Raw genomic sequence first — 107,627 nt, 5'->3', positions numbered from 1 at the left:
TGGAGTATTGGCTCGACCTTTCCTATGAGAACATCGGGCAAATTGAGTTGCATCGTCCGCTTGACACCCTTATGGACTATCTTTTGATTCAGGTACACACATTCCCGAAAACTAATCCTTTGGAGTGTTGAGATCAATTTACTCTAAGGTTTAACAGCGTGAATACAATGTATATTACTAGCTAGTACGCACCATGCCACCATGCATGTGTTCATTTGTCTGCATCTGAAATTATATATCCAACTGTTTTCACTAGTTCGGGTCAGGATAAATTTCACCTTTTTTCTTTAATTTGCATCAAAACTCATTGTAAGTTAGAAACTCCTATGTCATCGTCATCTTCTTCTTCTCCTATAGTCACAACTCGCGTGACAATTCCCTTCAAAATTAATATGGCCGTCGCTGCAGACTAGAACTTATGTATTTGTACTAATAATGCAAATAAAAGAAAAGAGAAAAGAGAAAAGAATTACATGATTATCTATGTAATAAATTAGAGACAAACTGGTCTGAAAGCTCCTCCTCCCTTGTTCTTTGACAAATAGTGCCTGTGATTGGAGCACCAGAAAATCACCCTCTTCCAATTCCAACGGAAACAAGAGCACAACTAATTTTTGATCAGAAGCTGTTGAAGAACCACTTCAGGATTTCGGTTTATTAATGTAGGAGAGAGCCACGGAGGAGGTAGAAGATAGGGGAGTTGTTGACTTACCCCAAGTGTTTTATGAAAAAGGTAACAAAATCTTATGTTGACCTAGATTATGGAACTGCAGATGGAGAGAGAATTAGATAATTTATAGTTATAAAAACTCAAGGTCTTGTTTTGGTGACTTTTAAAACTTCAATTAATTTCTTAGAAATCACAATATTCTATCAAACTAGAAAAAAGGCCCTATTAACTCAGAAGTATTTGTTAACTACTGTCTGGTTTCCATGATTTTGAGTAATCTAATTATTTTCAGCCGCACTATTTATTTTCTAAGGTAAGAAGTATCTTTTTCTTATTGAACTATATATGTGTCCTTTCCTTTATTATCAGTTAAATGGCGCTCCTCGAATATATGCCAAAAAATTACATAAGGATTATGAAGACCCTGATATGAAGTATTTCAAGGATAACCCTAATGACCAATGGATTAGAAGTGTTGATTTCACTCCATCATACTGTATTGGTCACTCTTCTGCAATATGTTTGGAGCTTCCTTATGGTTGCCAACTTCCAGATTTCATAAAATGCGTTGCTTCTTATAAAGTGAGGATAGGGAACTTCATCTTGCAGACTAGTTCTGCTCTTTCTTGCTACCATGATTTAGTCCCTATTGTCGATTCTCCTCCAAGCGTTGATTTGCCGTATTCTATTTTGTTCAAAATCAACATATTGGTTCAGCATGGTCATCTTTCATGGCCAACACTTGATGAAGACTTGTATGTGTTGGTTGATTCAAGCCAAACAAATTCTCACTTGATAGAGTATGCCCTTAACCAATTATTTCATTTAAAAGAGATCTGTTATGAACCTTCAAAGTTGCTTAAGAAGTACACGACCTCAGAAATAGACAAACCTCCACCAAGGGAATCCTTAGATTCTGGGTACGTTTATGTACACAAAGTCATGATAACACCGTTCAAAGTGTATTTTTGTGGTCCGGAGCTTATATTGTCAAACCGTGTTCTACGAAACTATCGAGAGGATATAGATAACTTTCTTCGTGTCTCCATCTGGCAGATGGACCCACTCTAGGCATCAAAGATAGGATCCTTGGCATTCTAAAAAAAGGGATCATAATTGGGAAAAAGAAGTTCAAATTTCTTGCATTCTCACCTAGTCAGTTTCGTGATTGTTCATTGTGGATGTTCGTTCCAAGAGGAGGACTCACTGCTTCTGATGTAAGAGCGTGGATGGGAAATTTTAGTCCCATTAGAAATGTGGCAAAGTGTGCAGCCAGACTCGGCCAATCCTTTCGTTCCTCTATTGATATCAACCATGTCCAGCTTATAACTATTGCTTAGAAGGGCCTTGAGACTGCCCTTAAGGAAGAAATTTTATGACGTACAGTTTAATGAGCTGCAAGAGTTGGTGATTGCGGCCACTAAGTATGAGAAGTTGTTGCTCAAAGAGCAGTAATTGCAGCATTCTTCAAAAACACCACATTTCTACGAAAGTAAAGCTGCCATCCACCAAGTGGAGTTTGAGGGAGAGCCAGAAGAAAATGATGGTCATGGTAGAGAAGTGATAGACATGTGTGCAGCAGAGATGACCACTCCCCTTAAACCTTTGATGGTGAAAGGATTGGTCCAGACGGTCAAAGATCAAAAGGTGGTAATGAACGACGATAGATTTGTTCTTATGAAATCCCCAAAATACTAGAACTATTCCTTTGATTTAACCAAGGTCGTAGAAATTTATGAAGAATTGGTATGGGCAAGAGTAATTGTGCCTGATAACACCAAAAAGCTACCTAAGCTTGAGGAATTAAGAGGAAAAAAGTATTGTAAGCTGCACTACACCTTCAACCACTCTATCACTAACTGTGTCCAGTTTAGAGATTGGATACAAGATCTCATCATTAAAGGAAAGTTTCTATTAGAGAAGCCTTAGGCCAACATGATGATTGATACATATCCCTTCCTAGAAGCCCCAATAAACATGATTAATTTAATATGAGCCAAGAAAGGAAAAGGAAAAGCCACTTGGGGGGAAAAAACATAATGAAAAATCTACAGGGGAAACTCTCAAGATGCCCGAACAATCCAAAGCAGCCATGATAAAGGAGGTAGTTTTATATAGTCAATGCCAATATAAGTATGAACTAGAGGTATCAGTAGTAGGAGCCATCATTGATTAGGAGCAGATCAAGAGAAGGAAGAACATAAAAACCGCATGAGCATCATGCGGGCAGCCGAAAGGGAAACCTTTAGGAACGTCTTTCAAAGGTTGGGAAGAGATTCTCAACCTAAAAACTTGTCTGAAGTATTCAGAAACTATGAAGCTTCAGAAGAAGTGGAAGACAAGGAGGCCAAGATACCAAAGTGGGTGGATGTAAGGCTATCCCAGCCAAGTTATGTTGGAAGAGATGTTAGAATGAAAGGAAGGACAGTAAATCTGGTCACAAAGAAGAATCTTGCCCAATGCGAGCGGAAATGGTACATAATCGGAAAGGATGATAGGTCTGTTAAAGAGATAAGAGCCTTTATAATCAAGAGGGTCCAAAGGCAGCATAAGGCCTACATTAACTTGTTAAAAGTTCCCACTACTTCAGAAACCTTGGAGAATGTAAAGTTCGAAAATGTACCTTATAGGGGAAAAAATCAACCTCATTGAAGGAGTTAAAAGGAGGTAAACTTGTTCACCACTCATCCTGCTTTAATATTGATTCTCTAAATGCTGTAGAGACCGCAAGATGTTTGAACCTTGCCCGACTCTCTTTGTTTTGTCTTTAAGTTAATAGATCTGGTGTTATGATGTATTCCCCAGTATATATTCAAGTCATTTCCAGTCTTTTGATGAACCAAAGTTCCATCAGTTCTCTTATCTGGTTTATTTAGTGGTTTTACTGTCGTAAGAAGACTAAATATGATTTAAACTGATGACTTGATCAGATATGGACCTCCACCTCTTAACCATACAAGAAAACTAATTAAAAGTCCTTGGGCATAGAAAAGAACTTAATGTAGACTTAACCCATCTACGACAATCCTTTGATAACAAGAAGTCAGAATAACTTGAGGCGCAAGTAATCGGCTTAAAGACACTTGTTCTACATCTGCCATATTGAGATGGCAGTGGCACGCCTAAGCACTCAGTTAGTTTTGATTGTGTGCCTCAAGGCCTATACCTAAGGCCCCACAAAGGCACCGTTCAGAACTAACTTTGTCCTCCTCTTGCAGCATCTTGGCAAGCCGGAGGCCGACAATCAACCGAAGTGCCAACTTCTCGGGGAGCTATGTGCTCGAACCAAGAACCCCATCCAACGAGATTTCCTGCTTGAACATGCAGTACGACTGTTCTTTTGGTATCATCATTAACAGTGGTGACCTGTTGAGGACGATCAACAAAAGTCCCCACCACCTTTCGTAAATTCAAAACCTCATAATGGTCTGCACTGTCACTAGGTGTACCTTCGTCGCTCAAATAGTTCCCAGCAGCCCAGTATGGATTCATTGGGATTGCAGGAGGAGCAAAAAAGTGCACTAGAGATATTGGAAAAGTGCTCCAGAGAAAGAAGAATTCTAAAGACTTTGGTATGTGATGGGGGAAGAGAAGAGAATTCTTGAATGAATATTTAATAGGGTTTAGCCCGAACCCCACTTTATATAGGCGCAGCAATAAGCTCTGAACCCTAAAAATTTCGGAAACTAAATAGGTAAGTTAGTAGTTTGGAACTCAAGAAAGATTATTGGTGTTTGAAAGTTCCTGATTTGGTGTTTTTGGAATGTTTGCTGTTTTTTTAAGAGTGAGGTTATCCTTTTTAGGGGGCCAACTTCAGCTTGTTACCTCTCTTGGTTTTAAGGCAATTAGATTTCAATCATGCTTGTTACATTAAATATTGATCGGATCACAATCATAAGATTAAAGATTATTTGACAATTTTCCTGAGCATGATGCATAACGATACGTACGTACAATAATATACTAAATCATAATTTTTAATTGGCTATTATTTGCACATGTCTATTAAGTCCAAATTAATCATTTTTTTTGAACAAATTATTTTCAATTTCTCATTAAGTAATGAAATTTCATTGATTACAATTAACCCTTGTCCACAGTCCATGCGTGAAGGATTAAACCATTTACTGTAAAATACTCATTTTTTATTTCACGTGATTGGACAAATTGAGATTGGATCCCATCTAGATCTTGTTTATGAGGATCTTAGGAATCCTCACATCCTATCCGTTCACCGTACATCGTGTAGCCAGAAATCATTTTGAAATTTTTATTTAAAATTAAACACAAACAGTATCTAACAAAAAATGGCCACATAATATACGATGAACGGATAGGATATGAAGATCCCTAGGATCCTTATCTGACAAACTGAATGTGCTTCCTCGTGTCCATGTGAGAAGAATTAAATGTTTAACAATTGTCATATTAAATTGAAACGAGTAACTGAATTATGAGACATTATGGTTTTTTTTTTTTTTTTTTTTTTTTTTTTTTTTTTTTTTTTAAATAAAGGTTGTGGATCAATTTTCCATGGTCAGAGTAAGGTGAATATAAATGCGTATATTTAAGAAGTCTGGTCATGAATTCGACAACCTTAGTTACGAAACTAAATAAACGGAGCAACAATATGCCACCATCATCCTGTTCCAGAATCAGTGGGCAGAGTCCGACTACTTCACTGAGATTGACCATACTTGTTCCACAAGATATGGAAACCTACTCCAACAAGGAATCATCGGGTTTCCTATAATCCTAGATTCCTTAGAATCTACGGAATGGACGTACATTGTAAGTAATCAACTCCTAAGGGGATGCAACACATACTTCGTAGATATCCTCTAGGATTTTCCCGTTTAAATAGCCTGGGTCATTGTCTTGATACGGCTATTTTTTCTTTTGCAGGTATTTGGATTTAAGCATCTCCATCATCTACAACGGTGCACAAATTTGGTTCCAACATAAATATTACGAAGACGTTCATGAATAACTCAACCCTAAAAGAGTCGTCGCAAACTAACCTAAAAAATTACAGTACTCATGACTAATCGCAAAGCAATAAGCAAACTTCAAGTACTTTCTTGAAAGTCGGGCTAACTGAAAACTACAGGAATACAATGATCAATGGAATCTCGTGTTACGTGGAGATATGAGAACAAAAACCGTCAAATTGTAATGGGATATGGATTACGATGCTCATAGGTCTAACCGTATTACTTAATGAACGCCATGATTCCATAACACCAAGTGAAATAGATCCAATAAATCAAACAACTCTACCATTTTCACATAGATTTGAACACCAAGACAAAACTGAACTCTCCTAAATAGAGCAATCAAACCAACAAACTTCTATCAAGTCCCTGGAAATTATTAAATATAGTCATAATTAAAAGGACAAAATAAGGCCACCTCTCCATATAGGTATCCTGAATAGAACCATAGTTACTATATGCTAATTCTTTACCTGATAGGTTTCACGCCTTACAGCTCCAAACCCATATCGAATATGCCAATTGGAGCCAAACATAGCCGACCCTGGGCAAGGCGAACAGAACGGCAGCACAGGGCCCAAATCTTGAGTGACACCGAAATTAGTTTGCAAGCATATGTACATGGCAGCAGGTAAAAGAACGAACGAGGATAGAAGCCTAAGGAAGAAAAGACGAAAAGTTGCTTTTTAACCCTTGATTAAATGGTATATTCTCGGCCAGTTATTTAAAACATAGGATACTAGTGACATGCTGTTTCTTTTTTAAGAAACTTCATTCTAATCCTCGGCAAAGATGACTTTTAGACTAAAACTATGAGTAAGATCAAAATCTAATTTTAGTCACTTGATACATTAATCACCTCATTTATTAGTTATATTTTGATGTTTTAATTATTTCTCTTTTTCTTCCTAATTTTAATGTATTAATTATATTTCATTATAATTGTAATTTTCATTTCATTCATCGTAATACATTTTGCTACAGTTAGATAATATATTTCATTTAGGTATATTAATTCAATATAATATATTTCGATACATATATTTCAGTGCATACGTTTCAATACACACATTTAGGTGCATTAATTCAATATAATACATTTCGGTACTAACATTTAAGTACATTAATTTGGTACATGCATTTTGGTACTAACATTTAGGTACATTAATTGAGTCTTTCTTTCGGAAAAAAAAAAAAAAAAAAGTCTTTCAAGTTTGAAGAATGTTAATAAATTTAATAAATTATTAAAACTTTTTTTGGTAAAAAATAAAATAAAATGTGTATATTAATAAATTTAAATATTTAATGGGAAATATTGAATAAAATAAAAATTAATTAATTTGAATTAAGAGCACATTAAAAGATTATAATCAATATGTAATCTAATACCAAATTTTTATTAAATACCTTTCTTCTTTAACGACTAAAGTTAAAATCCCTTTTTTTTTTTGGGCCAAAACAGCTGTCCGCCTTTTAGAAAATCAGGCCACAGAATAATGGCCTTTATTACAAAGCCACGTCAAAATATACTCTGTTTTATGTCTTTCCTTTTTCTTTTCTTTTTTGTTATTTGTTGGAATTATTTCCTTTTTCTTCTCTATCGTTTTCCTCGTCCTTCCTTTGTTTTTTCGAGTCTATGTTTATTGATATCAATTTCATCTGTGTTCTTATCCTTGGTTCATTTTTTATGTGTTTTTATTTTCATTTGTTTGCTTCGTTTTCTGATTACAAAGAATACTTACTCTATATTAAGGAGAATGTGAAGAATTTGAATCCGGAATAATCTACACTTATTTGAAATTAAAAAGGAATGAGAAGAGTTTGAACCGAAGACACAAAAGGAAAAGGTCTAACCACCAAAGTAAATAATCCACCACTTGCATTGCTTGGTTCGATTTAGAACCATTGAACCAGTCTTAAAAATAAAAATAAAAATATTTAGGTGTAAAATGCTGAGATTAAAACCTTGTTGTCCATTTTGAAAATAACTGAAATATGTAGCGTGTAAAATGCAATTAGCACAAATTTCTTTACTTCCCTTTTCTCATCATAAATTAAATAAATTTATTATTATTCCTAAAGTATTGAGTCATGATTTCGAAAGGTTTTTCTCAAAAGTGTAAAGTTGTTGAGAGTTCAAGGGGACCATTTTTCATATGCCTGCAGATATATGAATAAAAAACAGATGAACTTTCTTATGTAGACTTATGCAGGGGCATTAGTACTGTTGGCCTTGCTTTGAGTTAATATGGAGATACATGAATGCAAAACAAGGAATCTTGTCACTTTTTAGGTAATCATGAAAGTTGATATTCCACAAGTCTTTTGACGATTTATTTCCAAAAGTCCTTACCGATAGCAAAATACATGATATACATCAGGGCAATTATATTCATGCTACAGTTTGACAAATGTTCCATTCTCTAAAATATATGATTGGAATATAATATGTTGTATGAATTCAAACATATGTTATATGAATTCAACATATTCTTACTAATTTCGATAGCCAAAAGGCACTGATAGATGTTATTATTCGGTTTGTGGATAATCCTACAACTTTGAATTAGAATGGTTTCTAATGATGTAAAACTAGATTAATTTGATTAATCAAATTATCCACTGCCAGCTTTAGTTGGAACCTATAAGATCACACACAATAGAATGATATCAAAAAATAAAATTGATGAAGGTTGAATTTGATATAAATGGTTTATACTATGTTTTTTGTTTTTCTATTAACTGGTTTGGTCTTATATCTATTGTTGGCTAATGAACGAAAATAAAATAAAGAAGCCTAGTCTTAAGGGAAAGAGGATTAAATTGTCCAATGCCAAATTTAGTTAGTGTAGATTTTACATATGTAAAATAAAAATTTAGAGAGAAGGGAATTATATTTTATAATTTAGAGAAATTAAAAAAAAAAAAAAAAAAAACACCACACAACACTACCCTTGCTGCCACACTTATTAGAGAAGAAGGACCTAGCAGTTCGTCGTCTTCATGCTTCACTAATTGAAGATTTATTCATGTGGATACTAGTAGAGGGCTAACACTTGAGAGCCACAATAAAGAATTCATCTTCATATGAAATTTAAATGTTGGAATTCTCAACTAATTTAAGTTTATGCACATGTTCTTAAATTGTTTTATGTGAAAACAAGCACGTTGATTAATCTAGACCACGTTGATTAATTTAATAAGATTAGATGGAATCCAAAGTTTCATTAACCATGCATGTAAATTGGATTATATATGCTTACATCACATTGCCACGCTTCCGTACACATGGCCTAAAGTAGTCCACAACCCAATAGGTTCTCTATGCCATGTATCGATATCTAGTAGACCAAGATGTGTCATCAATTGGATGAAGGACAAAATTATTCTGATGATATTATTTAATTAATAATGTCTTGGGATTATCTCGTAGAATTCTTTATTGGATTTGATTGTAATTTCTTGCTTCATTGAGTTGATCTTCAATAAGGAAAGCTTAAAGATAGGATATTAGTTATAAATTAATTTTATCTTTTATTTCTTTTGAATTTTCTCCTTGGCATGAGCAGAGGAGCTTGAAGAAATTGTAGTTAGCAGTTCAAGTCTAAACTGCAAGTAGAACGAATGTGTGCTTTGCTAATTTAATAAGGACATTCTCGTCAATTGCAGATGAAAATTAACGTGTCAATTTAAAAAAAAAATTGAATTATTTTTCGCTCCACACCGGCTTGTCCTTGCTTTGAGTTACGTCAGTGAGGACATGTTATGTGAATGTGCCAGCTTGTCCGTGCCCTAGTAATATTGTGACATTCATCTTGTCCATGCCTCGAGTTAGTTCAGCTCGACAAGGGCATGTGTGATGCAGTACTACTGATGAGTACTTGTTGTATTGTTACCAAACCTGTACGATTTATTTTTTCATGAGATACCCTCGATTTACAATTGTTTTTTCTCTATATATATATGTAGTATGTTTTCGTATATATATGGTTATACTTAACAAATGTTAGTATGTATAGAAAGAGTAATGCTAGTCAGATCAAATTTGTGGATAAAACTTGGTAAACTAAATGACATAGAAGTTGATAATTTGCTTATTACTTAAACATTGTTCAACGTGCTCATTTCTATTGGTAACATATTATTTAGTTTGTAAATTCTGTATACAAATTTAGTTTCCCTATCATTACACAAAAAGAAATATTTGTTGGCTTGGCAATCAAGTTGGGGATCTCTCGATCCTTGCCAATTTGCAGCCTCAAGTCAAGCACGTAAAGATTGTAGTTGCGCTTTGATCTAACTTGTTTCAAATACGAATATGACCGAGAAAGGAACATATCTTGATCAAAGGTTTCTCCGCGACTTATGTGTAAGGACCTTGAAAGACGTTCTTAATCTTCAACTATAGTCTTTTGACGCGATGGGTGAATTCAAATGTTCTTTTGATTGGCGAGAAATCGTTAAAGTTGAGACACTTGCATGTGATGGATATGATAAATATTAAATGAATTTTTGTTTATCGATGTTTCGATAGGGTAATGTGAGTGTGTATGGTGAATTGCATCAATCCAAAGGAACTAGTCGTGGGGATTGGTTTTGATAATTATAAACTAAAGTACAAAACTGAAAATAAATCTGAATTACAGAATTAAAATACTAAATTAACTACCTGAGAAACTAAATTTTAAACTACTACATTGAGGTACTGAATAAACAAAAACTAAACGATAAGAACAATAAACAAATAAAAAGATAAATTTACCTAGTGTAGAATGGAAAGCTAGAACGATAGAATAAAAAGTGCAGTCACCATAACAAATGGCCTTAAAGATTCAATTAATGTCCCTTGTACAATCTTCTTTGTCTTGACTGTTTCCATCAACCTTGAGTTGTCTTGAAATACTGGCTAAAGCCCTCACAATCCAGATTTGGATTCGGTTACAATGAGTTGTTTCTTATTATTGCACCCGAATTTCCTAAACAATAAAACACAAAGCGAAGGGGATTAAAATACCCCAGGAAATTGCTAACAGAAGTAATCTCATCGACGCCGCCATATTGTCTTGGTTTCATTGGACCAAGTTGGATAAGTGACCGCACCAACCAGTTCTAGCGATCTGACACGTTTCCAAACCATCAAGTACCATCAACACGTGTCGGACATGCATTTGCGTAAAGCAACACGTAGCTCCTCCTGTCATCTCCGCAAACCTTGTCATGGTCACGAAATGCCTGGTAACCAAGCCTTCGAGTTACTTTAATTAAAATCAAGACCCCTATAAAACCAAGCCCTAGTATCCTCCAAACAACCACAACTCAAAAATTCACTAAACCGATAGATCTTCGGAAGCTTTGAATTGATCCACTTTGTCCTTGTTTGTATAATTCTCCTGTTTTGGATTTAGACATTAATCTGTAGCAATGGCTGGTGGAATTCCAATATGCGTGCAGTGTGGGACTAGGAGCAACCCGTGCAGGTGCAAGGTGGTGGGGCCAACCCTAGGGTTTTTGGCCTTTATTGGAGCTGCCATTGTGGAGTGGCCTGTTGGGGCTCTTGTTTACTGCTTCAGGCACGTGAAGGGTCGCAGAATCATGGCTCATCCGGCAACCGTTGTTTACCCATCGGTCAATAGGGCCATTCCTGTTTGATCAGTGTTTCTGGAAAAGATAGAGCCTTGGTGTTGCTGTTTCTTGATTAACTTGCTTTGAATAAGTAATATTAAGCATTTTGTGTCTGCAATTTCAATCTCCTTACTTATCTAATAAAACAGTGTATGGTTTATTTGTATTTCCTGGATTTTATATTGAGAGTTATCATTTTGTGCACAATGCTATCTATCTGAAACTTTTTATGATCATTACCTGCAGGTTGTGTTTCATAGGTAGTCTTCTCTTCGAGAAGCTGCTATAATCTAAAATAATTGCACATGAGAAATAACGAGGGAAGTAAAACTGTATTAGAAAACTGCTATTTGATTAGCTCCAGAATGTGTATTGCTTTGTTCACCAAACAAACTCAATCTTATTCGTAACACAGCGCACATGATTCAAAAAGATTTTTTTTTTTCCTTTTCGTCAAGCATGTCACATTGTACAGGGAAGTTGATTTTTGTTACGTCCGTCGTATACAAGTGCTTCAATCAGAACTTTCGGTGCGGAATTATTTGCCGATGATGTAAGAATAAACTAGTCTTACCATATTTCATATTTTAGTACCACTTGACGTGTAAACACCAAGTTGATATATTAGTCGTTTTACCCGCATTACAGAGAAAGAAATTAAAAAAATAAAAAATAAAATAAAAAAATAAAAAACTCGCCAAACAGAAAGGTATTTTCGGGTCAAAGCTGTTTTCGTCGTCATAATTTTTAGCTAACACAAATTCATTGGAAAAGATTAGTAGAGCAGTGTCCGTCGCTCAACACAAATTCGTCAGAAAAGATTACGAGAGCAAAGTCGGAAAAGATTAGTAGAGCAGTGTCCGTTGCTCAACACAAATTCGTCGGAAAAGATTAGTAGAGCAAAGTCTGTCGCTCAAAGTCATATCCGACGAAATTGTAATTTGCCCGTTCATTGGACGAAACAGAGCCGACCAATAAACTCGTCAAGTAAGAGTGTGTTGGCTATATTGATCTAACGAAGTTATCTCGTCAGAGAAGAATATTTCGTCATTCTGCATAAAATTAAATAACGTTATAAATTTGACCCGACGACAAAGTCGTCGGACCAATTCTATGAAATCAAATTATAAAATGATGAAACAGTTGGTTTGGTAAATATTTTAAATTTTTTTTTAGATAATGTTGAAAAAATAATATAATTGATGACAACAATAATAAATTTTTTTAGTATAAATCTCAGTTTATTACCTTTTAGTTTCGTGGATTTTAACATTTAGTACATAAAGTTTTTTTTCGTTCCAGAGTCATACCTAAAGTGTTAATTTTGCGATAGTCTCACACATTCGTTAGTCTGGCTGCTAAGTCTCCTGTTAACTAATGATGTGGTGTCCATGTGGACAATGACTGGGCGCCACGTGTCATTAAGGGGTCCACGTGGAAATTAAAAAAAAAAAAAAAAAAAACCAAAATTTCAAAATTCAAAATCTAGAATGGGAACAGTTAAAAGTGAAAACCACTTTTTACTTGAAGCCTACACCCCCAGAAATCTTGATCCCCTATCTCCATCTGAAACCCTACCAATTCGCCGTCATTCCACCTCGCCGTCGCTCAACCTCGCCTTCACTCCGCCTCGTCGTCAGTCCAACTCGCTGTCGATCGCACGTCATCGTATGTTGCACACACGTTTATGGGCAAGGTTATCGTGAAGCCATCGCTAGCGATGAGGTGGCAAAAAAGGAGGATTGAAGTAGCTGAAACACCAGTTTATTGTAAGTAACCTACCTTTTTTGAAGTGTAGATAATATGGGTTTAGGTTTTCCGATTTTTCAATTTTGAATTTTAGGGATTCGTGAGTTCCAATCCCATTTTTTTTTCTATGGTTTCTGGAATTGTGTTTTGTAGTGGGTTTCTTGCATTGTTAATTGTTTTCAATGTGCATGTGGTTTTGTTTTCATTCGTGGTCTCAATTACAGCCTTTAAAAAACCCTATATTCATGGTTCCCATGGTTTTGTTTTTCACCTTTTTGTCCTTATGGTCCTACAGGTTAGTGATTTGGGTTAACTTTTTTGGGTTTTAAAACATTTTTCCTTGACTTTGCAGGCATGCCTGAATTATTTACCCTTAAAATTAACTATGGTGGGAAGTGGTCTGAAAATGCATATACGGGAGGGTTTGAGGCTTGATTTGATTACATAGACAAAGACTTCATGTCTTTTTTCGAGATTGATGAAATGGTTAAGGAGTTAGGATATGACGACAAGTTTATCTTGTATCATTATGGGATTCCTGGGATGTCTTATAGGGAGATTAAGGCTTATTGAACGGGACCAAGATGTGGGTAAAATGTATAAGTATGTTGTAGGGACTAGGGAAATAGAAATGTACCTAGAACATCTAAGTTTGAAGAACGTTACCATGAAACATAAGCTTTTGATGAATCTAGATGAAAGTGGCATATTAAAAAAAGGTGTCACTATAGAAGATATTGAGGAATTGAGGTTGTCAATTTCGATTACAAAGGGAAGTGGTTCAAAACTAAAGAAGGGTAGAGCAAAAGAGGGTGTTGATCACTTAGAAAAACGGCTGTCTTTTGAATGACATAGGCTACAATGGTGATGATGAACTGAGGGAGGACAGGGAAGTGGAGATGAGGCTGAAGATGGTCCTCTCAATGCTGATAAAGAATGCGATGAAGGTGAAGAAGGTCACGAAGTTGAAGAAGTTAATGAAGGGGCTGAACTAAAAGCTAATGAAGGTAAAATTTTTGAAACATTTATTTTTGCAATTTTAATTTCTATATTAAATTATTTTTGCAAAGTTTAGGTTTTTAACAAATGTGCATAGTTTGTGGCAGTAAATGCAGGGGATGACACTACTGATAGTGAGTTTGTGGATAGTGACTACAGTTTGGAAGATGATGATCGTCGTGCAGTAGATGATATGGTTGTAGACATTGTGATTGGAGATGCTGAAAGGGGTGAAGGGGTTGGGAAACAACATCTAGAAGAAATTATTGATGCAAATGATGTAGAAGACGTTCCACTTGATGATGAGAGAGAAGACTCAGATGGCCTACACAATGTTAACGATTCAAGTTCAGAATGTGATGAGAAGATCATCTACCTTAAGTTTAATGAAGAAGCCAACAAGGATGAACCAAACTTTGAAAAAGGATTAAAGTTCAGAGATGTTGTACAGTTGAGAGAGACAGTGTAGTCTCACTCCATTAAGCATGGTGCACCTTTTATTAAGCTAAAAAGGAATGAGAAATGGAAGATTAGTGCAAAGTGTGAGAAAAACTATCCATGAAGATTCTATGCTTCCAGGATGTATAATGAAGATTCAATGCAAGTGAAAACTTATATTGGGAAACATGAATGTCTGAGGATTTGGAGGGAAAATCTTAACTGCAAAGTGGCATGGCTTGTGAAAAGGTATATGGACAAGTTCAGACTCAACCCAAGCATGCCCATCACTATATTTATGGAGACAGTGAAGGAGGAAAAAATGGTTGGGATCCACCTGAAGACAACCTATAGAGTGTGAACATAGTGTTTGAAAATCCTTGAGGGGAGTAACGTGGATCAGTACACAAGGTTATGGGAGTACTATGATGAGCTTAGGAGGGTAAACCTTGGTAGTACAGTTAAGATGAAGGTGATGCCCTATGATGATGCTCATGTGATATTTCAGAAGATTTATATTTGTTTGGGGGCTTGCATAAATGGATTTAAGAATGGATGTAGGCAGCTTGTAGGGTTGTATGGTTGTCACTTGAAATGAATGTTCAATGGAAAGTTACTATCTACAATAGGAATGGATGCAAATAACCAAACTTGGGTTATTGCATATGCCATAGTAGAGCTTGAGAGCAAGGACAATTGGGTTTAGTTTTTGGAACTGCTAGTTGCTAACTTGGGAATTATGAACCAGCGTGGTTGGACTTTCATTTCTGACAAACAAAAGGGTTTAATACCAGCTTTTGAGAAGGTGCTGCCTAATTGTAATCATCAGTTCTGTGTTAGGCACTTATACACCAATTATAAGGCAGATGAGTTTAAAGGGAAATGATTAAAGAATGCCTTGTGGAATGCTGCCAAGTCAACAACCATCGTTGATTTTAGAGAGTATGGCTGAGGTGAATAGGCTGAATAATGAAGCTTATAAATGGTTGGTGAAGAGACCAGCCTTGCATTGGAGTAGGTCACACTTTGAGGCTTACTCAGTGTGACATTCTCTTAAACAACCTATGTGAGAGCTTCAATTCTTTTATCTTGAAGGCTAGGGTTATTACCATGCTGGAAACTATAAGAGTTTTATTGATGAAGATGATATGGTTGAGAAAAGATGCAATGAGGAAGGATAAAGCAACTATTTGCCCAAAGATCCATAAGAAGTTAAATGAGTACAAGCTAAAAAGCTCATACACTATAACTACATGGTCTGGAGGAGAAAAATTTGAAGTGGATGAAGGCTGAGGCAATATATGGTAGATTTGAATGGGTGCACTTGCTCATGCAAAAGATGGGATTTGACAGGCTTTCCTTGAATACATGGTTGCTCGATCATCTATTATGCAAGGAGACAGTTTGAGGAATTTGTTTCCTCTTGGTACAAGAAGGAGAAGTACTTTGAAGCTTACAAAAACTTGATTCAACCCGTCTAAGGCATGAAATATTAGAAGCCATCTAAACTCAAATGCATTCTTCCTCCAACTTTTGAAAGGCAGCTTGGGAGACCAAAAAAGAAGAGAAATAAAGAGGGTGATGAAAGTGAATTCAAGTTAAGCAAGAAAGGGCAAAAAAGTGTGAAGTGTAGTGTTTGCAAGGGCTCGGGACACAACAAGGCTAGATGCCCAACCACTCATCCTCTTCCAGCTACTAGAAAAGGAAAAAAAAAAAAAAACAAGAAAAATGAGGTATAATTTTGATATTTTTTGTTGATTTTTCGTTTCTTAAGTGAATTTGTTATTTGTGAAGTGTAGTATATGTGAGTGCTAATGTTTTATAGGTTCATTAATTAGCATCACAACCCTCTCAGTCATCACAACCATGCACTCAGGAAGCTCCACAACCTTCATCTCAGCCGACTCATGCCTCTCAAACCACTTCAAAGTCTACTGCAAGAGGTTAGAAAAGGAGGAATATTTCATGATGCTGCTTTAACGCTTTAGGTTATTTAAGGGTTGATTTTGTTATAGTTGAATATGCCCTTAGTTTTTTCTGAAACAACTTTTGGATAGATTTTTCGTGTTTTTGGTACTCTTATTTTGGTTTAGTTGTGTACTTATATTTTGGAAGAACACCTTGACCCATTAGTTGCTAAAGTTGTGGTCTTTTGATACTTTCATGTGAATTAGAGGGTGTACAACTTGGAATATTGAACTTTGTTGTGATTGAAAGTTGTTGACAATTGAACTTTGTTGTGAATTGAAAGTTGCTGACAATTGAACTTTGTTGTGAATTGAAAGTTGTTGACAATTGAACTTTGTTGTGAACCCTTGAAACTTTGTTGTGAACTTTGTTGGTAGTTGGTAGTTTAAAGGATGAATTTGCAGATTTAGAATTGAAAGTTTGCTTGGAATTGAATTTGCAGATTTGAAATAGAAAGTTGTGGTTTTTTTCCTATTTAATTTGATTTTTTTTTTCAAAAAATTTTGGTAGGAAAAAAAAAGGCAGTACACAATTATGGGTTAAAAATTTGGGCTGGAAATTTTTTTTTTTGAATTTTTAATTTCCACATGAACCCCTTAATGACACATGGGTGCCACGTCATCAGTTAACGAAAGACTTAACAGCCAGACTAATGGATGTATGAGACTATCCCAAAATTAACACTTTAGGTATGACTCTAGAACAAAAAAAACTTCATGTATCAAATGTTGACAACCACGAAACTTGAGGGTAGTAAACTGAGATTTACCCAATTTTTTTTATCTACTTACATTTGTTGATGTACAAAATAAGCGAAGATTTTGGAACAACGTAAAGTGTCAAGTTTGTGTCCTTTGCTTGGTTGCTCTAGTCACTAGCACTACTAAGCATAACTGCTTGGGCAACGAAGGGACAGCTATTGCGCAAAGGCAAATACGGTCGTCGGAAACATTCGGTGACAAAGAGGCCGTTGCGCAAAGTTCGTGACGTTAGACATTGGGCGACAAATGAAAGTGCTTCATCGTGCGAAATGAATGTTGCGTAACGGACTTGGTGGTCGTTGTGCAAAACAAAGAGCGACGAAACTAGGATTCGACCACCAGACCCTTGCGCAACGGACATAAGGTCGTCGCAGTAAGATTTTAAAATTAATTTTTATTTATTTATTATTTATTTTTTTCCGTTTAAATGTTGATAATATTGTTTTATGTATAAATTAATTTAATGAAATTAAAAACAAAAAATGTACTGAAGAATATTGAATTAAAAAAATTATTGAAAGTGTACATACAACGAAAAAAAAAAATATTTTAAAATTTGAAAACAATTTTAAAAAAAACCTAGAATATGTAGTCGTCCATGTAACAATCGCCTCTGCATTGGGGGCCTAGGAGGTTGTAGCTGCTGGGGCTGGGGGCTGGGAGGTTGTTGCTAGAAGTGGTTCAACATCGGGGAACCGAATGCTAGAGATTTGAAGGGCGAGACAAATTTGGTTAATCAAACTGCTTTGGGTCGCACACTGAGACTGCTGGGGAGTAATCTGCTCATATAGGTCCGCCACTTTAGATGTCAGCGATTCGACTTCTTATGTTCTCTGCCGTGAGGATAAGGTAGACGGGTGCCGAAAATGGGTTTTCCCAAGCCTTCGGTGAACATTTCCTTGCCTACAACCAAGGGCCTGATCGAGTGTGTCTGTCATGATCTGAAAACCCGCATCCTCAAGAGGAAACACCTCCTCAATTGGAGTCTCTAGGGGAAGCTGGGAAGCCACCTCCCCCAAAACAGTGAGGCCCTTCTCCACCATGGTGGACTAGAAAAATGAAAACACACAAATTAATTTTAATATACATGTAATTTATATTAATACTAACTGAATATTAAAAAAGTGAAATAACTTACATGAAGCTGCTCTATCAGCTCATCCCTGGGCTAAACGTACACCTCCTTGAACATGTCAATCTCAGGAAACTTTGACCTCCCCCAATATATATATATTACCAATTGTGTAATAGAGAGTAAAAAAAATCAAAGCTTAAAGGATAAATTACATAAAATTACCTCAACTATTGGGTCATTAACAGTTTCATACCTCATCTTTAAAAAGTTTCAATGTCATACCTCATCTACGAATTTTTTACAATTTCATACCTTCTGTCAGTTTTCTATCAATTTTTCCGTTAAAATATTAAAAAAATAATTAAATATTAAAAACTAAAAAAATAAAATTATTTAATAATTTTTTTAAATGGGGATCCACCCCTTAAAATGGTATCGATGTGAGTAGTCTCATCTCTTTGAAATTTTGGCACACCATACTCGTAACTTGAAAAATATACTGAAGATTTTCACTAATGAGAAAATAAAAGAATAAGAAAGATAACTTTTTTTTTGGAGTGTAATGAAAGAATTTATCAACCAACTTTTTCTAAAGAAGATTGGGGGTCTTCTTTTGTCATCCATCAACAGATTTCACAACAACCAAATAATTTAAAAGTTTGATTTTCACAACAACCAAAACAACTTTCAAAATTTCTATTATACTATGAGAAAGATGCATTACCTGTTTGGGACCCCTCTCCATGGACAAAAGAAGCCTCACCAGACTGCTCAGCCTTCTCAAAACTCCGGGGCCATCGATGAGTCTACCGGGCGCTTAGTAGAGGATGCGTCACCAAAGAAGTCGATGACGCAGGACCCGTAGACACCGTTGGACCAAAAGGCGTGACTGAAGGGACACCCTACGTGGTTATATCAGGTGGGGAGGTGGCAGCAACACTACTTGCTGGAGAAGATGTCTAACTGACCCTACTAACTGCCTGGCAGTTTGAAATTAAGTTCGACATCTACAAAAACAATAAATAAAAAAGTTACATTCCACTACTTTTAGTCAATCTATTAGAGTATATTACATGGCACATAATATACATAATCCACCCACATCAAAATGTTTTTGTTTATGTTTTGCATATAAAAGCAATCAAATGTTTATAGAAAAACATAAGCAATGAATCCTAAGTAGTTAATCCGCCAATAGATCAGTAATAGACTAAGAATAGTCAAATATATAAAAGTTTCCTCGATACACATACACACACACAGAGATAAATTAAGTTTATCTATTTTTGGAAAAAGGATCCAAAACCAAAGTAAAACACCAAATTCCCTTAAATTCCTTGGAGGAGGGAAATAATAACATGGGCGTTAACACTTTGACTATTCTGACCTATTAACAACCAGGAAGCTAGAGAGAAAGATTATGGCTAAGAAAAGTGGCAGAAATCATGAATAACAAAGATTTACCATCAGACAAAAAAATGAGGCATTGGCATCTATAGGAAATCGATAATGATTAGCATTAACAAATTAATCTAGTTTGGCACTTACAAAAAAATATCCTAACCTTGAAGCAAAATAAGATATATCTTTAAATTCATTAATACCATTACATAAAGAATTGAATTATCAAATTACCCATACATGCGGAAAATATATATTCAAGCCCAATAAGAACATCTATAGAATCCCACATGCCTAAATATTAAATGTGCAAACCTATATGTATAACCTATTTACATGCCTTATGCAAAACTTACCACGGGCACAAGCATCAGTATGATAAACATGTATAAGAAAAGTTAAAAAGACAAAACATGCAGATGCAGGGACATACTACATTCAACCTCATAAAAAGTTCACCTTGTCAATCAGTTGAACTGATGACCTCTTCCAAAACAAGGATGCATGCAGTCAATAAACCCTATGTTAAACAACAGTTGCAAGTTAATGCGAAACTCTGCCCCAACGATGTAGGGAAGTTAATCAAAACTTTACAAATCAAAAAATCAGAATCATTAACAAGAGAAAGGTCTGAACTTGACGCTATATCATGTATGTGTGTGTGTATATATATATATATATATATATATATATATATATATAAACTCCATATATTTTTGCATATTAGACCTACTTCCATATAAAGCAACTAGATTTACCATTAACAAGAGATCGCCAAAAGAGCTTTCGTTTGTGTCCTGATTCACACTAAAATTTAAATGCTGATATTTTTGACAAGTGATTGCTTAAAAGTACTAGGTTTATTTTCAGTTTGTTCTACATGTTGTTTTGATAATTTGATTCTTTACAACCTCTTTGCATATTTTGACATTTCATGATGGCCAACGGAGCTTTGGTTCGTGTTTTGATTCACAGTGACGTTACTAAATATCTGAATTTCAAGGTTGTAGATTGTAGTTTCGTGTATAACAAAGGGAAGGTGTGATTCCTAATAATTTCCAAGTTCACAAAAGGAAGGTGTGACGTTACTAGGTTTACCCTGCATCTTGTCCAACTCAAAAATCGTCACCCAATATTCTCAATTCGAAAACCATAACACAGTATTCTCAATTCGAAAACCCTAACCCAAGATTCCCAATTCGAACCCTAAATCCCTAAATGTTCTAATTAAAACAAGTCAACAGAAAAACTGAAAAATTGCACTAATAAATAATTGAATTAGGGGATACTGGGTGTTTACCTAGTAATGTTGCGGCGGCGGTGAGATGGTGTGGCATCGGAGTGCGGCGGATGAGAGAAGGAGAGTGATAGAGAGACAGAGAAACAAAGAGAGAAGGAGAGTGACAGAGAGACAGAGAAACAAAGAGGGAGTGATGAGAACAAGAGATGGAGAGAATGGAGGGAGACAGAGAGAGAGAAAGAAAGAGAGCAGAGTGAGCTTCAGACATAATCGAGAGAAAAAGATGATTGAGTTTCACATGCAAAGAATGAGAGCTAGAGATGGAAAGCTGGAGGAAAGGCACTGAAATAAAAACACGCCCAATTTTCGCCAAAAGAAAATCAAATTTTTATATGTTTGCGCAACGAGACTGTTCTAATTTTCATCCCGCAACCAATTTTTATATTAAAAAAAATAATTTTTTTAAATATTTTCACGACAAACATTTCCAAAACGTCGTCGTGCATATTTGTAAATTTATTTTATTTATTTTTGTTTAATTAGTTTTTTACAAATTTCAAAGGAAACTTTTGTTTGTATACAAAATAAATATCATTACATTTACATCACAAGTTTTCATTCATCCTCGTTTGAACTAGAATATCATCACTTTCGTCATATTTAGACTTCCATTCCTCCTCGTTTGTAGGCACGTCAATATCGTTGTTCATGTGCTCGGGTGCATTGTATCGCGGTAGATCCACGAGGTCAATCATGATGGAGTAGATCAGTATTTCAATTTCAGGACCTTCGGCTACCTGATACGGTTCTTGTACAATAGTCATATCCCGCAGTGTATCTGCACCAAGTTCCGTTGAAGTCTCTAGTTGTTGGTAAGCAATGTCACTATGATAGTCATCGTTAGCAGGATCTCAATCTAGAATATCATACAACCCTCTATGCTCAATCTTCTGAACTATTTTCCATCCCCTCCTGCCTTTAGGGTTATCTATATAAAAAATTTGTTTGGCCATCATTGCCAAAATGTAGGGGTTATCGTTAGACTAACATCTGTTAGTGTTGATCGATAGCAAACTATCGTCTTGCTTAAAATCTCCAACCCTACGTGGGTTTGTATAAAACCAACGACACTTAAACAGGATAACTTGACAACGGTCTTTGTAAAGCAATTGCACAACACTTATCAATTTTCCATAGAAATTAATGTCTGCAATGTCTTCTGTACCCGAGAAATGTACCCCATTATTTTGCTTACATAGCTTATCATTTTGATTAGCTGCCAAAAACTTGATGCCATTTACATGACAACCGTAGTACAATTCTGCGCTTAGGGGCCCAATAGACAAGTCATACAATTCTTCAGTGTAAGCGGGTGAATTCATATCCTTTAATTTCTTCACCTAAATTAATGATAAAAAGTTGACTAGTTAGTTTACCATTTACAATTATGCAAATAACCCAAAACACAAACAACTTACATTTTCACGAAACCAACGAGGAAACAATTCACGGTGCTTCTTGGCATATAAATGTGAAGGATGTTCTTGCTTCATCAACTCTTCATGCTCACATGCTCATCTAGTTAGGTAATTGTCTCATCACAATTGTTAAGTACAAATCAATGTGTTACCTCTATGTCCATTTTGTTAAACAACTCCCCTTTGATTGGTTCGCCAAAGGGTCATGCAATTTGGGCAAAAACATAAAGTTTTTCACTTCTCACACCACCGTCATTATTGCGATGCTGTCAATTGAAAATTTGCCTCCATCCACATTTGCGCAATGGCTGATGTTTGAAGCATACCCATTTGAAAACTGTACAGAAGATAAAAACTGCAAAAACTCTTTCCACTTATCCGGTTTCACCAAAAATGATGCCAGCTTCTTTCTAGCTATGTCTCCGTCCCTCGCCATCCATAAACATGGCCTAGTGCCCATTTTTTCCAAATTGATCCTTGCTTTTATTATGTCCTTTGTTTTTCCCTTGATGTCTAGTATAGTTTCGACCAGTGTATCAAACACATTTTTCTTAACATGCATTACATTGATGTTGTGTCTCAATTTTAATTTGGACCAGTACGGGAGCTTAAACAACCTCGTTTTGTGTGTACAGTTCAGATGTGTGTCTAGTCTTGTCCTATTTATGGATTTGCCCAACAGAGCAAAATCCAAACGATTCACTTGAGCCAAAATTTCATCTCCGGACCATTCTCTGGGTCTTGGCCAAATCTCAGTGCCATTGAATAAGGCTATCTTGTTTGACGCCACTCGTGGTCCCACGACAACCATCTACAATGCCCTAGGTAACAAACTTTTACCGTGTTCCGACAAGACGTTGTGTTCTCTTTGCAAAATGGGCATGTGTAATAACCTTTAATGCTCCACCCAAACATCATAGCGTACGCAGGAAAATCATTTATAGTCCACATCACTGCTACTCTCAAAGTGAACATTTTCCCGGTAGATTTATCGTATGTGAGAACACCGTTTTCCCATAATTCTTTTAGTTCATCGACCAATGGATTAAACCCGTCTATCACAAGTCCTAATCTAACGTTATCGACAATGTCATCATCATATATTCTTTTTTCATGCACTTCAATGGCGGCAAATTATACGAAATTACGAAGATTGGCCAAGTGCTGTGGTTTTGGTTTAGCACCCCAAACAGATTAAACCCGTATATCGCAAGTCCCAATCTAACATTCCGGGGCTCACGTGCAAAATCGGGGTACATTGATAAAACTTTTTCCATGCCTCTCCATCTACATGATGTCTCATAACATCATCATCTACTCGTCTTTCTTTATGCCACCTCAATGTCACATGCAGTGTGTGTCGACATATACAATCGCTGCAACCTGGGCTTTAATGGGAGATAACGCATAACTTTTTATGGAATCTTTGTTGTTCTATTCTGAGAGGTCATTTTAAACCGTGACTCATTATATATAGGGCATTTATCGAACGCTTTATTCTCTTTTTAGAACAAAATGCAATTATTTTTACACGATTGAATTGTTTCATATCCCAATCCAAGACCACTTAACACCTTCTTTACACTTTTATGATCTTTAGGCAGGCAATTGTCCTTTGGAAGCATCCTCTTGAAAACCACCAAAAAGTAATCAAAACACTGATTCAAAATAGGAAACATTATTTTGCCATGCATCAACTTAACAATGGTCTTGAGCACTGAAAATCCTTCGCAATTGGAGTATAATTCTTGCTTGGCATTTTTAATAGCTTTTCATATTTTTCAAATGCTTCATTATCCATGGTGGGAAGGATGTCATCTTCTACTTCCTCATTAGTACTCGAACTAGCGTTTGGAAAACCATCTTTGATAATGTCCATAATTTGTTCATTTGGGTCCACAACATATTCAACTGTCTCCAAGTACAAGTTGTATCTTCAACTACATAAGAAGAAAAAGCCCAAGGGTAAAGGCGACACCGAAAACCTCCTCAAACCCGACGTATTTGTTGCTCAATTATCGCAAGTCTGCTAGCGATATCCATGGCTACTCAAAGCTCTTTCTTTCTGACTTCTACGTCTCTCTTTGAAAATATAGACTGAAAGAAGCTTCTATTTATAGGCGTTGGAGGCCGTTAACTCTTTCTTATTATTAGTAATTCTTATATTATAATAGGTAGATTGTTGTCTTGGTTTCGTAACATGGATCATTTCATAATGGCTTTTTCATGAATATTGAACTCCATCCACTAGATTTTAGTGCGCTGAATAATTCTCCCCGTACGGATTGGAGTACGAAATGCCCACCCCAAAAAGCGAAAAAAAGTTCTTATTTGTGACACCCATATGGTTTGTGTCTGACCCAGCATAGTGCTTTTCTTGCCATTGTTCAGTAATGCGTGAGGATGAAGCATGTTGTATTTATTTTCCATGATGATTCTACGTAGTATAGGTCTTCATTATCCTATTTCTGACTAAATGGTATCGAATAGTTTCAAAATAATCAACCATTGAGTTGTTACACTTTCTACAAGGACATCAAATTTGAGTTGAACCCCGGTTGTTTGCAATTGCAAGATCAATGAACTAATTTATTCCATCCAAACAATCATCAGTACATCTGTTAGGATTATGTATCCACTGTTTGTCCATATCACCTGCAAACATAAAAAATTTACAAGGGTTACAACAACTTCAATTATGACATGCCACCTTATGCCTCCGGTATGGGTCTCATCTCATTCGAGAATGCACAATTATGTGCTGTAATTGATGGTTCCAACATATTAAAGTTCGATCGTGAGAAAATTTCGGCAGCATCTCCCTACAGTTCTTCAAGTGCACGATGTAGATATAAAAAACTACGAGGCACTTGAAGAACGCAAAGAGATACTACAAAATTTCCCATGTTCAAACTCTAATGCGTGAACCACAAAATACATGTAACTGTGCATTCTCAAACTGTCCAAAATTTTGGGACAATTCAAGAATTAATTGGACTGCAGTTATGCTTTCGCATCCATTCACTAAATCCAACTAATTCTCAAATGAGAAACTAAGCTCATATGAACATTGCAAACCATTTTTTTTACATCCATACAAAAATGTTTGCATACAAATACATAAACTCATAACAATTATAAACTACATACAAAACAATTTAAATGAATGGAAATTAAATAAGTTAGTTAAGAAAATATACTTCCGAGATTAACGGCAGCACATCTAGAATGGCTGGAAATTCCAGCAGGAAGGCAGCAACGGCGATTGTTTTGCAACTTCTGTCTTCTTGCATTCTAGTTAAATTCAGTAAAGTGAAAAGTGAAAAGACTTTGCGTGATGAAAGTATCGTTGCGCAAAACATGGTGCTTCCACTTTTGGCGCCATCTAACTACACTTTGCTGCGTTTTTATAACACTTTACGCGACGAACTTTACCTTTTCTTTTTTTTTTTTCTTTTTTTTTTAAATTTCGTTTTTTTGAAAAAAAAAAGATTGAATTTTCCATTCAGTCTTCAATTTTTTTCAAACCACATAAATAATTAATAAATCAAGAACTTATTTCATTGAATCATTTGTGCATAATTAATTAATATAAATATTTATTAAAATGCATTAATTTTATTCAAAATAAATATTAAGTACATATTTAATTAAACCGTTCATAATAAATAAATAAAAACTTCTAAATCAGATCTCATTATTAAATAAGAAATAAAATTTAAATAAAAAACATTATTCTACTCTTCCACTGATAGTTCTGGTTCTCGTTGTAGTTCTGCCGCATGTTGATTATCAAACTTCCATTCCCAAAAACGAGACTTAAACATGTTGTCGATAGCCTTCATCAAATTTTGGTTACTTTAGTCAATGTCCCAATAAGGTTGTAATGTGAAAATTAATAAATTAAAATCTCACTATTATAATATATTTAACAAACATAATTATTATTTAATTGATAACTTAACACATATAGCAAATTCATCAATCAGGTGCATCTTCAGCTCCTCGGGGATGGCTCTCTAAGACTCCCAATCCGCATCACATTTGTCACGCACCAATACTCCAATGTCAAACCAAAAGTTGATGCACATATCTGACTTCACATCCCTTATTAATTCATCAACAGTTTTTCAGAAACAGTTCCCCACCATAAGTGTGTCAGACCCGTACTGCAGCTCTTTCTTCTTGTCTATCAACAAAATATATATTCATAATACTGAAGCTAAATAAAACTTTATACAAAATGCAAAATTTACAATGTAAACCTTTTCCGGAACCTTCGCCATCCATTGTCTTTGACGAACGCGAACCATAGTCGGCCATCGTACAACAATCAAAGAACAAATTGATTATAATCTGCAAAATTGTAAAGTGTTTTCGAAACAAATTGTGAAGAATAAGGAAAGCAGAAGCATATATTTATAGGAATGTTACGGACTTTGCGTGACGAAGTCTTTGTAATGCAAACATCTGTGCTAAATACGGTATTAATTCCTGTGATTCACATGCATTGAATGCTTTGACCCAAAAACTGAACGACATTTGCGAGATGAAGCCTTTGTCGTGCAAGGTTCAACCACATTGCGCGACAAATGGTTCGTCGCACAAAACATATAGATTCGAAATATGGTGGTAAAGTTAACCACGTTTTTTGTGGCCTTTTAGCGACAAACGTAATTGATTGTAATTATGAAGTTTACATAAACATAGATATTTAGTATCTATATTTAAGTAAACGTCATAATTACAAACAACTATTCAATTATAATATTTATTCTAAAAATAATTAAAAGCTTAAATAAATTGAATTAATCCATTCAATTATTTAAACAACAAAACATGAATTAAAGCCTAATTAAGTTTAAATACATAACCTACAAAAAAACCTTAAAATTAAATATTGTCCTCAAAAACATAAATTTAAAACTATTGTTTCGCTTGTCCTCCATTTCGGTTCATGTCATAGCGCCACTGCTTGTAACCTCCCTTCAACACGTCCTCCACCAACTTCATCAACTTTTCATTTGTATCATCAAGAGTATAGTTACACTATTACACATATATGCAGATAATTAATTACAATATATAACAAAAAATTTCACAAAACTAATTATTTTCAAAATTTGTCAACTTGCTAATAATTGATCCATCACCTTCTTCACATTCTCGGGCACATATTTCCAAAAACGCCACTTAGCAGTAGGACAATTATTCTGCATTGCTACACCAATCGCGCACATAAACTCCACATATTGCCTCATATCATAAGGCCCAAAGGACATGCTCTGCTCCCGGTTTTTATCCTTCATTCGAACACGAATAAAGTTGTGAAGAATAAGCAGACAATTGCACTAAATACAATATTGATTCCTCATATTCACATGCATTAAATGCTCTAACTCAAAAACTGACTGGACTTTGCACGACGAAGCCTTTGTCGCGCAAGTATTCCACTGATTCTCATGCACTGAATGCTCTGACCCAAAAATTCAACGAACTTTGCGCGACTAATCCTTTATCACCCAAGGTTTCCGCAGGAAAAACTTCGTAGTGCATTTATTTTCCCGTAAAAAAACAAAAAATTACCCGCAATTTTTTGATTAACTTTGTGTGACAAGTGTCTTTTTTTTGTCGTGAAAACTGTATTGTGCAACAAAGTTGTGCGTCGCGCAAAGTAGCACCTTTCTTGCGCAACGAAGCTATTGTTTTTTTTGCACAAAACACACTTGCGCAATGAATTTTGCTTTGTTGCCCAAACATCTGTCATGCAAATAGTTTTTCCTACTAGTGTAGTGAGGATAAATATGTAAAGAGACAGAGATGGGGAAGCAAACACAAGATGTACATCATTCACCCTAAGCTTGGCTATGTCCACGGAGTAGAGGAGTTCTTATTAATAGTGAAGGGTTTACACAAATACATAGGTTCAAGTTCTAATGACTAGTTTAAGTACAATAATGACATTATGGATTCTTTGTAGGAGAATGGTCTTCATTTATAGTTGAAGAGAATCTCTACTTTCATCCGCGGTCGATGTGGGGCTCTATGAGCTTTATTCTGAAGTTGACATGTGTTGTGCTGTGATTGGCCTCCTGGTTGGAGGGAAACTCTTGTGCTTGGGCATGGGTGCCTTAGCATGAACCCCTCAGTGGATCCTTGAAGGTATGAAATTGATCGATGCTTGGTAGTTTCAGGATTGGTCAAGTATCGTACAAACAACATTTAAAATAAAATTGTTTGTACAATTATGGTGAAAAAACTAAACAAATAAACTTAAATTACTCTGGTAGGTGCTAAGGTGGCTGGGAGAATGGCTTCTAAAGGTCGGTCTGGGTATTCCCAAGCTTATGCCAAAAGCTGACAAAGATTGGGCTAACCTAGCAAAGTACATTTGAACTAATTCTTAGTCACACGCAGCAGCTTTGCTTAAGCACACCGCTTCATCTCTTGCCATAATTGGCATATGTTTATGCGTTTTACCTGCGGAGTCAAGGCATTCTGGAAGGAGTCAAGGCATTCTGGAAGGAGTGAGGCGTCTCTTACACCTAAGTTATACCAACAACTCCCACTCACATGCTAGACTGCCCTTTCTAATCTAAGCAAAACCCACTTAGCCACATGGGGTGTTATGTAGGACTGATTGGTATAGCTGATACGTCAACCTATGCTGTGCAGGGAACAGGCATCCCTGTTCTGAATAAAGGGCATGTCCTAGTAAAGAAGTACTGCCACCAGCCCCTACTTGCTCTGATGACTTAGAGAAGTGTCAGAGAGCCTAGATCGACTTCTTCTAGCCTATAAATAGGTGAATCGACTCCTTACTTTTTACATAGAAGATCTCAAACTATATCCAAACATATTTGATGGTTGGCTACTACTAGTCCTAATTTTACAATTGGAAATCTTATAGCGACGTTGTGCGAACCCCCACAATTGGCTACCACTCCTTCCTCTTCTTCCACTTACTCCTTTTATTTGTACCAGCAGTGTTACTCTCTAGATCTCTATAATTAAAGCAAATAGTAGTGGCAGTTTGATAGAATCGTCGGGAAAGATTGGTCGCCCCAAACTCGAAAACCTAGTACCTAATTAAGCCTTTTGCTTGATGGAACTTTTTTAAAGTTCATCGAGCAAAGCCTTTATCGCTGGATTTGTTCACCCATCATTGTGTGCCTTTGCCCAACGACGTGAAATAGTGGACCAATGCAGAATTCCGTTGGATAAAGGTGACCTAGTCAACGACCATAAGTGTTGTCGCGTAAACATTAAGGTATTACACGCCATTTTATTACCCTTTGCGCAAAAACTTGCCCTATGACAATATGACCCTCTTCCATCTTGTAAAGGTTTTGAGTTAACCTTAAATGTTGACTGGCTTTGCCCTACTAACTAAAAAATCCGTTACGTATAAGGGCATTTACCTGGATTGTCATTGAGCTTTCTAGTTCATGTAATAGTTTTTTTAATTAATGAAAGTTTTTAGTTTGACAAAAAAAAAAAGATATTTATTTTATCTTATACAGTGTTTTAAATATATCACGTACTACATTGAATTAAACATCTTATAGTTTTGGGTAAATCGTAAATCGTTCATCAGCTGGAGTCGGTTGTATTTCATAGCCATTAAGTAATATGCTCTTACTATAAATAAGCTGATGTGCTCTATTATTTAGTTAATGGAGACCTGTTATTTCTCTAATTCTTCTTCTTCGTTTCCTCTGTTACATTCGGAAACCCTAGATTACAGTGTAGTTAGCAGTAATAACATGAACAAAAATAAAACTGCAAAGCAAACAAGCATGAATCAAATACTTCAAGTGCAGCTAGCATACTCATATTTTTAATTGTTCGCAGTGCGGACATGGATAATGGTGCCATATATATGCAGCATCCTCATATGGTAAGTGCATTGTGCCCACCACTGTTCAAAATTTTGATTTGGTAAGTGTATTATTTTGGTTAGAAGCCTCTCCAACAACTTCCTCCTCCGTATAAAAAGCAAGCAAAGTGAGGCATAGAAAAAGCACCTATGGACCATTCCCAATAAACATTTCACAAAATTGAAGATAATTGGAAAACTTTTTTAAAGACGACTTTAAGCTAGCTCCTAGCACTGCAACCATGGCAAGGCCTTTACCAAAATTCCCCACGGCCTTTTTTTCTTGGCATTTTATCTTCGTCATCACCATCTTATTTTTCTCCATATTTTCCATCTCCATCTTCCCTTGTGCTTCTCACAATACTAAGAAATCGGAAAAAGAAACGGAGGAAGTGATCACTGACTCCGAGTCGAAAGACGTAAAGTTTGTGGCCAAGTTAAATTGCAAGATCAGTAGCAAAGCGGTTTCGAGGGCCGAGATGATCCCAAAACATGTTTAGGATGAACGTACGAGCAGCTGACAAAAGGTTGGTTCCTAGTAGAGATTTAAAATAAAAAACTGAAAAGACAAAATAATGTACGTCCCAACTTTTACATTATTTGAAGCTAAATTGACACTCACCGGTCACCATCAAAGCTAAATGATTTTTAGAAGCTTGAATTTCCAGGATACAAAATCATAGAACGGTCTCTATATTATACAAAGAGAAAAACAATTACAGGAGCTAATGTTGTATATATTGCAAATATATATGTTACATATATACAAATCAAGGCACCAAAAATGAAGTCTGCAAATTTTGATACTTCATGATTGACTGCATGCGCTAGCGCTAGCTATTGAGGGGCTAGATCTAAACGAATTTCTTCTTCTTCCACAGGGACAAAGCTCACTCGCTTCTGCAAAATTATGTTATCAAAGAAGGAATATTGTCAATTCATACATGGAGATATTAACCGAAAGAGGAATGCTAGCTACCATTTCCATCTACCTTTCTCTTTTCGCCTTCACTCAAGATTTGACATGTAAACTCCACTTCCACACTCAACTAGGAGAAATTTTTCATTGTGACGGGAACATGGGTGATACACCACGTGTTTTTATGTAAGTGGGGAGAAATTTTATTTTTCATGTTATTAACTTTTTAAAACACATATACCACAATTTGTATAATGACACGTGATGTACCTCATCGTGTTCCGCCCACAATAAAAAATTTCTCATCAACTAGAAACTTTACAGTATAAAACTTTTTGTAGACTGTTCTATATCACTAGTATTTTAGGTAGCAAACTTTTTTCTGGCGACTTTGCTTCCAGGACCCTATATTTGGTTGCAACTTTCATGACTGTCTGTATCTTAAGAGAGAACTTAATTCGGAAAAAATGTCATGCGGCAAGGGGATTACATTAACCATTGTGGTTTTCTTTTTCCTTTGTTTTTTTTTTTGTAGAAACTTCGACGGTACGTTACCAACCAAATTAAGAACTAAGAAACGCATTTGACCATTTTATGTGAGGAATATTACAATTCGCTGACAAAAGTTTTATATTGAATATGTAGACTGTAATACTGAAAGATGATGTTGTCGGAAGCTTTCATACAACTCATTATCATATGTATTTATAGATTAATAGTGCAACTTAACTAGATTTATGATATAAGCATATCGGGTCTCACATTATCATTAATGAATTGGTAAAACCATGTGATAACGTAACTTTAACAATAAAAGATTCATGTTTAAGTATTTAGTATGGAACATGCTATTGATCTATGGTGTGAGGTAATCGACTAATTGAGGACACTTGAGAAGTGTTCTTTTTTATTTGTGTATTTACATTTTCAGTAAGAAGCCTGAGGCATGCATCCACTATTAACTTTATTAAACAAGGCAGGCAATAAGGTCCACTTTCTAGAAAATGCGCTCCCTCTCTTTCCCTCTCTCCCTCTCTCAAGCGTAACATTGACCTAATTTCTTATTCGAAGCCTAAAATTGACCAAGAAAAAAAAAAAAAAAAACATTCTACAAACAGCACAATGTCATCGTATGTACATATGTAAATTGAACAACTAAAATTGCCCATAATTAAACAATTAAAATTGTTCGTAATACTTGTACTCACAATTAAGCTGATTTAGAATATTTATCTCATTCTATATATAAGTAATAATGAAAGAGAAGCGATCTACCAATTATTTTAGCTTCTCTATACACCCGAATTAAATAAATAAACATAATCAATAACAATCCTTTAAATGTAACTTTGTAAGAATAATTCACATCACTTGTACGAAAGAAAAAAGAACATCAACTTTGTTGAAGTGTAACTTTGTAAGAATAATTCACAAACTCAATAACCACCCTTTAAATGTGCAAAACTATGAACACCTAACATAGGTCACCTGAATATTGGGAATTGAAGAAAGTTTATAACACTAAAAACAAAAGAAAAAGAACAAAATTGATGCAAAATCTTATCTTTCTACCAGAAAAAGATGCACACCCAATTCCAAAATATTTCAAAACAAAAAACAAAAAAGAGGGTCAGACTTGTACCTCATGACGCGGCTTGAGGTTGCCACCACCACGCCTCCGCTGCAAAACGCCTTCTTCCTTCTCCACTATCTGCCCTTCGACCTTGCCACCATTATTAACCATATAAAGCTCTATTATCCTCTCAGCAATTTCCACGTCATCCTTACTCTCTTCAACCAGTTTTAACATTTGAGCCTTCGGCAGCCTCATCTTCATCCGCACCGGACCCTCCGATGATGAACTCGACGTTGTCGACGATTCCCTAACACTCGTAAGATCCGACACCGACCGCCGTGAAAGCATCAAGCACTCGAGCCTGTCCTTGGCACTCACTTGAATACCCGACCGCACTCTTCTTTTCACTTGTTTTTCTTCTTCCTCCACCGGAAGCTTGGGGAGTTGGACAAGAAAATATATTTTCTTGGGTTTCAATTCTTGTTTTGGTTCCAGTGGCCTGGCCCTCACGCCAAAACGTTTCACAGCTTCCGAGTTCAATAGGACATGACCTGGGTAGTCCTTCACTACGTCCCATGCCCTTATCGGGGTCTTTACTTTGAAGGTCTCCCCGCTGATTTTCATTACCTTTGCTTTCCTTCTTCCTCCAATTGTGTTCCCCATACTTTTCAAAGGATAAGATTGATTCTAGAGTATGACAATATATATACATCCCCATATTTATATATATATGGTTAGGATTTGAAGACATATGTTTTTTATATACTTTTTGTGAGCTTTACTTCATAATTTATTTTAATAATTTAACCGTTTATTTTTTTATGTCTAGCTCCAAATATGCATGTTTATAAAAAATCATCCAAATTCAAAAACATTGGGCCGTTGAACTATATTTAGTGTTTCCTTATAGAATCGTATTTATTTATTTTATTCACTATAAATGAATGTCTTAATTGTTTTGAATTTTGTCAATTTTTTACAAAGATGATCTATGAAGGATGAACAAAATGTATAAAGTTAAGATTGATGAAATATATTACAAAATGAGTTCTACAACATAAAAGTAAAAAATGTGTGCCAAAACATGTATCTTCAAATCTTAACTAACTCTCAAACCCAAATTTTAACATCTGGTAACTAAATCCTCTCCAAGCCCAAGAACACTTGATGCTCAAATGTCAATTTATCATTCATTTAAGGCTATTTTCTACCATCTGACTCTCTCACCAGATCAATTGAGATGGCCAAAGTTCCCACCTTTGGAAATGAATTTTGTGTTCCTATTCCTGGTGTGGGTCACGATGTCAGACCTGGTTTTTGGGTGCAACTGGACCTAGCATGTAACGCGCAAACAGACGCGTCTTGGAAAATAGTCGCGCGCAAAATGCTGGCAACAGGCCCCACACGTTGGCCACTTGCTGCTTTAGCTTTAGCTATGAGAGCTAAAAGGCTTGGCTGGTTGATTGATGTTTGTAGTTTGTTGTTGTAAGACTTACTTCATCGGGTCACCAAAGGTCTTGAGCGATTGATCCAGCAGAACAACTCAAAAGATAAAGAAGTATCGTTAAATTTTTCATGCTCGTTCCAAGTTTGAAGTACCATTTGTACAAATAAGAATCCCCTTCTCTTAAAGTAAAACTTAAATTTTAAGTTCGAAATTTTCTCTAACTTGTTCTAATTCTTGGGGTAAATATGAGTTTTAACCTAAAATCATTTTTAGGGCCATCATATATGTGCATTTTTTTTTAGTTTTATATTTATAAATTCATTGAATCTAACAACTATGATCTAACATAATCAAAACTAATGAAAGAAAAAGTTTTAAATCCAACAATTAAAGTAATTAAAAAAATTCTTTCATGTGCTTCATATTCTTTCATAGTGTTCCACATGCTTCATGGTATTGGATTAGTGATTTTTATATTTTTCGGAATCTAAATATTTTTAGGTTAAAATGTTCATAAAATTAAATTAGAATAGTTTACATTTTTTTTTTTTGAAAAAAATAGTTACTTTAAGAAAAAAAATTATCTTAAATTCCTTCTTTAATAATCTCGAGCAAAAAATTTAACCCAAAAAAACGTTTCTAGGTTAAAATCTAAATTTTCTGGATTAAAAATTTTAGGTTTTAATCCAAAAGTTGAAGATGTTCTAAGAAAATAAAATCTTTGTGATCTTTCATCTTTTGTCAGAATTTAATTTTTTAGGTGAAGATATTTGTAAAGTTAAATTAAAATACCATTTGTAAAAATGTTAACAAAAAAAAAAAAAAAAATAGTTGAGGCTAAAACAGCTTGTTCGGCATTTAATATGGTAGAGGTGCTATATTACAAGTGAACTAGCAATTTAGTTCCTAAATTATCGTCTAAGTAAAAATTAGATTCCTAAATTAACTTTTCAGAAAAATTAGTCATTGAATTATAAAAATTTGCTTATATCCCTAATATTAGATTCAAAGTTACTATATTCAATTTTTTGTAAATTTAAGTCACGTTACTTGCATATGATACACATTGGAGGGTAGATTGATAATTTTTTTCATAAAGTATAGTGCAGTTAATTTAAGGGTAAATTAGACGTTAGATTCGCAACATATATGAAATGTTAAGGGCTCGTAGGCGAGAAATAAAGGAGATTAAGTGGAAAGCAACTGAGATAGAATCTCTCACGGAAAAGGTTGAAAAAACTTAACAATTAAGCTTTGCATGGGAAGCTGCCACCTGTTTGACGGTATTATTCTAATTGTATGTCAAGTTGTTTAAGTTGATGAAAAATTTGATAAAATAGCTTTGAATATAATAGTAGGGATGAAATTAGCAATTTTTAATGATTTTAGGGACTTATTTTACCAAAAAAAATAATTCAAGGACCTAATTTTCCCTGAGCTGATAGTTCAGGGACTAAATTGGCACTTCACTACGATTAATGATATTCCTCTTTACTTGTAAGTGAGAGGTCTTAGATTCGATTTTTGCCAGAGACGAAGTTGAACCACATTATTGTTAACTAATTGTGAGAGTTAGCCCACTCCCCCACCTCCTAATGTAGATAATATCGTTTGTTTAGAAACCTAACATCGTTTAGTGTGCTGAATTTTAGTATTTGACATCTAACACACATAAATTATGTATGAATATACTAATAGTCTGAAAGTGTGGAAAATCTATCAGATTCCTAAATTGGATTTGTGTGTGAAATCTAAATTGGATTTGTGTGTGAAATTGGAATATTTCAAGCTTTATAACGACAAAACCTGCTGGGTTGTAGGCTATCCTTGTTACGATGCTTTGGAGTTCTGAAGATGACAATTAAGAATACTAGTGGCTGTCTTTCTTATATTCCTTTCATATCTCTTTTTCTTTTTGGCAAATATTCCTTTCATATTTCATGTCATTCTTTTTCCACTTAAAAGTTTGGGGTTTTTTGGACAATAATCTATTAATCTGTGATCTTTATGGCTAGGGAATTTTTTTTCAAACGCATAACATCATATTTCTCAATAGGAGCCGATGGTGGCCAAGAAAAAGATGAAACATTTTCTGACTCCCAACAGAGTGAACTGTGTAGCAAAACTACCAGCTAATTCTTGTTTTTTTTTATTTTTTTTTTATTTTTTTTCCTAGAAAAACTAATGACAATGGTTTAAAAACTTTGAATTTTAACAATAAGGACAAAATAAAGGGTAAAATGAATAGTACCAGGATTGACTTTTTAGTATAAAAATGTGGTTTTTTGTTAAAATGAACAGTACCGAAAGCTTTTCGTTAAAGTTTCCGTTTTTTTTTTTTTTTCTTATTTTTATTTGATTTGTTATTTTTATCAAAGTGTACTTCCCTACAGTTTGATCTGGTTGTATTTGTGAAGGAGAGGTTCATGGAACACATGGCATTAGTTAAGCAATCTCACTCTTTTTTATATTTGTATTAAGGGAATTTTAGTATAAAAGAAAAAATAAGAGGAGATTTCGTTTTTGCTTATCCTCCAAACTTTGTTGTAGCATTGCTTTTCTTTCAAAGAATAAAATGAATACTTTAATATCTGATTCTTTACCACCCTCGGGTGTGCGATGAACCATAGAAAAGGACAAACAAAATAAAACCTAGTAGCATGGCGAAGGAGGAAGAAAGTATGGCACCAAGTTGAAAGCTATACCCCTAACTGTGTACTTATTTAATCATAACGCATATCCGTTTATCATTTTTCTAACCCATTTACCATTTTTACTCATTTATCCATTTTTTTTTTTTTTTTTTTACCTATCTACATAGTTTTTACCCATTTATAAGTACATTTAACATGATTTCCATATTTTAATCTTTTAAGTTCTCTCATTCCAATAATTGAAATTATAGTTTACAACTCATGCACCTTTACGCTTGGTCCAAGCAATTCAAGCAGCTTATTAATTGATGCAAGTTACTGGAGAAAAATGAATTAATAAGAAATCAAATGCTATTGGCCGAGTAGTTGCATGCATGCACATATTAATTAGGGAGTAATGATATATAGGGAGACTAAATTTAGAAATTAAATTTGCAAACTAAATTATGTGTCATCAATAAAAATGAGCACGTCTATTAACACTTAAATAATAAATCAATTATCAACTTACATTTCCTCTAAAATTTAGTCTCCTTAGCATTACTCTTAATTAGAAAAAATTTCGGTGTGACTGTCAAGTCTAATAACTTACCAGCAGGGATATCAAAACTTCCAACATCTTCAAGGGTATAAGTATTTGAAGGACTAAGAGCGTGCAGTCTGGATTGTAATAACCAGGTTTAATGCCCTTCTTCAAGTGAAGCTTTGATCAAAACATTTGGCTCCGTTTGAAGCCAGTAACTCTCAATGGCATATCCATTAACAAGGAAAATCGGGTTTCATTGTCCATTTGATCCTCTAAGTTTTGTCAAATCATGTAATCTTTCGAGATTACACTAAGTATAATTGGATAGAGCTCGATCACACGAAATGTAGGCAAAACAGTTCACCAATCGGCATTATAACGAAGAAGATATAAGTGAGCGAAGGCATAAGTAAAATGTTCATTTGGATCAATAAACGGTTAATAGGTACCCGTTTACAATTGAGAGTAATACCCATAACTACCCATTTAAATTTTACAGGTAAACGGTTATACCCATAACCGTTTATTTGTTTAAACAGTTACTCATAATCTTAATCATGAATTTTAATTGTGTGGATAACCACGTGCGGTTACCCATACTCGTGGATATTTTGCCCATTCTTAGTTAAAACCCGCATTTTCCAATCAATTTTGAGAACTTTTACAAGCATGTTTTCTAAAATTAATTTAGGACATTCCAAATATTTTTGACACCTACAAAATCTCTTTAAGGGCCTCGCTATTAGTTTTTATTATTTTTCTATTTTTTTAACTTTAAAAAGCAAGAAAAAATAGTTTCAAGACCTTATAAACTGTAGGATCACATTCAAAGGTCTTGCAATATTTTCCTTAACTTTGATCCAAAATATTTCAATTTCAATTTTTTTCCACAAAAACTAGGAGTTATAACCTACAGTTTTCCAATCAATTTTGAGAATTTTTACAACATTCGTTATAAGCCAAAGCTAAAGTCATTCTATTTGCACAACATGTTTTCTAAAATTAATTTAGGACATTCCAAAGATTTTGGACACCCACAAATCTCTTTGGGGGCCCCGCTATTAGTTTTCATTTTTTTTCTATTTTTCAACTTTAAAAATCAATGACAAATGGTTTCGGGACCTAATATGTCACATCCCGGCCCGGGGCGGAACCACTTCCCGGGCCCACTCCACCACCGTAGCACAATATTGTCCGCTTTGGGCTTACCATTCCCTCACGGTTTTGTTTTTAGGAACTCACGAGCAACTTCCCAGTGGGTCACCCATCATGGGATTGCTCTAGCCCCCTTCTCGCTTAACTTCGGAGTTCCTACGGAACCCGAAGCTAGTGAGCTCCCAAAAGGCCTCGTGCTAGGTAAGGATGATAATATACATTTAAGGATCACTCCCCTGGGCGATGTGGGATGTCACAATCCACCCCCCCTTAGGGGCCCGACATCCTCGTCACACCACGGCCAGGGTTAGGCTCTGATACCAAATTGTCACATCCCGGCCCGGGGCGGAACCACTTCCCGGGCCCACTCCACCACCGTAGCATAATATTGTCCACTTTGGGCTTACCATTCACTCACGGTTTTGTTTTTGGGAACTCATGAGCAACTTCCCAGTGGGTCACCCATCATGGGATTGCTCTAGCCCCCTTCTCGCTTAACTTCGGAGTTCTTACGGAAGCCGAAACCAGTGAGCTCCCAAAAGGCCTCGTGCTAGGTAAGGATGGGAATATGCATTTAAGGATCACTCCCCTGGGTGATGTGGGATGTCACATAATAAACGTTAGGATCACACCCAAAGGTCTTGCAACATTTTTCTGAACTCCCAGCAAAAAAATTCCCTGAAGTCTTGCTCAGTGGGTGCAAAACGATGTGAGCTCCGCGCACCCAAACTGAGGCGGTCTAGGTTCAGGCAAAACAAGGCGAACTCTACGCATGCAGAACAAAGTGAACCTAGATGCAAAAAAAGCCAGGAGGGCTCTTCCCACAGAAAATGAGACAGGCTTCTGGCGCGAAAACGAGGAAGACTCAGTTCACAAAAAAATACGACACATAAATCGAGGTGAACTTTCTGTTTGCAGAACGACGAAACCCAGAGGCATCAAAACGAGGTAGGCTCGGCGCATGAAAAAATGTGACATGCAAAAAGAGACGGGCTATGCCCAAGCAAAACGAGGCAAACCCGAGTGCACAAAAAATAAGGCAGGTTCTGCTCATAGAAAACTATACGGGTTTCTATCATGCTAAACAAGGCAAAGTCGATGCATGAAAAATGCGGCTTGCAAAACAAGGTGCATTCCGTGTGAGCAATCGAGGTGGCTCTCTGCACACAAAAAACGAGACAGGCTTTCACACATGCAAAACGAGACAGGCTCGACGTAAGGAAATTGAGGACCAAAAAGAGACAGGCTTCTAGCATACAAAACTAGGTGTGCTTTATGTAAACAAAATGAAGCGGGCCGACGCATGCAAAATAATGTGGCATGGGTGTATCGGGTCAACCATTGTTGCCCGCACGAAGTATTGGTGCCAGGGTGGAACATATATAAGCCGATATCAATATGGGGCAAGGTTTTGTTTTAATCTTACAGGTCAACCGTTGTTGCTTGTACAAACAATTTTTGTCATGGGTAGGACATTTATAGGGTTTAGGGTTTAATTTTAACCGCACGTGTCAGCCATGGTTTGTCGTACGAACCACAGGTGTAGGGGTAAGGCATTTATATAGGGTAGATTTAGTTTAATCCCATGGGTATACCGTAGTTGCCGTATGAAGCATTGGTGGCGAAGGTTAGCATTTATAGGCTTGTGTCAACAGGGGATCCAAGGGGTGAACCATCGTTGGCTGAACAAAGCATTGCTGTCAAGGGTGGGGCATTTATAAGCCGTTATCAACCATGATATAATCCACACTAAAGTCATAAATTTTAACATAGTAACCCTATCTAAAAAAGGAAAAAAAAAGAAAAAGAAAAAAGAAAAAACGATTTGTCCGTTGCATCATGGCAAGAGAAAAATTCGAGTGCAAGGGCCGTTGAAACGCGTCAAACTCAAGGTGTTATTTTTACGGCCTATTACTATTCATCCATTCTTATTCACACGCCTCTAAACCCTAAACCTCATGAACCTTCATTGCTTCAGCTGAGCCTTGGGTTTTTCCGAGGGCATGAGTTTGGACTGCGTCTCCCCTAAACCATTTATGTTTTATTTATTTATTTTTGTTAAATTTTTATTTTCCCATACCACAACACCAAACTATCATCTTTATGTTCTAAATATGTATTTTCGGTGAAAATTTTCTTATAACACATGAAAACAAAATAGTAAGTAAGGATATAAATCTAAAGATACTTGAATCTAAATAAAGCAACATACGAAGACAAAATGAGAAAATAACTTAAAAAAATAGAAAAGGATAAGATCGGTACTTCGCTACCAATCGTTCTTAAGGGAAGTCGCTAGAATGCTTACGACTGTACCCAAAAAATATTGCTAGCTTCGTATCGATTGTGACATCCCATCCCGAAATTTATTGTATTTTATTCTTAGTAATAGTGAAATTATCAAAATACCTTGAGATGCCACCTAGGCCTTGCACATGGACCTCAATCTTCCTTTCACTTTTCCACTCTTGTTTTACTATTTTTTAATAGTACTCATTTTTACGAACACGTGGCTGCAGATGGAACTCAATTTGGTATAACGAAGAAGTTATGTTTGAAACAATGTAAATTTACCTGAGATAAATTCAAATTTTAAAAACTGATCTTGTGCAATGTGCATCACTGCTTGGTCTAGCTTGGGAAAAAAAAAACAACGTTAAAAAATGCTTCATGCTGAGGAATGGCCATGCAAGTCGCATTAAACAAATAATTATTTTGGGTTTTAGAAACCCACACTTGTTCCATTACACACATCACTTCATCATTTTCTTTCATTTGATCGATTCCCTCACATATTTCTAGCTCTTTCACGCCTTACACCCTCTCTTTTCCTCATTTTTAGCCTACTATCTCTCTAACAATTCACTCAACCTCACAACTCTCAACTCTCTCTCACCCCTCTCAGACTCTCTCATTCTCTCGTAACTCTCTCCCTTTCGGTAACACGCCTAAACACTACCCTAACCACCTCCAAAAATTGTCAAAACATCACCATAACTAGGGGTGGGCATGGTTCGTTTTGGTGCGGTTTTGAGTGAAACCCCAACCAAAGCGGAAATTTTTTGCGGTGCGGTTTTGAAGCCAAAATTGAAATGAAACCAAAACATTTGGTTCGGTTCGGTGCAATTTCAAACGGTTGCGGTTCGGTTTTTGTGAAAAAAATGTATAATTTGAAATGTACACCTATTTACGCATAATATGGCCTCATTTTCTACACAATACATTAACCAACCCACACCACATGAGAATTCTTTTCTTTATTGCTCTCCCCACTCTGTCATGTACATTTGATCACAGCAAGAAAATGGTAGAGGAGAATGGTATATAATCAACCAGCTTAGCCTAGCTAGCTAATTGCACAAATGATAAACTTTGTGAGCAGGAAATAGCACCCCAAATGGAGTGTTATGGCTTATTATTTGAAAGATTGAAGATGACATGCTTGATGAGGGTTATAACTTGGGAAAAATAATCAACATGTACATATATATAAATGTATCCTCATTAAATGAATCAGCTTTCTAGCTTCAGCAGAAAGCTTATCTATTGATATAATTAAGCATTTTGTGTGTTAGGGTTTGGGTGTTGCAGAGGTTCTATAAAGGGGAAGGATATTTAGAGTTTCTACTAAGACCGAGAGGGATACAAGCAGTAAGCGAGAGCAGTGCACTGAGGTCATCGAATCTTAGATGAATTTTGAGATAGAGAGAGATCGATGAGGATTGAGGGATAATTTGAAATTATGTCGAATAGGGGTGAACATGGATGAAATTTTAGTGTGGTTAAGTTCATACTAAATGTATGAACTCCAACAAACAACCAATTAAAACATGACATCTAATTTGAGGTGCGGTTTCGGTTTCGGTGTGGTTTTCAAAAGCCAAAACCGAAACCCAGCCATTTCCTACATTGCAATTCAGTTTCAAAACCGCAACCGTTTCAAAACCGCAAAACCAAACCGTTCGATGCGGTTCGATTTGGTTTGTGTTTCGGTTTCAGTTTTCAATTTCAAGTGCCCACCCCTAACCATAACCACCTCCAAAAATTCTCAAAACATCACCATCTCATCCAAGCTTCCTCCAAAGCCATCCAAAAACTCTCAAAACACCAAGGACGCCCTACAACTCATCCAAAATCTCGTGGCCGTGCCTAACGTGGGAAAATATGATATTTTCATTTCATATCTCAATGGAACCCAACAAAGAAATCCATCTCCGGCTTGGTAAGCTTCGATTTCTTCACTTTTTGAGCTTTACTCAAGTTGATCAAACATTTCCTTAACATGTATATGGCTTTTGGACGTATCATTTAGCTTTTTCCTTATGCACCATGTTTTCCAGCGAGTTGTAAGATTTTTCCAAGCTAAAACCATCTAAACCTTGTTGAGTTTACCAAGTTTAAAGGTGTTGAACGACTTCCCACAACCCCTAGACCATGGATTTGAGCTTGCATGCTCGAAACCTGCTATATCTAGAAAGTCCTGAATATGGCAGTGGCTTTCAAGCCAATTTCCCGACACCTCCGACCAAGTTTTGCTTCCCCAATGAGGTATAAAACCGTTCCTCTCATCTTAAGCTTCATTTTGATACCTCTTGTGCGAAAAATGGTTGAGAAATGACTCTGTTATGTTATTTTAGAAATTTCCAATGAAAATACTGTTCTTATGCAAACTAGCAGAAATTAAGTTTATTACTTTAGTTATTATTACTTAAATAATTAGTGTGGTAATTTTCCGTTTAGGAAAGGAACCATCCGAAGGTGTACCGCGAGTAGAATAGTTGGACGGTTACGACATGCATGTACTTGTGAGTGGGTTTTTTCATTTTTAAATGTGTATATATATATATATGTGTGTGTGTGTGTGTGTGTGATTTTTCCCAAAAGCTGCTTTTATATATTATGATGTGACACGCCACGTTTAGCTTTACAAATAGACTTTTCGTTAAGGGTGGAAATTTTTACCAACATACCGTACCAACCTCCTACCGTACCATACCATACCAAATTTTTACCAAAAATTTGTACCAATTGGTAATGGTATGGTATTTGTACCGTACCATACTGTTTCGGTATGGTACTGGTATTCAAAACCAATACCGATGGTATACCGTACCTACCATTAATATTATATTATGTATTTATTCATATTATATATATATATATATATATATATATAATTATGTATTATGTAATTTTTATTAATATTTTTATATCCTAGACTCCTAGTCATTTGACTCATTTATCACCAAAGAATGAAAGAATCCAAAGTTCCAAACTACTCTCAGACTTCTCTCACTCTTTGCTGGACAGAAATTTAGAACTCAGAAACCTAGGGCCTTTTTTCTGCCGTCCCAGCTCTCTCAAGTCGATTCATCTTCGTTTCCCTTGTTTCCGGCGACTTTGTCTTTCTCTGCAGTCTATCTCATCATCTCCTTCATCAACTCAGGTTGTCCTTTGCGGTTCTGTCTGTCAAGGTAATTTACATACAATTTTGAAGAATATAGAGATGAAGTTTAGGAATCTCTTTCATCAGTTTTTCCATTGTACTCTTTTATCAGTTTTTTCATCGTACTCTGTCATCAATTTTGAAGAATGGGATGTCCTTCTCTATAATTAGATAAAAGCTTTCAAAAACCCTAAATTGATAAAATTGGGGATTTATTAATTGGTTTGGTTTTATATGACCTATTTTGCTTGCTGCCTACTTTTTTACATCTTATTTTGGTTGCTGTAGCCGCAACATCATTCAAATATCCTGGTAGATTAATGTATGGTTACTTATTTGGGGAAAATTAAAGATCAGAGATCAATTAGTAATTAATTAAAGCAGATTAATATTTAGGATATATAGGTAGTTAACAATTATACCCTTCATGATTTGAGAGCCACGAATGCAAATCTCGCCGGATTGATTATAACTGAGTGAGAGACCAGTTTCAGGGTAGGGTGGACATTAAAATGTATATTTTTTTACATCCTATACTAAATTGATAAAACTGGGGATTTATCAATTAGTAATTAATTAAAGCAGATTAATATTTGGGATATATAGGTAGTTAACAATTATACTAATGCATAAAATTAGGAATTGATGCCTTATTCACTTGCATATGACTATGCATACAATTTATATGTATGAGTTACAGGGCTGGCTACTATATTTTAATATAACATTGTGTCTTATTTTGATTAATAGGTCAAGATGAAGTCTAGGAATAGCCATAGCTCTACTAGTACACCTTCCACCACTCAACCCCAACCCCAACATCAACTTTGAACACTTGAAACACAACATCAACAAGAAAATCAAGAACAAGTGGATGAAAGTGTGGGAAGTGGTAAGAGAGGTGACAATGATATTAATAGGGGGCGATCGGTGGTGTGTTCACATGCTAAGGTGGTAAGAAAAGGGAATAAAGGTCAAAAAATTCACCTTGCAATTTGCTCACATTGCAAGAAAGAGTGTCTGGCCGATCCTAATAAAAATAGGACATCAAACATAATGTATCACCTTAGAAAGGTTTGTAAGAAATCGCCTCTTTATATAAAAGGTGATAAAGATCAACCGATCTTAACAAATGAGTCCATGGGTAGTGGATTGGTCCCCCACACCTTTAACCAAAAGAGACTTGAGTTAAAGGTTGTGATGTTTGTCATCAAGGATGAAGAACCATTTAAGGTGGTTGAAGGAGTTGGATATATTGATATGATGAAAGAGCCTCAACCTCGTTTCAAGATTCCAAATAGGATGAAGATTGCGGCCGGTGTGTGGGATTTGTTTGTATTAGAGAAGTCTAAATTGTATGAAGTTATGCGTAATCAAAGGGTAAGTATCACAACCGATACTTGGACATCAATTCAAAACATCAACTACATGGTAGTTACCGCCCACTTCATGGATAGTGAATGGAAGTTGCACAAACGGTTCATAAACTTCATAAAGATCACAGACCATAAGGGAGATGACATTGGGAAGGTTCTAGAGGTGTGTTTGAACCAAATGGGGGATAGAGAAGATTTTAGCATCATGGTTGATAATGCTTCCGCCAATGATGTTGCGGTTGACTATATGAAAAAAAGGCTACGAGAAATGAATTCTCTTTTGGTAGATGGGAAGTACTGGCATATGAGGTGTGCTTGTCACGTCTTAAATTTAGTTGTCAAGAGTGGGTTAAAGGAGCTTACTAAGTCGGTTGATGGGATTCAAAATTGTGTCAAGTACATTCATTCTTCGCCAGCTAGATTGGATAAGTTTAGGGATTTTGCTATCTTATTCAAGATGGATAAAATGTTGAATGTGTCTTTTGATGTGTCTATAAAGTGGAATGCAACATATAAAATGCTTGACGTTGCATACAAGTTTAGGAAGGTGTTTCTTAGGATAGTGGAGGAGAATGTGCAATTTCTTGATTACTTTGAAGAAATGGAAATGGATTCAAAGAAGAATTTGGTAAAGGGAGTGGGGCCTCCGGAAGAGGAAGATTGGGAGAAAGCACTAGCCTTTACGCACTTTCTGACATGATGCTACTTTGAAGCTTAGTGCAACTAAAAAGGTTACATCAACTTTGCTATAGGTTCAAGTGGTTGCTTTACAAATAGAGACTGAGAAAAAAAGGAAAGATGCTACCAATCTTACATTGCAAAGCGTGGCTACTACAATGATGCGAAAATTTAACAAGTATTGGGGGAATTTTGAGAATGTGAATCCACTTATTTTTCTTGGCCAAGTTCTTGACCCTAGTTATAAACTTCAAATGATTACCGTCAACCTCAAAGCACTTGGATGAGATGATAGGAGGTAGATTGGATGCTTAAGGAGATTAAAAAATGCTTGCTTGATTTGTATAACGAGTATAGAAGGGGTTCTTCTACTACCATTGGGGCTCCATTGGAAGATGTGGAACTAAATAAAGAGTTCATAATTCAAGCTTGTCGGGGTGATGAGAACAAATTTGAAATGATGAAGAAGCTTGTACAAGAAAGGGGGGAGCAATGTCTTTTGGAGATATCCAATGAAGTGGATAAGTACTTTGCCGCTCCTTATATTAGCTTTACTGTTGGTGGCTTTGATCTCTTGAGTTGGTGGAAATCAAGCACAAAAGAGTTTCCAATCCTTTCACAAATAGCCAATGATATCTTTGCAATCCCCACTTTTACTGTTGCTAGTGAAAGTGCATTTAGCCTTGGGAGGAGGGTTGTGGACCCTTTTAGGGCATCATTGACTCCAAAAATGGTAGAGGCACTAGAGTGTACTAGTGATTGGCTTAAGGGCGGATGAAGTAAACTTCTACAAAGAACCAACGGAAGATATGCTTCAATTCTACAAAGAAATGGAAGAAGTGGAAACAAGTAAGACATGTTTTAATTTATTTAGTAAATTTGTTATTAAATATTCAACTTTAATTCTTATTCTAAATCTTATTAATATACATATATATGTACTTTGTAATGTAGGCTTGACACAAACTCAACCTCAATCTTCTACAAGTTCAATGCCTCCTCCAAATGCATCTACATCTCAAAGCTTGAAGAATTGATCAATTCATTTTTACTTTTTAAAGTTTTAAGTTGATTTAGTTTGAAATGTTAACTTCTATTCGAATTTCCAATTTCCATTTAGTTTGTACACTTAACTTCTATTTGATTTGGCTTGTAACTTCTATGGATTGGGAAAGCGTGTTGTAGTTAAACTTTGGATCTCACATGTCATGGTAAGTAGCAAAAGTAGTTCTGCAATAGTATTATTATTATGCTTATTTTTTGCAAAGTGCAGCAAAAGAAACATTGATGATGATGTGCAGCTGAATTATTTAGTGAGTAGTACTAGGCTAGCTTTGTAGCTTTTGTTTACATTTCTATAATTGGATATATGTCGAAGCTCGAGGTTGAAGATATTACTACTGCCTGCTGCTGTTCGTTGATCAACAGCAGTAGTTTTGTGAGTTTTGTGTTAATCTCACTTGAAACTGTAAAGCTTCATTACCATGTTTATGTTTACGTGGTTTTCATTGACTTGTAAGGACCAATACATTAACTGTGTATATTTTCTAGGCCTTGAATTAGGTTAGAAAAATATTAGATTTTGGCCAAACTAAGTGGCAATTACCATTGGCATACCATACCAACCAAACTATTCAGTATACTGAAAGTTTGGTACGTTAATGGTAATAGAATTTTCCGTACCAAATATTTGGTATGGTAATCAGTACAAAGGTTTTGGTATGGTAATCGTACCAAAACCACCCCTACTTTTCGTACACTTTATGTTTTTAATATTATTTGTAAGCATAAACTTGTGGCATGACATCCTTACATTTTATCTGCTCATCATTATATGTTTGCATGGTGTCTCTTAGTTATTTGTACTGTCCTGGGACAAGGACTAGCTTCACGTGTAGTTCACATGCACCGTTTACATTCGTTTGGGATCTAGAGTTAAGTGTCAGCCTGTCCTTTTGTGTGATCTGTTTGACTCATATGTGATGTGACTAATGCAGCTCATGTGATGTAGTACTAGGATGCAAAACCTATACCCAGCCTATTCCATTGTCTAAATATCTCTGCAATAGACTTGTGTGCCTACATAAATTAATGAGCATTGGTTTCTTGTAATAATGATTTGAGATTTAATGTTGAAATTCCTTGTTGTTGTACCTACATCTTTTACTCACTTCTGCTGCAGTGTATTGTATTACATACTAGTATTATAAAAAAATTCAGGAAACTTTGTACTTGTTTTATAGCAAGGGTTACACATTTTCAAAAACGGCTTACAAAACTTTATTTTTCAAGCACACTCACCTTTGTCTTTCTCCCCTCAAGGTTTTAGTAGCAGGGCTCATGTTGTCGACAATTTTTAATGGCAAAGGTTGACATGTAAGATGATCATTCCTTTCGGTATAAATGTTCTTACTTTTCTTTTACTGCATTTTATCTATGCTCTAACATCACTTGTGTGATATAGATTCAATCCCGCTCACATGCACACTCTAATTAGTCACTTTAATGTTTTAATTTATTCACATTTTCCACTTCACTACACTTTATGGCTTCATCACTTTCTAGGTGTTGGCCAGCACATTGCAATTCTGGTGTCTACGTGGACATTTCGGGTCAGGTGTGTCATCGATCCTCCCTTTTCAACTTTTTTTTTTATTTTTTGGGTTAATTTTTCTTTTATTTCTCTTACCATAACAACAAACTACCATATTCATGTTCTTCAAAATATATTTTTCTGTGTAAAATCTATTATAAGTTCATATTTATACACTTGAAATCAACAATTTGAAACCTAAATTTATAGATATTTTTCTATTTTGCATCTTTAAAAATCAATAAAAAATAGCTTCGGGGCCTAGTGAACGGTAGGATCACGTCCAAAGGTCTTGCACTATTTTCCTTAACTTTGATACAAAATATTTCCTAAAGTTAAAATTTCAAAATTTTCCCAAAAATTGCGAGTTATAACCCACAGTTTTCCAATCGATTTTGAGAATTTTTATTACATTTGTTATAAGCCAAAGTTAAAGTCAATCTATTTGCACAACATATTTTCTAAAATTAATTTAGGACATTCCCAAGATTTTGGACACATACAAATCTCTTTGGGGGGGCCCGCTATTAGTTTTCATTATTTTTATATTTTTCAACTTTAAAAAAATCAACAAAAGATAGTTTCGGGACCTAATAAACGTTATGAGTGTCATGTCAACAAAAGATAGTTTGTTAGTGATGAGTGTCATGTCAGCATAAGTGGTTAGTGTTTGGAGTGCCATGTCAGCAAAGTTGTTAAGTAAGTTTGTTAGAAGTTGGTTGTGTTAGTTAGATTAGTAGCTTGGCTGCTAAGTTTCCATAGCTCTAATAACAATTGAAACTGTGCAAATGTAATACTAAAGATTCATCAATAAAAAAGATTTCATTTCGTGCACTCCATTTGTTTGTTTACATGTCGTAGTGAAAATGCTATGCAAGATCTTATGTTTGGTAAGGCTAATTGCCAATATCATTCCTTCTCTATTGAAAAAATTAATTCTTGATTGATTTGAGTTTTGTTCACTCAAAAAGGCCAATTGCCAAGGGTGTGTTGATTAGAACAAGCAATATTTTTTTATTGGATTGAAGTGTGTTTCTTTGTTTTGAGAAAAAGATATGGTGTCTAATGTGGTCAAAATTGAGAGTCTTTTGGGTATGCTCACTATGAATTTACATGAGGATAATTTTGTTAAATGTAATTACCAATTTCAGTCAGTTCTTCGAGGTATGATCTTTTTGATTTCTTTGATTGAGAGTCACAGTGTCCACCTAAGTTTTGTATTACTCCTGAAACAGGGGTGACAAATGTAATATCCAATGCTTACAAAGTATGGGTTAAGACTGATGTGTCCTTATTGAGTTTACATAATTGATAGTGGTCAACCTACAAGTGGATTTGTGATGTGTCGAATTTACAGGAAGAAAGGTCACATAGCATTGGAATGTTTTCATAAGAACAATTTTTCATACCAAGGTGCTCCACCTCTGGCCTTAATTACTTGAATGACTGCTCAAGGTTCTAATGCAACAAATGGAGTTCAGAGTATTCATGACTTTGCATCAGCTGATACATGAGTAGTTGATACAAGTGCTACTCACCATATGACATCAAATCTTGATGTCTTGAACAATCTTGTTTTGTATAATGGTGATGCCAAAATAAATGTTGGTAGTGGAGAAGGTTTGCCCATTTCAAACATTGGCTCATATATTATTAAAACTTCTCAGCATGCTCTAATTTTACATAATGTTCTGTAGGTTCCAAGGATAACAATGAATTTACTAATGGTCAAGAAATTGTGCAGAGATCATGGATGTTGGTTCATTTGTGATGATTTGGTTTTCTTTATAGATAACAAGGCAACTCGGATGGTGTTGTACCAAGGAAAGAGTGATGATGGAGAGCTGTTCAAGATCCCGATCAATGTGTTTTCAAAGTTTTTTGTTGCAAAGCTTGGGAATAGTGTTGCTTTTGTTGGAAAGAAGATAAAGAGTTTAGTATGGCATAAAAGGCTAGGTCATCAATTTGAGGAAATACTAAATAGAATGTTAAATGTTGTTGAGTTGCATGATGCTTCATATTCTTGTCCATCACTATATTCTGCATGTATTCATGGCAAGATAAGTAAGTTACCTTTCCATGTAAAACAAGATAAGTCAACTGTAATGCTTGAAAATATCCATTCAGATGTCTGGAGACCTTCACTTGTGAAGTCTATTAAAGGTTTTAGATATTACATAAGCTTTATTGATGACTATTCCATATTTGTATGGATTTTCCCAATGATGAATAAATCAGATGCCTTTTCATTATTTTGCAAATTCTATGCATTTATTGTTACATAATTCAATGCTACTATCAAGTATTTTTCAATTAGAAGGTGGGGGTGAATATATAAGCAACATTTTTCATCCGTTTTTAGACCGTAAAGGAATTATACATCACACTTCTTGCCAACATACACCATAACATAATGATTTAACTGAAAGAAAGCATAGACATATTGTCGAAATAGCTATTAATTTGATGTCATATGCCAAGTTACCAACTCAGTTCTGGTACCATAGTTGCTCTTATGCTACTTTTTTTTGATAAATAGAATGTCCTGCAAGAATCTGGATATGAGAACCATTATCAGGTGTTGTTTAAATGTAATCTTGATATTAGTTCTCTTAAAGTCTTTGGAACTGCAGTATATCCTCTACTCAAACCTTTTAATGAAAACAAGCTTCAACCAAGATCAATCTAACTTGTTTTTCTGGGTTTTACTAACGGATATAAAGGAGTTTTGTGTATAATATTTACACAAAGAAGTTCATCATTTCTAGAAGTGTAATTCATGATAAGGAAGTGTTTTCTTTTAAGAATCTCTGTGATACCAATGGTTCAAAGGATACATAGAAAAGCTTAACTTCTTGAGTGATAGTGCAGTTTAATATACCAAGTGAGACATCTCAGCAGACATATAACATTCAGAATGTGGTTCAAGAAGGAAGTGATGTATCAATGTCTGAAAGGGGTCAATTTTTTAATTCAAGTGAAAGAGGCATTCAATCTGTTAGTTCCAGTATCAATCATAACATTGCAAATTCAGAAAGTAGTGATATCATTCCTCAGATTAGTGGATCACAAGTGATTGAATCAAGTGATAACAGCCTACAAGATCATTATCCAAGTCATCATTTTTCTCCAGATTATCACTCTTCTCCAAATCATCACTCTGGTACAACATCCATGTTGCCTATCCATTCATCCAGTCAGCTTGAGGTAATTCTTCCTATCTCACTACATATGAACCAAATCAATGTGTTACAGATTCAAATACACATTCCATGACTACTAGGTTAAAAAAGGATGTTATTGAGAAAAAAAACTATGATGCTTTAATAACTTCCTTTCCTGAGCTTCATTTTTTGCAAATTACTGAAGAATATCCATTTGCTGATGGATATTCATTCATCTCTGAGCTAGTTGATATGCAAGAACCTTCATATTTTAGAAAAGCATATACAATTCCACAGTGGCAAACAACAATGCAGGAAGAGTATGATTCATTAAGAGCTTAAGGAACTTTGATTTTGGTTCCATCACTAAAAGATAGAGCTATTGTTGGAAGCAAGTGGGTGTTTAAAGTAAAGAAGAATCCAGATGGTACTATCTCAAGGTATAAAGCATGACTTGTTACTCAGGAATTTTCTCAAGAACATGGTATTGATTATATAGATACATTTAGTCTTGTTGTTAGACATACTACAGTTAGGATTGTCTTGGCTTTGGCTGCTATAAATCACTGGAATCTTAGGCAATTGAACATTAAAAATGCCTTTCTTCATAGAGATTTGCAGGAGGAGGTATACGTAACGCAACCTCATGGATTTGTTTATGCATCTCATCCCACTCATGTCTGCAAACTAGTTAAATCATTGTATAGTTTAAAACAAGCTCCAAGATCTTGGAATTCAAAGTTTACAACTTATCTAGGAGCATTGGGATTCTATGCTTCAGCTTCTAATAATAGTTTGTTTGTGAAACAAGATGGATCTGATATGATAATTCTGTTATTATATGTTGATGAGATAATATTAACTGGCTCTAGTTTGTGAAGATACAAAGAGTGATTCCAGAGCTCTCTGAAGTTTTTGATTTAAAAGACATGGGCAAGCTCACATATTTCTTGGGATTACAGAATCAGTACAAGGATAATAGGGATATTTTTGTCAATCAGTCAAAGTACATCAAAGATTTAATACATAAAGCTGGTATGGAGACATGTAAACCAGCTCCAACACTTTGCAAACCTCATCATCAATTGCTAGTTTCAGAAGGTACTTTGTTGACATATTCAACTTTATATAGGAGTATAGTAGGCTCTTTGAAATATTTGACATTTACTAGGCCAAATATTGCATATGCATTCAATACTGTGCGTCAATTCATATCATCACCAATTGAGTTTCATTTTGGGGCTGTAAAAAGGATTCTAAGATACTTGCAAGAGACAATAACTACTGCAATTTTGTATTCTACAAATACATGTTCTCAGTTAAGTGTTTTCTCAAATTCTGATTGGGCAGCTAACTTGAACACAAGATGGTTAATCACTAGTTATGTAGTGTTTTTAGGCAACAACCCTATCTCATGGCAATCTAAAAAGCAAACATCAGTGTCGCAAATTTCCACAGAGGCCGAGTATAAAGCCTTAGCTCACACTGTTGCTGATATAGCTTGGGTGAGGAACATACTGAAGGATTTGGGAGTATTTTTGTCTAATCCACCAAGTATTCATTGTGATAATATGTCTGCTATTACCCTTAATGCCAATCCAGTATTCCATTCAAGAATCAAGCATTTAGACATTGACTATCACTTTGTAAGGGAACATGTACAACACGGAGATTTGGAGGTCTTGTATATTTCCACTGAAGATCAAATAGCAAATATATTGATAAAAGGTTTACACAATCCTTCTTTTGTTAAACATTTTTACAATCTCAAGCTAGGAAATCCCTAGTTGAGATTGAGGGAGGATATTGAATGTAATAGAATCAGCTTGTTAGTGATGAGTGTCATGTCAGCATAGGTGGTTAGTATTTGGAGTGTCATGTCAGCAAGGTTGTTAAGTGAGTTTGTTAGAATTTGGTTGTGTTAGTTAGATTAGTAGCTTGGCTGCTAAGTTTTCGTAGCTCTATATAACAACCAAAATTGTGCAAATGTAATACTGAAATTCATCAATACAAAAGATTTCATTTCTCTCTCTAGTTTTCTCTCAATTGTTCTTTAGTTTTTCTCTCTACTTTTCTGGGTTTTCTGCATAATTGCATAACTGTTATCAATGATCACATCCAAAGGTCTTGCAACATTTTCCTTAACTCCCATGCAAAATATTTCCCTAAAGTCTTGCTCAGTGGGTGCAAAAAGATGCAATCGCCGAGCATACAAAACGAGGCGGGTTCGGTGCATGAAAAATGCGACACGCAAAATGAGACGGACTACGCGCGCACAGAAAATGAGACAAACTCTGCTCATAGAAAACTAAACGGGTTCGGTCATGCTAAACAAGATGATGTCGGTGCACGAAAAATGTGACTTGCAGAACAAGGCGCACTCTGCTCGAGCAATCGAGATGGGCTCTCTACACACAGAAAACAAGACAGACTTCTGTGCATGCAAAACGAGTCAGGCTCGGTGCACGAAAATTTAGGATGAAAAACGAGGCAAGCTCAATGTACGATCTTGCATGTATCTATTCGATTTTTTAAATCATTATCGTACATAATTTTGTATTTAGTCATTTTGGAAAAAAGGATTGAAACTTGAATGGGATGAAGAAATCGATGTTGACCCGTTGAAACTCCCTATCTCTAGGCCTAATTAAACACATTATACAAATACGAGCTTACACGTCGATAGTTATGCCAAGGACGTGTACCGTAAAGATTGACTTTTGGAGGCACACATCCATCCATCGTTCCCTGTCGTCAGCCCCAACTTGGTGGTTGGGGTGTTGTAGATAAGCCATGCACCCTCCCTTACAATTGTAAATTTTTAACAAATTTTTTAGTAATCTTGCATTTTTTAAGTGTTAAGGAAAGTCCATCATCAATTAAAGACAACATTAGCTTGTTCGCTAAGTTTAAAACCAGTTTCCTGCAACAAAGTCTAGCCCACGCCCCGTTGAATAAGGTATCTTTCTTTTCAATAATCGTGAGTTTAAACCTCATCTTATCCCTTAATGTAAATTAGAATTGTATAATATTGTTTGTAATAAATAAATTTAAAAAAAAAAAAAAAAATATATATATATATATATATATATATATATATAAAACCTAACCCACCCGAACTAATTTTTATACCAATGGTGGTAAAACTTAAAACCACTCTACAATCTGATCAATTTCCCCATCACTTTCTCTCCCTTTTTCTTATCGACCCATGTATAAATGTATTATGTATATCTATCTCTCCTCCACACTCGTTACTCTCTCTCTGTTTCACACTCTCAAATCTCATCCGTTTCCCTCTATAAGACGCATCCTCGCCACTCATATCTCCGCCCAACTCATGCAGTCATATCAGGCTCCTCAAGTTTCTCAAGCTGGGCGCGTTATCATGGAACTGAATTATCAAAACTTGTCCTCTCCCTGAGGCTTTATTCAAGGAACTAGTAAAAGGAAAAATAAAAAAGAAGGGTAAATTTTAATCGCAGTATATTGCATATTCTACCAAATATATTATGTGGCATAAGTTGGGCATAAAGCCCCAGTTTCTCCCATGCATGTCCTTAAAAAACAAAGATGTGAACGATAGTAATCAAACAACAGGTTTTTTTTATTTTATTTTTTATTTTGCATGTACTTAATTTGGTAATTAAGACAAAACGTGGCATCCTGAGTCGTACGTAGTAGTGCATTGAAAAAGATGCCCCTAACCACTAAAGTAATTTACCACGCAAAACAAACAACATTCTTTGGGTTAAAAAAACCTGTGGCAATTGTGAAAGGTGAATTAGGCCGTTAGGTTGGTTTGATGGTTAGGATTAATTTCTTTTGCATGCAGCACAGGGTTTTATGGACAATTGCGTTAGATGTGTGAAGACAAATATATATATATATATATATATATATATATATATGTATGTATGTATATATATGTATATAGATATAGATATAGATATAGATATCGCTGCCTAAAGTTCTCAACAGCCCGTCAAGCCTTAAAATTAAGGACACCAATAAATAATAATCCACACTTTCAAAGGTCAACACCTGCATGCCCCAAATGGCAAAAAAAAAAAAGGGTAAAGTTAAAGAAACTAAATTTGTAGATTAAATTAACAAATTAAATGAGGTGTTATCAATAGAAAATAAGCACATTTATCAACGATTAAATAATAATTCAATCACTAACTTTCATGTTATTTAGTTTACAAAATATAGTTTATAAATTTAATTTTTCTAGCATCACACGACAAAAAAAGACGAATTAGATATTAACAGTTCTTGGTTTGTAACCCCTTCGGCCTAGCCCTGCAGGGAACATAATTCAACTGCCATGTGCGTCATCTGTATTACCACTAAGAGAGCACTGCATGAATCTTTATTGAACATGTCAAGAATTTGATTCTCCTCATGTAACAAAATTATCAACGTCTAGTACACAATAAGCAACGAATATATCTATGTGTCATGTCAATTAATTGGCAAGAGCCACATTGTCGAATCATAGCACATATTCTTACAGTTATTCTGTTGCTAAATCCATATGAACAAAAACTGATGTAATACATATACAAGAGGTCAGGTAATCCCCAGCCCTTTTATATGAAGCATCTCCATTTTTATGGAAGAAAAATGAAAAAGGATTGCATCTTGGACCATCCCTCAAAGATTCCTGTGATCCAAATCGCTCATATGTTTCTTGAGTAACTTATGCAATGATGACTCTTACAAAATAATCAACCATAATGAAAATCATTTTTTATTAAACTCTGATCAAACAAAACAACACAATGATAATTCAATTTAATTTATGCTAAAATTATTTAGACAGAGAAAATTGACACATTTACTCACTCTCTAATACAAAAGAGTCATATGTCATTATATGAGTCTTTCTTATATCGGAGAATGTGTCTGTTTTGTATGTTCAAATAATATAACCCATTTATTTATTCTTTTTTAGAAGTAATTCTTACATGAAAACTACAAAATAGACAGTTTGGATTTAGATCCCAATTAGGTTATGCAAAAATCTTGGTGTGTATTTTCTTCGGTTCTTTAACATTTTCTTGCATGCTATTGACTCTTAATTAGGCTATGCAAACATCATACCAATCGCGAAATTACCAAGCATCGGTCAACTTTATACCTTCAGAGACCCACTTAAGGATTTGTACTGAGACACCTATGTCAAAGCATAAGGGTTTCTCTCCAAGCATGAGGCCAATCACAACAAGACATAGTCAATGTTATTATAAAGCTCCTAGAGTCCACATCTACAACAGACGAAAGCCGAAGACTCTCCTCAACAATAAAAAGAGATCATCCTCCTACAATTAATCCCTAATGCCATTATTGTACTTAAATCACTATTAGAACCCACTAATGATGATTATGCTTAAACCATTGTATCATGTAAACTCTTCACTTTTAATGCTCCTCTACCTTGGGTATAGCCCAACTTAGGGAAAATCATGTACATCTTGTGTATGCTTTTCTATCTCTATCTCTTTACATATTATCATCTATATATTTGCTATATGGCTGACAGATTGTACTGCTGTATGACGGGAAATAAGCAGCACCCTGATTTGGTGTTAATTAAAGATGGTATTCACCAATTCCCCTTTTTTTTTTCTTTTTTTTTTCTTTTTTTTTTTTTTTTTTTTTTTTCTGGAAGCACCAAATAGTCTTCGCGTACCTAATTTACACATGCTAACAAGAAGCGATAATGTCCGTCTAGGGTTATTCATAATCATAACTATCATTAACAAAGGAAAATACTGATATGTCCGTCTAGGGTTATTTCATAATCATAACTATCATTAACAAAATACTTATAAATTAGTATTTTGCGAAGAGAATAAAAAGAGATTTTTGGAAATGAAAAGACTAAATTGAGCAACAAAAATATGTATGTTCAATTGTTCATAACTTGATAGATAGCTATACTACTATAAACATAACATATGATCATATGTACTCCCCTAGCTAGTCATCTGAAGTCAATTTTTTCGCCTTCCAGGATAAAATTACAATCACGATTGATGATTGTTGTGCACCTGTCTCATTCATCATTTTATTGACTTAGAGATTAATTTGCAGTACTTGATCGTCTCCAACTTATTGAATATGCTACATCCAAGAATTTATCTATCTACATTATACAGAGGAATTCTAGCAGCTACATGAAGTGTTTGGTCCTTCTTTACCTCCATGTTATAAATTAGTCAATAATCTGGCTAGCTCTTTGTCAATACTAAATCACAACTCTTGATCCGCAACCAGACAATCATTCCTCATTTTTTTCCCGGCCAGAAAGATCAGCTACCTTGCCAGAGAGTAATTATATATACCTCCTTGATCACACTATAATATGTATTATCTGAAAAGCACAAGGGTAGGCAAATGCTGGAGTTTTGTTTCGATTTCTCTAGCAGTAGTGTTCGACCCCTTGATAAGCTTTGGCATCCCTTCCTCAACGTGAAGTGAAGGTTCAGGAAATGCAATGGTGAGATCAAGATTCAAGTCACGAGGTGATGGACCAGATGTTTCATCTTCAAGAACACTCGCAGCTTCCGAGGCCTTATGATCAATTTGATCATCTGAGGATTTCAATGGTATTTTAGTACATGCATTAATATTGCTCATTGACCCAGATGATGTTGCAGCAGGTGAAACGCAATCGTTTTGCGGATTTGGACGAGGAATAATCTGGTTTAGCCTATGGTTATTTGGATCAATACCCATTTTTATTAGCTTCTTCCGGATGTGAGAATTCCAATAGTTCTTAACCTCATTGTCCGTCCTACCGGGCAGCCTTCCAGCAATCAGCGACCACCTAACAGCCCATGCATGAAATGTAACGTTACACCATTAGGTGTACATATATATATAGTTGACCTTTATAATCACGCGCTAAAAGTTAATTAATACATGCGAATATAAGTCATATATACAATTTTTTTCAGTTGAACAATCTATATACATACATTATATATGCAGGAAATGTTCTTGCCAGACAATCTCACCAACATAAAGACACGTGTTGTCAGATATCCGGCAAGAGAGAACGAGAGGATGGAGATGATTGGTACTTACCGGTTGCCAAGGAGGGCATGTAGTTTGATGATGAGGTCTTCTTCATCTTGCTCAAAGTTACCACGTTTGATGTCTGGCCTTAAATAGTTTATCCATCTTAGCCTGCAACTTTTGCCACACCGGTGCAACCCTAATATATTCACAATATCAAAGCCATTTATAAGTTCATGATTAGGAAGAAAAAGTAGTTTTACATACAGACATAAAAATGCACATAATCGCACGACGGTTGTTCAAATGGGAAACCCACCTGCAGCCTTGGGGAGAGATCGCCAGCAGCCTTCCCCATGAGTCTTAATGTAATCAATGAGTTTTTGGTCTTCTTGTTTAGACCAAGCTCCTTTGTTTGTGCCTTCTTTTTCACAGCAAGGTTTTCTCATTCTGCACAAGAGAGAGAGAGAGAGAGAGAGAGAGAGAGAGAGAGATAGAGGAGAAGAGGGAGAGAAAGGCCCAGGTAATGGCAGAAGATGAGCGTAGATATAGTAGTCGATCGATGAGGGAGGTGGGAGTTACAAAAGGTTGACTTGGACTGGTGGTTTTGGCTTTTTAGGTGGGTCTCACTCACGAAGTCATTCGGATTGGAAGAAGATAAGGTCGTGTGTGTGTTCCTGTAGACCTAATAGTTAGTTGTTTACCGTTAAGTATACGTCACTTTCCATTCCACATGTTTCTGTAAATCCTAGTGATCTTAATTTACGAAAAGCATTTGTTCTTAATCAATCTTTTCAAATTTTCTTCGAGATTATAATATTATATATATTCTGTTCGTCCAGAAGATTCATCTGCAATGATACAGATGTGTGATTGAACTTATAATTAAGGATATTATTGTTGGTATTATAGAGGGGAAAAAGGTATCCAATTATTGTCTATAGAGGGGAAAAAGGTATCCAATTATTGTCTCTGAATATCATACTATTTATATATACATATAATGTTACATGTACAAAAATAATAATGAACATTAAATGATGATAAAAAAAAAAGGCAGCTAAGAACCTTTTTATTTCACTGGTTTTGGTATCCCTCAATGATATTGCGAACTGGATCCTAGATTGTGCCTCCGAAATAGTCTTATTTTGAGAACGTCCTTGAGTGCTATACGCTGGGAATGAGCCAAGCCAAATTGCTAGACATGGAAAGAAAAATCGACGCAAGCCAACCCACTAAGGCAAAGAGAAAGCCGCAATTCAAGAAGGATAATTTTGGAGAGACTAAATTTGTAGATAAAATTTGTAAACAAAATTTGCATACTAAATGATTTGTTACTAATAAGAATGAGTACGTTTATCAACACTTAAGTAATAACTCAATCGTCAACTTTCTTGTCATTTAATTTACAAATTTAGTCTCTCTAGCATTACCCATTCAAGAAATGTGAACTTTATTTGTCTTTCCTTGATTATCATAAGAGTTTTATATAGCTAATGGTACAATAATACCTTTGGTTTAATTTATGATCTCCATTATGAAGCCACAAAACCCTAAATTCGAAAACTAGAACTTGACACACCTAAAACAAAAGCGTGCATAAAATAGAGAGCATAATAGGAGATGCTCTTAAACTCGACAATTGATAAGTTTGATAATTAATGTGAGTTCCATTCTTTATAAATTCTAATATGGGTTTAAACTAGAAAGTATACCACATTTATATGAGGCACATAATTTTTTTTTTTTTTTGCAAGGCAGTCTTTCAAAAGATTAAAACTTGAATATAAAAGACCAGAGCCAATTAGTCAAATTCAGATCTTCATTACCCATCGGTGTCGATGCACAAAAATTGATCAACGATAAATGGGCAAAACCCACTAGAGTCTTAAGTGAGTCGGTGCATGCCCAAGTGCCTTTAGTTTTCTTCTACTTTGAAGTGGTAAAGTTTTGACAACCTAAAACAGAAGTGGTAAAATATCCTTTTTTCATTTTCGTCTCAAACTTCATTGTCATTGACAGTTCAGTGACCCTAATATTGTATCCGTTGGAGTGTATGTGGTTGTCTCCCTTTTTTTTCAAAGGAAAAAACCTCTACGACAATCAATGTCAATATAATTGAATAAAAGAGCATTAGAGGCCATATTTGGAATACTTCTATTTCAAATATACATGTTTTGGTAAGAATGACTAGCATTCACGATAACATCAACTACAAAATTAGTTTCTCTAAAATTAGAACTCCACTGAATATAAACAAAGGAGGAAGTCAGCCACCGAATCAATGATTGGTCTAAGTCTCCAAAAAACACCACAAAAGCCCTGAACCGCATCAAGTTTGGAATCACCCTCCATACAAATCCGAAGGAAACCCTTCTGTTTAGAACACTTAAGAGTTTCCATTAAAGCCAAAGCCTTTGCCACAAGGATAGTTACTTCACCAAAGTTCAAAGCACCAGCAATGATAAGCTGGCCAATACCATCTCTTATCACAAAACCAGCAGCCGCATTATTCCCTACCACATATCCATCAAAGTTAATCTTCACAAAAGGGGCCTCCGGCGGATGCCATTTGGTCAGCTCATTAGACTTAACAATCTTCCTCTTACTATCCTTGGCAGCACTTACATTTGAGTTTACATTTTGATGGTGATCTGGAGCTAACCTCCAAACATACTTAGCATAATTGTTGATTTTTTTTTTTTTTTTTTTAATAAAAGTATCATTTTGGTGTTAATCTGATATATATACCACAAAAAGCGCATTTACTATTCAAATCTTTGATAAATCTATCAGGATGTTTTCTTGTTTGAAGTGTCTCCTTAATTAACAACCAACTAAACATTTTCACGTCTTTTTCTTAAACATGTGTACGATTTTTTGCATTAGTACATTAGGATACCAACAACTTTTTATATTTTCTAATTTTTGTCAACCCAGCAAAGTGTCATCTCTGTTTCAACCCAAAAGTTTACTCATGGAAATAGTTTTTAATCATAAATAATCGGAATTAAAAACCATTTTTAATAATATTGTAAAAATCTTGAAATAGGATTATACTTTTGGTCATTTAAAATTACGGTCTAGTAATATTCTTGTTTACTTGTAAGCGAGAAGTCTTAAATTTGATTATAGGAAAGTTCAAACTAAATTATTATAACTTGCGCATTGTGTGACTTAACCAAAATCCTCCATAGTTTAGCCCAAAATATATCGTTAATTTCATAAATAGGATTATACTTGCTAAATTCGTTAATAAAAACCTCAATAATGTCAAAAAAAATTTACTTCAATACAACGGTCAATGATGAATAAGGTACCTCGTACAAAGAAAATATAATAGGGTGTCAACTACAACAAGAGATTCTTGAGTCCGTGCAACCATCCCCACCGTGTCTTAGGCCGGACACCACGTGGTCCAGCCCTCTTGCTCGAAAATTTCTCAAGCCTCGAAACATGGTCTTACTGAAAGCCGAGACGAAGTTTCGGGTGAGCCAATAATAGAGAACTAAATAGTCTGCTCAGGTTCAATTACAAGCAACAATCTTTTTCAATTTAGTCACTACTTTTTACATTCAGTAAAACTTAGGACCTACCATTCTCCCAAATTCCCCATATTCATCACAGGCAAGGGTCAACGAACAAATTCAACAACCATTTTAAATGTTCACTTTCTCCTATTTTTCGATGCTCACCTACACAGAATTTGACAGCAGAGAAAATTTTCCCTTTCGACATATCGATCTAGCTTTTACTAGGTATATAAGTTTCTGACAAGAGAATACTGTTGTATACAGATATATTTTAAAGTGAAAGAATCCAACCGAAAGAGGATTTAAGACACCAACACCTGCCAGATATTTTTAAGTGAAACAATCCAAGCGAGATTTCAGTTTTACAGGTTGGATATAATCATGAGTTTATCTCTCTCAGCGAGTGACTAAGGCCGTTTTTCTCCCAACTACAACAAAGCATTTTCTCACTAAATGGGGTCAGTTATATGAATCCTAGAACGTCATTGCGCTCGGTTCTGTGTCATGCCTTCTATTAGATTCAAGTATTCTAAGTCTTTTCTTAGAGTCTCTTCCAAAGTCTTCCTCTACCCCTTCGACCCTGAACCTCTGTCCCATAATCACATCTTCTAACCGAAGGATCAGTAGGTCATCGTTTCACATGTCCAAACCACTGTAACCGATTTTCTCTCATCTTTCCTTTAATTTCGGCTACTCCTACTTTATCTCAGATATCCTCATTCCTAATATTATCCTTTCTCATGTGCCTACACATCCAACGAAGCATTCTCATCTCCGCTACACCCATTTTTTGTACGTGTTGATGCTTCACCGCCCAACATTTTGTGCCATAAAGCATTGCTGGCCTTATTGCCGTCCTATAAAAGATTTCCTTGAGCTTCAATGGCATACGACGGTCACACAACACGCCAGATGCACTCTTCCACTTCATCCATCCAGCTTGTATTCTATGATTGAGGTCTCCATCCTAACTCTCCGTTCTTTTGCAAGATAGATCCTAGGTAGTGAAAGTTGTCGCTCTTTGGTACTTCCTGATCTCCAATCCTCACCCCTAACTCATTTGAGCCTCCATTTGCATTGAACTTGCACTCCATATACTCTATCTTTGACCGACTTAGGTGAAGACCTTTAAATTCCAACACTTCTCTCCAAAGGTTAAGCTTCACATTTACTCATTCCTGAGTTTCATCTATCAACACTATATCATCTGTGAAAAGCATACACCAAGGGATATCATCCTGAATATATCCCGTTAACTCATCCATTACCAATGCAAAAAGATAAGGACTTAAAGATGAGCCTTGATGTAACCCTACAGTTATGGGGAAGCTTTCGGTTTGTCTTTCAAGAGTTCTTACAGTAGTCCTTACTCCATCATACATATCCTTTATAGCTTGGATATATGCTACTCGTACTCATTTCTTCTTTAAAATCCTCCAAAGAATGTCTCTCAGGACCCTATCATACGCTTTTTTCAAATTTATAAAGACCATGCGCAAATCCTTTTTCATATCTTCATGTCTTTCCATCAACCTTCGTAAGAGATAGATTGCCTCCATGGTTGAGTGCCCTAGCATGAACCCGAATTGGTTGTCCGAGACTCGTGTCTCTTGCCTCAGTCTATGCTCAATTACTCTCTCCCAGAGCTTCATTGTGTGACTCATTAACTTAATACCCCTATAGTTCATGCAATTTTGTACGTCGCCCTTATTCTTGTAGATAGGCACCAAAGTGCTCTTTCGCCACTCGTTTGGCATCTTCTTCGTTTTCAAAATCCTATTGAAAAGGTCTGTGAGCCATGCTATACCCGTCTCTCCCAAGACTTTCCACACTTCGATCAATATATCATCGGGGCCCACTACTTTTCTATGCTTCATCTTTTTCAATGCTATAAAGACTTCTTCCTTCCTAATTCGGCAGTAAAAGGAGTAGTTTCTACACTCTTCTGAGTTACTCAACTCCCCCAAAGAAGTACTCATTTCATGTCCTTCATTGAAAAGATTATGAAAATAACATCTCCATCTGCCCTTGACCGCGTTCTCTGTAATAAGAACCTTTCCATTCTCATCCTTGATGCACCTCACTTGGTTTAGGTCCCTTGTCTTCTTTTCCCTTGCTCTAGCTAGTTTATAGATATCCAACTCTCCTTCTTTGGTATCTAGTCTCTTATACATATCGTCAAAAGCCGCTAGCTTAGCTTCTCTCACAGCACTTTCTTCGCCTCCTTCTTCACTATTCTATACCTTTCATCGTTTTCATCGGTTTTATCCTTGTATAAGGCTTTACAACATTCCCACTTAGCCTTAACCTTTGTCTGTACCTCCTCTTTTCACCACCAAGATTCATTTTGGTGTGGAGCAAATCCCTTGGACTCTCCTAATACCCTTTTTGCTACTTTTCGAATACAACTAGCCATGGAATCCCACATTTGGCTAGCTTTCCCCTCTCTATCCCAAACAAATTGGGTGATTACTTTCTCTTTAAAAATGGCTTGTTTTTCTCCTTTTAGATTCCACCATCTAGTCCTTAGGCACTTCAAGGTCTTGTTCTTTTTTCTCTCTCTTTTGATATGTACATCCATCACCAACAAACGATGTTAATTAGCCAAGCTCTCTCCCGATATAACTTTGCAATCCTTACTAATTATATGATCCCCCTTCCTCATTAGAAAAAAAATCTATTTGTATTTTTGACGACCCGCTCTTGTAGGTGATCACATGTTCTTTTCTCTTCTTAAAGAAGGTGTTGGCTAAAAAGAGATCGTATGCCATTGCAATATCCAAGATGGCTTCCCCATCCTCATTTCTCTCCCCAAAACCATGGTCACCATGAAAACCTCCATAGTTGCCTGTCTCCTTGCCCACGTGTCTATTTAAATCTCCTCCTATAAATACATTCTCTGTCTGAGCGATTCAGAAACTTGGTGCAAGGAATCACTCCTAGTCTGTATTTGCTAAAATCTTTGCATAAAACATTGAATTTGTAACGAAATTGCACAAATTAGCTCATGGGTATTACTAAAATGGCACTATGATGAGGAAGTTAGTATATAATTCGTGATGTGTTTCCTGGAATACATTTTTTTTCTCATGGCCACCACCTGTATGATGAAAGTCCTTTACAGGGTGCAGGATCGAAAACCATCATAGAGTCGGAACAAAATAAATAATAAATAAAAATAAGAGAGTCAGTGCCATTGATCAATTGAATGCTATATTCAAATGTTTTAGTTTAATAAAGTGATAGGATCCAAATCTCTAACCCCTTAATCAACCTGCAAGTCACAGAGGATAAAGAGGGAGATGGAAGGAAGCAAGAAAGAGCAGAGCTCTTGAATTGTTTTTTGGTTTTGTATTTCTGTTTGTAAATTCTGATCTGATTACAATAGTGAAAACTAGTGCTCTTATACAAGTCACAACTCATCATGCCAGCTGGCTAATTATAATGAACTTCACTAAAACAAGAATAAGCCTAATAATCCCAAGATTAAAACCTTTAATAGTGATTAAGCTAATCACTAATTACAGATCATATCATTACTCCCCCCTTAAAGAACAACCTTGTCCTCAAGGTTAAAAAAAGAACTTGCTTTCTTTCTGCAATGGTTCATTGGGGTAATGACTGTTCTGCACTTTGAATTTGACAAAATTGTGAGCATCTAACTCCATTAGCTGTAATTCAATTTGTGTGTCGGTTATGGACTCCAAATCCTCATCAGCAGTATACATTATTGCCAACATGAGCAGTTGATACCGATTGCACACAAAATTCAGAGATCCTTGAACGAAGACAAGTGTAGACATAGCAGTTTCCAATAAAGCAGTCTGGGTGGTATAAGTCTCTTCTGCGATCTGATACATAGTGGCAGCCTTTCCCAGCTTATATGTTACATAATGCTTAGTGTCCAATCTCTCCATTATAGGCATTATAGGATCTACATCCATATATGAGTAGTCTGAATAAACAATGATTTCATAAAACTGAGCAGGATGTTCCAAGAAGGCATAAACTCTATCTTTTTTGATAGTCTGCCATCCATTTTCTCGCATCCTAAAATAGTGCAGTAATACCTTTTGGAAATCTAGTACGGGGGAAAAAACATGTTTCTTCATGGAATGCAAATATGGAAGAAGCCTCTCTGCGTATGGTTCAGTATAACCTTGAATTTGTTCTACAATCGTTCTCTCAGTCTCCATGCCGAGAGGCTTAGCACACAACAACCAATTGGCGCATTCCATATTTTTATTCTCTAAATCACTCGGTTGATGTTCTCCCTTCCACTGTTCAACTCTATTTTTTTTTAAACCACTAAATCCACAACATCAGTGACAAATATGTAGGAATCTATGGGTATTATCTTCGATAAGACTCCATCTTCTTTGGGAGGAAAATACTCAGCTTTCATCTTAGAGACCATCTAAAAAAGCAAGTCATTGGAAACGACAAGAAATAAGTACACCATATCAAGGGGTTCTTGTTGCTGCAGATCTTCTGAATCAGTTATGTACTTCAGACACAAGTGTGCAAGCATCTAATCCTGCAGGCGTTGAGGCAGGTGATAATATTTGACATCGAAGTCACTTGGCACACCATTTGCAGTGGCCTGTAAATTTGCAATAACGACATTGGAATCCTTTTCATATGAGACAACAACTTCATCCAAAATTGGAACAAGCTTCTTGCAATGTCCACAACAAGGAGCATAGAACTCCAGCAACACATATTTTCCATACTTGATGTCCTCCTGGATGCTGTCAGTGACTACGACCTTGAGATCTCCAATGAGAAAGCTTGTCTTCTTTCTTATATTTCTTAGCAACTTCACAATATGTGGATTTGAAAGCATCAGAAGACTCACTAGCGAAGTTCAAAAACAACATAGCCTTCTTATTTGGATTGTTAAAGAGTTCAACCCCATCATCATCCAGCATTGTATCTACCACATTAAGCGCCTTATCGAGTTTCCCAACATCAGTCAACGTCTTTATTATAAACTGATAGCTCGGAATGTCCCTAGTGATTTTTTTCACCGTCAACAAAACATAGGTAAACTCATCCAAATTGACTCCCTTGTCAAGCATTTCTCCATAAACATCCTCATACTTGCAAGCTAATAACATGGCTGTCACACCAACCAATTGAAACTTCTTTCTGATCACCATTTGGCGCTCTAAGAACCTGTCTATAAGGTTTACGGTAAGGAATTGTGTCTCAACCACAAACTTAACCTTGTAGTGGACCTTAATAAGCCAGTCAATGAGAATCTCCCTCATTTTCTTGTTGATGTCAGGTTGGTGAGCCATGTAGTTTGGGGAGACAGAGCTTGACTTCACTTGAGCTTTTAAAATGGACACTTGAGTTTTTTGATATGGGAAATACCACTGAGACCTTGCCGCCATAACAGCCTCTGATGTAGCCCAGGAAAATTCAATGAAAGCCACTGTTGCTCAAAGTCCCTTTTATTGTGTTCTACCACAAGCCAAGACTCCAAAGCTGAAAAAATTAAAGAAGTAGCATTGCCTCCCCATAGAACAACTTTGATATCCTTTTCCCACAAGAATTCAATCTCCAGTATGTAGTTTGTAATGGTTGATGCATTCCAAAAAGACTTGAGCATCTACTATGAAGTGGCAATGTGCAACTCCGAATTTCCATGAGTAGTCAAGTGAAAGGTTTTAGGCAACATGAAATTGAAGAGAGTTCCCTTATTGTTCAGTGCCTTTTGGCATGCATTGTACAATTCTACCATAGCAGTGTTGTTAGTTACAGACCACACAAACTTTGCCATTGGATGTTTCTCACACAAAGGTCTCTTGGACATTTCCTCGAACAGTTCTAATGCATAAAAAAATTTCTTCACAAATTTTCCCACAATATACCAATTAACCCATCCACATTTATCAATAAAAAAAGTCTTCACACATGATCGCAATGACACCAGTATAATATGCCAGAATAAACTGCAAAATCCAATACCATTTGTTCTTCCGATTTTGTAAAATTGGAAAGCAAGGATGTCAGGTGTTCGTATATGTTGAGGGCAGCATACAGAGGCATAGAATTTGCAATTTGAAGCTCTTGTGATCTTCACACCTGACACACCCCGACCGAGATCAGGGCGTGCTGGCCGTCACACGAAGGTGACGTAACCATGTGCACGTGCGGAAGCTAATAAGATAGTAATATAAAAAGTACGAATAATTAAAAACTAGCATACAAAGTAGTAAAAACAAGTGCTAGCGTGTGAGGCACAAATTCAGAGCAAGTCTACAGCAGTCCAAAAGAGAATGACTCGACAAAAGTACACCCGAAGGTGACCCTACGCTGGTGACTGTCTGTCAGAAAAGCCGGAAGAACCCTCTGGGAAACCACCGAACCTGCTACTCAACTAGAACCTGGAGGGGCGCAAAACAAAAGCGTGAGTGGGCAAAAACAAAGCTTTTCGAAAACCATTTATAAATACTTTCTAACCCCTCGCCGTAAAACCTGTATACTTCCCAGAAAATAGATATACGTATATATATACGAAACATGCTCAAGAATATGCCAAACGTGCTCTATAATATGCCATGCCAAAATCTCATAATGATATGCAAGTGCTCAGGTATAATCATATCAATATCAAGTAATCTGGCAGCCGGAGTCACCTAACGTGACCTGTACGGCTGCATCTAGAGCTCAAATCTCAAAATCAATAACTGAACCTGCCCACGAGTCGGAACCACCTAAAGTGGTCTGTACGACAGGCCTGGGTGTAATACATGTATACGCTCTAGTGCTACGATCACGTGAAGGCTGTGCGAATAATCGCGGGTCACCTACGAGTCGAAACCACCTATAGTGGTCTGTACGACAGGACTGTGCACCTAACTTGGATCCAAGCTGAGCGTGTGGTGCGGGAGGTGAACATCACGTGAAGGACTGTGCCCTACTCTGGGCGGGAGCACTAACACCGGGGGTGTAGGTTATGAGCTCTCAAAGCATCTCAAACCACTACTGAAACATAAACGTGAATAACACTTACCTGGCACTTACCTGTGCGTCCACAACACCCAATATGCATATGTATATATATATATGCAAATAATAATGTACTCACAGTGCACAACCAACGATAATGTATGCATGGCATATAACTAATAAACATTTAAATCATTTCTGGGAAAATATAGTATATAGGTATATACGGAAAACCAAAAGCCCACTCACTGGTATGTGGAAGGGTCGTAGCCCCCCTGCCTCGAGTGCGCACGCTCGTCCTCGGGGTACGTATCACCTATATGCGAATTAACTATAAAAACGTCAATTTTAAAGCACATAACCAACTTCTCGTAATAACTTCTCATACAATGCTCAAATTGGACAATTGAATATACCAACGTGACCTACACAACCTCAGGATCACAACCATATTTTTAGAAAAATTTTCCACCGCCGCACGCGCCCCCACGCGCCGGCCACGCACAGGCACGTGCCTGGCACGCTGACGGCGTCAACTGACGCCGTTAGGAATATTTTGTCAGTTTTGACAGATTCCGTTAACGGCGTCAGGAATATTCCGTCAGACTTGACGGAATATTCCGTCACCTTCTCCGGCGAACCTCCGGCGAGGCTCCGGCGCCGGAAAACTGGAAAACCTGTAAATCATGATTTCTCACTCGTTTTTCAACCGTTTTTCGTGATTTTTGCACCAAATTGAAGCCTAGAACTAGTAGAACAAATCCAAACAAGTTTTGAGGGCTAAAAACCACAAGATCATACCTGTCCACACAAACCAAAAATCGGCCAAATTCAAAACCCACGATTCCGACGTCCAATTTCGTCCAACGAGCTACTCCGAGGCTCCTTGGGACACCACCAAGCTACCTACGAGCCTCAAAAACCCAAAAACTTACTAAAACACGTTTGCATGAATAGTACCCCAAACGGAGCTCCTCGAATCGACGTGAAAACGTTAGGATTCTCACCTGAAAATGGTATAGTTGTACTCCTCTCAGCCTCACGAACTCGACTGTGGCCTTGGTTCCTTCGATCTGTTGAGATTTGAGGGGTTTTGGGTTCGTCCGTACAGTTTCAAGGGAAAAGGAAGGGATAGCAGCACGGGAGAGGGAGAGAGAGAGTGACAGGGAAAATGAGAGTGTGAGTGTGTATGGCCCAACACATGCCAACACCACACAAACGACAAATAACCAAAAACATGACGAAAACGAACTAGGGGCAAAGTTGTAATTTCACACGTACGTTAACATGAATTTTGGGACGGGATGTCACAACACCCATCAATATGGGTGGTAACATTGGCGTCCTGGTCTGCCAGTTGAGATAAGGCCTCAGTTTTGCCAACGATTACTGAAAATGGGAACGACATTATGGTCACCATCGCAATAAGCATGGGTTTCTCAAAATGTTGCAGTGGAATTGTGGCTACCACAGACTCTTTTAATTGGGACTTGACCGGAGAACTTGCAAGTGCTCTCAACATCGATGACGATAAGAGCAATGGCGGAATGGAATGGTCGTGGATTGTTGATGGAATTCGCAATAGGTTGCCGTCTCCATCGTGCGTCTCAAGTTTTTGAAGTTTCTGGTGACCTACCTCGATCAATTCAGCTTCCTTAGAACACATTGAGGCTGGATCTGAATCTCCCTCGACATCGAGAGCCAAGTCACGACGTAACTGAGCAAGGTCACTGCGGATTTCTGCGAGTACAGGATTCACAGCCTTGTGAATAACGGTGAGTGCAGAATCCATAGCTTCGCAGATCACATCACGGATTGCAGCATGCATCGAAGCTTCAAATGAGTCAATTGCAGCGGAGAGGCATGCATCCATGGCAGGAAGACGGGTCGGGTGGGTATGCACAATAGGGAAACCAGGATTCGAGAAGGATGATACCATTGATAGGATCCAAATCTCTAACCCCTTAATCAACCTGAAGTCACAGAGGATAGAGAATGAGAGGGAAGGAAAAGAAAGAGAGCAGAGCTCTTGAATTGTTTTTTGGTTTTGTATTTCTATTTGTAAATTCTGATCTGATTACAATAGTGAGAGCTAGTGCTCTTATACAAGTCACAACTCATCATGCCAGCTGGCTAATTATAACAAACTTCACTAAAATAGGAATAAGCCTAATAATCCCAAGTTTAAAACCTTTAATAGTGATTAAGCTAATCACTAATTACATATCATATTATAGAGAGAGAATATGAAGTACTCGAAGCTAACAGAAGACATGTTACAAAACCGAGCGCAGTGGCATTTTAGGATTCGTACAACTAACCCATTTAGTGGGATAATTCTTGGTTGTTGTTGTTGTTGTACTAATAGAATAACTTGAAAACAAGGATGAACAATGGCGACAGTTTTTGTATTTTGTTTGTCTCCTGTTGATTTTGTGCATTGGAGATGAAGTATCGAAGCTGGGTTCGTCTGTATCATGTCCGTATACATTTATATCTGCGATCAGTCTTGCAAGACTTATACATTAGTGTTTGAATCGTCGGTTGGATTTATTGTGCGTATTTTTAAGAGGTTGTTATGCAGAACATTATTTTGTTTTTCTAATTCAAAACTTGGAATTTCCCTTTGTATTGGTATTTGGTTGTATCTGGAAGTCAGTTATTTATACAAGTTGTTGAACATTGCTAGGAACCTCCTCCTATTTGAGCGATTCAGAGACATGGTGCAAGGAATCGCTAAAACGGAGAAGATATTTATAGGAGGAGATTTATATGGACATGTGGGCAAGGAGACAGGCAACTATGGAGGTTTTCGTGGTGGCCATGGTTTTGGGGAAGAGAAGAACATGTCCATATAAGAGCAGGTCATCAAAAACACAACACCAAAGCCTTTTCCTACTAAATGAGGTCGTCAAAAACACAAATATATTTTTTTACTAATGAGGAAAGGGGGTCATATAATTTGTAAGGATTGCAAAGTTACACTGAAAGAGAGCTTGGCTAATCAACATCACTTGTTGGTGATGGATGTACATATCAAAAGAGAGAAATTGTAATGTCAGTGAAACAATCCAAAACACAAGTACCAGAGAGGTTTCATTCAACAGCTGGGGATTTATTATATTCTTGAGAAGGTTTTAATGCCTGCTAATAAGGGATTGAACTCATGAAAGTACAAAATCAAGGCTACAAATAAACACAAATCTTAATATATTGCCAAGTTACATTGAAAAAAAAAATACCCATCTCTTTAAGAAGCTGTGAGGAGTGAGGAGTGAGGAGTGAGGAGCACCAAGGTGGGGGCAGCGAAAGGTAAGTGATAAGATTAGGATGACCACGAAGCCCTATCCACAGATATTTCAGCCAGATGTTTAAGCAGGACCCCTGCATTTTGTAGGGACTTAATCTTTTAGAATTGGTACAACGACACTGAAGTTGCAAATGAAAGACCAGTGGGTGAAAAAGATAAGACGAAAACCAAGCTGCCTTTTCTAAATAAAAGAATCCTTATATAATTTAAAAGCATGCTGCCTTTTTAAATTTAAAGCAACCATAATTATACAACATGCGAAAGCTCACCAACCAGTTAAAATTACGGCTTCAGCCAAATACTGTTTGTAGAATTGATGGGATGTTTACCTATAAAAAAGTTTCTGGCCGCTCCAGCTGCTTTACCTTCAAAGGAGGATAGAAGAGCTGCAACGATAGAATGTTTCAGAATCCTACCCCTGTATTTCACAAACAACTAGTTACTGACAGCAGAACATGTAAAGTTCCAAATAACGACAGCGCAGAGAATCAACACCATTTAATTGCACAAGAAATAATAGACATTTAATCATGCTTGCAGCTTACTTCAACATGACTCCTTGTCAAATGTATCTAGAAGGCTATGATCCACTTTCATGTGGACTGGTCGGTCATGAAACCAGCTCCATCTAACAGTCAGGCGTTCACAGATTTCTGCAGATAGAAAAACGGACAATTTCCGTTGTTTCTTGTCGGTTATGCAACGAGATGTCAAAAGCAGATTCAGAACTAACAATCATCAAATTCAATCAATTATCCGCTACACGACCTACATAGTCATATGAATACAACAGTAGCATTCACTAACATGGAAAAACAACATAGAACTTGCTGAGGTCCTGAAATTCCCAGTAGCATTATAACTACCTTTACTATTTGACCAACAGTTGGGAACAACCAGTCTAAAATGCCTTTGGTTATGGAAATCTCAACTCGGTTCAAAAGTCATAGGATGTAGTTAACTATGATTTACGGCTACAAAGTCAAGTTCATTAGTTTTGACCTTATATATTTCTTAGATTCATACAAATCATAACTCAAATGCAAATAAAGGAAACGGTGGTTGCACGGTATCAACCTTATCATTTCATTTCATATAGCGGCAAATAAAAGAAAAGGTTCGAATGGAAAATGTGGAATTGAAATCATGATGTTGATGAATGAAATTGGGCGAAACGACAAATGGAAAAATGATTTTTTCCCTAAAACATTATCACAACTCGCATGAAATTTCAACCAATCATCTATAAACAAAATCTCAACCAGTTGTTAAGCTAATGAGGTTCGTAAGTAAAACCTTAGTTCCAGACTTCCAGTCATGCGTATGATACATGAGTTATGACAATTTTTGTGTCTTATGGTGACAATTTCTTCTCTCTTTAATTAATGAGGAACACCTAATGCATGCTCTAAGTCCCACTGTGCTCCTGATTTACCCCAGCAGAAGCAACAAATGTCACACGTACACATTTTGCAACCAGCAAGGTTCTTCCATTGTTGCGGAAACTAGATTCAATGTGTCTTATCTCGTCAACCTAAACATACAAGGATGGAAAGGTTCATAAGGCTATAAATTTCCACCTAATTTCCCCGATATGTGTTTCCTCAAAATTGTCTCTAAATCAAATCTCCTATCATGAAACAGACTGCCTAATTGTTCAACAAACATGCAACTTTAACTTGCTAGATCAAAGGGCATGTGTCTGTAATGTCATCTTATCTGATCATTCAACAAAATTTGCACTCAGTGAATTATATAACAAATAATGACCTCGGTGTCCCTCTCAGATCACTACAAATTGCACAACAGAGAAATCCTAAAAGATCATCCATATCTTCTTATTTACATTACATATATACTTCTCTCTAGAATTGTTTCAGTTATCCCCAATTCCATCGAAGAACTCTTAAGTAACATTTATTCGTCATGAGTGTGACTGTGAACTGTGGATGTGTTTTGGTAACAAACCATTAAAAGACCTTTAGTTTGAAAAACATATATTCACTCTTCTTCTTCCAACTTGAATGTTAATTGCCTTCAAACCCATGACAAGAACAACTGCCGTGGGATTCTGGCCATATAAATTTCTTTCCTAGTGCACTCAAAGGAACAGAAACATATTTGCATTCATCAACATATATACTCAAATAAAGTTGACATGAAAAAAATAATGTACGCTCCAGAAGATTAGACGGCAAAGAAAAGGATCACAAGATGTTAATATGATTGTGTTCCATATTCAATGGTCCACAAAGGTGTGTCTTGACTCTTGATACAATATTATCGGTCAGTATAGGTGAGGTAAGACAAACATTTTTAAATTTCTGTCATCCTTTGAACTGCCAATCATGTAATTGTTAATTCAAGATGGTGTATACAAAATAATTCACATATTGGAATTAGGATACTCATCTAACATGAAAGAACATGCATACCAACCAATCAAAATGTCTTTCCCTTTCTCATCTGAACTGGAGGTTGTGATCTCAGGCTGTTTCAACCACCTAAAGCAAAATAGGAGCAAAAGTGAAAAAACAAAAAAGAAAAAAAGAAGCCAATGCTGTCAGCTACAAACATTGGAGCAATACAGGTATTAAATTAATCGTATCAAGTCACACTGAAGGGCAAACGACCGCCAATTTAAAATTTCAGAATTCTCACTGCTGAAAGAAAGAAGATCAAAGTGAATACAGGTATTAAATTAATCGTATCAAGTCACAATGAAGGGCAAACTACCGCCAATTTAAAATTTCAGAATTCTCACCGCTGAAAGAAAGAAGATCAAAGTGGTTTGCGCAATCCCTGAATCACTGGAATTTCCATAGACTAATTTCAAAGGTGTACAACCCATAAAAGAAGGACTAGTTCTTTTTTGAAAATTAAACAAATTTTATTGCATAAAACAATAAAATTACACAATGAGTGGACAAGATGGCCAAAATTGGACAGCAACAGTATAAGAAAAATCATAGAAGCAAAATCAGTATGACATAAACACAGACCACCGAACGAAGATACAACAGCTTTCCAATCTAACCAATGACTAGAATAATACAAACCCCTAAAATCTGTAGAGACTGAAGACATAAAGATGACCAGAAATTTTTTTTTTGGGTTCAAAAAAATTTCTGTCCCACCATCTACAAAAATCATCTTGTTCCTTACCAGCCAAACTGCCTAAAAAACTGCCAATACTATGCATCCCCATAAAAATTTGGCCTTCCTCCCCCTCCCTGGTATCGCATGTTCTCAGATAAAAAGGAGAATGCATCGCTGTGGATGCTCCAAACTCCCAGAACAGACGCCACCAGAGATCCAAACCCTAAGGCCTGGTTGTCTACTAAGATTGATTCAACAGCGCCCCTCCAAGTTATCTGGTCATTTCTTTTGACAAATGTGGATCTAGTAGATTGAACAGTAGTAAAGGGAAGCCTAGTTGTATAGCTAAGGGTTACATTCTCATATCCATACCCCTGTTGGGCCAGGCCATATTTCAAATATATTCAAGGGAGCTTAGCCTATTGTAACAGATTTGTAATCTGGTAGCTCCTGGTCCCGGCAATTTAAGATTTATTAGACTAGTAGTATCCCCCTGCTTTACCTTTTTAATAGCTTATGAAGATGAATTTAGTCTTAGATAATATAATCTGTGCAACATTTTTGCCTATATAATGTTCAACAAAATATTATTGCCCCATATTAAGGGGCAAAAAATATTGTTTCTGCAATATTTTTTAAATTACCTGAGGGGTCAGCATGTGGTTTGTAGCATACGCAGCTACTGACAATCCTATGTTCAGAACTGCATTTGATTATCTTTTAACATGTATATGATTTCTACCATGTGAAATATACTTCTCTTCTTTCTGTTTTCTTCTCCAAATGCCCTTTCTTAATACATAACACCATCCTAAAACCCTGCTAAACAATCAAAAGTTGAAGCAAAGCAGCACTCTGGTGTAATAACAATTAGCTACCACTGCTTTTTCTAGTAACAATAGCAGACTGTAAATAACTAAAACCTTTTCATAATCGATTAAAAAAGACAAGTATGAACAGATGGAACAGCCTATGAAGTCAACACCCTAAAGGTGACATGATTCCGTTTTCTGGAGAATACATAGTTGTATGACTTGTTACATGAACATTATTCAGTTCGAACTGATATGACAGAAAACTCAGCAAACATGAACACCCTAAGTAATTGCTGCTTGAAAAACGAGTATCATATTGATAAAAATAAGACAAACGCATATACATCATTCCAAACATACAATAGGCACTGCCAGTATAGACATTGGAAACAGTACAGATAACTCGTATGATAAAGATCAACTTTATTAACATTTCATCAGAACTATAACAGTAGTAACATTTGGAAAGGTATTTAAATTACAGTTTAGAGGAACTCAGAAGGGGAATTGTCCTCCGGCTTCCCATTGTCGCCCAAATCCCCTGGATGCTGTAAATTCTGCAAAACCTGAGGTGGCAATGACCCTAAACCGCCTCCCAGCCCATCGTTCACAGACCCAAAAGATTGACAAACTAGCCTAGCCATGACCCCAAGAATCTGCATTTGATTATGGCACGCCTCAGCATGCATTTGCATCATTTGCTTCTCATGCTCAATTTGCAAACCCATCATCCTCTCCCTCCACTCCAACTCCTCCTCCTCCCTCTTCTCCTCCATCCTCATCCTCCTCCGTCGCTCATCATCCAGATCCCTCTCCATCCTCAACCTTTTGTCGAATTCTCTTCTTGCCCACATCACCTCCCTCTCTTCTAACTCCAATTCTCTATCCTCCAACCAGTCCTCCCTCTCATTCCTTCTTTTCTCTCTCCTAAACTCAATTTCTTTCCTCTTTTCCTCTCTCTCAACCTCACTTTTCTCTCTCCTACACTCCCTCTCTCTCCTCCTCTCTTCCCTCTTCACCACTACATCCCTCAAATCCAAAACTTGTGCACTCACCAACCCCAACCTCCTATGCAATCCAACCTTACCCAATTTCCTTTTCTGCGCAAAACCCACTTCCCCAATTGCCCTCTCACCCACAAGTTCACCACCTTCACTCCTACCCAATTCCTCAACACCATTGTCGCCTTCGCCGCCACCACTACTCTCCTCTTCTTCTCCATCTTCACCTTCTTCCAATTGCACTCCATCTTCATCGTCTTCTTCTTCTTCCAAATCGTCACAGTCAATCCCAAACCCCAAATCCCCACAATCCCCAAAAACATCAAGGTTCTCACTTTCACACCCCCTTTTCCCCCTAACATCAAGCTCCACATCTCCAAACACTTCCTTGTACCTCAAGAAATTTTCCCAGTGGTTTTCGCCGTCTTTCCAGTTGAATTCGTCCTTGGAGACCCGGATCTTCTGCTTCACGCCCAGGTACTGATGCCGCATGTTCTGCACCTTGATTGAGACGTCGCGCCAGGACCACCGGAACGGAAAGGTCACTGGGTCGCGGAGGTGGTGCGCCGAGTTCACGTGGTCGGCTATGGGCTTGAACTTTTTCTCGCGGGTTTTGAGCTTGGCTAGAGCTCCAGAGCTGTGGAGGTCCGAGTAGTTGGTGAGAAGGGTCTGTTCTTCGAGCTCCGACCATTTCTTGCGCTTCATTGTCAGAAAGCTGCGGGCGTTGATGAGGGCGGGCAGAGGTGCAGAGATTTGGGGGCGAAGAAGATCGCCTACTGTCTTCTCTCACTAGTCGGTGGTCCATTCTTCATAATTACTATTTACTATTTACAAATATTTCTTTTAGTTGTAAGTTTGTTTAATAATAATTACTATTTCTTTTTTCTTTTTTTGGTAATTGAAAGTAAGAAGTTTTAACGAAAAGTTCATGTTACTGTTAATTTTAACAAAAATTCATATTTTTACACTAAAAAATCAATCATGGTACTATTCACCTTACCTTTTATTTTGTTCTTATCATTAAAATTCAAAGTTTTCAATCCCTTTTCATTAGTTTTCTTTTGAAAATAACTAATTTGAATAACTTATTTCAAATATAAAGTAAAAGCATATCATTAGTATTTAAAACTATATTATTTTCAGTAATCTACCACTTAAGGCATCCAATGTGTGGTGTTAGGATATCCAACATATAACATAATTTTGTTGGAGTATGCTTTACAATGTTTCAATATTCATGCTTTGTGATCTGTTGTTATGAAGATTGAATCACATTTGTACTTGAAGTTGCTGAAGAAAAATTGTAAAATAATTTAATCTAATAATTACTCTTAACTACCTAACGGTCCAAATAATAACATGTTAATCACATTTGAAAATTATTAACAATAAAATGTCATTACCTCATTGACTAGATTATTGTCGCTTTGATAAATTGCTTTGGTTTTTGTAAGGGCTTCTTGCCATGATTTCAACTTTTTATGTAGATTTTTGTACCTATAAAATAGAGATTGCTTGATTCAGAATATACATTGAATCTGCTCGATAAATTGTATATGAATTTTCTTCCATATTTGTTGCATCATCATTTAACACTCAAGCAAAACAATTGTTATGCCTATTTATCAAACAAATTTGCTCATTATAGAACTGTTTAGTTTTTACTAAAATCGTCGATATTAGAGTAGGCCGATGCCCAATGGGCTTAGATCTTGGGCCTTCTTTCATACCTCTTCGAGGCCCATATTAGAAGAGGCTTCTGGACTGTCGGAGCACCCACTTCGTTTACCAGAGCTTTCTAAGCAGGAAGGTGTTCAGAACTTCAGAGCGACAACTTTGAAGTCCAACAAAAAATTGCAGAAACTTCGATGGATTCCGAAACGGCGCTGGAGCTTGTGAAGCGAGGCGTGACGCTTCTCTTCCTCGACGTGCCTCAGCACACCCTCATCGGCATTGACACTCAGGTAAAATACTACTACTAAGTACTAACCCAACCAACACATGCTCGTGCTGCGTTTGGTTGCCGAGAAAATGCGAGAAAATTTGACCCTCAACACTCGATTCTCTGTTTTGCAGATGTTTTCTGTGGGCCCGGAATTCAAAGGCATAAAAATGATTCCTCCTGGTCCTCATTTTGTGTACTATAGCTCATCCACGAGGTTAGCTCTTCTTGCTCACCATATGTTTGTTGAATGTTGTCAGAGAATGTAATTTTGAATTTTAAATTTTGAAGTATTTTGGGGGTGATTCTGTTTTGTAGTTTCTGTAAATTCCCAATGGTAGTTGATTGGATGGAAATCGACATTTTTCGCGTATTTATCTGTGGCATGTTTCTGCTGTATTTTTATTTGAAAAATCTGGTTTCATGTGTCTGGTTTTTGGCCACGCAGAGATGGCAAGGAGTTTGCGCCAATTATCGGGTTTTTTCTTGATGCCGGGCCATCGGAGGTTAGTTAAGCAATGCCGTCTCTTTATTTTCAGCTTAAATCCAATTGGGTTGTAGCATTTCAGTGCTGTTTTACCCCACCCAAACAATTGTGAGCAAGACTCACTTTTCTCGTGTAACAGGTAATTGTTCGTAAGTGGGATCAACAAGACGAACGATTAGTCAAAGTACCAGAAGAAGAGGTTTGTATTCATGTTGGTTGCAAGATTGTCTTACTATATTTATTTCTGCCATGTACAGAATCAAATTGATTCCAAATGGATGGCTGACACTATAGATGATATTATTCAACCTCAATTTCCAAGAAGTATATGAAGTCTAAACTCACTAGAGAAGGTTGAGGCAAATAACAACAAAGTTGATGCATAAACTATAACCTGCCGAAGTACTAAGAAGCAAGAAAATATGGCCAATATCTCTTTTTTGAAAATCTTTTTGTTTATTTAATTTCTTTGTCATTCTTTTGGTACAATTTTATTGTATTAGTGAAACTATTAAATTTTAAAAGGAGTGAGGGGAATTTCTTTATTTTTGTTTCAAACAAAATTCTTTGCTGGAAAGACAGTGGCTGTTTTCTTTATTTCAGTATAAGTTTTTTATTTCATATCGCTATATTTTTTTGTTCCATCAGGAAGAGAGATACTGCCAAGCAGTTAGAAGTTTGGAGTTTGACAGACATCTTGGTCCTTATAATCTAAGCCAGTATGGAGATTGGAAACAATTATCTAGCTACGTTACAAAGAGCATCATCCAACGGATTGGTAAGCATTATTCACAACTTCAGTAGCTTACATTCACCATTATTGTAGGTTTTCCACCAGGTGTTTCTTCAGTTTTGTTGCTTTTGTGAAGCGAATACATTTAATGCTTTAACTGCTGCTGTTGTTACTGCATTTCTCTCCGTCTCTCCTTCTGAGTTTTTCAATTTGAACTTTCTTTATCTTCAGATCTGCAATGCGTGTCCTCTTTTTTTTCTTTTTTTCTTTTTTTTGGGATAGAAACCACACTCTTTGTCTGAGTATTTATCTTGTCATAAGGTACAATAGGCCCCTGTGGAGTGTGAGCAATATGAAAATATTAAAAAATATTTTTTTTTTAATCTGTTTTAGGAAAATTCTCAACATGGACATATGGTGAGAATCTTAATTTTCCACGAAGTATTTGTTATGACTTCCTGTCCAGTAAACTTAAAGGGTGGTGCATCTGCTCACTTGCAAAGAGTTCATATGATATTTAAGTATAGTGGTATTAGCTACGAGCTTGTAGACATGATGAAATAGGTAATGACCAGAATTGAAAAAGGTACCATGAAAGTAATGAAGTTCTGTACAGTGCATGGATAGCTCTTTCATAACAATCTTCCTATGTAGCTTTTCGTTCAAATTTCTGCATCGAAATGGAGATTATTATTGCAAAACTTTCTAAAAGTATATAAAAGAATTTCTTCTAGAAGTACCTCTACCAATAAGACTGCAAGGAAATCTAAAAGAACATTGCATGTCAGATGTTTTCTGTTTATGGTTATAGTGACACTTGGACACAATTTCATAATTTTTGGCACTTTTTTTTAGTTGTTAAAGACTGTCAGAAGTAGCCCTTCCTTTCCTCCAAATTCATGACCAGGCCTAATTCACTTTAGGTAGGATGTATTGAGGTCTAGCTCAGCATAGTGCGGATTGTTTCACACTTCCTCTACTTACCAAGATGTCCTTATAATTGATGAGCCCTCATGTTCATAAAAGAAGAAGGGAGAGAAAATCTGCCAAAAGGACCGCTCGATAGACAAGGCCATGGAGGGAATTCAATCAGGAATAAACAAATAGAAGGCTGTTAGGCTCCTTTCACATGCTTAGCTATGAACTTTCTTCCCACTTGAGAGTGAATGCTAGAAACTATATGGAGTCTGTAATATTTTAGCTTGCTTCTTTGGCAGGGAGGTCTTTAACGGCTTTTTTTGGTTAAAATTGCTAGAGCTTAGTGACTGGAGGAGAGAAGCACAAAATGATCTTGATTTCTTGAACATCAGAAGAAGCTTTTTTTGTTCTTTGTTTGAAGTGGTGACTCACTTTCAACATAAGTTCTATAAAACATACCATTGAATGAAATCATCATGGAAGCATGGCTCTAATTGAGGAGTGGTTGTGAAGATTTGCTATGGAAAAGGAGTCCCTTGACATTTTTAAAAGAAGAAAATGTGGGTCACATCAAGTAATTAAGATTCTCTTTGACATGAAAAAATTAAGATTCTGATTTTTAATGTAGGCTCAAATCCTTGAGCTTGCAAAAGACATTTCATTAGGCATTGTTTCCTTCTCTCTTAATCTTCATTTGTGGTGGGTAATGGGGAAAATTGAGTTTTTGGGGAGAATTACTGGAGAGGGTAGTCTCTTTATCTATGCATCCATGGTCAATATGCTTGCTGTCCCTTGCTTTCCAACCAATTGGAATTCTATTCTGGAGAAATTGAATGATATGGAAATTTCTTATTTACTCTCTTTGATGGAAGTATCTCATTACAATCTTTTAGATTGAATGGAAGGTTCTGGGATTTAGTTTTCAGGTCCTTTCGCTTAGGTGAAAATTTTACTTTAGCAGACTGATTAACGAGCTATCTCATTCCATTTACAATCCATCCCCCATGATTTGGAAAGCAAGAACCTTGCTTCAGTATTGCTCATAATAGAGTTGATATTATATATGATATATAATATTATTTATTTTATTTATTTTATTCAAAGAAGAAGAGCGAATGTTTATGTGTTTCCCAATTTGTCTCTTATATGCAAAAAGATGCCAAGTATTGCAGGGCGAGTAAGGGTTAAGTTTGGGAGGAAATTTTTGGGGATGCTGGTTATGAGTGGTTCTAGATTCATGCATTTGTTTGTTCATTTAGAAGTGTTGGAAAGTCTTCAGAATAGAGTACACGTTTTTATGGAGGACATCAAGTCATAAGTCTACTCAAAAGATTAGCCTTGAACTAAGCTAATTGAACAACCTGACCTTAAAACAGTTGATCATATCTTCTAAAGCTTGCTGCTATATAGGGGCATGTTTTACTCATGAAATTTCATGACAGAGCTGTTAAATAGGGTGCCTGAATTTGATTCTAAGGCTTTCTAATAAACTCACTTTTCTTGTCCTATAACCTTTGAATTTTAAACGGCCGATTTACTGTACAGAACCCATTGGAGGAGAAATTACTATTGCATCTGAATCTGCAATGCTTATAAACACTCCTAACACAACGATGGAGAAAGCTCTAGATGAGCAGTTGAATGCTTGCAAGTTCTCAACACCCAGTGACAAGTCTCAGATGAGAGGATGTTACTACACATCAATTCCTCGTGTTATCAAACGAAAAGGAATCCAGGGCCAACAACTTACTTCTTTGAATCTTGACAAGGTGAGAACCTCCCTCTACTCTTTTAAGTTATTTTGTTGGTTTTTTTATTTGAATGTTTACAGATAGCTGATTTAGCTGTAAGCTTTCGCTGATAATTTTTTCTTCTTTTTACTGGATGTCTAGACACAATTGTTAGAAAGTGTACTGCTAGAAGATTATGGTGGTTCTGAGGACCTGCTTCTTGCAGAGCTGCAATTTGCCTTTATTGCATTTTTGGTACGTGGAGAATGCAGACTTGATCATAATTTTATGTTAATTACTACTGTCAGATACTCAGATCTTTATGATATTCCGAGCTTATGTAGATGGGCCAATCACTTGAAGCATTTCTACAATGGAAGTCCTTGGTCAGTCTTTTATTTGGATGCACTGAAGCTGTAAGTATTGGTCGCTGTGTTTCACACTACTTATTGTTGGGATTTATTCACACTACCAAATTTATATAATTGTAATTTTTTTTTTTTCTGCATTCTGCATGAGTTTTTTAAATTTATATATACATGTCCATGTTACATGCATGCATATATTTAATCCCCTCCAGGATAGGGATCCTCCGAATAACATTGTTCTACTTAGTGGGGCCTCTCTGTATTCTGCATTGTAGTTCAGTTACCTGAACTGTCTTTTTCTTTAAGATACTTGCATAATCAGCTAAATGGGGAATCATTAATACAATAATCATTAACAAATAAATGAATATAGTCTTTCCTGTTCCCATTTACTATGTTAAGTTTTTTATACTAAAATATGGAGTTTTGAAGTGATGCTTGCATCATAGGAAATTGATACTGAAAAACAGGAAAGCTGAAATAAGTTTCTGACAATTCTATCATTATTGCAGCCTTTCCGTACAAGAAGTCTGCTATTTGCAAAGGTAATGTCCATACTTGTGCTATTTATAACTAGAACTTTTTGCCAGATAACTAAGAAATCGTCATGGTGATTTGGGATAAAATTATCAGTTTGAAAACGTAGGAGCATAACTATGATCTACCAACTAAAAGTAAAACATTAAATCTAAACAAGACCAATAAAGTATAAGGAAACAACTAAAACCCCCAGCCGGCTAAGACCCAAGTCAAGTTGGCTAACTGTCCCACTTAGCCTTTGAGAGCCTTGTAGCTGATCTAGCATCAGAGTGATTTTTTTTGGTTCAGTAGGTATGGCAAATGAGGTTGTTCAGGAAGTGCGGAAGAAGAAAAAAGCGGGGTTGGTTTGTGTGATAAATTGGGAAAAGGAAAATGATTGTGTGGAGTGGGACTTGGCGGATATTATTTTGGAAGTTAAAGGTTTTGGAGAATGGAAGAACCGGGATTGAAGGGTGTTAAAACTTTCCCAACTTTTAAATAATGATATATAGGAGGTAGAGTGTTGGATCATCGAGGTTTCTGAAAGGGGATAGAGATATGTTGTATTGTTCTTTTCGTGTTATCCTGGGACATTTTATGATGTTTTGAGCATCTGGTAGTTTAGAGGTTTCACATAGTTTTGAGTACCTGGTGTGTCCACTGGGGTTTTGTCTTTATTTTCATTGTAATAAAATGATTCTGTTTCTCCTAAAAAAGAGAAGGAAATGCAATAAATTCTAGGTTACTGACTTTTCTGCCCAGAGAAAGTAACACATTTAGCTATTCTTGATCTAAACTAATTTTCTTTTCCTGTAAAGTTGTAAACTAACAGTGAACAATGCTTTCCTATTTTTTGTCCATTCGTTTACTCTGATAAATGACATGTGATGGAATCTCGCAGTTTATTAAAGTCATCTACTATCAATTGAAACATGGACTTCAGAAAGGTTGCACAGACACAAGCATTGCGTCATCATTGTTAGATGAATCATGGTTTTCTGCTGATAGCTTTTTGCACCGTCTTTTCAAGGTACAAGGTTATATACCATTAATTGGGTGCTTGATTCTGCATTCCATTGATCAAGTTCATTCATAGTTTTCCATTGATCAAGTTCGTTCATAGTTTTCTTGTAACTTTTTTTGCATTCAGTTTGTTATTCTAATGAAAAAGAAATTCAACGAAAGAAAGGCATCATTTCCATCAAATGTGTAGAACCTTGACTTTATTGACTGAATGTATAAATGTGATTCCAGGAATTTTTTTTGTTGGTGCAAGATGCCTCAGTTGTTGACGGAGATCTTCTGTCATGGGTATGCAATCTAAGCCTAGTTTTTAATTTAAGCTTTTATATTCTATCAAGCAAAAGAAGGTATCAAAAGAATCATATGCTCTTTCTTGAAATTATCTACAGTTCTTGTTTTTACCTTATAGATGATTCAAATTACTGATAATTTATCTTCACACTTTCCATTGTATTTATCATGATATGCATATGCAAACACAAATAAACAGAATCCTTTATTTTGTTACTTTAAAGGAGTGTATAATATGATAAGGTATAGTTCTCTTTAAGTTTAACACTAACTCGAATGGGAAATGGTGGAATCTGGAACAGATTGGATTTTTTACCTTTTGTGTTTAAAATTATAATTGCATATAACCCAGATCTTCTCGTAATAGCCTTCCCTTCATCCGTTAGCAATTTAGAACCTATCTGTTAAATTGACTTCGTAACCCATGGCACTCGTCTTCCGAGACAGCATTTGTTTGTATAATTATGGAATTACAGGATAGAAACAGTAAAATGTATGTGTGAGTGGTGTAATATCACAGAGAGGCCAATGAGAAAGATGTAAACATCTAAATCCTGCACGTTTGCCCAAGAAGAGTAAACTATTATTCCAACCCTCTTTATGTGCCGTGTTGCTACCTCAAAGTTTATTCATGTTATTACCGCCATTTGATGGGCTTTTTCATATAAATCGAGTCCTGAGTTGATTTTCTGCTCTACCATTTTGTTGCTATGCCAAGCCCATTGCTCTGCATGAGAAGCATTTCTCGTGAAGTCATCTGTTTTAGTGTTTTTAGAGTAAACTTGATCAGAGAATACAGTTGTGTTATACGGTAGAAAATTAAAGTAACGCAGGATGTATATGTATAGATTCATTAACGAATAGCGCTTGAAATTTGAATTATTGCAAGTTGTCTCCTTTTGAATAACTGTGTTGAGAAGAATCCTAAGTTCCGTATTTCTTATTCTTAAAGACAAGGAAGCTCAAGGAGTTGCTTGAAAATAATCTTGGATGGGAATTCCAGCATGACAGTGCAGTTGATGGGATGCACTTTGAAGAAGATGATGAGGTCAGTGATTATTTGTTTTCAAATTGAACTGTCATCACTATTCCCAGACATTCTTTCTCACATCCCCGAACGTTAAACATTTGCAGTATGCTCCTGTTGTTGAAATGCTGGATGACCCAAGTTCTAGTGAAGCACCAGTAGTTTAAGACTTAATTCCCTCTGCCCCCGACGTTCATCAATAGTTTAATCTCGTGATTCTGAAGTTGGCAACCCAAGTTGTAGTGAAGCCAGCAGTTTATGACTTCGGTTGCAGATGCTGTCGCATTAACAGTTTGCGGCATAACAGGGAGGGATCAGTATGACATCCCTCAACGATGGCCTGGTTTTGTTTGTGTAAACCTTGTACATACAGTTGAAATTTCCATGTAAAGTGATAAGGATGGATGTTATATATATGTTGATGTTGTGCTAAATGTTAAGACGGATGGTACTGGTGCCCTTGAAATGGTTTAACCATTCATCCAAAATTTTATTTGAGTTCTGAAACTGCATGAGGTAATTTTACTTGATGCATTAAAGATTCGGTTTTCTTCCTGACGGAGGAGGGAAAAAAGTCCGAATCTGTTGCTGAAAGAGTAAAAACGTTTGATCCATCAATCTGAATTTGTGCTTCATTGGTTGAACTGAAAGTGATTTTTGCACACTTCTTTTAGCTAAAAATACAACAATTATGCAAAGAATTTGGGTTCTACAAACAAAAAAGGAAAAATTGGTTAAAATGATTAGAAATTAAATTTTAATTGATGATTGAGAAAAATTGAAAATGGACAATTTATGCCAAAGATTAGTGACATTGATTAGATATTGACAACATGCAATAAAAACTAGTCATTTTTTGAAAGTTGAAATGAGCATTTTGAGTTTTGACACATAGATGTTGAGGTTTTTTTTATTTTTATTATTACTATGGACTGAGGAGGGTTGGTTTTGAAACTATAACCATAATTTGATGGTGAGTGAGTTTCAAACGATGGGTACTAAAAGTTGGACCACATGCAATGGGTTGACATTGAACGCACTATCTATTAAGATATTGGACCACATGTAAATTTATGCTTATAAATGACGATTAATAATATGGTTCAAATTTGCCTTTGGTAAGAATTGAACTTAAGGCCTCTTACTTACAAGTAAAGATGAATCCCTCTAGACCATAGTACTAAATGTATAGATAACGACTTAATCCAAATTATTCTCGTTGTGTAAATATCATTTAAATTTATTCCCCAGTTAAATATCGTTTTACCTAAGTTATACTAAGGCCATATCCAATCAAAGGAGAGCCAGAGGGCTCGTTTTAGCTCTCTGGCCCCCCAAGAAATTAATATTTTAATGAACAGTGCAGGGCTATATTTCTTACCATCTCCAACCGAGGGACCAGAGGGCCATAGGCCTAACATAGCCCTGTGATAAAAAAATCTTCTCTAACCAAGAGCCAAATGGCTATAGTATGAAATGTGAAGAATTGAAATAAAATGAGGTAAGATATTATGGAATGATGAAAAATATGTGAGAAATAGTGTACAAAAAAAAATTAGAAATTATAAAAAATAAAAATAAAAATAAAAATAAAATAAAAAGTGAGCTGGGACAAAAAAAAAAATATCCTAAACCCTAAACCCTAAAGAAGTGGGCTGGGCAAATGGAAAAGAACGAAAAAAAAAAAAAAAAAAGTGGGTTAGCTGGCTGGCTGGCTGGCTAAAGATGGCCAGTCGATTGTCCCTTTGGCCCTTTTTTGGTCCAGCGGGACCAACGAGCCATTTGGCCTAGCCTTCGATTGGAGACGGTTTTCGAGCTATTTTCTGCCCTCTGAACTCTTTGGTTGGAGATGGCCTAACCAATTTATTTTAGTAGATAGCAAAGTTGATTCAAATTCATTTTTTTAATTAAAATTATTATCGTATGTAAAAAATACAATTAAAAATTAATAGACAATGCCAAATTATAAGTTAAAGTGAAATGAAGGAAAAGTGCTCCCACCTTGCTGAAGAGTAAACAAGACCCTAAAAGGTGCTGAAGATGATGGTGATATGATATGATATGATACGATGGCTCGAAGGTTGTGTTCCCACCTTCCCCTCCTTTCTTGTATTTGCAACAACCCTAATCCCCATTTCTCTCTCTCCTCCTCCTCCTCCTCCTCCTCTTTCACCCTGCAAAACCTGTCGGATTCTGCATCTTCTGTAACCCCTTTAGTAACTCCAATTTGCTCCTTTGGGTTTTCTCCAAATTTTCAAGGTTGGTTTCCTACGGGCGCTTCAATTTTCAAAATTTTACAATTAATTAATCAATCATATGTATGTTTGTGTTTATGTCGTTGGAGTTATGATATGCAATCTACGTGCTCGATAAAATGACCCACATAATGGAAGATTGGTCTTTCAGTGGGCTTTCTTGTCTGTCTGTCTACGCATTTTTCGACACGAGATTACTGGTTTCATTGACATGTCTGTCATTGTGAAAAACCTTAAGCCTGGGGAATGACGTTTGATTCCACTGTCGAGAACAAGGAAACAACGTCGAGAAAAATGCATGAGCAATATTCCTAACTTCCTTATGTCCCGTTCTGTGGTGTTTTTAGATTTGAGTGTAATTATGTATTGCAATCCCTTCCTTGTGTCATGTTCTATGGCATTTTTAGATTTGCGTTGTTAGCAATATTCCTAACTTTCTTGATTGAGTTAGAATTGTTTTAGAAATTTAACCATCACGGGAGAAAATGGCGAGTTTGTAGTCGCAGTTCGAGCCAAGTATCTGATGTTGCTCTGTAAATTTATATACATATTACATAATATGATGCATTCTATATAAAATAGGTTTCCTTGCAAGTTCAGATTTGCAGGAAAAAAAAAAAGGTGTATAAATAGATGTGCATTTTCCCTCTGACTTTTGTACTTGTGCTACTTGTATGATTGTTTCGAACTGTTGTAGCTTCACGATCATATGCTCGTGGTGGTCATAAACCTTATGATCTCTCTTTGGAAATGGAAAACCTGGTGGCAAGGAATTCAGGGAAGCCTGGAAGAAAGAGATTGATGCAGATGATACTTTATGGACGGGGAGTGAAGACAAAAGTGACAATGAAAAGGATGAAAAGAGTCGTCTTGAAAAAAAGATTTGAAAAGACAACAGGCGAGGGAGCATTCTGACCTGATTGATGTCGATGATAGTGATGAGTTGAGAAGTGTTTAGTCTGGAAGCAACGAGGAGAAGTCTCTGTGGACTGGGAGTGAAGATGATGATGACGACGATATTCCTACTGAAGCCTACCCAAATGAAAGTAGTGATAAACATATAAACAAACTGTTTGAGTTTGAAGAAACATCAAAGTATCGGACAATTTCCGAATTATTGAAAGCTAAGCAGGAACCGGAGGAGTTGTCCCTTGGAAGCAAGCTAGGAAAATTGTAGTTGTGAATGCCTCGAAAAAGTTGAAGAAAGGGCCAGACAGGCGATATATTAACGTGTGGGAAGTCATGAGTGACTTGGATATTCTGAGATGAGCGTTTGAAAATATAGTATTAGGGTCGAAATATGCAGAGCTTAGACAAGGAAGGCCTAAGAAACTGAATATGCAGTTTTTCAAGGATATATAAACGCGTATGAGAGATCTTAATTATAAGTTCTCACCTGAGTTGAAGTTGAAACCAAAGAGCAAACTAGTTGCTAGAAAGAAAAAGCAAAAAGTACAATCTAGATGGAGGAAAGCACAAAAGCGCTAAGTGTATCCTCCTCGTTCTTCCTCTTTACTATTTCAATATGTCGAACTTGCAAACTATAACATGTTATATTGTATAAATGCTGGTATTTTGGTGTGTGTTTCTCAGCAATATATATGTTCTACTTCTCTTTCGGGCTCTCGTCCAGTTGTACTTCTAATGAGATCACACACATGTTTGCAGTCCCATAGTTGTCTATGTCAAGTTTGCAGTGCCATAAAGTGTTGTTAGGCTTGCTTCAAAAAAGAGGAAGGAAAATTTTAGCAATGCCACTTGAATTTTACACAGTGTTATACTTGACCACTTAAATTTTGTTTTGTGACATTTGCCACTTAAACTAAACTTGTTTGCATAAATACCACCTACCGTCAAAACCGTTAAGATTTACTCTAAAATATGAGTTATATCTGAATCATTGTCATCACTATTTCGTGTCAAATTATCACCTGAACCTTTTTTTGTTTCATATAGCAACTTGAAATGTTTTTTTTTTTTTTTTTTTTTTTTTTTGCCAAATTACCTTCTAAATCTAGTTGAACTGTTAAGTCCTCATTTACTGAAAGCATTGAAAAGATAAAATTAAGTTAATTCATTCCTTAGAGCACAATTACTTGATTGGAAGTTAGTGTTACTTTTCTTTAAGGAGCAAATCATTCATTTTTAATGCCTAATAGTGGCACACTCGTATTTAGACAAATCCCTTAGTTTATTTCTACATCAAATTAAGTAAATACCATAAGGTTACCAAAACTCTCCTTAAGTCAAGAGATCTAAATTTCGACTCAAATAAAATAGAGTTTTAAGATAACACAAATGTATTATACGTAAATTATCGTTATTATGCGACCTAATTCAATCTCATTTCTGTAGATGGTCTCTTATAAGTAAAATAATGTTGGATCAAAAAAGAAAACATTAAAATGGAGTTTGAGAAGACTCTGATTCTCTCCCTCCTATCTTTTTAGCCCGGAAAATTTAGTTTTTAGCCCAGAAACAGTTTTTCTGCTCCAACCCTTCTAGCCTGGAATTATTAAAGAATGAACTTAGGCTAATTTTTTTCTTAAATTAATTTTTTTAAATAAATATGTAGACTATCGTAAATTAATTTTATGAACATTTCAACTTTCAAAGAGTTTTTGTTTCCTAAAAATCATCAATATCTCATCAATGGGTGATAGAAGAAGGCATAGCATGGCAATACAAATGACACAATACCTAGCAAGGATTGAGATTGAGCATGCAAAATTGATCAACGCCGAAGCTGAAATTGAAACTTTGCAATGATTTTATCCAACAAAACATTTTTATTTTGATTTCTGCCAACTACACCATCTTCGCTAACAGAAACTCATGCCAAGCATAAAGCAACAACTTCCTCACAGGTCCAATTATGAACTCTAATATGCTCTCTTGCCATGTTAAACAATTTGGAAATGGAAAGAAATGGTAGAAAGATAAATTGGAAGAATTGTAGGAGAAAATTGAGTTTTGTGTGGATGTTTGAACAAATACATAGGTATTTATAGAGTTTTTGGGTTGAGTTAAATAATTTTTTTTAATTATTTTAGCCATTGGATTTAAATTTGGGTCATTAGATCTTTTTTTTAACCGTTAGATTTGATTATATTCGATCTCAGCCATTGAATTCAATATATTTTAAAATAACATATTTTTTTTAAATAAAATTTGAATCTGGACCGTTGGATCAACCAACGGTCCTTAAATGATGGCTATCGGATGGGAAAAAGTGTCGTTAGGCTCGGGGGAAGTGGTCGAGGAAGCTCAAGGAGCTGCTTGAAAACAATCTTGGATGGGAATTCCATAATGACCGTACAATTGATGGGATGCAGTTTGAAGACAATGATGAGGTCATTGATTATTTGTTTTCAAATTGAGCTGTCATCACTTTGCCCCACATATTCTTCCTCACATCCCTGAACGTCAAACATTTGCAGTATGCTCATGTGGTTGAAATGCTGGATGACCCAAGTTCTAGTGAAGCACTAGTAGTTTAAGACTTAATTCCCTTTACCCCCAACGTTCATCAATAATTTAATCTCATGATTCTAAAGTTGGACGACCCAAGTTGTAGCGAAGCCAGCAGTTTATGACTTCGGTCGCAGATGCTGTCGCATTAGCAGTTTGTAACGTAACAGGGAGGGACAAATGTCTGAATTTGTTGCTGAAAGAGTAAAAATGTTCGATCTCTCAGTTGAAATTTGTGCTTCATAGGTTGAACTGAAAGTGATTTTTGCACACTTCTTTTTACTAAAAATATAACAATTATGCAAAGAATTTGGGTTCTACAAACTAAAAATATAACAATATGTCAAACTTGCAAACTATAACATGTTATATTGTATAAATGCTGATATTATGGTGTGTGTTTCTCAGTACTATATATGTTCTACTTCTCTTACGGGTTCTTGTCCAGTTGTACTTCTAATGAGATCACATATATGTTTGCAGTTCCATTCTTTTCTATGTCAAGTTTGCAGTGCCATTAAGATAAAGTGATGTTAGGCTTGCTTCAGAAAAGAGGAAGGAAAATTTTAGCAATACTACTTGAATTTTACAGTTATACTTGACCACTTAAATTTTGTTTTGTGACATTTGCCACCTAAACTAAACTTGTTTGCATAAATACCACTTACTGTCAAAACCGCTAAGATTTACTCTAAAATACGAGTTATGTCTGGATCATTGTCATCACTATTTCGTTCTGTCATTGAAACCTTTAGCCTATGGAATGAGGATTCATTCTATTTTCGAAAACAAGGAAACAACCACGAGAAAGTGCTTAAGCGATATTCCGAACTTCCACTGTGTCATGTTCTGTGACGCTTTTATATTGAGTATGATGTTGTGCCTTTCTTGATTGAATTTGAATTGTTTTAGAATTGAACTACAACAACAACAACAACAACAACAACCAAGCCTTATCCTATTAGGTGAGGTCGGCTGTATGAATCGTATAACGCCACTGCATTCTGTGTGAATTTTATGGCCCAGATAAAATGACGAGTTTATAGTCGCAGTTCAAGCTAAGTATGTGATGTTGCTCTGTAAACTTAGATACATGTTACATAATATTATGCATTCTACATAAAATAGGTTTCCTTGCAAATTCAAATTTGCAGGAAAAAAGGGCATATAGATAGAGCTTTGTAACACATACATTCCCTCTGACTTTTGTACTTGTGCTACCTGTATGACTGTATTGTACTATTGCAGCTTCAAGATCATATGCTCGTGGTGGTCATAAACCTTATGATCTCTTTGGAAATGGAAAACCTGGTGGTAAGGAATTTAGGGAAGCCTGGAAGAAAGAGATTGATGAAGATGATACTTTATAGACAGTGAGTGAAGAACAAATTGACAATGAATATGATGAAAATATTCGTCTTGAAAAAAAAAGATTTGAAAAGTAAGACAGCAGACGAGAGAGCACTTTGACCTGATTGATGTCAATGATAGTGATGAGTTGGGAAGTGTTTGGTCTAAAAGCGACGAGGAGAAGTCTTTATGGACTGAGATTGAAGATGATGATGACGACGATATTCCTACTGAAGCCTACCCAAATCAAAGTAGTGATAAACATATAGACAAACTGCTTGAGTTTGAAGAAACATCCAAGTATCAGACAATTTCTGAATTATTGAAAGCTGAGTAGGAACCGGATGAGTTGTCCCCTGGAAAGCAAGCTAGGAAAATTGCACTTGAGAATGCCTTGAAAAAGTTGAAGAAAGGGTCAAATGGGCGATATATTAACGTGTGAGAGGTCATGAGTGACTTGGATATTCTGATAGGAGCATTTGAAAATATAGTTTCAAGGCCGGAGTATGCAGAGCTTAGACAGGGAAGGCTTAAGAAACTGTGCATTTTTTCAAGGACATACAAACGCGTATGAGAGATCCAAATTATAAGTTCTCACCTGAGTTGAAGTTGAAACCAAAAGCAAACTAGTTGCTAGAAAGAAATGGGAGAAGGTACAATCTAGACGGAGGAAAGCACAAAAGCGCTAAGTGTATCCTCCTCATTCTTCCTCTTTATTGTTTCAATCTGCCAAACTTGCAAACTATAACATGTTATATTGTAAAAAGGCTGGTATTATGGTGTGCGTTTCTCAGTTCTATATATGTTCTACTTCCCTTTCGGGTTCTCGTCCAGTTGCACTTCTAATGAGATCAAACACATGTTTGCAGTCGCATAGTATTCTTTGTCAAGTTTGCAGTGCCATAAAGATAAAGTGATGTTAGGCTTGCTTCCAAATAGAGGAAGGAAAATTTTAGCAATACCACTTAAATTTTGTTTTGTGACATTTGCCACCTAAACTAAACTTGTTTGCATAAATACCACCTACCGTCAAAACCGCTAAGATTTACTCTAAAATACAAGTTATGTCTGAATCATTGTCATCACTATTTCGTGTCAAATTATCACCTGAACTTTTTTTTTGTTTCATAGCCACTTGAAATGGTTTTTTTTATTTTTTATAAATTACCCTGTCAAGTCCTCATTCACTCAAGGCATTGAAAAAATAAAATTAAGTTAATTCATTCCTTAGAGCACAATTACTTGATTGGAAGTCAGTGTTACTATTATTTAAGGAGCAAATCGTTCACTTTCTAGTGCCTAATATTGGCACACTCATATTTAGACAAATCCCTTATCCTATTTCTACATCAAATTAAGACCATTTCGAACCCTTGGACTAAAACTTAAAATTTTTAGCCCAAAAAATTTAGGTTTTAGCCCAGAAATAGATTTTCTACTCCAACTTTTTTGGCCTAAATTTTTTAGCCTGAGATTATTACAGAACAAATTTAGGCTATTTTTTTTCTTTTAAAGTAATTTTTTAAAAAAATTATGTACACTATCATAATTTAATTTTATGAATATTTTAACCTAAAAATATTAAATTCCGATAAATATTGAAAAATCACTAAATTTCGGTGAATTTTGAGTTAAATGATTTTTTTTAATTATTTTAGCCCTTGGATTTAAATTTGGACCGTTAGATTTAATTATATTTGATCTCAACCGTTGGATTCAATAAATCCTAGGAGACATGCCCATGTGGATGGGGTCCTGCTGGTGGTGTCCACACCATTTTCTGGGCTAAATCCTAGAGGAAATTTGACTTTTGTTTGGTTTTTAGCTTTTAGCCCACACATTTAGCATGGGTTGGTTGGGTTGGGTTGGGTGGCGAGGGGGAATAAAACCTAAACAATAGCACTTAGCCCAATATTAGGTTTGGTATAAGGGTTACCAAAGTTCTCCTTCTACGGTTGTAAGTCAAAGGTCTAAATTTCGACTCAAATAAAATAAAATTTTAAGATAACACAAATGTATTATACGTAAGATATTGCTATTATGTGACCTATTTCAATCTCTTTTCTGTAGTTGGTCTCTTATAAGTAAAATAATGTTTGATAAATAAAAAAAGAACATTAAAATGGAGTTTAAAAGAATCATATTCTCTCTCCTCTCATCTCCCTCCCCTTGTGCACCCTCCTTATAATCGGGACCATTCAAACCGATCCAATGGGTAAGAGCTATGCAACCTCCTACAACCCCAATTATTTTCCCCTCTACTTCTCTCTCCCCGTCGTCTCCAACTTTGCCTCCATCACTAATGCCATGGCTGCAATTAATCCAGTCAATGTCGAAATAGCTTCTTGTCCTCTTTCTTAGGCCTGGTTTGGTACTAAGGTGATTCTGAAAAAAGCTGGTATCAAAAAAAGCTGGGAGCTGTTTTTGTGTTTGGTAAACATTCAGCTTCAGCTTTTTTTCACAGTTTTGGGTGAAAAAAAGCCAAAAACAAGAAGCTGCAAAACCCAACTTTGAAAAACTGGCTTTTTTTCACATCTGTTTTACATAAAAGTTTACCAAACACTATAATACTGTTTTTTTTTTCAAAAGCACTTTTACAAAAAAGTTTATCAAACACTCTGCTGCTTTATTTCACAGCTGCTTATTCTCACAGCACAGCAGAAGCAGCTTTTTTTCAAAGCACAGCAATACCAAACCAGCCCTTAAGCCTCGAGGCCTACCTCCGATCCATGGCTCACAAACCTTCCCGCCTCGGTCGCCAGGCCAATTCCATCTCTGATGTCGAAATGAGCGCTGTCCGAGCTCGCTCCGTCTCCCACATGCAAAAGAGGCTCCACTGGTTCCACCTCATCGTATTGGGCCTCGGCGGCATGGTGGTTGATGGCGCCCTTGTTGACCATCTTATTTTTCAGCGTCTCATTTGTTTCTTACGTGGCACAATCTTGTGTTTTGATCGACTTGTAAATGTTTTGGACGGCTGTGGATGAAAGGAAGGCACAGGAGGGAACAGAAAAAGGAGGGGAGAGAATTGGGCCTCAGATTGAGATCACAAAAGAAAAATGAATTTTAACGAAAAATTTTTAGTAGTATTCACTTTAATGAAAATTAATAGTTTTACATTAAAAAATGAATTTTGATATTATTTATTTTATTTTTTATTTTATTATTATCATTAAAATTTAAAATTTGATTAGTCTTCTAAGAAAATAAGCCGAAGTAGAATTGCAAAAAGCGGATAAGCAGTGGTACATAGTCTCATAGATTACTCGGTAGGTTTGTTCGAGGTGGCAAGTGAAATTGTGAGCATGAATTGGTCGCTGGTGTTTCGTCGCTTCTGGTGCTTCGGTGCCGCAACTTCATCTTCATCTTCTTGTTCATCTACGTTATGCTTCGCTTCCAACAAGAAGCCCCTCGTCTTCTTAGGCTCTCCTCAGGTGCTGCCTTCTTTCTCTCTCTCTCTCTCTCTCTCTCTCTCTCTATATATATATATATTTATACATTTGTGGTTATGAGGTGATGAAATGTCTACTGGTTTTGAAGGTGACAGCAATTGTTCTGGATGTCCTCCTCAATGCATCCGCTGCCGCAGACTCACTCTTTGAGGTATTCAATGGATGCCCTTCTCCATGCTTTCAACTTTACCTCAAATCGGTTTTCTTTTCTGGCTTCTTCTTATTTATTTTTTATTTTTTTTTCAATTTTTAATTTTGGGTTTTCTTCACTTTATGATGCCATTAGAATTCCACAATTTGATTGTTTTTGAGCTTGGTTTATTGGGTTACATAATTTAGTGATGTGACATGTCTTTTAAGCACATTATGTCCAAGAAGCGTTCGTGCCGGATTGAATTGTGAATGGGGTTAATTTCTGGAGTTGTGGAATTTAGACAGTCGGTAGACTTATCATTTAGCTGGTTGTGTTGTGTTTCGGTCATTGCTTTCTCTTGTGTTGCGGCATCATAAGGCATCTTAAAGGTTCAATTGGATTAGTTTATGCCAAACTTGTCGAACCTAGGCTTATTGCATATGAGCTTACTAATATTTCATATCGGTTTTATGTCAAATTTGTTTTCGTATTTACTCTTTTTTTTCGGGAAGATAGTAGGGACTGACGTAGGCCAGGAAAATTGGTGATGCATACTTTCGCTATTGATATAGTGTAACAATACAGAGTAATTGCTTGGATTATGAATGAATAATTTGCTCTGATTTAGATTGCAGCTATTGTTACTCAGCCCCCATCCAGAAAGTCTAGGGGGAAAAAGTTGATGCCTTCTCCTTTAGCACAGCATGCTCTTGACAGAGGCTTCCCTTCAAACCTTATTTTCACACCTGAACGGGCTGGAGAGGTAATTTTCTATCATCTTTTTGTAGGAAATGATTTCTCTATTTATTCCCTACGAGTAATCCATGTAGTGACTAGAGATGTGCTTATGAGCACCATGGAGTTATCTGTAGAAATCTCCGATATTGGGTGCTACACCTTCTGTGCAGCTGCATTTTAGGTTTTCTTATGCCGAAGGTCATGCCCATTAGAAATAACCCAATAGTGCTTCTTATTGCTCTATATGATTAAAATGGGTTTCCATATATTCCCAGTGTTCATTCGATTATTGTCTCTCAAAGATTTTGATAGTGTTAGGAGTGAATTTAGATGAAGAGGGTTCATTTTTATTAATGTTCGTGCAGGATGTGTTTTTGTCCGACTTAAGAGCTTTGCAGCCACCACTTTGCATCACTGCTGCTTATGGGAACATTTTACCTACTAAGTTTCTCAATATCCCAACATTGGGTTAGTCGAATGAATTTCCCTGACAAAAGTGAATTCTTGTTCTCTGCTGCATATTAATTTTCCATGCACTTTTCTGCATTTGACTTTGGAATCAGATGGGTATAATCTCAGCACGGTTACTTGGAATGGGGAATTGTTGCCATTTGTCCTCATTCCAACGTTTATTTAGAATAGAAAGAATTAAGAAGAAACGAAAAACATCTTAACAGAAACCAACCTTATTCTCATTGCAATCCAGACGATTGATGAGAGTTGGTCATTCCGATTCCTTCAATTTGGGTAATCCTCTCAATGCTTCAAATATGAGACGCCCTGTCCAGCTAGTAGTCATGTACCAAGGGTAAATCAGTGATATGGAGGCATGAGACTAGTAATTGAACTCGAAATGTTTCTTGGCTCTTAGAGCTTGCCTTTTAAGGGATATTGCACACTTATTAGATTATTCAGTATCTGTACCTGGGAAATTTAAGTTAACTTTTGAGGGGGAGGAAGGTTGGCAGATGAACTTTGTTCCTAATAATTTGGTTAGCAGATCAAGATTTTTTTTCTGCATTCATTTTAAACCTTTTCGAGACAATTGGTGGTCTGAAGATCATAATAGATGGTTAATGATTATTTACTGCAGTGTATGCTAATAATTTGGTTAGCAGTTCAAGCCAAGTATGTGATGTTGCTCTGTAAACTAATATACACATTACATAATATGATGCATTCTATATAAAATAGGTTTCCTTGCAAGTTCAGATTTGCAGAAAAAGGTGTATAAATAGACATGTATTTTCCCTCTGACTTTTGTACTTGTGCTACCTGTATGACTGTTTCGAACTGTTGCAGTTTCACGATCATATGCTTGTGGTGGTCATAAACCTTATGATCTCTTTGGAAATGGAAAACCTGGTGACAAGGAATTTAGGGAAGCCTGGAAGAAAGAGATTGATGAAGATGATACTTTATGGACAGGGAGTGAAGACGAAAGTGACAATGAAAAGGATGAAAAGAGTCGTCTTGAAAAAGAGATTTGTAAAGTAAGACAGCAGGCAAGGGAGCACTCTGACCTGATTGATGCCGATGATAGTGATGAGTTGAGAAGTGTTTGGTCTGGAAGCGACGAGGAGAAGTCTCTGTGGACTGGGAGTGAAGATGATGATGATGACGATATTCCTACTGAAGCCTACCCAAATGAAAGTAGTGATAAACATATAGACAAACTATTTGAGTTTGAAGAAACGTCAAAGTATCGGACAATTTCTGAATTATTGAAAGCTGAGCAGGAACCAGAGGAGTTGTCCCCTGGAAAGCAAGCTAGGAAAATTGCAGTTGAGAATGCCTTGAAAAAGTTGAAGAAAGGGCCAGATGGGCGTTATATTAACGTGTGGGAGGTCATGAGTGACTTGGATATTTTGGTAGGAGCATTTGAAAATATAGTATCAGGGCCAGAATATGCAGAGCTTAGACAGGGAGGGCCTAAGAAACTGAATATGCAGTTTTTCAAGGATATACAAATGCGTATGAGAGATCCTAATTATAAGTTCTCACCTGAGTTGAAGTTGAAACCAAAGAGCAAACTAGTTGCTAGAAAGAAATGGCAGAAAGTACAATCTAGACGGAGGAAAGCACAAAAGCGCTAACTGTATCCTCATCGTTCTTCCTCTTTACTGTTTCAATCTGTCGAACTTGCAAACTATAACATGTTATATTGTATAAATGCTGGTATTATGGTGTGTGTTTCTCAGTACTATATATGTTCTACTTCTCTTACAGGTTCTCGTCCAGTTGTACTTCTAATGTGATCACACACATGTTTGCAGTCCCATAGTTTTCTATGTTAAGTTTGCAGTGCCATAAAGATAAAGTGATGTTAGGCTTGCTTCAAAAAAGATGAAGGAAAATTTTAGCAATACCACTTGAATTTTATACAGTGTTATACTTGACCACTGAAATTTTGTTTTGTGACATTTGCCACCTAAACTAAACTTGTTTGCATAAATACCACCTACCGTCAAAACCGTTAAGATTTACTCTAAAATATGAGTTATGTCTGAATCATTGTCATCACTATTTCGTGTCAAATTATCACCTGAACTTTTTTTTGTTTCATGTAGCCACTTGAAATGTTTTTTTTTTTTTTTTTTTTATAGCCAAATTACCCTTTAAATCTAGTTGAATTGTCAAGTCCTCATTCACTAGAGGCATTGAAAAGATAAAATTAAGTTAATTCATTCATTGGAGCACAATTACTTGATTGGAAGTCAGTGTTACTTTTCTTTAAGGAGCAAATCATTCACTTTCTAGTGCCTAATAGTGGCACACTCGTATTTAGACAAATCCCTCAACCCATTTCTACATCAAATTAAGTAAATAAAAAACTCTCATTAAATCAGAGATCTAAATTTTGACTCAAATAAAATAGAGTTTTAAGATAACACAAATGTATTATACGTTAAATATCGCTATTATGTGACCTGATTCAATCTATTTTCTGTACATGGTCTCTTATAAGTAAAATAACGTTTGATCAAAAAAGAGAACATTAAAATGTAGCTTGATAAGACTCGAATTCTCTCCCTCCCATCTCCCTCCTTATAATAGAGACCATTCAAACCGGGTCCAATGGGCAAGAGCTATGCAACGTCCTACAACCCCAATTATATTCCCCTCTACTGCTCTCCCCCCGTCGTCTCCAACATTTGCCTCCATCACTAATGCCATGGCTGCAATCAATCCAGCCAGTGTCGAAATAGCTTCTTGTCCTCTTTCTCAAGCCTCGAGGCCTACCTCCGATCCATGGCTCACATACCTTCCCGCCTCGGTCGCCAGGCCAATTCCGTCTCCGACGACGAAATGAGCGCCGTCCGAGCTCGCTTCGGCTCCCACATGCAGAAGAGGTTCCACTGGCTCCACCTCATCGTATTGGGCCTCGGCAGCACGGTGGTTGATGGCGCCTTTGTTGACTATCTTATTTCAGCGCCTCATTTGTTTCTTACGTGGCACAATCTTGTGTTTTGATCGACTTGTAGATGTTGTGGACGGCTGTGGATGAAGGGAGGGCACAGGAGGGGTGAGAAAGAGGAGGGGAGAGAATCGGGCCCGAGATTGAGGGCACAAAAGAAAATAAGCCGAAGTAGAATTGCAAGAAGCGGATAAGCAGTAGTAGATATAGTCCCAAAGCGTTCTCAGTTGGTAGGTTTGTACGAGGAGGCAAGTGAAATTGTGAGCATGAATTCGTCGCTGGTGTTTCGTCGCTTCTGGTGCTTCAGTGCCGCAACTTCTTCTTCATCTTCTTCTTCTTCTACTTTATGCTTCGCTTCCAACAAGAAGCCCCTCGTCTTCTTAGGCTCTCCTCAGGTGCTGCCTTCTCTCTCTCTCTCTCTCTCTCTCTCTCTCTCTCTCTCTCTCTCTCTCTATACACACACACACACACATTTGTGGTTATGAGGTGATGAAATGTCTACTGGTTTTGAAGGTGTCAGCAACTGTTCTGGATGCCCTTCTCAATGCATCCACAACCGCAGACTCACTCTTTGAGGTATTCAATGGATGCCCTTCTCCATACTATCAACTTTACCTCAAATGGGTTTTCTTTTCTAGCTTCTTCTTCTTTATTTTTTATTTTTTTTCAATTTTTAATTTTGGGTTTTCTTCACTTTATGATGCCATTAGAATTCCACAATTTGATTGTTTTTGAGCTTGGTTTATTGGGTTACATAATTTAGTGATGTGACATGTCTTTTAAGCACATTATGTCCAAGAAGCGTTCGTGCCGGATTGAATTGTGAATGGGGGTTAATTTCTGGCGTTGTGGAATTTAGGCAGTCAGTAGACTTATCATTTAGCTGGTTGTGTTGTGTTTCGGTCATTGCCTTCTCTTGTGTTGCGGCATCATAAGGCATCTTAAAGGTTCAATTGGATTAGTTTATGCCAAACTTGTCGAACCTAGGCTTGTTGCATATGAGCTTACTAATATTTCATATCAGTTTTATGTCAAACTTGTTTTCATATTTACTCTTTTTTTTTTTCGGAAGATAGTAGGGACTGACATAGGCCAGGAAAAATGGTGATGCATACTTTCGCTATTGATATAGTGTAACAATACAGAGTAATTGCTTGGATTATGAATGAATAATTTGCTCTGATTTAGGTTGCAGCTATTGTTACTCAGCCCCCATCCAGAAAGTCTAGGGGGAAAAAGTTGATGCCTTCTCCTTTAGCACAGCATGCTCTTGACAGAGGCTTCCCTTCAAACCTTATTTTCACACCTGAACGGGCTGGAGAGGTAATTCTATCATCTTTTTGTAGGAAATGATTTCTCTATTTATTCCTTACGAGTAATCCATGTAGTGACTATAGATGTGCTTATGAGCACCATGGAGTTATCTTTAGAAATCTCCGATATTGGGTGCTACACCTTCTTTAGAGCTGCATTTTAGGTTTTCTTATGCCGAAGGTCATGTGCATTAGAAACAACCCAATACTGCTTCTTATTGCTCTATATGATTAAAATAGGTTTCCATATATTCCTAGTGTTCATTAGATTATTGTCTCTCAAAGATTTTGATAGTGTTAGGAGTGAATTTAGACGAAGAGGGTTCATTTTTATTAATGTTCGTGCAGGATGTGTTTTTGTCCGACTTAAGAGCTTTGCAGCCACAACTTTGCATCACTGCTGCTTATGGGAACATTTTACCTACCAAGTTTCTCAATATCCCAACATTGGGTTAGTCGAATGAATTTCCCTGACAAAAGTGAATTCTTGTTCTCTGCTGCATATTAATTTTCCATGCACTTTTCTGCATTTGACTTTGGAATCAGATGGGTATAATCTCAGCACGGTTACTTGGAATGGGGAATTGTTGCCATTTGTCCCCATTCCAACGTTTATTTAGAATAGAAAGAATTAAGGAGAAATGAAAAACATCTTAACAGAAACCAACCTTATTCTCATTGCAATCCAGACGATTGATGAGAGTAGGTCATTCCGATTCCTTCAATTTGGGTAATCCTCTCAATGCTTCAAATATGAGACGCCCTGTCCAGCTAGTAGTCATGTACCAAGGGTAAATCAGTGATATGGAGGCATGAGACTAGTAATTGAACTCGAAATGTTTCTTGGCTCTTAGAGCTTGCCTTTTAAGGGATATTGCACACTTATTAGATTATTCAGTATCTGTACCTGGGAAATTTAAGTTAACTTTTGAGGGGGAGGAAGGTTGGCAGATGAACTTTGTTCCTAATAATTTGGTTAGCAGATCAAGATTTTTTTTTTCTGCATTCATTTTAAACCTTTTCGAGGCAATTGGTGGTCTGAAGATCATAATAGATGGTTCATGATTATTTACTGCAGTGTATGCTTTAATTCCACCATGCTTGTTTTTACTTTGATACGGCATCTTTTATTCACAATGTGAACTGGCGAGTTGCATATCTTTAGTGAGCATAAATGAATTTCTAAAGTTGAGATTGCTATGTTCAAACCTAATCAGCTGGTAGCATTATTTCTCAATCCAAAGTGACAATTTTCTCAGGTACGGTCAATATACACCCAAGTTTGCTTCCATTGTATCGTGGAGCTGCACCTGTTCAAAGAGCCTTGCAGGTTTTTAGGCTTTGATGTTCCCTATCTCTTAGGATATAAGTTTTTGCATGTGTTATATAGTCACATTTATTATATCTGAATAAGAAGTTCTGCATTTTCTTGTTTGAATTAGGATGGTGTTAATGAAACAGGAGTATCCTTAGCGTTCACTGTTCGTGCACTGGATGCCGGGCCTGTCATTGCCTGTGAAAGAATGGAAATTGATGATCAAATTAAGGTATGAATGATGCTTATCTAGTGAAGTTATGGATGCAAAAGTTTTAGGATCCATCTCATCTGTGTTATTTTTGGGTCAAAGTCGGTAATGATTTGTCAGGACCGATGAAGTAGTAAGTTAGCAACTAACATGCCTTAGGTACAACATCTTCTCCTATCAAAGAAATAAAAAATGTACCAGATTTTTAATACACAATGGTTTATGTACACGTTCTATATATCTATGTACCCACAAGTAAACTACATTCCTAGTAAAAAAGAAGGGCAAAAAAAGTTGATCTTCATGCGTAACAATGTTGATGTTTTGATGTTCATCTGAGCTGTGTTATTTCTGGGTTCGAGTCAGTAACGATTTGTCTGTATCAAGTAGTATCTGACATCCTTGAGGTGCAAGATCCATGGGATGGGATGGTTTGTATGTACATGTGTATCTTGGGGCCTACAAGTTAATAGCACTTCCCCACCAAATAGGGAGGAAAAAGTTTAATCTTAATGAGTGCAATATGAGTGGATGCACACCCATGCACACGCATAGTTGCAAACTTCAATAGTAACGGTGAGAGTACATTGGAAACTTTTCTTTGGGTTAGGGAGATTTTTTGCGGCCATAAATTGAGTGTATATTTTGGGGAAATATGAAACTTTTAGGTGTATTAAAGCCTAGTTCAAGACTACTTTCTTCTTCCCTATTGAGCCTAGTTTCAGGGTTGCTGCCACTTTCAAAGCAATTTTTTTTTTTTTTAGTAATGTTTATTCTAGTTCTCATGCAGGCACCAGATCTACTTGCACTACTATTTAATGAAGGTGTGCTTTGTTCCTTTTACTCCCCCTTTTTTCTGATATGTTCTATAGTTTTAATTTCGGTTTTGCTAATTATAGTTTATAACTTACTTATACTTTAGCTTAATACTGCAGTCTAATCTATTGATGCTTAGAATTCAGTGGCAGAATATAAATTCCTAAGCTATCCCGCTGAGAATCTTATTTGACATTATGCATTATACATTTCCTTAAGTCTTCCTGAAACATGGTGTTTAGTCCTTGGCATATATTGTTTTCTCATGTGTCATTATCCTGTACATATTCCGTGAGCAGTCACCTGTGTGAATTGGTTTGAGTCGGATCTACGCCATTGCAGCCATATTTACCAATTTAGTGCAGCTTTGGTTCAACTACACTTCACTGATGTAACCTACTGTTTTACTGTGCAGGATCTAAACTATTGATCAACGAGCTTCCTTCTATATTTGATGGGTCAGCTAAGGTGAAAGCATGTCCCCAGGATGACTCTAAAGCTACCTTAGCTCCCAAGGTAAACCTTGCAGTTGAAGTGACTTCTATGCTACGACACAATGGGGACCAGATATGTTTTCTAGGGTTGCCTTTGATTTTAATTTTGAGTTCATTTGTGTTTTGCATAGATTGCTCCGGAAGAATCGTGGCTGTCCTTTGATCAGGAGGCTTCAGTTCTACATAATAAGGTATGCTCTCTTCGTTTGCCTCATAATGGATTACGGAGTCATGACTCACAACCCCTACAGGTTCGTGCATTTGCAGGGTGGCCTGGAACTCGAGCTAAAGTTGTAATTATTGACAACAAAACTGGTCAAGAGAATATCATGGAATTCAAAATTATGACAACTAAAGTCTGCAGCCAGAGCAATGTTCAGGTCAACCAAGCGGATGAAATCACCTTTATAAAGCCTGCATTAGTATTTCCCTGTGGACGGGGCACAGCCCTTGAGGTACGTTCTATCTCTGTCAGCTTCTGTTATTGTCTAGTCTTGCTGCTACTGCTAGCTTAGCAGTTATAACGCAGAGCTCATGCATTTTCATGTCCTATCATTATTCCTCTGTGAGCTATAAATTTGTTGTCTTTTATTTCTGCAAGTCATTGGCCAAAATTGTGACCAAACAACTTCTATCCCAATACCCCCTTTAAGTCCTCCCCCCTCAACATTCAAGTATGGGATCAACAATCCAACTGACCGTATTGTTACGCCCCTCATATTTACTTACCAAATCTAAATTTTTTTCAAAGCTACACTTTGTCCCTCTCTTTCTTTCTAACAAATTAAATGCTGACGCGCACTAACACCTCATTTGGCGAGTCTAATTTAATTTTACTGTCTTCAATCTAAATACATATTGGAAAAGGTATGTTTAGGATGATACATTTGGTCAGTCAATTCTCAAACTGAATGTATGCGTTTGACAATGTATTTAGGTATTGGAGGTTCAGATTCCGGGTAAGAAGGCAATAAGTGCAGCTGCCTTCTGGAATGGTTTGCGTGGTCAAAAACTGAAGATATACCATGCTTCCAATGTAAACGGTAATTCTAGTTAGTTTAAAGGTTTGAGCAATTTTGTTGAGTAGCATCCCCCATTCTTTTAATTAATTTTATTGGAAATACATGTAATATTTATTGGAATTCTTCCTGTATTGATCTCTTAAGGTACAAAGATACCAATATGATTTAGTGAAATCAAAATATGGACAAGTAGAACATTATTTCCATTGGTTCGTATCAAAATGTTGGTAATTTTCTTTCTATCAAATGATAAACATAACGGGAATTGATACAATCATGTATGTTGTTTCTGTTTGATTCATTCAATTCAACAGCTACAAGAAAGAGAAGTCTGTGAGAAGCTAAGAAAGGTGTGAAAATAACCTCAAAAAGATAATACTAATAGAAAACAACACTATCAATTACATTTGGTCGCATAATTCAAGTGCCATACTCGTTGCCGGCCGCCCAACCGATGGCAGAAACCCAAGCGCCATCATTTGTCACTGACATATGCAGCACCGAGTTTTCTGCCACTGCGAGGGCGTCGGCTGCAGTTGCTGGGCTGGGTCTTGAGTGGAGCAGTCAATGGTGGAGCTGTTTCCTTCCCTTCCCTGCACTGCTCCTCCTTTTCTCCTCCTGTAATTTTGGATAGATTATTCCATAACCCATTAGAAGCCATTATTCCGGGTTCTTTCTCTAAATAAATAATAAATTTAATGCAAAGCCACAGTCAATGTTTTGATACCGCTCCATACTGAATAATTCAGGTGCAAGTACTTTCGAAAAATTCCGATTGAAGTCCTTTGCATAAATTGAGATAATTGAAGCAATGATCCTTCAATTTTAGATCAATTGGAACTTTGGTTCCTAAACTAAAATTTTATGAATATAGGTCCCCTCAACTTGTAATAATGTGGAGCAATGGTCCTTTTAGGTATCTCTATTGAACTTCCACCTTTTTTTTTTTTTTTTTTTTTTTCCTGCGCCTTTAAACCCTTTATTTTGGATGGAAGTTCTTATAGAATTAGCCAAAAGGATTATTGCTCTACATTATAACAAGTTCA

General features: G+C 36.3%; 9 protein-coding genes, 1 long non-coding RNA gene and 3 pseudogenes across 10 annotated transcripts in view; 8 read left to right on the top strand and 5 right to left on the bottom strand.

Annotated features, from left to right (window-relative positions):
- The window catches only part of LOC137740744 (RNA-dependent RNA polymerase 1-like), a 5,334-nt gene extending 3,593 nt beyond the window's left edge, over positions 1–1,741 (top strand). The window contains exons 2-3 of the mRNA XM_088700710.1: positions 1–92; positions 1,040–1,741. The exon at positions 1–92 is cut by the window's left edge and continues 385 nt beyond it. Of these exons, the coding sequence (XP_088556836.1) occupies positions 1–92; positions 1,040–1,741 (794 nt within the window). The remainder of the gene's footprint in view (positions 93–1,039) is intronic.
- A 9,220-nt stretch (positions 1,742–10,961) lies between these two features.
- Positions 10,962–11,452, top strand: LOC137738882 (cold-regulated protein). Its single transcript, XM_068478354.2, has one exon. It carries the CDS (start codon positions 11,086–11,088, stop codon positions 11,311–11,313), a length of 228 nt encoding a protein of 75 aa, XP_068334455.1. The 5' UTR covers positions 10,962–11,085; the 3' UTR covers positions 11,314–11,452.
- A 1,324-nt stretch (positions 11,453–12,776) lies between these two features.
- On the top strand, positions 12,777–15,358 carry LOC148694470 (uncharacterized; annotated as a pseudogene).
- A 15,593-nt stretch (positions 15,359–30,951) lies between these two features.
- LOC137740806 (plastid movement impaired 2) lies at positions 30,952–34,057 on the bottom strand. The gene is made up of 2 exons (XM_068480608.2): positions 32,836–34,057; positions 30,952–31,174 (listed from the first exon to the last, which is right to left on the bottom strand). Exons 1-2 carry the CDS (start codon positions 33,430–33,432, stop codon positions 31,112–31,114), a joined length of 660 nt encoding a protein of 219 aa, XP_068336709.2. The 5' UTR covers positions 33,433–34,057; the 3' UTR covers positions 30,952–31,111.
- Positions 34,058–57,702: 23,645 nt separating this feature from the next.
- On the bottom strand, positions 57,703–59,365 carry LOC137740006 (transcription factor MYB8). The gene is made up of 3 exons (XM_068479791.2): positions 59,157–59,365; positions 58,907–59,036; positions 57,703–58,646 (listed from the first exon to the last, which is right to left on the bottom strand). Exons 1-3 carry the CDS (start codon positions 59,284–59,286, stop codon positions 58,187–58,189), a joined length of 720 nt encoding a protein of 239 aa, XP_068335892.1. The 5' UTR covers positions 59,287–59,365; the 3' UTR covers positions 57,703–58,186.
- A 6,577-nt stretch (positions 59,366–65,942) lies between these two features.
- On the bottom strand, positions 65,943–66,608 carry LOC148694469 (uncharacterized). The gene is made up of 2 exons (XM_088700709.1): positions 66,530–66,608; positions 65,943–66,451 (listed from the first exon to the last, which is right to left on the bottom strand). The coding sequence occupies exons 1-2, from the start codon at positions 66,606–66,608 to the stop codon at positions 65,943–65,945; spliced, it is 588 nt and encodes a 195-aa protein (XP_088556835.1).
- A 5,816-nt stretch (positions 66,609–72,424) lies between these two features.
- On the bottom strand, positions 72,425–75,065 carry LOC148694468 (uncharacterized). The gene is made up of 3 exons (XR_015966565.1): positions 73,186–75,065; positions 72,970–73,058; positions 72,425–72,714 (listed from the first exon to the last, which is right to left on the bottom strand). It is a non-coding gene; the product is annotated as an uncharacterized LOC148694468 (long non-coding RNA).
- A 1,895-nt stretch (positions 75,066–76,960) lies between these two features.
- LOC148694467 (uncharacterized) lies at positions 76,961–78,260 on the bottom strand. The gene has a single exon (XM_088700023.1). The coding sequence runs from the start codon at positions 78,258–78,260 to the stop codon at positions 77,040–77,042; it is 1,221 nt and encodes a 406-aa protein (XP_088556149.1). The 3' UTR covers positions 76,961–77,039.
- Positions 78,261–78,418: 158 nt separating this feature from the next.
- Positions 78,419–87,081, top strand: LOC137740171 (AAR2 protein family). Its single transcript, XM_068479990.2, has 13 exons — positions 78,419–79,519; positions 79,632–79,714; positions 79,946–80,003; positions 80,124–80,183; positions 80,633–80,762; positions 83,181–83,404; positions 83,528–83,620; positions 83,710–83,781; positions 84,246–84,278; positions 85,154–85,282; positions 85,507–85,563; positions 86,519–86,614; positions 86,701–87,081. Exons 1-13 carry the CDS (start codon positions 79,424–79,426, stop codon positions 86,758–86,760), a joined length of 1,191 nt encoding a protein of 396 aa, XP_068336091.2. The 5' UTR covers positions 78,419–79,423; the 3' UTR covers positions 86,761–87,081.
- A 1,581-nt stretch (positions 87,082–88,662) lies between these two features.
- LOC137740742 (uncharacterized) lies at positions 88,663–90,466 on the top strand (annotated as a pseudogene).
- A 2,884-nt stretch (positions 90,467–93,350) lies between these two features.
- LOC137740741 (uncharacterized) lies at positions 93,351–94,358 on the top strand (annotated as a pseudogene).
- Positions 94,359–96,878: 2,520 nt separating this feature from the next.
- On the top strand, positions 96,879–100,218 carry LOC137740160 (uncharacterized). Its single transcript, XM_068479978.2, has 5 exons — positions 96,879–97,103; positions 97,210–97,272; positions 97,883–98,017; positions 98,358–98,460; positions 99,295–100,218. Exons 1-5 carry the CDS (start codon positions 96,975–96,977, stop codon positions 100,086–100,088), a joined length of 1,224 nt encoding a protein of 407 aa, XP_068336079.2. The 5' UTR covers positions 96,879–96,974; the 3' UTR covers positions 100,089–100,218.
- Positions 100,219–101,071: 853 nt separating this feature from the next.
- PDE194 (formyltransferase) lies at positions 101,072–106,787 on the top strand. The gene is made up of 11 exons (XM_068479980.2): positions 101,072–101,805; positions 101,924–101,986; positions 102,599–102,733; positions 103,072–103,174; positions 103,983–104,053; positions 104,166–104,270; positions 105,040–105,073; positions 105,481–105,581; positions 105,691–105,750; positions 105,811–106,014; positions 106,497–106,787. The coding sequence occupies exons 1-11, from the start codon at positions 101,677–101,679 to the stop codon at positions 106,614–106,616; spliced, it is 1,125 nt and encodes a 374-aa protein (XP_068336081.2). The 5' UTR covers positions 101,072–101,676; the 3' UTR covers positions 106,617–106,787.
- Positions 106,788–107,627: the final 840 nt, after the last annotated feature.

Source organism: Pyrus communis, chromosome 9, assembly GCF_041283825.1.
Source record: "Pyrus communis isolate YQ-2024b chromosome 9, ASM4128382v1, whole genome shotgun sequence".
Taxonomy (NCBI): Eukaryota; Viridiplantae; Streptophyta; class Magnoliopsida; order Rosales; family Rosaceae; genus Pyrus; species Pyrus communis.
Note: the sequence above shows the minus strand (reverse complement) of the source record. Positions and strands in the feature narration are given on the sequence as shown.

Bases quoted from the DNA above. Each gene is read 5' to 3' on its own strand.
- LOC137738882 (XM_068478354.2), top strand. From the start codon at position 11,086: ATGGCTGGTGGAATTCCAATATGCGTGCAGTGTGGGACTAGGAGCAAC.
- LOC137740806 (XM_068480608.2), bottom strand. From the start codon at position 33,432: ATGGGGAACACAATTGGAGGAAGAAGGAAAGCAAAGGTAATGAAAATC. The intron at 31,175-32,835 runs GTACAAGTCTGA...ATAATTTTGCAG, and splicing joins ACCTCAAGCCGCGTCATGAG to AAGCGAGTGAGCTTTGTCCC.
- LOC137740006 (XM_068479791.2), bottom strand. From the start codon at position 59,286: ATGAGAAAACCTTGCTGTGAAAAAGAAGGCACAAACAAAGGAGCTTGG. The intron at 59,037-59,156 runs GTGGGTTTCCCA...TGAATATATTAG, and splicing joins ATCTCTCCCCAAGGCTGCAG to GGTTGCACCGGTGTGGCAAA. The intron at 58,647-58,906 runs GTAAGTACCAAT...ATGGGCTGTTAG, and splicing joins CATGCCCTCCTTGGCAACCG to GTGGTCGCTGATTGCTGGAA.
- LOC148694469 (XM_088700709.1), bottom strand. From the start codon at position 66,608: ATGGAATGCGCCAATTGGTTGTTGTGTGCTAAGCCTCTCGGCATGGAG. The intron at 66,452-66,529 runs GTTATACTGAAC...CCCCCGTACTAG, and splicing joins GATTGTAGAACAAATTCAAG to ATTTCCAAAAGGTATTACTG.
- LOC148694467 (XM_088700023.1), bottom strand. From the start codon at position 78,260: ATGAAGCGCAAGAAATGGTCGGAGCTCGAAGAACAGACCCTTCTCACC.
- LOC137740171 (XM_068479990.2), top strand. From the start codon at position 79,424: ATGGATTCCGAAACGGCGCTGGAGCTTGTGAAGCGAGGCGTGACGCTT. The intron at 83,621-83,709 runs GTACGTGGAGAA...GAGCTTATGTAG, and splicing joins TTGCCTTTATTGCATTTTTG to ATGGGCCAATCACTTGAAGC. The intron at 85,283-85,506 runs GTACAAGGTTAT...ATGTGATTCCAG, and splicing joins TTTTGCACCGTCTTTTCAAG to GAATTTTTTTTGTTGGTGCA.
- LOC137740160 (XM_068479978.2), top strand. From the start codon at position 96,975: ATGAATTGGTCGCTGGTGTTTCGTCGCTTCTGGTGCTTCGGTGCCGCA. The intron at 97,273-97,882 runs GTATTCAATGGA...GCTCTGATTTAG, and splicing joins CCGCAGACTCACTCTTTGAG to ATTGCAGCTATTGTTACTCA. The intron at 98,461-99,294 runs GTTAGTCGAATG...GAACTGTTGCAG, and splicing joins TCTCAATATCCCAACATTGG to TTTCACGATCATATGCTTGT.
- PDE194 (XM_068479980.2), top strand. From the start codon at position 101,677: ATGAATTCGTCGCTGGTGTTTCGTCGCTTCTGGTGCTTCAGTGCCGCA. The intron at 104,271-105,039 runs GTATGAATGATG...GTTCTCATGCAG, and splicing joins AAATTGATGATCAAATTAAG to GCACCAGATCTACTTGCACT. The intron at 105,751-105,810 runs GTATGCTCTCTT...CAACCCCTACAG, and splicing joins CTTCAGTTCTACATAATAAG to GTTCGTGCATTTGCAGGGTG.